The following is a 144,179-nucleotide window of genomic DNA, read 5'->3' as shown; positions in this document are numbered from 1 at the left end:
GTCCCAAAATCGACTTCACTGAACTGAGCTATACCTCAATTCAATAAAAATGCCTGCTTTCTACCAATTCTCTGGATCCCACTGGTATAAGACCAACATTTACAGGGACAGAAGTCAATGAAATGCAGGTAAAATCAATTGATTAAGCTGGGGGAGAAAGAGAGACAGACAGACAGACAGACTGCAAAGTAAAGAAAATCCAAATTACCTTTGTTAAGTGAAGCAAAACATTTCTGAATTTAGTACCTAGCCTAGAACAAACCCAACCACTGAGATATGAACCTTTTTTTTTTTTTTCTTCTTCCTCTTTTTTTCCTTTTTATTTTTGAGAGCAAAGCACATGTTTCCCCCTGCGTCAGCAAGCCAGGCAAATGCTGAGTTTAAGGCAACCAAAGGACATGAACTTGAACTACAGTTTGAAAATATAGACTGTCCTAGATAGTATCTCAAGATTCAGAGACATTTTGACATAGAGCTGAACATAAGTCTTTTCTCCTCCAAAGAACCAGTTACCCTCTGCTCTGGAAGTCGAAGAAATGGTTTACATTTCCCATAGAAAAAAACAAAGAAGTCCTCAACTGAACAAAAATCACAGTTTTCCCACAGTGTGGTTCTTTATCTTGGGTCATGGAGGACATTAGACCTTGAGCTGGAAGGTGAGTTTGTAAGGGTGAAGGTGCCTCCAGGAATGGAACTTGTAGGCTTTACTTAGAGTTTTCTAGAAACATGCAATGACCTTTGGTGACTGTGGGTTAACTTGTGGTCTCATGGTTGCTAAATGGACACATTTAAAAGAGTGCAGGAGTTGATTTAGAAAAGAGCCAGATTGTCTGCCCAGATCTTATAAGACAACAGGGCTCTGTGTGTCTTCTCTGACGGAGTTCAGGGTCTGGAATCCTCAGGAAGAGGCCTGAGAGGGTCAGATAGTCCAGTGGGCCAGGCTTAGCCCCAACTTGAAAGCCTTTCCGGGCCAGCTTGTAGCTCAGTTAAAGTAGGAGCAGAATGGAACTGTACACTGGAGTTTAATGAGCCCCTTGCTGGGTCCCTTGATGACAGTTGCCCCTTTGGGAGAGAACAGGACCTTCAACCAGGCAGAGTCCAGAGTTTCAAGGACAGAAAGCAAAAAATCCCCCAGGAGATCTTCAGGAATGACAGTAAATGGACCCCTCCTCTTCCACCCTTTTGTCTCTGAACTCATGCGTCCTTCCTCCCGAAGACACAGCCCCACAGAATCCTCTCTGGGCTAATAAACGTATGGCATCCTGAAGGATGCTCCCCGCCCTTCCAGGGAGTGCCTTGCAGCTGGCACCTCGACTCTGGCATTGACAGGCTGTCCTGGCATTGCTGCTCCAGTGCAGGTCACCACGTCAACTGCTCAAGCAGATGTCCTCTTGGAGAATGAGACACCAGAGCCTGCCCTTTGCAGGGACTCCCGATTTTCAAGCGTGATGTGTTTGGCTTCAGGGACGGGCTTCTATCATCTGTAATTTTCTTTACAACCCGCTCCCATGCACAATAGGATATACACATGTATGTTGGTGTCACACTGCATCCTCAGGGAAATTAGTGAATATTTGGGCTACTCCAGGTAGAAACTCACACTCCAGGGATGGTGAGTTTGCATTTGAAAACTGTGCTGTCCATTCAGGCTTTCAAGAAATACGCCGAATGACCTCTAGATGGTCTGTGCTGCTCCACGTGCTGCATGTGCACCCTACGAACTGGCCTTTACACGCTGCGTCCATCCAGCCTTTCTACTCTGGCTTTCTGTAGGAAGGTACCCGCAGGTGACTAGGGTGGAGGGAGAGGGCGGTTGGGGATTTATCCCCAACCCCCAAAGCCACACAGTCCTTTTCAGGCTCCAGGTTGACAGTGACTCCATTCCTCTCCCTGAGGCTGCAACTCCTATCTGGCCACCCCTGTTTCGGGTACAACTCCCTGCAGGTTCTGAAGACCACTTCTTCCTGTATCCCTTCAGATTTGCAAGAGTAGCAAAGACCCTCACAGTTCCTGGCCCCAGGGTGCTTCACTGTCCTTTGCTAGTGCCCACTGACCCTGACCACACCTCTGCAATGGTCTCTTCATTGCAGTTTCTTCCATGACCTTGTTTGGGTGTGTTGTCTGTCTTCTGCAAGGATTTTGACAAATACAAATACTCTTATCTTGAGTCAACTCTAGAGGTTTTACTAACCAGCATTTTTAAAACAATTTTGTATTGATGAGCGATGTTCAAGATAGTAGAATTAATTGGCTAGAAGTAGTTGACAGCACCTCTGCTCTTGCCAAAATAGAGTAGAAGAATCTATCCCACCAGATGATTCATGCTGAATTGACATTTTGGGTCAAATAGCCACCTGTTTAGGAAGGATGGCCACGACTAGATGATTCACTGAAACTTCCCAGGTGAACACTCTTACAATCATGTCAAGAGAATCCTATGCCAGGTATTCATGGAATCCAAGGAAGGATTGTTAGAATTGTTTCAAGTTAGTAGGTGGGCTGGATGAACTGATTTGTTTGTTTATTGTGTTTTGTGTCTACTTACATGTTAAAGTTTACATGTGTGTCAGGATTTGACTGGGACTTCTGGATTGTGGGTGAGAGACCTTTAACCCTTCCCTACCTCAAACTATTAAAGGCTACCAACACTTGAAAGAATGACTAAGTAATTATGAACCATCCAACTGCCTTAGATCAGACTACCACAGAGAAAAATACTCTCTCTCCTCTCTGACAAGGAGGGAAGAAAATTGCCTTTTCCAAACACTGCACCTTCCCAAAGATCAAAGGCCACAGTGGCATTGTCTTTTATGTCCCCTTTGTGGATTAAGGGTGGGAGGAAGGAGGAAGAGTTTTACCATGCCTTAGTAAATGTTGGAGTGGGTGCTCACCCCATTTCTGATGACTCTCTCCAGAAGATGAGGTACACAGCAACTCAGTGTGCAGCTGCGAGCCCCTGTTACCAATTGGGGTCATAAATGCTGCCAGCTCCTTGTCACAATTTACATTTACAATTGCAGGAAAGGACAAAGAGGCCCAGGGACGCTGAGCCACTCACCAAAGCCAATCTGTATGTGGTGGACAGGGAGTAACTGCAACCCAAATTGCCCACCACATCTGGGCTGCTTTGTGCAGCGAGGCTGACTGTTCAAGGAAGACTTGTACAGCAAATTTAAGTGCAGAATCTGAAGGAGGTCTGTGAGTCAGTCACAAAACAGGTCCAGGACTGTGCCGCAGGGAGCCAGGTGAGAAGAGAGAGCGGTTTTCCTTTCCAGAGAACTGACTGACTGGGGATTTACAACTAACTTCCAACCAACATGGAAACAAGTACTGAACTAGCCCATTGCAGTGTGAGCAGCTCTTAAGAACTCAGGAGCACAGAGAAGGGTAATTCAGGCGCTGATTCAGACAAACCTGGCTCACATCCTCGCGCTCCTTAGACAAGTCTGGAAACCTTTCTAAGCCTCACTTTGCCTTTCATTTAAATGGAAATCCACAAGACCTCCATCATAGGTCGGTGAGAAAGAAGAGCTGCCTGCTGACAAGCAAGGAGGCAAGTGCTCCATTGGCTAACTCACGTTAATCAGCTAATACATTAGTAATCACAGAGGAGAGGGCTACCATCAGCATATTCACCTCGCTTCTTGTCAAATGTCACTGTGCATATGGTGTCCCAAAGGGCTCCATGGTGGGGGGTGGAATAACCTTGAAGAATGCTAATTAAATGATCGAAGTGACCTGCCAAGGAAATATGATGCAGAAATGGGATTAGCCAAGGGTCAGCCAATTATGGGGGGATTACTCTGCCACTGATTTGTCGGGGGTGACTGAGCGGCACTCAGTATCTGGGGAGCAGCAATCACCTGCTTTCCCACACACTTCCTCAGCCTCAGCCTTTCCCTCTGCCAGAATGCAAGTCGGCTGCTAAAAATGACTCAGAAATCCGTTTGCAGAGTTGTCTTCGCAGAGAGCCACTGCGTGCTGCTATGCAGAGAAGGATTAATTGTTCTCAAGGGTTCTGTTTGCTAATCTCCTCACTCGCTTCACAAACACCCAAGGTCATGGGTAGCGTGGGTCAGGCTATTGTAATGCAACTCCAGGGTGGTAGTGTTCCGAGGCCAGAGTGCATTCCTGTGCCCAAGTTCTTCATGGGTTAATTAAAAAGGTGATTACCAGGCTACCACATAGGAACGGAACCAGAGAGAGACTGCCTGTCTGTCCAGCAGAGGGACAAACATTTCCATATAAGGCAAATGGAGATGAGGTTCCAGAGGCCTGAAAGGTAACTGTGGCTCAAAAGCCAGTATGTGTTCAAGTAGGAAACAAAGCCTTAACCTAGTGGAGGCTCTGTAGGGGGCCCCACAGCTTAGAATCAACTGGAACAATCAGGAGTTAAACACAGTCCATTTTCTATTAACACACAGGAAGAATTTGCAGATATTTTGTTACCTGCAAAACCTGTGGTCTTATAAATTGACTATGACGGGACACTGATTTAAGAAGGGAAATTAGGAAGAAATTTATGCTGAGGAGAAATTCCCTCCTCTCTGGACTTGCCTGGAGTGGTCACTCCCTTCTAAGGGAAAGTTTCCCATGTAGAAAAGTTTAGCTTGCAATCTGCCCTCCGTCTTCTGGAATTTTCTCAGTATCTAGAACAAGGTAGATAAGAACTTTCAAAAAACCCATTTTATACCTACTTCACACCCACTAGGATGGATACTATTTCGAAACAACAAAACAGAACCACATAAGGATCAGCAAGAGTGTGGAGAGACTGGAACCCTCGGGCGCTGTTCACGGGGTTGTAAATGGAAAACAGTCAGTATGCAGGCTCCTCAAAACACTGAGCACTCCCACTTCTGGGTCTGCAGCCAAAGGAGTTGAAAGCAGGATCCCAAAGAGATGTCTGCACACCCATGTTCGCAGCAGCATTATTCTCCTCAGCCAAGATGTGCTAGCAGGCCCAACGTCTACTGCATGAGTGGATAAAGAAAATGCAGAAGTTCAAGGCCAGCAAGTGTCTTCAAATAAAAAGGACTGGGGATGTAGCTCTGTGGTAAAACATCCTTGGGTTCGATCCCAGTACCGAAAAAAAAGTAAAGTAAAAAAGAAAAACAATGTGGTACACACACGATGAAATATTATTCAACCTTGAAAATGGAGGAAATTCTGTCATTTCAACATGATGAACCTTTAGGAGATAAGCCTGTGACAAAAAGACAAATATTGTGTGATTCCCTTTACATGGGAAATCCGAAGTAGTTAAACAAATGGAAAGTAGGACGGTGGTTTCCAGGGCCTTGGGGGCAGGGGGAAAAAGGACTTGTTTAATGGATAGAGAATTTCAGATTTATCAAATGAAAATCTTCTGAAGATCTGTTTTACAACAATGTGAATATACTGAACACTACTGAGCTGTCATTTAAAAATGGTCAAGATGGTACATTTTGTCACATGCTTTTTGCCACAATAAAAAGAAAAAAAGAAAAAATATAATAACTGTTTCAAAAAGCTAAGCTGCTTCATAGATGGAGGAATGGGTAGACAGATTGGCAGTGAAACAATTAAAATGTTCTTTATAGGATCAAGGCAGTATATATGTGTGTGTCTTTACTAAAAGTCTTAATTTTTTTGTGTGTGCTTAAAAATTTCACAATAAAATATTGATGAAGAATGAAAAAATCATATAGTAATTAGGATTTACATTTATGCACCATATATATACCTATAATGCATCTGTAGCTAATAGAACTCATTTTTTTGTTTTGTTGGTTTTTTTTTTGAGATAGGATCTCATTGCATCGCAAAGGTTGGTCTCAAACATTTGTGCTTCGGCCATCCTCCTGCCTCAGCCTCCTGAGTCCTGGGACAGTAGGTGTGCACCACTGCGCCCAGCTTATAACTCATTTTTCTTAAAAAGAGTTAAACCCCTTTGAATGAGTAAAATTGTGGGAAAAAGGGGAGTTTTCCTGCCATGTCCTGCATGGATGAGGGAGAGTTTCTGTCAGATGAGGACAGTGCCAGCTATTGATTAATCACCAAGAAATGTATCTAACCAAATAAACACAAGAGTCAATAATCTTTCAAATGGTAGGGGGTGTGACAACCTGGGCCATGCCAGGTCTGGCCTCCAACAAGATGGAGAAGCCCACCTTCACCTTTATTTATAGTCTCACAGGTAAAGGGGCCTACACTGGGAGGGGCTTCTTCTGTGAGGAATAGGCTGGGGTGGAGTTAGGGAAGCCCTTTGCTAAGAGAATTAGCATTTCCTCAGGGGTGAGCCAACTCTGGACAGGGCCACCTACTTCCCGGCTGTCTGAAACAGTCTCTCATGGCTGCCAGTTCCTGGGAGTCAGACCTCTGTATGCCATGGCTCAGCCAAGCCTGATTCTGCTAAACATGGATGACTTCCTACATGAAATATTATAAAAATAAAAAGAAAGACTCTTCTTTGCATTGCTTTACTCAACATTTACTCATCAGCTAACACATGAACCAGTTTTTAGAAAATCTAGAAAAGCTCATAAGTAAATAGCAACTAACCTCTGCTCGACTTTCTGCAGCTCCAAACTGCTCCCCAGAGCTCACTGTACCTGATCACTTCCGTTTCTTTGTTTCTGGTGGTTAATCCTCTGCCTTCACTAAAATGATTATACCACTCATTTTTTCAGCTTTTGACATCGTCTGTTGACTTTCTGTCCCTGTGGATCTGACTCCCACACATTATCGCTACCCACCATCCTCTCCCCTCCTCCTGGCTGCCTTCCCTCTTCTCCGTCCTCCCTGCTAAATACACTATCCTGGGTTCGTCCACCAGTTAGCTCTGCAACTTTTCCAGTGTATACCTCTAACCCCAGTTTTTGAATCATCAACCATCTCTACCCTCTCCTGATTCTGTTAGTATGGTGGGGGTTTTGATCTATCTTCATCTCCCCTAACCTCTCCCCCAACTCACCTTTCACCCTTCCGACTATACATCATCTTTGACTTGCCTTTATATTGCTACATCTACTTGAATATGTCAAACAAAGAAACTCACAATTCCATGTTAAAAAGTTTCATCCCAGCATGGCAAACAAGCACAATGCTAAGCATATAGTAGGTCCCTTATAAATACCTGGATAACTGGGAAATAGTCATGTTGGCCAAGCTCGAAAAACAGGTGTCTCACCCTGGCCTCCTTACCCCTGAAAGGCAGATATCCATTTCATCATGTTCCTAAGTGGAAAAAAGAGAAGAGGCATTTCATAAACTTCTATGTTTTTAAAATTTTTTTAAAGCACCACATCTACTCTGCACCCTTTTAGAATCTGAAAGGCCTGTAGAACTGCACTAGATGTTTAAAATTGAGATTAAAGAAATTAATGTGAGATAGAACCATAGGGATGATTAGAGGAAAATCAGATACATTTAGGGGATGTCCTTGACCTTCTCAGTTGGCGGAGCTGTCCCAAACTATTCCTTTGTATCTTGGATGACTTGGATGGACCATAGACATGAAGCCCGAGGCACACTCTTCTGAGGTGGTGACATCCATTTCATCCTGCCATGCATCCAAGTCCTGCATGGGCTTGATGATGTCCCTAAACTTGGATCCAGGGACTCAAGGTTTTCAGTCATTGTTTTCTCCTCCCGCTCATCCCCATTCCCTAATGTGACCCTGCCAGAGCCCAAGGCTTCTGAAGGACAGGCAGTTCACTCCACAACCTTGCCTCAAGTTACCAAACCCTGAGTACTAATCTGGTAGTGGTTTTCTCAGAGACTGGTCGTTTCATTGTTGTGATGGTTATTGTTACTTTGTTTGTTTGTTTGAGATGGGTCCTTATATATTGCCTAGGCTGGGCTCAAACTCCTGATCCTTCCACCTCAGTCCTTCAAGCAGCTGGGATTAAAGGAGTATCTGGTTCAGAAACTGGATGTTTGTGGCGTGCTGTGCCCTGCACTGAGCTCTCTCTGCCCTGCTTCTCCCAGAATCCTGCAAGCAGCCTCGTCCCAGGATTTCATATAATGCTTTAGCAGTGTGACAGTCTCAAATTGCTGTCAAAGTAATTTGGCAAAGCAAGTAGAGAGCCTCTCCTATTTTTATTTGATCAGGGGAGAATGCACAAGTTCAGAGAAATTCTATGCCTTATTTTAGCTGTGCAATTATTGCTGCAATAGCTTAATTAAACTTGAATTGATTTGCAAATTCCAAGAATTAATTCTTGACCTCTTCCTGCTAGTGGTAGACAGAATAATATCCCCCATATTATGTCCACCTTCTAATCCCAAGAACCTATGGATATGCCACTTTCCATGGCAAAAGGGACTCTGCAGATGTGATTAAGTACTTAAAATGGAGATATTATACTGGATTAAATGACCCATGAGCATTAAAAAGAGAGAAACTTGTCCAACTCTGGACAGAGGGAGTCATGACTATGGAAGAAGGGAGTCAAAGTGATACTATGTGAGACTCAACTGCCATTGCTGACTTTGAAAATGGAGGCCAGGGACATTTGCCAAGAACATAGGTGGGCTTCTAGAAGATGGAAGAGGCAGGACTGTGATTCCTCCCGCAAAAGGAACACAGTCCTGCCTGCTATGATTTTAGCCCAGTGTGACCCATTTTAGACCTCTGATCTACAGAACTATGAGGTAATAAATGTGTGTTGTTTTCAGCCATTAAATTTCTTGTAATTTGACAACTAATACATTAGATATCTAATTCACGGCCCTCGTCCAGATTGGCAGGCCCTCAAAAGATCTAAAAGCAACCGATTTCTCATAATGACTAGGCACTAGGGAGCTGTTTATAAATTATGCATGGAGAAATTTGGAACTGTTGCAAAACGTGTTGTGGTGATATCTGAGTTTTTCCATAGAGCTGAGAGTTTACCTGTTAAAGACTCAAAGCATCTTTTTAATTTTAAACATTCTGTAAGATGAACATTTTTAACCTTCAGGAAGATTAAATCCTTTCTAAATCATATAGATGGATAGAAATGTAATATGAATATTATTCTTCCAGATATAATACATATCTTCCCATACAATATATATGTCCATTAGTTCTACACATATATTTATTCAGATATACATATGCATACATATATATAATGCACATAGATTCATATTTCTTTCTGCTTAAGTGGAATATATTAAACTTTACTTCACATTTTCATAATACATGGGAGAACTTATTTTGAGTATTAATTTTTATCTAATATTAAAGCATTGCCATTGGGGATTACGGTCAGAAAACTACTGTATGTGGCCAATTTTTTTTTTTTTTAAAGATCCCAATATGAAATAGTCTGTCCTTCTTTCCTGATTTTTATCAGACTACCTTTCCCGAAATTTGGCTCAGGCTCTGTGGACATTAGTTGCAAGGCTACCGCTTTCACAATAAATGTCCCCAAACTACGATTAAACAGGGAACCTAAACCATGTGTTTTCCTCGAATATATTAAAAACATGTTTTTCAGCTCCCTGCTTGCTGTCTTCAGTCCTGATAGTGTTTTGTACACACATTTTCTAGTTAACGAACTCTTGAACTACCAGCAGGGTGAGATTAGGCAATGAAGCCACAAGAAGTTAACTGGAGTCTAGCAGCTGATCTGTAGCAGGACCATGGTGGATACTCAGAATCCCTTAGTTCCTGTTCTTGGACCTGGTGTACCTAGCATCCTGCTTCAGATTGAGCAGCAAACCCTGAGTCTCTTTCCAAGGACCCTTTAAACCAACCAAACAAACATGCACACACAATCACCATCTCCCTACTCCAAATAATATTCCTTTCCACCCAGTCTCAGAAGATCCAACCAACACAGTCCTCCCAACTCCAACCACAGCCTCCTTCGGAAGGCATTTAAGAATTCTATTTCCTAGCAGTCTGGTGGCAGCTGCTAAGGTCACCACCTGCTTGAATGGCAGAGACAGGAGGCTCCTTTTCAGAAGCTGTAATGCCTGGATCCAGTTTTATACCCAAGAGTTTCCAGTTCACTGGTCCTGAGCGTTAGACTTACTTGGTCACCTGAGATAACGCTGTGGTTGCTAATCGCTTGTAAGACAAAGAGATGTCAACAGATCTGTGAGTACAGAGCTAGTCTCTTCTGAGTTCACTTAGCTTGGTCTAGGAAGGAAAGCTGTGTGTGTGTGTGTGTGTGTGTGTGTGTGTGTGTGGTGTGTTTCTGTGTCTGTGGAGTGTGTGACCGTGTGAGCTGTGTGGGACTGTTTATGTGCATGGTTGATAATCCTGCGTCTGTACAGGTTTCTGTGTGTGGCTCTGAGAGGGGACCTGTACGGATTGTGTACGCTGTATCTGTACGTGCACGCCAGTGTTTGCTCGTGAATGGAGCCAAAGGAGAAACAGAGAAAGGGGAAATGCCACCCCTTGCCACTTTCCGTCTCATTGCCATAGAGGGGTTGTGGCGGCCGGCTGTCTCCATGCCCTTGTGCTTCCAATCTCCACGCCTCAGCCTCCGAAGGCCTGGCCCTGGGAGTGGTGCTGTGCCATCGACCTCCAGCCTCCTTGTCAGACCTATGGCTTTATTGTTGTCTAACTTAGCAACATCAGACAGAAGAAGTCGCTCTTGTCCACTGCCTCGACAAGGTCAACAGTCACTGCCCAGCCTGGTGCCTCCATCCCAGGACATGCATGGGATAGAGGTCAGGGTCTCTCAGGGGCTTGGGGTGCAGGGCTGAAGGGGCAGGGCCTGAGTCCAAGGACAGCTAAAAACTACATCTGGAATTTGGTGCTGAGCAGTGACCAGGAAGAGGTGCCCTGGGAGAGGATGCTGCTCTAGCGGGAGGACAGGGACCACCTGCCTGGGCTACAGGAAGGACTCAGGCCAGCTCCCCCATGGACCTGCTGTGCCACTTACCAACAGGACTTTCCTATTTCTGGGTCTGGGCCTCTTCATAAGCAGAAAAGTGTTGCACTGGATCAGTGGATTCTGAAGTGCTTTGGGGACTCCAGAGGGATCCATCAGATTCCATCAGGGACTGTGGATGGGGCCAGGGGAGGGATCCAGGAATCAGGTCTCCCTGTGCATCAACCTGAGCTGGCTTTGTGTGAAGATCTTGAGCTGAAGCAAGGGTGAAGCCCTCGGAGCTGCATGATCCCCATGTTCCTGCCAGTCCCAGCACTTCAAGGTCTTACAAAGTAGGGGAGGGGGCAGTGTCTCTGGGACCCAGAGACAGTGAACTTTGCAGGGGAGGCTCCTTCTTTCTTTCTTTCTTTCTTTCTTTCTTTCTTTCTTTCTTTCTTTCTTTCTTTCTTTCTTTCTTTCTTTTTTTCTTCCTTCCTTCCTTCCTTCCTTCCTTTCTTTCTTTCTTTCTTTCTTTCTTTCTTTCTTTCTTTCTTTCTTTCTTTCTTTCTTTTTTTATGTGACTAGGGCATCTAGATCCTTTGACTGGTGGCAGGACTGAAAATTCACCCAAAAATACTGACCCCTGGGACTGAGGCCCAAACAGCACAAGCTGAAGAGGGTTAAAGCTATACCCAACGCCAAAGGGCACTATCTTATCTGGACTGGGCAAACCATTAGTTGACATATTTGGCCATAAATAAACTATGGATTTCAAGACATCTCCTTGAAATTCATGCTACCTTGATGGTTATAATTCTGCAAGAAACCAAAGAGAAACCTAGATGAGATGGCTTAGAAGATCAGAGATAAGCTCTGTGGTCAAGTGGTCATGCCTGCCTCCCTTCTGGCTCAGTTTTGTGTGCCAAGGCCTCCCAGCTGGTCCAAAGCCAGTCCTTTCCTTCCACACATCACTGTGAGCCACCCACTTTGTCAACAAGCAGCTGTTGTTCCTCAGCTTCTTAGACATAAGTCATTTCTGGATTTTTGAGCTGCCCCTAAAGTCACAATAAACTGGCCATTGCATGTTCTGGAAGGATCAGAAATTGGACAACTAACAGAAACCAACTATCTTTGGTTGGGTTCTCTTTGAGCTTTTCTCTTGTTGTGGGAGCTATGGGGTTGGAGTAACTGCTGGTGTGCTGAAGGGTTAGGGGAAGGCCTTCGCCACCAGACTGAGAAATGACCAACTGCCTAAAAGCCAGGTGGATAAATCCGCCAAGTCAGTAAAATTGCATCCTCTTCTAGTCCAAGGGTATAGCAAACACAGATGTACAAAGCAGAGTAGTAATTACATTGGAGAAGAAGATGCTAAATATTTAAATGCCTGCCTGGTGCTGATTTTTATCAGAGGGAATTTTATGGTGTAGGGTTTTACAGGCTGTCACTAGCTGGGACACGGAGTTATTTTTCTCTAATTCCTTGAAAGTGCTATGTCCATATTTTATCATGTGGCAGGTAATACCTAAGTTTCTTTCTTGTAAATCATTACCTTAAACCTCAGTCTCACTTCTCAAACTGGAAAGTTCTTCCTGAAGTCAGGGGAAGCCCTTCACCACGGGACTGTAGTTTATTTCTGTTTCTAGGAGCAACCACTTCGGATGGTTAGCATGTGGGTGGTTCTCATGCATGACTCATGCAGATGTTGCATTCTCCAGAAGATCCAGCCAGATCCTTACCAGACGGAGCCGTCGTCCCAAGATGCTGCGGACCGGGAAGTTGGCCCCTCCACTCCAAGCAGCAGGCTATTGATGAGAAGGCTCAAAGGCAAGGCCCCTTGCCTCAAAGGCCAACATGACAGCCATGTGGAAATGCTCCAGTGGCCCTGTGCCTCAGTTCACAGCTCGGCTTTACCTGAGAGATCGATGCTGTCTCAGCCTCTCCTCTGACTCCCATGGACGGTTCTCCTGAAGGGCACTACCTCACAGTGCACATCTCAGACTCTGCTTCTGAACCTGCACAGATGGTACATAGATCCCTATATCAAGGTCCCTGGAGAGCTTGGCACCGCAATGTCTTTTACCTGGTATGGTTGATGGCTTTCCCATGCCAGCCCTGTGCCTCTAGTTTCCTTCATAACTTTGATTGGGTGGCAGGTGCAAGTTATGAAGGTTCCCCTCCAGCATAGAACAGGGAGACAGCAGGTCACATCCCTAGAAGGAGTTCTGCCAATGGACCTCAACTTCAGGAGACAAATTCCTCCTAGGATGTACCTCAAGGCAACATGTTCCAGACCTGAAGACCATGGGCTTAGGGCAGAGAACCCATTTACTTTGTGCAGATGTGTAAAAGCCTATGTGAGTGGACTCCCCCTTACACAGCTGTCAACTGAAACTTATGTTAGAGATTCAGCCCTATGTCAAACACAATGTCACTTATTATGTTGTCAGCTGTAAGCAGTTTCGTGTGAATTAGTTTGTCCCAGAGTCCAATGTGATGATTAGTCCAGGCAGCATTGGCTGGAGCAGGGAGGAAGGTTAGGACCAGAATAGAAATCTGGGTGAAGGCACCTCTGCCATGGGTTGGGGTGATGCAAGGGGACATTGCCAAGGTCTGGCTTCTTCCCAGTTTGACAATGATGTTGTTAGTGATATGTTAGCTTTTGTCACTGTGAGCAAAATACCTGACAAGAACAACTAGAGGAGGAAAACTTTATTTGGGCTTGTAGTTTCGGAGGTCTCATTCCATGGTTGGCCAACTACATTGCTCTGGGCCCAAGGTAAGGCAGAACATCATGGCAGAAGGGTGTGGCAGAGGAGAGCTGCTCAGTACATGGTCACCGAGAAGCAGAGAGAGAGAAGGGGCAGGGACAGATATAGTCCCAGTGACCTACTTTTTCTAGGCATGCCCACCTGCCTACAGTTACCTCTTAGTAGTCCATTCAGTTATCGATGGGTTAATCCATTTGCTGGATTAATCCACTGATGAGGTCTGAGCCCTAATCATTGCCTAAAACCCCTATCTCTGAACCTTGCTGCATTGGGGATCATGCTTTCAAAACAAGAGCTTTTGGAGGGACACTCCAGACTCAAACCATAGCATAGCATGGTGACAGCAGTCATTTTTAACCTTCTCTTTCCTCTTTCAGAGTCACAGGCAATGATGGGCACATAGGATTTGAACTTCCTTGCTCTTCAACACAAAGACAAATATTGTATGCATCGACCGATATGAGGTACCTAGTGTTGTCCAATTCATGCAACAGAAAGTAGAATGGTGGTTGCCAGGGGTCGGGAAGGTTCTGGAGATCTGTTGTTCAACAATGTGGATATACTTAACACTACTGAACTGAACACTGAAAAATGATTGATGGTAAGTTTTATGTTCTGTGTATTTTACCGTGATTAAAAATACTTTTAAATGCATGATCTTCAAAGATAATTTGAGTTTTTCATAGAGTCGATTCTCAGGAACTATTTGTCTGACTCATTTGCAGAGCTCATTCCTTTGGCAATCTCCCAAACTTAAGAGGAAAGTTAAAAAGAAAAAAGGAAAAAAAAATATATAGAGCAAACTATTTCTAAATTCATCCATATTCCATAATTTTCCCGTATTGAGAATTTTCCCAACATGGAGCCGTTCCTAAACCTGCCTCGGCCTTGATTCCAAACTCCCCCATCATGCTCTGCGCTCCCTCAGTCTCTCTGGCCGCCTCCTCCTGTCAGATTCCTCTTCTCTTCTAGGGTGTCTGCCTTGCTCTGGCCACAGCACACCTTCTTGGTTGCCGTTTTCTTCATTGTTCTCATTGGTTGTGACTTGCATTCATCATGAGGCTCAAGAGACTGATTTGGGGGTATTTACTGAATGCTTCTTGACCAGCCAAGGGGGCGGAGGCCGGGAGGACAGAAACAGGGGCAATCAGGGAAGGAAGAGTGAACACCCTTTCCACAGGGCAGTGAAAATACTTCCTACTCAGTCATTTTTTCCCCTGTTAAATCAGGTCTTTCATCCTTTGTTTTTTCTGATTTTATTTGTTTGGGTCCTTGTCCACACTCTCATGAGGCGGTACAACACGATTCAGTTCACTAAATGCCACGGGACTTATTGAAACCCACTGTGTACAGGTGGCATTCGAAGGATCAGAAATGGCTTCTGCCCTCAAGGTGCTTGTGGTCCGAGGGAAAGAAACCACAGAGAGTGAGCAGAGGCACTCTTCCACCGCAGTACAGCTCCCCTTCAGGCTCAGTAGATCTCACAGAGCGCTTAGGCCCTCAGACAGATTAGTTGTTAGGACAGAGTTCCTTTCCCTGGCTTGGTTGACCAGTGTTTCCTTGGTATGGCGGGGGTAGGGTGTGGGGGAGAGTTGTCTCTACTGACATTTGGGGCAGAATCATTCCTCAGTGTGTAGGGGTGTCCCATGACTTCAGGATAGTTAACAATCCTGCCCTTACGCACTAAATGCTAGAAGAATCTCCAGTCTATTGTCTCAGCAATCCTCCAAAAAGTCCCTTCACATTTCCTTGTGCTTCCCAGAGGAAACCTCTGGACTGTGGTGTAGATATAGATCCCTCCCCATTTACAGTTTCCCAAAGGATGCGACCCTGGGAACTGCCCCATAACTCCAAAGCCAGAACAAGATGACAAAGTGGGATTCAGATATGGATCTAACCCAGCGAGATTTCCAGAGGAGCCCAGAGGTTTCCAGAGCTGTGACAATGTATTGATGCTATTGGGGACATGCAGGGCTGGCCTCTGACTCCATGAACTGTGGTTTTCTAAGCACTCCATGAAGGCCGGAGAGGACTGCTTAAGAGGTTCCAGAGAGCTGCTGGATTGGGGTTCCTTGATCCCCACATTTGTGGGACTGCTAGGGTTTGAAAGCTTGTGTTCACTCTAATAGTTATGTTGAAACTTAATCCCTAATGCAACTATGTTAAGAGGTGGGGCCTTTAGGAGGTAATTAGACCACCATGGTGCTAACCTTACGGGTGGGATTAGGTCTTATAAAAGGAATGGAGGAAACTGGCCAGGCCCTCTTTGCCCTCAGTTCCTTATGCCAAGTGAGGACACAGCAGTCCATCCTCTCTGGCAAGCAACACCGCCATCTTGGAAGCAGGGAGCAGCCCTCAGCAGCTACTGAACCTGCTGGTACCTTGGTCTTGGATTTCCCAGCCTGCAGAACCGTGAGAATAAATCCTATTGTTTATTAGTTATCCAGTCTGTCATATTTTACTACAGTAGCAGGAACAAACCAAGACAGGGGCCATTACGGGTCTTGTCCAAATGATAGCCTGCTGGGACCAGGAGGCTCCAGCAAGAGAGACTGGAGGTATACTCCTGAGGATGTCCTGAGCTGATGAGGGCCACTGGGAACAGAGAGTATCTGCCCCATCAAAGGAGCTACAGGAGAGAGGGTCAACTGGAAATCTCAGAAAGGGCCCTGGGAGAAGCCCATCCTTACCCATAAGCCAGGTTCAGGAGCAGGGCCCAGCTTAGGAGTCCCCGTGTGTAAGAGGGATTGTCTTCTGCCTCTGCTTTTCTTTCCTCAGTCTTACACAGGAGAAGTGATTGAGGAGAGATTGAAGATCAGAAAGAAGCCAGCAAGCAGGTTTTCCACTCAAAAATTGCTCCAAAGCTGGGAAAGGAGGGAGAACATTTCATTTAAATCAAAACTGTGCTTGGGTCTTTTTACCTCTAGCACTTAATGCCAAAAGGCCTGAGTGACCCAGATGCAGGTGAATATTACCCTTCCTGGATAAAATATGAAGACGCAAAGAGAGAGGAACAGTTAAAGTGTTTTGATCACAATCCAAATGTCACGCTAGTTGATGGAGGTTTTCATATAGATTAATTTCAGAGTAATTATCCTAACTTCACTCCACTGTGCTGTATAAACTGCTTCAGGGAAACGTGATCAGCTTGCTGAGTAGGCAGCAAAAATCTTGGCAAGGGTACAGGTTTTATAGTCATCCCCCTCCCCCTCCCCCATCAGGCAATTAGGCCTTATCGGTCTTCATTTAGATGAACAGGACAAGCTTCTGTAATTAACATATTGTCCTCAACTTGGAATGTCTGCCTGGCTCAAAAACACAACGTGTAATTTATTGTGACCGGCTTTTATTGAATGGAACAGAAAAAAATAATGATAAATTAGCCATAAATTTAGAGAGAAGGCACATGTGGCAACATTAGCAGCTAGAGAAAAAGCCAGCTCCCAAGAGGACAGTCAGGAGGGATGGTTTGCTTCCTGTGGAGCTCCGCCAAACGTCAGGAGCACACAAAGCTGGTGTGAGCTTCAGGTGGATCAGGATCGGAGCTCCCAGTTTTTCTAAGGGAGAGAGAAAGGGTTCAGTGGAGACTCTGGTTCCTTCAGGGGTGAGAGGGCTACCTCAGTCCCGGGTGCTCAGCAGAGAGCTGATGGAAACCAGCATGCGTGTGGTCCTCGAACAGGACTGGCCAGGCGGCTCAGAGGGTTGTGGTGGAGTTCACTGCCCTACCTTGAAGGCTGGGCCAGGACAGCCACAGTCCGCGCATCAGCTCAGGCTGCTGTGGTCATGCACCCTGGACTGGGCGGCTTAAACAACAGTCATTTCTCACAGTTCTGGAGGTTAAAGTCCCAAATCAAGGTGCGGGCAGATCTGGCTCCTGGCGAAGGCTCTTCCTGGCTTGTAGACAACCATCTTCTCATTGTGTCATCACAAGGCAAACATGAAGCTCTGACCTCTCTTCTTACAAGGGCACTAATCCCATCACGGGAACCCCACCCTCATGACCTCTTCTAAACCCAATTACCTCACCTCCTAACACTGTCACATCGGGGGTTAGTGCTTTAACGGATAAACTGGAACATTCCGTCTAACACACAGCAACTGTCCTCTGCTGTATGTTCTCTGAGTTTCACCTCCACCAGCACCCAGTTAAGAATCAGCCCAGGCTACCAGGCTGTTTCCTTTCCCACACTCCAGCCTTTCAGGACACCAGGCAGGGGGGATGTCAGGGGAGCTTTAGCCATGGTGTGATCAATGAGGCCCTTCAAACGGTATTTGTTGGGGCAAGTTTATCCTGTTCCAAAAGGATTTAGGTGCCTTGCAATGATAAAGAAGTTAACAGTTGGTAAGAGAAATGAGGTATCAGGGAAACAAAGGAAGGGACAAAATATGGGCCAAACCTTAAAATAGAAGCAAATTCAGTCTATTCCGCTTAAGTAGGGAACAGTGCCATGCTTTCTGGGAGGCCAATGGCATGCTGTCCCGTCTCTCTTTTAAATTTAGAGTTAAGTCGTGTTCCTCTCAATTTAGGGGCCTGCATTTTGATGAGTTTGTTTTGTTTCCTTTCATTTTTTATTTGGTTCCCTGACCTAAAATTTCCATTTCAATAAGGAAAGTGGGCTCCCTCACAGCCATTGACAGTTTTCTTGTAACTCCTTCCTCTTGGGTTCTTTTCCTGGGGAACTTGGCAACTTGTAGGGGTGGCAGAGGAAGTCAAAGGTTAAGAGCGAATGGGACAGCCTGTACAATACAGGAACTCCATATTTTGAAAAAGAAAACTCTGGATAAAATAATTCTTTTTGCCTCAGGATTTAATTATTTTCTAGATGGGAATAAAACTAGGTAGGCATCCTTCACTAAAGATAAAGCTCCCTAAACAAAGCAGAATTATCTGGATAATGGACTTGACTTTTTGCTTTGGCTGTGTAAGCACAGTGAAACAGAGCAGTGTTTATTCAGTTCTGTGATATTTTTATTTGGGGGAACAAAGGCTATCTTTTCTTTCAACTCCAAGAATTGTTTGCCAAGGTTATCTTTATTGCAATGCTCTGTATTTATAAGCAACACCTCTACCGTCTCACGTACAAGAGTCATTTTTAGCTGCCAGAGTTAAAAAAGAAAAAAATACAACAACAACAACAACAAAGAGGAAAGTTAAGAGGAAAACCACAAAAGTATCACATTAATACTTTCTAATGATTGGCCCTGTTATCTACAGGGTCAAGTCCAATTTCTTAGTCAAGAATAAAAGGATTTATTGCTTCCTAACTCTTGTAACTTGGCACCTCACTTCCCCCGTAAGAAAAGTTTCCTAAAGGAACCATCTTGAACTGGTGTCTCAGATCCAGGTACCCATACCTGACACCTCAGGTACACAATCTGGGACCTTTGGCTGAAAGTGAGAGAAATTAATGTCTCTCCAACCACATTCATCCCCATCCACCTTCAACTAACTGTTGATGGCAGGTGTTGTATAAATGCCTATCCAGCCTCCTCGCCTGCCAGTCTCTCAAGTGGAATAACTGGGATGGGTGGCATTATGAGCTGAATTGGGCCTGCCAATTCACACATTGAAGCTCAACCCCAGTACCTCAGCATGTGCTTGTATCTGAGATAGGACCTTTAGAGAAATAATTGTGTTAAAATGGGTCACTGGGGCAGGTTCTAATCCAGTGACTGGCATCCTTAAAAGAACAGATTTGAACACAGATAAAAACTGAGGGAGGGGGCTGGGGAGATAGCTCAGGTGGTAGAGTGCTTGCCTCACAAGCGCAAGGTCCTGAGTTCGATCCCCAGTACTGCAAAAAAAATAAAAACTGAGGGAAGACCATGTGAACATGCAGCTAGGCTAGAAGGTGGCTGTCAGAACGACGGCAAAGAACAAGACCTCAGAAGAAACCAAACCTGCCAACACCCTGAATTTGGACTTCCAGCCTTTAGAATTGTGAGAAATTAGATTTCTGTTACTTCCGCCATGCCATCTGTGGTCTTATGATCACAGCCCAAGTTGATTAGTCCCCAGGTGGAGCTAAGGAGTCTTCTTGTCTTTTCAGTTGAAGTTCATTGTGACCCCACCTCTTTCAACCTTCCCAGTTATTTTCTCTCCTATTCATGTGAAAAGGAAACCTGAAATTTTAAAGTTATTTTGCTTGGCTCTTCTTGCCTTATTGTTTTTCTCTTCAAGTTTTTGATCCATCACTAACCAAATCTTCACTGAACACAACTACATGTGAGATGCTGTTCTAGAGAAGTCAAGGTTACCAGGTTGCTGGCTGGCTTGCCTCGAATCCAACAGAGATGTTGACAAAGCCTCCAACGCTGTGTGCTGAGAAAAGCCTGAGTTTTATTCTTTAAAGTCATTATTTTTCTAATTATTGAAGTAATTGGGATTATTAAAGAATTTTGAAAAAAAAATGTATAAATGTGACTAAAAAATTTAAAATCACACATAAGTACTTCTTCCAGAAAAGACTAGCTATGAAGGTTTAAAGATTTTTCCTCCAACAGGAACTCTTCATGTTCATTTGCAAAAACTAGGGATAGTTGGAACATACCTCAACATTGTAAAAGCCATCTATGCTAAGCCCAAGGCCAACATCATTCTAAATGGAGAAAAATTGAAAGCATTCCTTCTAAAAACTGGAACAAGACAGGGATGCCCTCTTTCACCACTTCTATTCAACATTATCCTTGAAAATCTAGCCAGAGCAATCAGACAGATGAAAGAAATTCAAGGGATACAAACAGGAAAAGAATAACTCAAAATATCACTATTTGCTGATGACATGATTCTATATTTAGAAGATCCAAAAAATTCCAGCAGAAAACTTCTAGAACTCATAAATGAATTCAGCAGAGTAGTAGGATATAAAATCAATACTCAAAAATCAAATGCATTTCTATACAAAAGTGACAAATCCACTGAAAGAGAAATTAGGAAAACTACCCCATTCACAATAGGCTCAAAAAAAAAAAATACATGGGAATCAATCTAACAAAAAAGGTGAAATACCTCTACTATGGAAACTACAGAATACTAAAGAAAGAAATTGAAGAAGACCTTAGAAGATGGAAAGATCTCCTATGCTCTTGGATAGGTAGAATTAATATTGTCAAAATGGCCTTATTACCAAAAGTGTTATACAGATTCAATGCAATTCCTATTAAAATCCCAAAGATATTCTTCATAGAACTAGAAAAAGCAATCATGAAATTCATTTGGAAAAATAAGAGACCCAGAATAGCGAAGGCAATCCTTAGCAAGAAAAGTGAAGCAAGAGGCATCACAATACCAGACTTTAAACTATACTACAGAGCAATAGTAACAAAAACAGCATGGTATTGGCACCAAAATAGACATGTAGACCAATGGTACAAAATAGAAGACAAAGAGACAAACCCACATATATACGGTTATCTCATACTAGACAAATGCACCAAAAATATACATTGGAGAAAAGATAGCCTGTTCAATAAATGGTGCTGGGAAAACTGGAAACCCATATATAACAAAATGAAATTAAACCTCTATCTTTCATCCTGCACAAAAATCAACTCAAAGTGGATCAAAGACTTAGGCACTAGAATAGAAACCATGAACCTAATAGAAGAAAAAGTAGGACCAAATCTTCATCATGTTGGCTTAGGACCTGACTTCCTTAACAAGACTCCTAAGGTGCAAGAAGTAAAATTAAGAATCAATAAATGGGATGGATTTAAACTAAAATGCTTTTCTCTGCAAAGGAAACAATCAATGTGATGAGAGAGCCTAAGAAAGGGGAAAAAAATCTGCCACACATACCTCAGGATATTTCCAGGATATATAAAGAACTCAAAAAACCAAATAACCCAATCAATAAATGGGCTAAGGAACTGAATAGGCACTTCACAGAAGAAGAAATGCAATTGATCAACAAACACATGAAAAAAATGTTCATCATCTCTTGCAATTAGAGAAATATAAATTAAAACTAAAATTCATCTCACTTCAGTCATAACAGCAATTATCAAGAACACAAGCAATAATAAGTGTTGGTGAGGATGTGTGGAGAAAGGTACACTCATACATTGCTGGTGGGAGTGCAAATTGGTGCAGCCACTCTAAAAGCAGAAGATTTCTAAGAAAACTTGGAATGAAATCAGCATTTGACCCAGCTGTCCCACTCTGATTTATACCCAAAGGACTTAAAATCAGCATACTACAGTGATGCAGCCACATCAATGTTTATAGCAGCTCAATTCACAATAGCTAAACTATGGAACCAACCTAGATGCCCTTCAAGAGATGAATAGATAAAGAAAATGTGGTACATATACACAATGGAATATTAGCCTTAAAGAAGAAAGATATTATGGCATTTGCAGGTAAATGGATGGAACTAGAGAATATCATGCTAAGTGAAATAAGCCAATCCCCCCAAACCAAAAGCTGAATGTTTTCTCTGATAAGCAGATGCTGATCCATAGTAAAGGGTGGTAGGGAAAATGAAGGAATTTTGGTTTATTCAGAGGGGAGTGAGGAGAGACATGGGATGGTGGGGATGGGAAGGACAATAGAATGAGACAGACAATATTATCCTATATACATGTATGAAAAATATAATTTTTTTTTTTTTTTTTTTTTTTTTTTTTTTTTTTGGTGCTGGGAATTGAACCCAGGGCCTTGTGCTTGCAAGGCAAGTACTCTACCAACTGGGCTATCTCCCCAGCCCAAATAATTAAAAATTAAAAAAAAAAAAAGAATTTTCCTTCAATTTGATTGGATAAATAGATATTGGGAGAATTTTCTCATGTTGTGAAGCAGCTTTTTAAAACAGTTACTAAAGCTGTAGCAACATTCTCTCATGTGGATTTACTTTATCTATCATCCATCTATCAAACCATTCACCTGTTACTGGATAACGGGACTCTCAAATTAGTATTGTTTTGCTGTGTTAAGTAGCCTGGCTCACTAATTCTTCATATAAATCTTTGTTCAATTTTCTGAAAACTGTCCTTGTGGTAAGTTCCAAGAAAGAAACTACAGGATCATGGAGGAGGATCTTTGTAGTTCTTGAGAGATCACAAAACTGCCACCATGGAGTAACTGTACAAACTAGATATAGTTTTTACCATGTAATAATCAGGTGTATGCTAAAGGAGATTCTACTGCTTAGAATTGATAACTCCAAACTGAAAAGAATGAAAAGTCTCATGAGATGGTCAGAAAACGCCTTTGGAAAGCTGCCTACAAAACATTCAACTATTTGCTACGGCATCTGAATTATGATACAAATCATCAAACTTGTCCTAATCAAGACCCAATACTAAAAAGTTGATTAAGACTGGAGAATTGTAAATCTAGTATAAAAGATATAAGGAATCTTAGGCACCACTTGCCAACTTTATGAAGGATAAAAACTGAGGCCTGGGGAGGCGGATTCCCTAGGTCACATGGCTAATCAGAGCTGACATGGGTATCCACGGCTCCTGTTCAAGTTGGGACAGTGCATAGCGATAGTGATATGACTGCTTCGTAAACACTCCCTACAAGGACATCCCTGACTAACAAGTGGCTATCCCAGCACCGTCCATTAATTGATTTCCTTCAGAGGAAAACGAAAATGAATACCTTTTGGAGCTTTTGATGGACTGATGGAAGTTCCGCTTTCACTTTCCCACTCGGGATTTTGAAAGAAACCATCAGCGAGAAGGACAGAATTGCGGGTTTCATCAGCAAGGAAGGTGGGCAAGGTAAAATGTTGGTCTCCTGGTTTGGATTTAAAAACTTAGAATTCTAAAAAAACCAAAATGTTATACCAGCACTGTCTAACAGAATATAATGTGAGAATTATGGAATTTCCAATTTTCTAATAGTCACTTTAGTAAAAGTAAAAACTAGAACCAGACCTGGTGACGCAAGCCCATAATTCCAGCAACTTTGGAGGCTGAGGCAGGAGGATCACAGTTTTGAGATCAACCTTGGCAGCTTAGTGACACCCTGTTTCAAAATGAAAAATAAAAGGGTTTGGGGATGTAACTCAGTGGTAAATCACCCCTGGGTTCAATCCCCAGTTTAAAAAAAAAATTAAGAATTGGGTACAAGAGTCAGAGAGAAGGAGAGAAAGAGCAAGGAATGATGGGAAGAAGAGGGAGGAGGAAGGGGGAGAGAGATGTAAATCATTCACAGCTGGGCAATTTTGTGCACTTGGCAAACAGCTTGAATTCATGTCCCCAGTGCCAAGTGCTCACCTACTGCTGACCTGTGGCAGCCACCTGAAGGCTGCCCTGCCCCCCACAGCCGTCAATCAAGCCCATAGAGGACCTGCCACGGAGAGGGCCCTGGAACAGGCTGCCACAATTGGCAGAGAGTCTTATCAGGGACTCACAGTCCAGAGAAAGAAAGTCTCCTTGTTCAGGGAGGTGGCTTTTGTTTGCTTTTTCTTTTCTCTTTTAGCTGAGGGAGTTCCTTGAAAAGATGAATACCATTGGAAGCGGAAATTCTTGCTAATAAGAAAAAAAACTTTCCCCATCCATATATGCCCTGCCCAAGGGACTATCCCAGCTTCAAAGGCTTCAGCAATTATCCCAGAGCCCCTCCTGCTTGGAGCTGCCTGAGGAACAGTTCCAGTCCGGGGACAGCCACAGAGTTTCCAGAAAGGCCTGCTCTCTCTGTTTCCCTTCCCTTTGGCCAGTGCTGTCCTGAGAGCTGTAGAGACCACAGTGACCCTTGCAGGTTTAGATCAGAGCAACGGGGAAGGCCAGGAACGTGGCACTTCCGGGCTCTGTGAGTGAGGAGACCTGGAGGCAAAGACGGAGGAAGATGGAGAGGCCTAGCGACCTCTATGTCCAGGAGGAGGATACAAAAAGGCAGAGGGCCTTGCCTGAAGCCACAGAGCAAGAGAAGGTCAAGCTGGAACTGGATGTGTCCCTGACTGGCCGATAGCCTGTCTTCCTTGTAACTCATGCCCCCCAGCAGTGGGATTCGCTGCTGAAATGTCCCTTTGCATTTTGGGTGTTGGGAGAGGGGCCGAGGGGGGTGGGCTGTGTATTGGGAGCCACACCCACACCCACAGCTGCCACCAAGCCAGTGAGTGGTGGTACTCAGTCTCCGAGGCAACACTGGGTGCCAGATTTGCCACTTCATCACTTTAGATCTTTATTGTGTCCCTACTGCATAGCAAGCACTGCTCCAGCTACTTACTAGGGGATATAGCAGGAAGCAAAATACTAACCCCTGCCCTTGCCGGCCCTCCTCGTGGGAGAAACAGATGACAAATAAATGCAGAGTAGGTTAGAAAGCGCAAGCAGAGAAGGTGGGTGAGGTGTGTGGAGATGGGGAAGGGCTGTCATTTAGAACAGGGTGGCCTGTGAAGACCTCACTGACAAGATGTCATCTGAGCGCAATCTTCCTAGATGGGGAATGTCCAGGCGAAGTCCTTAAACTTCTGACTCTCGTAAAATAAAATAGCAATAGTAACGATAACAGGTAAGTCTATTTAGAATGCTTCTCCTACACCCTTCTTTACATGCATCAAATGTACCTAGTCCCAGAAGCCCCATGACACAGGTGCTCTTGGGCCAGGTGGGAAACTGTGGTGGACAGAAGAAAAAGTCACCTATGTGACGGAGAGGGAAGAACTGGCAGGCCTGAGACGCAGTGACTGTCACCTGTTACTTATACTGAGTGGGGACTGGGGACACCTTCTCTTCCTCCTGGCTTTCCCATTCTGCAAATGAAGGGTGTAGCTATCCCCTGCCCTGCATTTTGGGATGAAGATGGAACGGGTGGACCCAATGGGTGCTCTGCTAAGCTCATGGAGCCCACTGCCAGTTCTGCCTGCCTGCCCCCCAGATCTGGGCACTTTGCTTCCCACGGTACCCACCTGGGCTGCTGGTCCATAAAAGCCTGGAAGCTCACAATTCCCTGCCCCCAGTCCCTGCCCCAAGGCCCGCCATTTGTACTCTCTTGGGAGAACTCACCTTTGCTTCCCCTCTTCCCACCTCCCGGTCCTGGTCCTGTTTCTCACTGGCTCCTCATGGGGCACTTCCACTGTAAATCACTTGCTTGTGAATGTTTACCACGCCCAGCTTTCTGCCTGCTGGCTCAGTGGGGAACTTTCATCTCCCAGGCCTCTGGGGGCCTGAGCCGCCCGCACTGTTTTCCACCCCACCCAGGGGTCGTCAGCTAATTCCCACTACGCTCCCTGCTTGACCTTTCTCAGGGTTCTGGGAGAGAGACCAAGTCCCGGGTGTGGGACAAGGCCCCGGCGAGATTCATCTGAGAGCCATATGAGGGAGGCACATGCCTTCCTTCTTAGGGGTAATTGTCAAGGGGACAAATCATAAACACAGATTTTTGATCAACAAGACTTAAATAGAAACGGAGGCCATTCATTATGCTACCGGATTTAGTGCTTTTAACAAGAAACACACATGCTTGAAAAACAGGTCCTCAAAATTCAGTCTTTTGATCTCTACTCTGACTGATGAATCTCCACATTTTAGTGACATACACATGAACCTGGGGATAGGATAGTCACCATGTTCAGATCCTCAGAGTGTTTATCTTTCTCATTTAGTGAGTACATTTCAACTCCCTTTCAAAGTCAGATGACTTTAAAGATATTAGAGCTTCAGCAGCCTTGCTTTTCTCATGGTGACATTCGTCACCCTGTCCTGTATGCCAACAACCTGAAAATAATGCTTGTGTATGCACATGCGTGTATGCACAGCATTTCTAGAAATTATGTATGTCCAACATGGCCCCCTTGATTTCATTAAGACAGGGTAGTTTTACTCTGGAACTGGGCCAATCAAGGACTCCAGGAGGGGTGGCATGTGTGTGGAGGGAGGCAGACCCTTCTAAGACTGGGAAGAAAGCCAGAGAGCCACTTAGTCTAGTGGTCCCCGGTCCTGGAGGGACATCAGGATGGGGATCTGCATGGACAGACATCCAGAATCAAAAACACTAAGTACTTTGCCCCAACCTCAGTGAGCCTTCGGCACTGGAGAGCCTGGCCCAAGACTGTCATAGGCCCCAAGGGGTGGGCAGGGCAGGTATGGGGCATCCAGATCTAAGCACTAGGAAGTCTTTCACAGGGTTGCAGGGCAGAGTGAGGGAGTTTGGAGAAAGCAAAGCACAGAACCCAGCAGACAATGCCAAGGTAGGTGATCACTCCCACCCAGGACAAAGCACAGATACAAACCTAGGAAAGGAGCCCTGAGCCCCACCTGAAATGGAGAGCCCAGCTCTAGAGCCCAGTAAATCCCTCCAGCTTCTGCAAGAAGGAGTCTTTCCAAAGGAGTCAGACCCAAACTCACACCCAGGTGCCCTGACTTATGGTTCAATGTCTGCACTAAGTGGTTCCCCCTGCGACCAAATGGCAGAAAATTCTCATTTGTCCTCATTCTTTACCCGCTGGTCAGCCTGCCTCAAGGGACCAGAAAATGTTTGGTGTTTGGGTCCTCTTTGGGGAATGGATGTTTCTGGAACATTGGTGGGGTATGAATCTGGTAAAGGAAAATAAACGCTCAACATGGGCAAACTAAATCGACAGATATCCTTAATCACTTACAGGGAAGTCAAAAACCATCTTTATCCAGTTGGACACATCTACTCACATGAACACAGATTTCAAAATCTCTAGGTTCTGCTGGAATTTTGTTGTAGCAAATATTGACCGAAGTTGGTGGGCTGCTGGCTGCGTCTTGTCAATGTTTTGGTTATCTGGAAACTCTGACGGGCTGTAGTGGAGAGAATGGATCCTGGGGAGTCAGGAGATGGGGCTGGGTTCTGGCCCGGTCTCTGTTACCAACCAGCAGTGTGTCCTTCGATGACCTTCTTTGACTCACTGCCTCCCATTTCCACATTCGTAGGATGAGGAGGTTGGGTTAGATCTTTTCTAGCTCTAAAAACGCGTGATCTTATGACATAAATGGGGGCACCGTGGCTAAAATCATCTGATATTAATTTGGACTTAAAACCATTCTGATAAATGTTTTCAGTCTTAGGAGGTGGCCTGAGTGCGCCTGTGGGATCTAAATTGGCCTCTTCTAAACCCCAAGCCTACGCAAGCTCGTGACTTGGAGAGCTGCTTGGAGTCTCCAGGATGGACAGATGGTACAGAATTTGGTGCCATTGACAATAAAGGTTGGTCCATATCTGGCTGGATCCTGCAGTAAAAAGCACATCAAGTATTTTCTTTCTCTTTTTTAGCTGGATGCGGCTCAGTTCAAACAGAGCCGGAAACTCTAAATGAGGACCCAAGTACCTCAACTGACAGTATCTCGAGAACATTAAAACTCCATTAAGGGATGCTCCAGACTAGGAACCATAATGGTGTAGGCCTGAGTTCAGCTGTCAGAAGAGACTCGGAGACCCTGATTTGTAGACACTGGGGAGAAGAAACAGGAGAGAGTTCTTGCAGGAAATCTGGTCACAGCAGCATTTGACCCCTTCTCAAACATTTGCAGCTCTCCTTTTTCAAAATGAGGGGTAAAGTGAAAACAGATTTTCTTGCAGGTAGGAGGTGTCAAAGCAGCAGTAACAACGAATAGCTTTCCTTGTGTATGAGTTTCAGACTATGTCACGTGATTGTAGAGGAAACACTGCCTTATGAAAACATGGTTCACAAAATATTTAATTCACAAATTAAGGGTGAGGGGGAAAAGGAATTCTTCACTCCTCTAAAGAATTCTTAAGTTCATGTATGTGAGGTGGGACCCACAGTCAGAAAAGAAGCCCAATCGTTTGGAATGAATCTGGGAGGGGCAGATGTCTGGATTTGAGACATGCAGAGGGTGATTAGGTAGCAGTGGATGCTGGCCAGCCATGGGTGGGGATAAGAGGTGACCAGATCTTTCCAACATGCTCCATGTGAGGCCATCCCTTTGCCTTGTCAACCATGTACATGCACATTTATGACACAAGAACATAATTTTTCCATCTGTAAAAAAAGATATACAGTGTACAAAATGCCCCAGGGCTAAAAGGGGCCTTGGGAGACACTTGGCACCACATTAAATGTACCTCTTACTTCCCCATAGTGATGGTGGTGTGGAGGGACTTAGATATCTTCAAACCACTACTTGTTCAAGAATACTTTATATCAGGCATACAGATTATTGTCTGGTATTATTTCTAGAGTCCCTTTGTAGAATCACATTTTTTGATTGAGAAGATTAGTCTGTTCTGCTCTCTTTTTCAAAAAACTATGATAAAACCATATGACACAAATTTACCCTCTTATCAATTTTAAGTGCACACTGCAGTATTATTATGGTACATTACGGTACAAGAAATCTCTAGAACATTTTCAACTTGCAAATCTGAACCTCTCTACCCATGGAACAAGAGCAGCTCCCCATCGGCTCCTCCCCAGACTCTGGCCACCGCATAATACTTTCAGTTTCTCTGCATCTGGCCACCTTAGATGCCCCCACAGCTGTCAGTCTTTCTCACAACAAGCTCAAGATGCAGATATTACTGTCACTTTCATTTTATAGCGGAGCAGACTGAACCATGGAGAGTTTGATTTCTCTAACTCCATATCACTTGATATGAACCAGATCTCCTGACTTCTGGGCTGTGTTTGTGGCCCTTGGCTGTATTATAGTGAGTGGAACAGTACCACCCTCCACCCCTGCACACATGAAATTATTTAGATCTAGTGTGTTTGCAGATGTCATTAGTTAAGTAAAGATGAGGTCATGTTAGACTTAAATCTGATGACCGATGTCCTTAAAAGAAGGCAGAAGAACACGCAGAGACATGGGAATGTACACAGGGTGAGTCCACGTGGAGAGGGAGACAGCAATTGGAGTAGTGCCAAAGCAAACCAAGAAAGGCCAAGGATGGCCAGCACCCGCCAGAAGCGAGGTGGTGTCATGGAAGGACGCTTTCTTGCTGCCTTCAAAGGGAGCTCAGCCCCGCCAGCAACCTGAGTCGGAATTGAAGCCGCCACAACAGGAGAAGAAATTGGCGTTGTTTCAAGCTGCCCAGTTCCCTTCAGCAGCCCTGGAAACCAAAACAGGTACTATCTCTCTTGCAAAGGAGTCCAGCACTGACTTTCCCGATGTCCATGGGATGATGAAGGGGCATCTGCTGGTGAGTCGAGATGCCTAGCCACCCCAGGTTAGGCCCCTGCTCCGCGCTCCCAGAGGCTCCACCTAGAATTCAGTCTTCCCCGTTCCCCCCCCCCCCCCCCCCCCGTCTTCTTTAATTCAGGGCAACAGCCCTAACCCAGGAGCAGGGGAGGAAAAGGGAGGCGGTGACTCCATTGCCTGCGAGAACACGAGCACTGGGACATGAGACCGTCTTCTTCCTTGTGATAGGCTGAAGAGTTACAGCTCCCTGCCCTTCTACTCAAGCTCTTGAACTTGAATGCACTTGGGCAAGTTGTTCAGAGCAACTCCACGTACATGGCATGTGTAGGGCTTTGGTAGTCTCTGCTACCTGTAACTGTGCGGCTTGTAATAAGAAACGGAGGTCACAATCCAGCTGGACACAGGAATGGGAGCTGTGCGATGGCGGTGGGACTTGTTCTGTGCATCCAAGTCGGGATGTTCTCCCTGTCCCATCTCAACCGGGTGGACAAAGGACTTTGACTTCTGTTTCTCTCTTTTATTTGCCTTTGCCATCTTCTTCAATTCATCTCTGTCTGCACTGTCTCGGACCCTGCCTCGTTCGTGGGCTCCAGTGGGATATAACCACCCACCCACCCATCCATCCATCCATCCCATACTTAATGAGTAAATTCCTATGGGTCCACCACTATGTACCATGGATGTAGAGACTATTAGGGCAAGATTCTTGCTTAAAATCTAATCAGAGATATAAAACTAGTATGCAAGTAACAAACTAGCCACAAACTAACCTCCTTCAATGGAGTAGTTCCCCATCTAGCAAAGCATTTGAAGAATTGAAGAAAAGGACATTAGGAGAGGACATGCCCAGTCTTACAAGTAGGAATCATTTATTGGTCTGTACAATTTGAAAACTTAGTGAACCTTGGCAACCACGTATCCTGAATTTTTCAAAATAGCTCTGCGGCAAAAGATTCTATTTTCTTTTTAGTTCATGTGTTCTGACTGTCAGTCAGGAAATGCTGGGTGCCATGCTGCCAGGATTTTCTGAATCCAGACATTCTTCCGAGCACCTTCCTTCTCTGCCTCAGATGGATTGGATGGTAGGACTTCAGTTCCAGGATCTCCCATTACCTTGTATCTATACCAGTGACAACCTGAGTCATGCAGTAGCACATCAATTACTGGAAGCGAGCTTCAGATGGGAGACGGCACAGGTGGCACAGGCTGCATCAGAGAGTCAAAGGGCACTGGGCTGTGGGCTGAATGGGAGAATGTGCTGGAGATCTTGGAACAGGCACCAACACATGCTTCCGGGAAATTCTTGCGGCAACCTGGAGGGAGTGTTGGGGAAGAGTGGGGGAAAGTTTGGGGAAGATCCTCAGGAGGTGGGAGAGAATCAGAGTGATTCTTTCATCCATTACTTGACCCAGCATGAACTCTGCTGGACTGGGGTCTGAAAACTCAGAGCTCTATAAGCAAGAAGAGCCTTATAGTCTTCACATTTCGGTTTCATAGGTAGAGGGACCTCTACTCTATCTAACAGCTTGGAGGAAAAAATAAGTCAACATCTTTTTTTAGTGAAAACACATCTTCTCTATACATGGAAACTCAAGGCTCCCTGAGAGACAAGTGTCCAATTGATCATTAACAAATTTAACCAGAAATTAGGAAGCGTGTCAGGAATGGCCCCAAATTACCTGGGCCTTGGTCCAACCTGCCAGCCCTATGTATGTGGAGCTGTGTGACAGCCCTGTGCTGTCACAGATGTCCCGATTTCCCCAAAGATTTTGCCTCACTGGTGTCTCAAATTGAATTGTCAAGGAAATTTCAAAAATATTTTATGTTATATGCATATTTGAAGGGGATGTACAAGTTCAGAATAGATTTGTTATAGACAGACGTTTTCAAACACATTTGGGTGGCAACTGTATAGCAAGCATTCACTGGGGCTGAGAGGCGGAAGTCCCTGGAAGTCCCTGGCATGACTGCCTTCTGGGAACGGAGCTGGTACCTGCCTCCTCCGGTTGGGGGCACATCCTCTTTTGAAACAAGCCCTTTGGACCCGAAACCTACTTAGCAAGTGAAGTCATCAACATAACCCTCAAAGTGAGCTCCCTTCAATTCCACCGCAAGGACTCCAAGGCCCTGCCCCGTTCTCTCCTTAGGGGACAGAAGCTGAAATAAATGCTCAGGAAATCTTCTGTCTTAAAAATGTCTTGGCCTCAGGCATTTCACCTACGCTTGCCTTGTGCGGTGGTGGGTTAAGCGCTTTGGGCTGTGTTTCCCCTGGCTCCCATGTTGCCTGTGGATGACAGGAAAGGCTTGGAGCAGGAATGAGGAGCTCCAACACCCTTTCTGGATCAGATGGTGAGCATCACCTCCAGCAGAGCAAGTCACAGTTCACACCGTCTCAAGCTGGGAAGGACCCAAGAGAGCCTATTTTGTGCCAAGGACCTTTTTAAATGCCTTTTTAAATGGTCCTTGGCCATCTCAGAGAAACTAAGGCCCAGAGTGGGTTGTTGATCCATAAAGCTTGGGATCATGGATTTTTAGAGCTGGAAGCTCTCCAGGCCCTTCGTTATTTAGTTTTACCACCAACCCAAAGGAGAAACACTTCCCACGCACTGGCTGCCAGATGATCGCCAGGCCTGGGCTTGCACACTTCCGGTGATGGAGAATACAATGGGTTTTTTTCTGTCCATCCATTTACAGACATATCTAATTGTTGTGAAGCACTTCTCTATAATCAGACAAAATCTGCCTTCCTGTCGCATCCACTGACAGCTGCATTCCAGAGCTTCCAGAACAAAACTTGGTGTCCTCTGGGTCCCAGAAGCAGGGTTCCCACCTCACCATGGCTTCTACCCATCTGGACCATTTATTCCCCCTGCTTTAGTTCCCTGGAGAGTGAGGTCCGCGCTGACCGTTGGTGACGTGGCTAGCTTGGTATGTTTATTTATTTTGCTTTTATTTATTAATGATAACCACCACCTGTTCTAAGTCCCACCCATTCCCGTCCCCCTTTGCTGAGGTGCAGAAAGCTCTCATTAGAACATCGGTGAGTTCACTGCCCTCTTTAAAAGCAAGGCAATGGAAAAAGCTTGAGTGTGTGTCTCTTGACAAGGCTGCTTAAATATAATCATAGATCTGTCACAAAATATGCAGGCTTATGAGGGGTTGTCACATTTTTTCCTGAAGTGGGAGACGTTTGGGGAAAAAAAAATTTTTTTTAAGTTAATCCAAAAGGAACAAAGAGAAAAAAACAAGGACTAAGTGATTTTATGAAAGTTTTGCATAACTACCATATCGCAAACGTTGCCTTGATTAATGATGCTGCAGAGGATTCCTGAAAAAAAGGGAAATGAAATTTGGAGCTGTATGCATAGTAAGGAGTTGGACGTTTCCATTCGATGAACTTTTAATTCTCTTGACCTAGTAAGATGCAGGAGGTGCAAATACTCATTTTCAGTTCCAGATTCCAGTCCATCGTTCTGAAGAAGTTTCTTCAGGGACAACCTGCTTAAATGATGGCGGTTATTCAGTCACCTTCCACACCACCACTCCAGAGGGGTTATGCATTCTCAGGCATTTAAAAAAATGTTCTTTTTAAAGATATTTGGATTAGTATAAAGGAGAAAAAAATCAGAACTCTCTGAGCTCTGTTGATGGGCCATGGGGGTGTTCTGGTTTGCTTTGTCTTTCAGGCTGGCCTCTTCAGTGTCAGTCTTTCAGGCTGGCCTCTTCAGTGTCCTGCTGACACTGGCCTGGACCTCTGGGTCCTAAAAGGATTCCTCCCTGGCCTAAGCATCTGGATGCTTCAAGGGCCCCCTGCCCCACGGCCTCCGACCCCGCATCCCCAGCATTCAGAGGCACGGGGTCGAGGACATCTGAGCCTGGTGCCCATGGTTCCTCACTTGCTGCGGGGCAGTCCTAGGGCCCCAGGCAGTATTGCAAGTCCTGGAGTCCCTAGGACATCGCTCACTCTCCCAAGTGCTGTAGCGATTTTTAAGCTTCTGCAACCGCTGAGCATAAATAAGATTTCGGAACTCTTCCTGGCTTACAATGTGCTTTTCGTGTTCTCACCAGCCCACGTCTCCCACCCCTTCCTGCCCTGAATTAGAAGCACATCAGCAGACAGAGCTCAGGACCCTGAACTGCCCGAATGGCATACTTCTATCCTCTAGTTCTCCAGTGAACGTCGCCTTCCCTTCCCCTTATCCTGTGCGTTCAGAGACGGCTAGCACGCACGGCCTGGAAACACGGCCCCAAAGCAGCCTGCCCTCTCCTCCACACGCAAAGCAGTCCCACCTTTGTCCTCCCCAGTGGTCATAATGGGGATCATTAGAGAGCACCAGAGCTCAATTTTCAAATGAAATGCAAGAACCCTTTCAAGCACCTCCTCCTAACCGCAGAATACGACCACAGTATTACTGGAGCTGTTATTAAAAGCCAGGCCGATGACGCCCCAAATTAAGTTACATTGTACCTGCACGTGCAGCTGAAAGGGACATCAAAGAAAGGACCCATTTGGATGATGGACAGAAATAAATGCCTGGCCTGGGCATTGAAGACATCTGGCTTTTTGTTTTTCTTTTTTTTTTGGAGGCTGATGTTTGTTTGTTAGGAGGCGACAATTAGAGACTTTAATGAGACCTGGACGTGGTTTCCTTATGCCGTCTTCTAACCCTATCGTGAGTCTATATCCGAAGGCTTCTTGATGTGCTAATTCCTGGCTCTTTACAATTTCTTTTTGCATTTTTTTTTTTTTTTTTTTTTTTTTGCGGTGCTGGGGATTGAATTCTTTTTGCATTTTAATAAACAAAAAGTAGTCTTTTAGGTAAGAAGTCAGAGTTGACCTGAATGCACGCAAGGTCAGAATTGGACTATTTTAAAGGAATTGTGGTTTCATCTTTCTTTCAACCCAGAGGAATAGTAAATTGCTTGGAGAGGACAGTCTCTTTGGGATTTGCCCAAATGGAAAAATAACATTTGTAATTAATATGTCATTTGTCTTTTCAAGGACTTTGAAGTGTTTTTGAGTTTATTCTTATATGTAATTTTAACACTAGCTTCTATGATCTTTTTATAGTTTATCTCTATCCAAGATAGGTCAGATTCTACCCTGATGGCACTTTAATGAAGAGGGCTTGGTCATCCTCGACGAAGCAGTACTAGCAGCTCTAGACTCGGCCAGACCCGGGTTTGAGCCCTGCTGACTTGACAGCACTGGTGAGGTGACTTGGGGCACGTCATTGACCTCTCCTGGGTTCTGTTTCCTCACTGAATGGGAATAATGACAGTCTTCACTCCTGGGAGATGTTGTGATGATAAGAGGACAGAATGCAGGTGGCCACTGATAACAGGGCTGGGCACTTGCCGAAAGAGCATCCGCTGCCATCCAGGGATTTCTGAGAAGAGGGGCAGAGAGCAGTTCTGATCCCCCAGGCCCAACACCAGAACCTGAGAAATTCTGTGCTCTATTCCACCCTTCCTAAGAGGAAACCCAGATGACAGGGACACCTCCTGCTGTGCCCCAGGTTTAAACCCTAAGTAAACGAGAGATTGAACCTCATGGGAAGCAAGTGCATTTTGTTATGGGTACAGAAACATTTTATCAGTCTTCAGGCAAAGTCAACAGTAGATGAAAGGATGTCATTTTTTCCAATTTTTCTGATGTGTAGGGTGAGAAAATGGCAGTGTGAGTTTCTGAGCAGCCTTCGAGGCACCTGTGGTACAATAAATAAGACCATGCTGGTGTCCACGTGGGGAAGAGCCCTGGACTGGGTTTTCTGGACACCTGGATTCTATGTCCTTCTCAGTCTGTTCAGACCACTGTAACAAATGCCTTAGGCTGGGCCATTTATTAACAAAATTCGAGAGGCCAAGATCAAAGTGCCAGCAGATTTTGTGTCAGGAGAGGCTTGTTGTTTATAGGTGGTGACTTCTTATGGCATCCTCATGGGGGCACAGGAGCTCCTTCAGCTGCTTTTATAAGGACCCCAATCCCATGACTCACCTCCTGAAGCGCCACCTCTTGACACCACTGCATGGGGGATTTAGTCACCCACATGTGAACTCTGGCCACATCCAGACCACAGCAGCCTTTGGCAACAGCCCTGCACCAATGATAAGTGAGACTCCAGGGACCTATCTTCCCCCAAGGGTGATGGCTCAACTAGTTGGTCCCCACAGTCGCTTGGGCTCCTGAGTCCACAACCAGTTCCCTCAGGTTGGGATTTCTCTTTGGGGGTTAACAAAGCTGTAGGTGACAGTCCTAGGCCATCTAATGAGACCTACCTTGCAAAGAAGCCCCACACAAGATGTGCCATTCCTCCCAGATATTTATGCCCGTGGGAAAGACCCTCCCAGCTGTGCGCTGGGGTGGCACAGATGCCCGCTTCCACTCCACAGGTATTCACTGGGCACGTGTCTTTCAGTGCTACTGCCCAACACCAGGCTGACGGGCAGGTGGTTAAATGGGGAGGGGTGGGGAGGGTTTCATTTGTTTGGAAAAACAAATTCAAGTTTTTATACAGATTTTCATACATCTGGTTTTTATACAGATGGCCAACAAAACTTACCTAATGTTTGATCAGAGTGATGGAAGGTCTTTGACATGGAGTTCTGGAACTTTCCATATTTAGTTCCAACTGGAGCATCCCCATCTGCCTGCGGCAGGCTGGTCCTCTCGGGTGTCTCAGTGAGAGCAGAGGCGGCTCTTTCTTCTTGAGGACCCTCTCACACCAAGTCCACCTGCCCAACAAGAAGCTCTTAAAAATCAAATGCCCTTCCCTGTCCTTTTTAGATGAGGGAGCTGCTTTGTGCAGCTAGAAAATGGGCCACCATTAAGCAGCGAGTTTGGTAGAATTGCTTATTTGTCAAGGTATAGATAGTATCTTCAAGTGCCATGTAAGGAGATTAAGAGCTGGGGAGCAAACCACAAGAATCAACTTGGAAAATGCCCCCACCCCCATGATTCACTCCCTAGACAAGCTCTCTTGCTTCCTGCTACTCACCAGCTCTCAGGACACCTGGAGGAGGGGACCAGGAAGCCCCCAGGCTTTGTTGCTGTGATATGCTCGCCCCCCACCCCCACCCCACAGGAGGGCTCCTCCTTCTGTTCTAATCGTTCTTATATTTACTCTCTTCATAAAAGACTCAAGTTTAAAAGAAAGGAGGCTTTATTTAGTGCATCATTTTTAAAAAGTAAAGGGTGGGCTTAGAGCTGGAGTTGAATGGAAGGCTGGTGGGATAAAAGAAAACAGACTTTAGGACACTGACAAGTCATCCATGAGCCAAGGGGTGCCATCTGCCCGGGGCTGGGGCTGGCTTTGGGGTTCACCTTGCCAGCCTTGTTCAGGACAGCAGTCCTATTAATTAGGTCGACGCCAGATACCACACGCATTTGCTGGGCTGAGGCAAGAGAGGCTCCAAGCCTGTTTTCCTTCCTCTTCTCCCCTCTCTCCCTCCCTCCCTTCCTCTTTTAAACCAGAACTTTCCATCCATATCAGTTTTCTTTGTGGCTACAGCAAATCTGCACAGACATGGTGCCTGAAAGCAACAGAGATTTATTGTGTTAATTCTGGAGGTCAGAAGCCAAGCAATCTCCGGGGGCAGCTGCCTGGCTTCTAGCTTCGAGAGGCCACCCTCGTTCCATGGCCTGGGGTCCTTTCCAGCAATAGCCATCCTCCAGCCTCTGCTTCTCTGGTCCCATCTCTCTCATTCTTCTGAGGACCCTTGTGGTCACAGTGGGACCCCCGGTTATCTGGGATGATCTCCCACCTCTTTAATAACATCTGCAGTCTCTTTCAACACATATGGTAGCATCTTCAGAGGCTAATTGGGCTGCAGACATCTTGGGGGTGGGGGGCATTATTCTGCCCACCATGCGACCAGAATTGCTGCTGGGGGCACGGCAAGTGGGTACGGGGAAGTGACTGTAAAAGCGAGGCTCAGCTCTGACTCTGACTTTCATTAGTGAGCCGGGAGTCCAGAGCTCTGGACTGGGTTTGGACAAACGCCATCATTATGGGTTCTTTTCACAAAACCACACAGTTCATTGTGTATTTTACCAAAACATTAATTCAACTGCCATTACAGTGACAAGTGTATATAAATATGTATATGTGTATATAAATCATCTGTCATATTTTACTTTATTTATTTATTTTTGGTACTGGGGATTGAACCCAGGGGTGCCTTGTCACTGAGTTACATCCCAGTCTTTGCATTTAATTTTTAAATTTTGAGACAGGGTCTCGATAAATTATTGAACTTGTGCCCTCGAACTTGTGATCCTCGTGCCTCAGCCTCTTGAGTGGTTCATCTATCACATTTTTTTAAAGCTTAAGGCACTCAGGAAACAAAAGGAAAAGGTATTTCTGTTGAATACCTTTCAATTAATTTCAGTTAGCCCTTATTCTTCACAGTTTTAGGCAAGATTCTGAATCGTTCAGGTAAGAGTTTAGGGCAGGAGCTGGTGCCTGTTGGAGAGACATGAAAAATCCAAGAGAACTCTGTGTGTGTGTGTGTGTGTGTGTGTGTGTGTGTGTGTGCGCGCGCGCGCGTGCTGGGGATCAGACCTAGTACTCGGTATGCTGGGCACACACCACACTCTCCCACTGAGCTCTACTCCCAGGCCAAGCTTAACCCGAGTAAAGGGAGTTTTCCCCAAGCTATTGAATTGACTCTGGCCCTGCCCTTATTTACCATTGTTTTCACCTATTCTTTGCCCTATAGTAAATAAAATCAAGAGTTTCCCGAAACACAGACCATTGTTGGATTTCCCTTCATAAAATGCAGCCTGTCCCCTCCCCCACACCACCACAAGAGCAGCAGGGACACTCCTATGCCTTCGGGACAATCCATATTTTTAGAGGAAATAGTTTCTTTCAGTGGCCTAAGTGTGCCTTTAAAAACTTTCTTCCTTCTACCCGGCCCCCCACAGAATTATGATGTCTACAGAAATATTTAGATTGGGTCAAGGCTCATGAATTCCTGTAGGCCTTTTTTTTTTTTTTTTTTAACTTTTGGAGGGCCAGCAACCTGTTCATTCGGATAAAGTTTCATTTGGAATAAAGTTTGAGGTTAGGGAACAGCAAGCTAGTCGTCCTTTGACAAAAAGCAATTTTCTGTCACTGTCTTAATCTTTAATCTGGTACCATCTGTTGTTTCTGAAGGATTAGTTGATTAGAAGACCTTATTTGCAGAACTGGCTTGACCAGCACAGATGGTGCCAGAAAATGAGAAAAAACAAGTAAATGTGTCAACGACATAAACATCTGAAAACAACACCTTTTGTCGAATAAATTTTTACATTGTTTTGAACTTCAATATCTTTTTTATTGCACATATTTAAGGTACCCAAATGGATTTGATGGATTAGATAAGCACCCACACATCAACTAATTAATCTATCCTTGACCTTACACAGTTACTCCCCCTTTTTTTGGTGGTGAAAACACTTAGAATCTACTCTCAGCAAATTTCAGGGGACAGTACAGCCGTGTTGCCTGCCAACACCATGCTGTTTGCTACGTTTCCAGAATTTGCTCATCTTGCATAACTAAAGTTATGTCCCTGACCACTGTCTCCCCATTCTCCCCTCCAACTAACCTTTGGTTACTCTGCTTCTGTGAGTTTGGCTATTTTAGATTTCACATTTAAGTGAGATCATAAAGTATTGATTTTTTGGTATCAGGCTTATTTCAATTAGCATGATGTCCTATGGGTCCATTGATTTTGTTGCAAATGCCAGGATTTCCTTCTCTTTTGAAGGCTGAATAATATTCCATTGTATGAACATACACATTTTAAAATCCATTTATCTATCATTGGCATTTAGATTATTTCTATATCTTGTCTATAACAAAATTCAACATCCTTTCATGATAAAAACTCTCAACAAACTAGCTATCAAAGGAATGAATCTCAACATAATAAAGTACCACAGATAATAAATTTAATGGTGAAAAGCTGAATGTTTTCTCTAAGATCAGAAAAAGGCAAAAACACACTTTTCACCATTTTTACTTAATGAAGTACTAAAAGTCCTAGCCAGAGCAATTAGGAAAGAAAAAGAAATAAAAGGCATCCTAATTCTAAGGAAAGAAGTACAATTGTCTCTGTAGATGGTATGATTTTATATAGAGAAACCCCTAAAGATCATATCAAAAAATTGCTAGAACTAATAAGTGAATTCAGCATGCTTAAAATTTAAAAAATGTAAGGCGACTGGAAACAGAATACAGATTTTATTCTAAATTCATAAACATTTTACAACAAGAACCAAATATAATTATTATTTAGAGAATATGGTATAAAAAGGAGTATGATATAATTCACTGATATTAACAATGGTTATGGGTTTGGAACACCTCTAACAATTTTGAAGCAAAATTTAAACTCTAGTACAAATAAATTAGAATTTAATATTTGAGTGTGTATTTTAAACTATAGTAAATATTTGCATAGACTTAAATAGTTATCGTTAGGTTGGGACTTAAGCGGCTGCTTGGGAGGGAACAGAATGACTGAGGCAGCGGGCAGCGCGCCAAAGAGCGACTAACCCAACGCCGACAGATAAACCCCACTGACCCTATCACTCAGCAGGGCCTCTGCCCGTTCCGGCCTCTAAAGACCATGGGCAGCGGGGCCACGTGCGATTTTCTCCTGCTCTCCACCCTGACCTGTACCCTGACTTGTACGGGGCTGGGAATTTTGCTCAAGAGTCAAATAATATAATATATTATTATATAAATAATATACTATATTATTATAATATATATAATATATAATATAAAGCTTTGCTTCGGCCACTTCTGTCCGCTTTTGATTGGCCACCAGCCCTGCCCCCTGAGTTTACAGTTATCATATTAGTTTTTTAGGGGTGCTGCAATGAAGGACCACAAACAGTGGTACTTTGACTTTGGTGATTTAAATTTTTTCAGTGCTGGGGATGAAACCCAGGGCATTGTCCTGTGCACGCTGGGTGACACTTCATCATGGAGCTGTACCCCATTGTTTTTTTTCTTTTTGTCTCTCACAGTTCTGGAGGCTGCAAGTCCAAACTCGAGGTGTGGGTAGGGCCATTCTACCTCTAAGGTTCCAGGGAGGAATTCATCTCCATTGACATAGTATATTATTAATTGATATTTGGATATTCAGTCAACTCTGTCTACCTAGAATTAATCTCAGTTGGACGTGATTCTCAGATCAACTGGTGTGCTGCAAATCAACTCTGGCACTAACCAACCAAAGTTAATTCATGTTCCACAACAAGACTGCCCTCACTTCTGAATAACTTGCTACAAATATGGGGTATCCCCCAGAGCCTCTTGGGTTAGATAATTCATTAGAACAATTCACGGGACTCAGGAAAATACTATACCAATGATTATAGCCAAAGAGTCAGGTAGTGCGAGATCTGGAAGGGTCTAAAACACAGTTTCTGTGCCTTCTCATGGAATTAGGGAGTGCCACCCTTGCACATCCATGTTGTCACCAAGCAGGCAGCTCTATTGATTGCATCCAGGGTTCATAGTGGGATTCCATAACATGCAATGATTTATTGACTACTGGCCATGTGATTGATCTCAACCTCTAGATCCTTCCTCTCCTCTCTGGAGTTTAGGAGGTCAGGGTGATAGCACATCTCAAAGTCCCAACCTTCTAATCAATAGTTGGTCTTCCCAGCTCCCAACCTGAAACTCTCTAGGGACATACAGTGAATCACTTCATTAGTATAAATTCAGGTGTGATCTAAGAAACCCATAAATAACAAATACATCTCTAACACTCAAGGAATTCCAAGGGTTTTTTTTTTTTTTTTTTTTAAGTTTTCATGCCAGGAACACTGGAAAAGACCAAAGTCTTTATTATACGATAATCATAATTCTTTTTAAAGGCTGCTAAATATAATTTTACTACTTTTATTGAGATATTTTGCATCTATATTCATGAGACACTTGTTTTTAACTTTCTTGTGATGTTTTGTCTTATTTTGGTATCAAGTTCATAGAATGAATCGGAAGTGTTCTATGCTATTTTTTGAAAGTATTTTGTGGAGAATTACTTATTTAAATGTTTAGCAGAATTTGCCAGTGAAGTCATTCATTTTGGGGAATTTTTATATGATGTTTTACAATTGCTAATTATTTTTATAGGTCTATGGAGATTTTCTATTTCTTCTTGAGTCATTTTCAGTCATTTATGTTTTTATGGGAAGGACTATTTCTCCAGGAGGGGCAGGTTCCTGGAGAACTAGTCCTTTCCTGGGAACTCAGGGGGAGGGAGTCCCACTTTCTGGGCCACTCTTGAATGGAGTTTCTATTACATTGGACGGGAGAGAGGCCGTGGGTCACGGCTCCCACGCCACAGACTCCCACAACTCTTACTGAGATTTAGATTTTCTTGAATAAATGTTCCATTTGCTGTAACCTTTTGGGACAATATCCAGAGACTTTAAATGGTTATTTTAAAATATATTTCACAAGTTATGATTACTTACCAGAAAGAGGGACCTCAGAGGCCCTCGTGTGCCATCCGTGTGACATCAAGCGTGTTCTCCATCACTCATCATTCTTTTTACAGAATATGTTGTTTAACTCTTGACTTTATAACTTCAGCTGGCTGTGAGCAGATTGGATAGGACTGACCAAATGGGCAACAGGGGAGGGGACACTGCAGGCATAAATGTGGGGAATTAATATTGAATTGAAGAAAATATTGAAAACTGAAGTGGTCAACTTTGAAATCACAAGTCTCAAGTTATAAAAAGAACAGATGCAGAGCAAGGTACAGACTAGACACAGGGACTAATCTCCTGGCAGGGTTGGCAGATAATTGAATGTACTTCCCATAGAGTTTGCACAACAGCATTTTAAAACAGGGTAGATCCTTATCCTCCCATGGCTAATCTCATGAGTGCTAAACCGCCGCCTGTCTCTCCCCTCTTTCACTGTGGTAGAATTTGACAGAGGCACTTTATTAACACGAATTACTAAAATGACTTCAGTGTTGAACCTTTCACCCACAACACCCACAGCAAAAACACCCGAGCATATCTTAAAGCTTGTAATAGCAAGGTGCAAGGAAATCAAATAAGGTTGTTGGTCATGTGGGTGATCATTCTGTTCTTCCTCCTGAAAGTTAAACAAATACAGGCAGCTGTTTTTTCCTCTGGGACTTTCTGCAAGGTTGACTTGGGCATAAAGCTGCCCAAAGACAGGGGGACAGGGTAAACAACCTGATCAGCCCCCTGGCAATGCTTGGCTTCTGAGGTCATGTCAGCTTCCTGAACACGGGCAAGCCATTGTTCTTCCCTTTCCAGGATGGGAAGATAAACCACACTTCAAATATTTGTCCTTCTTATCTTGTCTACTCTAATAAGGGACTTGATTGTGGTGACATTTCAAATGAAATGCTAAATATAGAATTAGAGAGATATTATTCAATGGGATGACTCAAATTAAAATCCTAAACCTATTAGAGGAAATGAAAGCTTCTTGTGCGTTGGCAGGAATAGAGAACTGAGCCTTTCGGAGGGATTTTCCCACTTTGCCAAGGGCAGGCAGCTCAGGGATGGCTTCAGTGAGGGCAAATAAGAGCAGACCCCTACCACAGCCGTATTATCCGCTGGCTCCCTTAGCAACCGAAATTAAAATGTGCTCAACCTGCTATGAAATCATTTACGAAGTTTGACTAGTTACTACTTATTAAAATTACATCCCAAGAATGACTAGAATTTGACTTCAGAGGCACAAAGAGGGGGGACTAGAAAATGTGGCTGGTCACCCCCCTCCCACAATACCTATGTAAAATTTGGGCATGTTCATGCAATTTGTGTATGTATGTGTATCTCACAAGAGATACAAGTATTGTTTGAGTTATGGGGTTGTCTTCAAACTAAAAGCTAAACCCTGTTGGAACTAAGTTAAAAGGGCCTTTGGTGAACAGCAAGATGAAATACGATATCGCTTCATGTGAAAGTTCCCATTTTTACAAAAACTTGACTCAAAAGCTCACTCAAAGCAATCCCAGTTTTTTTTTTTTGAGGGGTTTATCCCCTCTTGGGAAACAATCATGCACGGATGCTGCTGAAGGCTGCTCACCGGGTGAGAGGCAGAGGCTGGAGGACCTGGGACTCCAGTGGCCTCCCTGACTGCATCTGCCCCTGACAGGTGACCAGATGAGAACCAGCATGAACCACTGTAAATGTCTGGATGTAGCTCAAGGTAAACAGCAATGCATTTTTTGGAAAATTGTTAAGATTGAAGTTACAAAAAACAATCTTCAAAAAAAAAAAAAGATTGAAGTTACAAATCTATAAAATGATTATTGTTAGATATTCCATAATTTTTTACAAAGCTTATTTTCATGGAGTTTTTAAATTGTCTAAGTAAGATTTTATTTATTTATTTATTTATACATACATACATACATACCGGGGGGGACTGAACTCAGGGGTGCTTAACCGCTGAGTCACACCTCCAGTCCTTTTAAATATTTTATTTAGAGACAGGGTCTCACTGAGTTGCCTAAGGTCTTGCTAAGTTGCTGAGGCTGGCCTTGAACTCATGATCCTCCTACCTCAGCCTCCTGAGCTGCTGGGATTACAGGCATGCACCACTGTGCCTGGTCTAAGTAAGGTTTTATATCTATAAAGGTTATCTCAAAGATTTTCATGGACTATTCATAAAAAAGAGGGAGAGGGGGAATGAATATCATATTTATTTCTTTTAAAATTTCTTCTAAGTCTGAAGGTTCTGACCTACTTAGGAGTTCAAAATGTAAGTTGAATTAGCTAGACTGGAGTTACACAAAATTATTTCCACAATAAGGTTGTATCTGGTCAACTAACAGCATTTTAAATAATTCTCTGAGTCCTCTAAAAATTCTGTGTAAGTGTACTACTTGAGTTAGTTTGTAGCATATGAATTATTCAAAAAAATCTTTCTTATAAAGTCCTAAGGCATAAATAACAAATTTTATTTTGGAATGAAACTAAAAGATTCGTCCTTATATATTGCAAAACATACCCTTAGAACAACTCAGAGCCGTTCCACCCACTTATGATAAGTGCTTACAGACCACCTTACAGACTGTCTAAGACATTCACTGGCCAAAAACTCAGTTCTCTATGGCACGGATCATTCACCGTTTTGAACATTTACCAGTTTCTAGTCACTGTGATAAGCGCTTCTCTGACATGGTCACGATTCTGTGAGGTTCATAAAAAACAGTGATGGGAGACTGCATGTTGATGAAGATGAAATACTTTGCTCAAGGCCATTCTGTTGTCAAGTGACAGCGTCAGGTCATCTGGCACATTCTGAATGTGACGCTATGCCATGGGACAAGTTTACTCTCATTCTGCAATTTTTTTTTGCACATATTCACCATAACTATCATAGCCCCGGCTCCCAACAAACCCTTATTTATTCACCATTCTTTCTCACATCATTCATTACCTTTCTGTTTACCTTTTCCAGGGTGTACACAACCAGCCACGTGATTAAGGGAAACAAAAATAAGATTTCCCCCCTTAAGTTTGCTCTAAAAAACTCTGTTAACCTGTAAATTTTCATGCCGTACAAAAATGCATATGGTTGATAAATACTACTTCTCCCTTATCTCCTTCCCCAAATTCAACTCTATATAGCTACTAGGAGTTTGTGGTGTCCTATTGTCTAATTCTTTTTTTCTTATTCATATGTACCCATATACACGTGTCCATATATGCATGTAGTTTTTCTATTTACTTGTGTGTATTCACACACACACACCCCGATGTGCGTATGTACAGGATGTGTGTATGTACATAGTCCTTCCTTGCTTTGAACAAATCCAATATGAACAATTTCAGTCACTATGGTTTAAGTATCACCAGTCCCCCAAGAGCATGGTTCAAATTCCAGTTAGAAAATTGACTGTTGTTCTTCAGTCCACAAATCACGAATGTAGTACCGTATGTGCCCCGTGACTAGAAACTAAGGTCACTTCTTTTGAAGCCTGTTAGTGCCTGTGCATCTGTAATTCCTTCGGTTCCTGCGCAGCGACGCTGCTTCATTTCCTGGTGATACAGCCATGTGACATTTTACAAAGATGATGAGTCGGCAGAGGGCACTGGCCGACAAGGACAAAGGGCACGGCAAAGAAATTAAGTGGCAACCACGGAAGCGAAGCTGAGAGGATGGTGGGCATGCTGGTACTGCTGCAGCTTGACGGGCCACGGGGGCGAAGCTCAGCCAAGGGAACGCAATGAAAAACTGTCCCAGAGGAAGCGAGGCTGGCATGGACCTTCACCTTAGAAAGTTCTGGGAGCTATTTCACAACACCGAGAGCAAAATAAAGGAAAGTGACAATTCGCCAAGGTTTGGAAAAAGATACTTGCTTTGTATCACAACTTCTATCCTGATTAGAAAGCAGACACTGCTGAAAAACTTAGCAAGTTTTGGACAAATAAAACCCTGAATTCTCAATATATGAAATGTCTTAAATTATGATGTATTAAATAAATATTAAATTTACTATTTTTTCATTTCTCTACATTCATAATTGAAACTTCAAGAATTTAATGCTTTTAAAGTTCTTGGAAAAATAATTTTTCCCCATTGATTGTTTTGCAATTTCAGCTTGTCTGGTCATTTTTACGGTCTTGCCTAACTGCAAAACAAGGGCCAAATATGAATGTATATATGAATAGGTATGTGTATGCATAGAACTAGTCTTAAAAAATAAAAGCATACTCACGTTCACTATGAAATTTGTGTTCTTTGCATATGTAAGTACAATTAGATGTTTGTGATTCTTTTTAATGCCTGCATTGTATTCCACTGCAGACAGTTATATGCTGAATATCTCCTACCAATGGACATGTAGGCTGTTTTTAGTTTTTCACTATTACAATGATGACTCACTTTTGTGCACATATGCAAATATTTTAGGGAGGCAATTTCTACAAGTGAAACTACTGGGTCATTAAAATAAGAAAACTATTTACCTTCACTAATGATCATGGCAATATAAAGCAACACCACAACAACATTTTACATTTGAATGGACCAAATTCAAGTCTTACAGTACCAAGTCGGAGAGAACATGGGTCCACTGGCTCTCAGGTATTTTGCCAGGGTTGGTATAATTCTGAGAGCCTCTTTGGGAAACTGCCCAACGTGGGCCCTACACTTCACACAGGCACATGCAGGAACTGGGTTCTTATCATGCCGATGCGACTGAGGCCTGGTCTCTCCTGCAGACCTTGTTAGTCATTAGCCTTTTTGTTTACTTGTCTTTCCTCCAGACAACAACACAAGCTTTAGAGCAGAGGCTCTAACTTGCCCATCGCTGGACTAGACCAACATCAAACACCGCTCAGTGAGTAGCTGGATGAGTGAATCTGTACCTCCTGATTTAGGGGGACTGCACATCTTTTTGTTATGGTCTCTTCTGGGAACTGCACGCTCACATTCCTTGGCAATTTTCCAACTGGGAAATCGCTTATTGCTTATAGGAGCTCTTCACATATTCAACACAGTAATTCTATGTCTATTTTGTTTTGAAAATACTTTCTTTGAGTTTGTCATTTCCTTTTTCATTTCTGTTCTCTTGTTCTCCAGATGCTTACCAATTTTTATGTGGTCGTACATGTCAACGATCCCGATCATTCCTTTAGGTCTCTCAGGAAAGGCATTCCAACCTTCAACACAACACTCTCCTTTATCCTTTTCTGGCATTTTTGTCATTTTATTTTTATGTTAAATCATTAATTCCTTTCCAATCTATCTGCACAGTATCGGGTAGAGATTTAATTTTTGTTATTCTTTTTGAATATTCCTAATACCATTTACCAAACAGGTCACTCCTTCCCAATGTTTTTTAAAAAAATCTGTGTATAATTATGACAGCATGATTTGATTTTGAAGTGTCTGTTCAGTTTATTTTTAAACTTTATTTCCCCAGTTTAAATAAATCACGGCTTATAGGTTTCTAAGTAGTAAAATTATCTTATGACATATACTTAAAACAGAAGGTATATTAAAAAAAAAAACCCAGAAACAAGGTTTGAGAGAAAATATTTAATCTATTTCATGAAAAAAAGTACACAGCTTTAGAAAGAGAGGCATTAAGTTTCCATGTGCAGTATAAACACAATCTTGCTTTCTACGATCACATGTATCACACCTCTTCTGCACTGGTAAAGGCCACTGTGCTCACTGCAAACAATATGTGCACTTGAAAAAAGTCACTGAAGAATGCAGTCTTGCAATAAAAGTAGAAAGTGTTGTATAAAAATATATTAATCTGTCTACATTAAATACTTTAAAAATGCACACATAAATTCTTTTAGAACTAGATCATGCCTAGATATATCAATATCTGAACTTGTAAGTTAGATTTTTCATTGCAGTTTCAATCAATTAAGAAAAAATAAATACATTATACTTTGGAATTGTAAGGATGAAGTCAGCAGAGCAGACCAACTCTAATCTCAGAAATAAAAGCACATACTTAATCCACACAAAAGACAGGAAAGAATCTGTTTTTACAATTAAATGTATTTACAAAATGTTAAAATCTGAAGCAGTGATAAATATATGTAAGTCTCAATTACACAGCAAATTTAGATTTCTCTGCAAACCACATGTAAAGTAATGATAGTGACTATTAGATTTCTAAAATGCCTCTCAGTGTATCCTAAGAGGGAGATTTTGATTTTGTTTTAAAATTTAACCTATGTAAAGGACAATTGGGAACACAGAGATCAAACCAGAGAGAAATTAATTTGAAGTTGCAAAGGGTATTGTTCCCCTACTTTTAAAACTGAGATATTAGGAATTTAAGGGGAGGAAAAAAATCCCAGCACAATGAACTCCTTCTTGCACATCTATGGTCACTGACATCACCATAGTTCCTCAATGAAACTTCTACATGAACTTCTGCTGTTTCTAAAGAGTGGGAGGCCAAGGTGTACAGGGGAATTGGTGGTTTATTGTTTTCCAGATAATGCCAATGATGACTATTCACAGACCTACGCACAGCCCACTGCAACCCTAAACCAACAGAAACTGGCCAGTGTTTCTGGTGGGACTAAGAATAATGACTACAAATTTTAAAAGTAGAAGATAGCTATGTGACAGAGTTAGGAACTTGTCTATCTTTACCCTTAAGAAGCATAATTTATTGACTAATGTTTTGTCCTATTTATCTCAAAATATTTTTCATGAGCACCGCACAAACTAGGTAAAGAAAGAATAACAAAAATTTCACTTAAACAGGTCTGCTTAAATCTAAGGGCTGATTTTTTTTTCTCTACTTCTTAGCACTGAGTTCTCCTTTCACTTTATTTCAAATGGAAGCATGTACCCAAACATTGTGTGAATGTTCAAGTACTTAACATTAAAAATCTGACAATTTGCCTAACCCTGTTTCTTAACCAAACCTGCTTTGGAGGAAGGAATCCTTCCCACACCCGGACAGCTAGCAGGATGCTTTCTGGTACAAGGCTGTTGAGAGCTCATTTGTGCTCAGTCAGAGCTTTTTGATGTAAGATGATGGCCCAGGGGAGGAATATCTGGAGATGCCTGCAATACTCTGCCTCTGGTCCTGAGGCTTTCAATAGAACAAAACATCCTCGGTACGCTTGAGAGCGGCACTCCAGGGAAGAAGGACACCCAACAATAAATAACTATAATTAGGCAAACATTCCACAACAAGTGGCTAGGATTTTAAGTTTTCAACTCTAACCTTTGAAAGTGATTAAACCAAACCTGCACACTAAGAAAAGGAAGCGCTGTCCAAAAGCCGAGTAGGGCCACCTCCATTTTTCTTTATGCAGACTCTGCCAGAGGCGGCCAGGCTACTGCAGTCAGTATGTGCCAGGGCTAGGGTTTGTCGGCTACAGAACATACACAGAAGATTCAAACCTCTAACTTCAACTCTTATTCTTTATATTAACCTATTGCAAAGAAATGAAAGAAAAGCAAACTTTTAATTATTCAGAACAAAATAGTGACTTAGGATTAGTGCTAATTCTTTATTTAAATAAACTATGTGCCACAGGTGGAAAAAGCAATCTTGATGATTAATGGTAAATTCTACTTTTAAAGTATGTCACCATCATCACTTTCTTATGTGGACATACATCTCCCTATAGATTCCAGGAATGGGATTTTATAACAAAATTTTAAAATTCCTTATTGCATGCTACTACTATTTAACAAGCAAACCATTTAAAGTGAAAAGATGCCTGCCTTCTACACAAGAATGATCCATGAACCGTAACCACTACTAGCATGTTGCTTCATTCCTTTTAATAGTAATCTAATGCTGAAACCATAGGCTGGTCCTGGCAAAAACTTTACCATACTTAAACTGCGTGTACTTGTGTCATTGTGGAATGGTTTATATACCAGAATTTACAAAGCAAGAAAACAGATGACTTTCTATTTCTAGAGTTCATTTGCCTAACAAAATTTTCTTAAATACAAATGAGCTTATCAGGGTTTGAAACCGTCCTGTGAATTCAGTTAGTCTCTATGCCAAGGTCTTCGCTACTGTTGGAAGACCAACTCAAACAGCACAGGTGGGACTAACACTGGAACTTCTTTAATACTTGCATCTGCCAAGAAAATCTGTGGATAAATAGATCAAAGAAGGCTAGTGCATAAAATCTTTTGAGAAACAATTATACAGACCATTCCAAGGTCTGAATGATAATATATATATATATATGTATATATATATATATATATATGTATATATATATGTCATGCACTTAAATGAATTTACTTAAATTTCAAAAATAATCACTAAGGGCATTGGTTTCTTTGGATGGACAAATCACTAGATAGAGCCTGGAAAGATCTGTGTCTGAGAGGCAGTACAGCAGGGGGCTGAGCATACTCCCATCGAGGCTCTGCCACTTCCTAAAGGCGTGAACTTGACTCTGCTGGTGTAACTGCTCAAAGCTGCCTCAGCTTGCTGTCCCTCCTCTTGAGTTGGTTGTGAGGGTTCCCAAGTTATTGCCCGAAGCTTTGCAGAAGCACTGGAAAATGCTTCGTACTTAGCTGGAGGCGTAGGAAGGTGTCCACAGGAGTACGTGTTCTGCATTTCACCACCCCCTCCTTTTTACACTAACTACATCCTGTAGCACAGCCAGGAATCAGGAGACCTGTGGGACGGTCTCCAAAGTGTCTACCCTTCATTCTCCCCCGTGTCATCTGACAACACCTGGCACCTGCTGACTGACACCTGGCCCTGTTCTAGGTGTCCCATCATTCTGGGGGCTTTCTGATCTCAAAGCTGTTTCCTCATCTGCACAAGGGAAACGATATCTTCCTGTCTGGTTTAAAAGGTTATTCTGAAGCTCAATTAAGGCAGTATCTATGAAAGCACTTTGAAGATCCTGTGAAACTTCTGGCTAAGACACAGGCATCCTGGTGCAAGTTGCTGGGCACGTGTGTTGGAGTATGGTCCAGGGTGTCTGGACCCTCTTTGAAGTAAGTTGTGTGGGTCCAGATCTTTTAAAAATTTTAATAGGATCGTAGGCATGCATCTTTACAACTACAGTATTGTTTGTAAAACAGCGATATGCTTTATTATACGACTCATTCTCTTCTTGAACCCCACTCTATAGAGAATACTAACATATCAAATAGTTGGTGGATAAAGATTTTCCTTTATAATTTGCAGTTGCAAAGAAAATGTCAAGGCATGTGTGTCTGTGGTCGACTTATCATTATTATTAACTAAGCCTACAAGTAGAAGCTTCATTAGTTACTAAATGCTAAAGAAAAAAAATATTATAGATACATATTTTTATTATCTTCTCCAATTTTCCAACTTTGGAAAAGCAAGCAGAGAATAACTTATCTCAGTGTTTATTAGCTCAAAAGTAGACTGGTCATGAAAGAAAGGTGAGAACTTCTTGAATTGATCTTCATATCTGTATACACATATCCATACACTCACCCACACATATTATGCTGTTTTGGGCTACATTTATACTTATATTTTAAGTTTACTATAGCTTTTTGAAGACCTGATGATACTATAACTAAATACATTATTAGAACAGTTAGGGAGAAAATTTTTTTTCATAGTCATTGAACTTTGCCAAAGTTACTTATGGGTAATTAAACACAAGGTTTTCTCTTGTGAATAGGTTAAATATTTGCTTGAGATAGAATATTCAAGATAAGCAAAGTTCTTTCCAGGGATCATAGTAATCCTGAGTATAAATTTTCTTAAAATCTTGCTGTCTGTAAAATTATATCACAGCAAAGAGAAAAAAATATAATTTAGAATAAAGATTCCAGGCAGTATGTTAAAATTTGTATAATGCTATCTTACTAGCGTTATAATTAAGGTGACATAACTGAAATCTTAACTCTTTTGAAACTCACTAGACATAACTTATGTAACAAGAAAAGCAAAAGTAAAAAAATAAGAGTTCTTACAGAAAACAGGAGGCAGACACAGATCAAGAAGTATTAAAAAAACTTTCTAGGGCCTACTCTTATGTAAGAGGTTTCTATTAGTTATAAATTCTAGAACCGCTTTCACATTGCTTTAGTGTGATTTATTCAAAATCATACTAATCCATTATAAATAACATTTTTAATGTATAAAACAATGCAGCCTGGCAGTGGGTAAGAATAAGAATGTTTGATGAAAGAGTACTCTCAAAATCAAGAAAAATATTTGCCTAAGACTAACCTAAAACTCTACCTAGACAAATAAAGGGAAAGTTTAAAAAGTAGTTTTAGACTTTTCATGTACATGAAAATATATAAACATACTCTGTATGTGTTATGCTGAAAAATAAATCATCAGTTATTTCTACATTAGCAAGTTAAAACTTTATCTATTTCTTTTAGAGAGTGAGACTATTTATGTCCCTACACAGGAAATCAGCCAAAATATCCTCATCCTGTCCAAGTGGAAATGAAAAGTACAATAAGTCAAATGAGATTAAAAAGTAATAAGGTCTATTCTCCATAAAAGAGAACATCAATGTTATGCATCTTTTTATTACACAACATTATTTTTGGTTGTTTGTGGAGGGAAAATGTTTATGAGGTAATTACATACAATTTCAAACAGGATTCTTTTTTATTTTATACTGTATTTCTCTGTAAAAGTAGTTTTTGAAGGTTATTAACCAAATCAATCATGATCTATATATTCTCTTCAGAGATTTCACCAACCTTCTGAATGAAACAAATAAATACTATGTTTCAAGACTATATTTCTAAAAAATATAAATAAACGGGCAGACAATGGTGTTTAAAAGATTACACTTTTAAATTTAGCACTGTTTTTGAAGGAGGGGGAGCATATTATATCATATTGTCTATAAATATAAGGAGGGGAAGCATGTTATTCCATATTGTCCATAAATATTTATTGAATAAATAAACATGGTTCACCTGAGGTTTTTAAAATCTTGTAAGCTGATTAAATCACAAACATGTTGACTCCATATTCAGAAAAACAAGTTTTCAGATAGTTATAAGATAAATTATGATAATAATTTTTTTTTTTTTCTAAAAACCTCCAATATTCTCAGTGGCTATTTCTTTTGGGGTTTAAAAAAACAAAACCAACAAAACAGTGTTGCAAATCACTATATGTTTTGGCCCTAATACTTTAAAGAGTAGTATATTAAGATATACTATACCTGCTAATTATACAAAAGCACTTCACATTGAAAATTTCAATATGAAGGCTTAAATGTGATTTTAAAAAACATCACAATCAAAGATCAAAATTTTAAATATGGGAATCAAAACCCCAAACACAACAAATCTGCATTTAAAGCTTACAAGTAAAATATAAATTTCCAAAACATACATACCCATTTATATCAGATTCAGCTGTCACAATAAATTTTTTATCACAGACAATAATGTATCCTAAGTCCCTTCTCTTAGAAAGTCATAATATTTCTGGGGACCCATTCATTATCTGGTAAAAATGCATTCATTCACAAAACAAAACAAAACAAAACAAGACAGTTAAGGGAGCAGGTCTGTTCGTTCAACATTTTCTATATAAAGTTATAAGGCATTAATAATGCTGTGTTAAAACAACAAATAATTTATAATAAAAATAGATCAAAACTCTCTTTTAAAAATATTTCAACCAAGAAAAATCAAAGAAGAGAATAAAAATCATATGTAACCACCACATGCTCTAAGCTTCTACTATAAAGAAAATACCATTTTTTTCTTTTTTGGCTTAAAGCAGACCTTATGCCTTAAATGGCAGGTGTCCTTACACAAACATATATATTAGAGCTTAGATCTACCTAAAGTTACTGTGAAATTTGTATATGCAAGTGTGTTGATTGCTATTAATAAAGGTAGAAAATCTTAGTTAAAATACTTGGTATTATTATCAGCACTGCAAAGTATCTTATAACATCTTTATAGTGTGGACTTCAGTCTTATGCCAAATAGCTACAAAGATTTCATTATCTTGGTTTAAATGATGGTCAATGATTTAGCTAATACAAAGTTAGAATGAATTTGTGTACAATAATAAGTAAGCATAGCTTTATTTTAATTTAGTTGCTAGAACCGAGCAATGGGTGTCTTAGAATCCAGAGGCATAAATAAAGTTTTTTCTGTAAGTTACTGTGATGACAGAAATGGAGAAAGGCCTGTGGCTAAGGGCTGCTAGCTGGCTTGCTAGAATACATACTTGAGCTCTACTGGATCTATGCGCCCTGGTTGTACATCAGATATTCGTAAAGGCTGCCTGAACAAAATTCCCTTCATCATGCAAGCACTGCTGTCTGCACTACAGTAATAGAGAAACACACTGATAGATATGACTGCTGTAAGTGATAAGCAATCGCTAGGAATTTGCAGTGAAATCGCTGGTTGGTTGGAAATATTCTCTATGTCTCCAGACAGTATCTGTCCTTGAAGAAGCCACTCATTATCTAGAAAATAAAAGAAGTAAATTATTAAGATTGTATAAGAAGACAAGTAGGAAATTGGAAAAATCTCAGGGAGACAAGATACATTCAATCAACTAATATTGCTAAAGGCTTCTAATGCTGGGCATTGCAACCTGGATCAAGGGCATAAATATAAATAAGACAAAATGACCACCAATGAGCCCAGTCTGGTGATTTCCATATGTAATTATTACAATTGTTCCTTTGTTTGAACACCATAAAATAAATCATAAACTTATTTCCACTGAAATCAAGCTGAATATTGCAAATATGGCTCTAGATCCTTAAGGCACAAATTTCAAAATGAAATCTAGGTGGTATGAATAAACAAAAGGTAGGTGAGATAATAGATCATTTTTACTACAGATTAGCACTTTCAGAGATGTAGTATAAAAAGAATTTTATCTGGGGAATACAAATACATGTACAACTCTATGGTGGCTTTTTAGTTAAGATAATCGTGAATTCTGGAATATCTTAGAGTATTAATAATAAAAATAAAGATAATGTTGCATATACAATCTGAGTCCAAACAAAACAAAAACTAAGAGATTTTTTTCTACCCCATTTTAATTTATAAAATTTGTCCTAGACTTAGATACACAGATTATCTATATAAATGTCCAATAAACCACTAAAAGAATTTTAAACCTTCTAGTATTAAAATTCTTTAACAACTTATTCATCTTGAGCCTTCTCTCTGAGGAAGGCCTGTGTCCTACTGAAGAGTAGAACTGCATGGACATTCGGTTTAGGAGGGGGACAGTCATCAAGAATCAGATTCGGGAAACTTGAGCAACGTCTTCCTGCCATTCAAGAGCACGCTCAACATCTCTCAGGACTTATCAATGACATGGCTTTTGTACAAAAGCTGGGTCCTCCACTGAGTCGCAATGAGACACTACAATGAGATGCTTTTTGACTGTTTGTCTCTTTTGTCTCCTGAGAGCCACAGACTCAAGAGTGTCTGCCTCTATCAGTCCTCTCATCTCCCCTTTGGTTTTCTGCTTCAAATTTGAGAAAAGTATACTAAGTAAGAATAAGGAGAAGGTGAAAAGTAAGAACTGGAGTTGAGTGCAGGGAATTTACACAGGAGCTTTTCAACAGTTCTTCCACAATTCTCTTGAAAATTCTTTGGCTTTCTTTGCTTAGTTTTGGACAGGGAGTATATTCTACTTAATCCTTCACTTTACTAGATAGAAAATTCACACAGAACTTCTTAAATTTTAAATCCAGATGGGAAAATAATAAACTGCTCTATTTTAATATTCAAATCAAAGAAATAAAACAAAATATTTCTTTAGCTATTTTCATATATATGACATTAAGGATTTGTGAATTTGTAATATATGCCAGAGGTTTTTTTTTTTTTTTTTGGTTGCTTTTTCCTTTGGCTTAAAACTTTCACATATGCTAACCACTTTAACTATCTCCCAATAAGCAGCCAAAAGGAGGAAGTATCTTTTAATCATAAGTGTACAACTGTATTCCACAAAAAAATTTTCAAAATCCTTAAATTATTAAGAATCTTGCCTAAAAGTTTATTTGCCTGTATATAATTAAAAATGGAGCAAATACCTTGGACAAGCAATGGAATAGCTAAGTACTTCCCCCCAGACACTTCTCTTTAGTACCATTTGTATTTTATATCCTGATGATTTGACAGTAATTCTTCTGTTTAACAAAGCGGAGTTAAAAAATGCTAATTTGTCAACATCTTATTTTAAAAATCAATACATTGCTCTCCATTTTCACAGAGAGAAATGAGCCTAATGATCTCCAGCTGATGCACACTGTCAGACCCTGGGGCACGTACGCCAAGAGTCAAGCCAGCAGTGCAGGGTGTGCTGTGAACCCAGAAGGCTACGGGACGACTTGTGTCCACAGAGCGAGCTCAAAATCTCCAAGTAGTGCATGGCCAGCGCTATTCCTTATAGGGAGTGGGAGGGGGTGGTTTCCCTACAGGCTCAGTCAGTCACCCCCCAAGCCAGCCTCCCAGAATCTAACTGGCAATCTACACAGCTGGTCTACCAAGTTCTCTCTGTCCGCTTGATTTAGACACTGACTTGGTCAGTGGCTTCTGTCCTGAGAATGTATGAAGGTAAGGAGGGATGAAGCCAGGATTTGGGTAATGTACCAAAAGAAAAAAAAAAAAAGTGTGTGAGAGGGTATGAGGGAAAAGGAGCTGGGGAGGAAATGAAAGATTGAGTGAGAACATGTGAAAGAGCGTGGGAGACTAGGACAGAGGAAGATCGTCTGAGACAAGTTCTGGACCACTACTATTCCACCGTAGAACTGCTGTCCAATATGTTATGGATGCTGGAAAGCTCTAACAAAAGGCAGGCGGTATGCTTTTTCCTTATCATCCGTTAATGAAATAAGAAGCTAGTTCACACTGATACTCACATACACAAAAGAAAGGGATTGCATTAAGGTGACTAGATAGACAAGTTACAGAAAAAGATATTAAATAAGGAGGTGCCACTTCATGTATTTCAGACTTTAACTCTAAAATATTCTTTTTGGGAACAAAAATGAAGAAAAAATGAAGAACAAGCTTAGAATATGGGAAGTAGTATAGGCAAGTCCATTCTCCAAGAAACTGCTAACAACTGACAGGTAATTTACAGTGAGTTACACTATTCTTTAATAAATGGAGGAAAGGATCTCTGAGACTAAAGAAAGCTACCAGCATGGGTTAGATCTGAATTCATTTTTTTTTTTTTTCATATAACCTTCCTCAAATCTTGCTCAGAGTACAAAATATCACATAATAAATAGCAAAATTATTGCATTAGACATGAAGAATTTATTAAATATTTTCATACCTTCAGCTGTTAGAAACCAGCAACTGGTTACTCCTTCAGTAAGCTTTGTTCCTGATGGGAGGGTCAGTCTGAGCTTGAACTGCAGAGTCTGCCCAGGACATGCAGTTACTGAGGAGAGTTCAACACTCGGGGCAGATTTTGGCAGTTTGGGTACTGTCTTCTGTTTTTCCACTAGGAAGGGACCATCTACCACAGCATTTTCAGATCTGAAGACAGGGAGCTAAGAAATCAGAAAATCTGTTATTAAAACACCAGGACTATACAGTAATTAAAAAGTGAGTTTATTTTTCGATTTCAGAAGAAAAATGAATTTTTCTATCAATGAAACTAATTGTCATTCTAGTTCTGAATTAGGTCTTTGTCCAGATGCCCTCCAGAATATTTTGTGAGTAGAGAGAAACAGTTCATATTAGCAAAAGAGAACCAAAACTTATAAGAGTAATTGCCCAATATGTTTATAAGTGGCAGGAAATCAAAACAAAATTTTATGAATTTAAATGTAGTACATATAATATCCATCCTCATAATTTCTACTGCCAAGTATGTTATTCATCTTATATCTATAGAGATCTATGTGAAGAGAGATGAGAGATTTGATGGTAAACTGTTTTTTATTTTAAAACATATACTTTGCAGATTTCTAGAATTTTAGAAAAAAAAAAATCTTGTTTTTTTTTTTTTTTTTTTTTTTTAGGTAAATATGATCCATCAAGGAGTAGCTTATAATAGACATTTCCCTGAAAATTCTATTATAAACCATGTCCACGTCTAAAATGTGGCTCTAAAACTTCCTCTGGCAGATAATCTGGTACTGGAGTCACTATAGGGAACAAAGATTACGCGATAATCTCCAGATCACTGCGTAACACCACCCAACCCACGTGCCATGTGTATATAGTATGTGCTGGTGTAACTATATATTTAAAACCAGATCTGAGTCCTCCCTTTTTCTTGAAGGTTCATCAGATTCTCTCCAACTCCCAGTCTCTTTCTCAAACTCTCAGCACAGATGGAACTTATATTTTAGGAATGACAGGATATCCTCAAAGTAGTCCTGCTGGTCTGTTACCACAGAACCCAGTGGAGGATGCCTCACTATACCAGCTGTACATGTCACCTCAGCCACCGGGGACGGCCTGACCAAGCACCTGTCAGTGCCGTGGCACCTGAGGACTGTTCTCAAAACCACACACTCAACTTATGCTGTAGTTCACTTACCACAGAAGCTGTTCTTGTTTCTAAATCCATCACTTTTATTTGGTGATTGTTGGTATCTGCAACATACAACAATTGACCATTCTCTCCAACACACAGGCCTCCTGGCTCATTAAAAGTTGACTCGGTAAAACTGGAACTGAAAACATCATTCAGGTCTCCAGTTCCTGCTAATGTTGTACAGTTTTTTGTTTTGGGATCCACAACTTTAATCTAAAGAAGAAAACACAAAATTTATGTATTTGAAGATTCACCTCAAGCTTGTATTATGGAAAGGTGTAGTATCCAGAAAACAAGGAAGATCCTAATTGCCATTAAATTATCAATAAATCTTAAAAAGTAGTTATTTCCCTATTTTCCTGAAAAGCCAAACATTCGTATTACAATCTAAGGGGAGATATTCCGCCCCTAGAATTTAAAAACTATGTATTTTCTCAGTGCAATCTTGGTTAAAATTATTTCTATAATTTAAAATAATTAATTCTATTGTTTTTCCTCATTGTGGAACATACTTTCACAGCTGAATTGACTCTTTTCTCACAAGCATCTAGCATTGTCTGAGGATTTGAACTTTTGTTAAATTTAATGACTGTTAGTCATGTCTCAATCTTATAAATTTATGCTTTCTTATTACAAAGTATTAACATTTATTATCTATGGAAGTTTTGTAAAAATAAAAAATTTAAAAAAAAACGTGCAATGGGAACTGAAGCCACTGAACTGGCAGAAGTGGGAACGCTGCTGGAGATGGAATTACATGACAGCAGGCATTGCGACTCCGCGGCAGCTCAGAAGCTCTCGCCTGTTAGGCAACACATTATCTTCCTTGCCATTTGCTCTCTCCTTATTTTCAGAATGTGGTACTAAGCAGCTTTGATGGATCACAATTGAAAACTTTTTTTGGCAGGGGGGAGGAATGGGGATTGATCCCAGGGTGCTCTACCACTGAGCGACATCCCTAGCCCTTTTAATTTTTTATTTGGAGCCAGGATCTTGCTGTTTTGCCCAGGTTGGTCTCAAAGTTGAGATCCTCTTGTCTCAGCCTCCTGAGTAGTTGGGATTCCAGGTGTGTGCCACTGCGCCAGCACAAATTCAGAACTTTTGATTATAGCCACTGGGACTAGTTTAGTGCTTTTCCTAGTTCAGACATCTTCATAATGTCTTGCCAAAGAAAGGACCAGGAGAAGCACAGAACGAGCTGGAACATAGTTGCCAAGGGCTGTTGTTCCTCTGTATTTTGGAGTGGCACTTGTAGGAGGTGCATAGATCTTTCAGCATTTTAAACACCACAGACAAAAGCAAGGCATTATATAATTCTGTCAAGACTCACCTTGTGATTATAGGAGTCTGCCACATAAAGCAAATTTCTCTTCTTGTCCCACGCTACTCCAAGTGGGTGTTGAAGCTTTGCACTGATGCCTACTCCATCAACATCGCCAAAAGCAAATAAATTCTTTTTTTTTTAAAGAGAAAGAAATAGCAGTTATCAAAGTTTTCATAGTGTTTGTTAGAATATAAAGCGAAAATTAATATAGCTGCATGTGCTATTGCAGTTACAGGGGAAAAGGCCCATTTTCACCCAATCAGGGCTGGGCACTTGCTGCAGACTGGCAGAAACTCATGAGACTGTGGCCTGGGCTTTTTTTTTTTTTTTTTTTTTTTAATTTGTTTTAGTGTTAATAGACCTTTATTTCATTTATTTATATGTGGTGCCAAGAATTGAACCCAGTGCCTCACACATGTTAGGCAAATACTCTACTGCTGAGCCACACCCCAGCCCCCTGGGCTAGTTTTGATGCACTGCCACTATACTGCAAGAGTCCCATGTGGGGTCAGAACAGGTCAAGGCTGCAAGGCTGGGGTCCTTTCCCACCCATGGCCAATCACCTAATGTGTGCGCTTCTCTCCAGTAAGCACTGTCTATCCCTTCTTTCTCTCTGAAGCACTGAGTTACTTTTCTTAGATGGCTTTACTTGTATTTCTTTATATTCATATTGTCTTTGGCTTGACCTCCATTTGATCTCATGAATAGGCCAAGAATGATTCCTCCTTAAATTTCATTAACTCTCCACAATTCAGGAAAGTGCCAGCGAGGTCAGTGGCTGGGCACAATGCAAAAGTGGCTTTCCTTACCAGGGGATCTCTTTCTCCTCCTACGAGGTGCTTCACTGCTCCGTCTCTCAGCGAGACAGTTCTTACTGTACTGCTCTCACTATCTGCTACAAACAGGCAGCTCCAGGGGTCTTCAGAGGCCAGAGAAAGGCCTGAGGGTTGGGCAAAACCTGCCTTGTGAGGGTATGCATTGTTTCGATTCTCTTCATTTCCACTTCCAGCAAACCGAAGGCAGGTTCCTTTTTTTAACTCACTGAAAGAGAAGGACATGGGTGCATCAAGAGCCAATACAGCCATTAAACTAATTAATGAAAATGCTCTAATTAAAAAAATTAAAATTAGTGATCTCGGTCTAGAGAAACTGTGCCAGTCAGCCGTCTCTGTAAATTTCCAAATTATTACTTATTTAGCCACTGGGCAGGGGCCTTCCTACTTTTCTTGAACATACATACAACTGAAAGCCCTCTCAAAGGCCAAATAGGGAATCCCTGATAGAACTGGAATTATAAGAATGGTCAGATTGTTGGTAAAGTTTATTCTCATTTAATGTCCTGACTACTTAGCACCATGAAATATTAGGTCCTGAAAGGGAACTAAAAAGACTACCTAGTTCTTGATAGTTTAAAGTTTACAATTTCATTAAAAATGTTTTATGTTCTCGGATATAAGTAGAGAATAACAAAAGGAACTAGAGAATAGTTTTTGAAAGATGGCCAGGTCAGGCATTACTACTTTAGGAAAAGGATTCAGGATGACTTTGCTGCATCAACTAATTAGTCATATAAAATCAATTTCTTATATACACTTAGGACATGTCTACTTAAAGGACTACTGAAATGATTCCTTTTGTGATACAGAGAAAGTTTTTTATCTTCGTTTCTAAATTCATGCCACAGGGAAAAAGCTGACTTAAAATGCAAAACAAAAATACATGTCTACCATTTCCAAGTAAGAGTAACAGAGTCTAAGGCAACCATCACTTGCTGGTGGACAGGTTCCCAATGTGGAGTTAGGCAGGAAGCAGGGGGTGGATGCAAAGGGATATAACGTGTATAAAATATGGTCATTTAATCAAGGAACTTATAAAAATAAGATATCCAGGGAAATATGTGTAATATGTAATATTCAAAACAAACCAAAAGGCAATTACTATAAGGAGTCTGAACCCTTTGATCATGTCACTCGAAGCCTAACCCTTTCTATAAAGGCTTGCAGAAGGTTCAAATCTCTTAAGAGGACTCACAAGGCACTGTGTGATCCAGCTGCCACTGACATCACCAGGGTCAGCTACTGCCCAGAAACCCCCTCTCCCTCCATCGGGGCTCAGTCCAGTATGCCTCTTCCAGGAAGCTTTCTTTGACATTCAAATCTTATTGATAATAGATGTTCCTCTAATTTACATTCAGGACAATTTCAACAAGAAGGACTGCTCCAGAGATTCCTTTTTACATACACTATTTTTGAATTATTTGCGATCTGATTCTTCCTCTGTGGCCCACTAAGCACAGCAACCGCATGTTTTCATTTTATCTTTAACTTAGTGAGCATATCCTTTCATTCCTAGTACCTAGCACAGTGCCTAACATAGAGTACATTTAATAAATATTTTTAGTTGAATGTTGTAAAACATCACATAAATGTGTTCCAAAGCAATACACACATATACACAATATTTAGAATACCTGATATTTTAGAGTTTCTATACAACTGCTCCTTTCTACTGATAAGATTACTGAGAGGACCCTACTTTCTACGGTGATTTGCTGACCTTTATGGTCTACTGACTTTTTTTTTTTTGGTGCTGGGGATCGAACCCAGGGCCTTGTGCTTACAAGGCAAGCACTCTACCGACTGAGCTGTCTCCCCAGCCCCGCTACTGACTTTTATACTTTATTTATTCTGCAAAACTTTACTGAGCTCCAATTATGTACCAGATACTGTATTAGGTACAGGGAACACAAAAAGGAATGGGACAGAGCTTCTTTCTTTAAGAGATGAGGACGCAGTTAAAGAAGGGAGAGAGAGGAAGAAGGGGAAAGGCTGGGCAAATTTACCAGCACAGTGATGTGACTGTATGTGGATTATAGTGAGGCCACGGAGAAGGGTGTGGCCATCTCTACCTGGAATGTCAGGCAGAGGCAGAAAGGCTCCATGGAAAAGGCAGGAGACACCTCAGAGACACTACCTTTCCATTCTCAAATGCCCAACAGTGGCAGTAAACTGACCTATTTGCGGCACACACCAGGCATTACACTGAGCTCTTCACACAGATTAGTAATTATCAGAGAAAGCATATGAGATTAATGAGTAAGGAAACTGAGGCTTAGAAAGTCAAACAAACAGGCTCTCCTAAGCTCAGAGAGAATCAATGGCAAAGTGGGGGTTCAACTCACGACTGACTACAAAACCTGGGCTTGGTGACCACTCTGCCATGCGATGCTCCTCCATCTGAAGGAACTGACAGCAGCTACTCCAACTATGTGTCAATAGTAAAAGGATCACCAAACATGTCTAGTTCTTTTTCTGGATGCTCAGAAGGACAGCTCTTCCTGGGCTCCTAGAAGTCAGATGTGGCCATAGATTTACTTGGCTGGCGAAATGTGAGTAGAGGCAATGTGTGTCACTTTGTAGGAGAAGTTTAGGAGCCACTGAGTGACTCTCCACCTCCCCACTTTCTGATCTGCCATAATGATAGGCAAAACTCCAAAGGCAGCAGCTTCATCAGTCGGGGTGGCAGTACTCCCCAGAGAATCTACAAAAGTAGCAAGGAAGGAGCCTTGCTCTGAGCCAGCAAGAACTGGGTGATTTGCTCTGGTAGCATAACCCAGCATGTCCTGCCTAGTCCAGACGGCCTGGTGAGCATGGTGACCCTGGGACAGGAAACTCTGAACTCCAAGAGTGCAGTCCACTCAAAGAAAGGCACAGACACTTACTTTTTCTTGGGCAGTTTGCCAGAGTCCAGAAGGAGTGCCCATATCTGATGGGTCCCTGCCATGGCTATCCACAGGATGTCATCTCTCTGGACCTCTGAACCTTTATAAAAAATAGTGATTACTACATTCACATCTGTTTAACATGAACACTCCAATTGTTTCATAAATTTAAATTCACAGACAATAACAATATTGCTTATAAATCATGAAAGAAAAAAATATGTGCAATGAGTTTAAGTTGTTTTTGAAATATTTTTGTTTTGTGAGAGGTTTACTTCTTGACTTATAAATTCTTTTTCTTCTTTTTATTTCAGTACTGGGATTGGATCCAGGGGTATCCTACCACCAAGCTAATTCCTGCCCCCTGATTCCCACTTTAATTTTGAGACAGGGTCTCACTAAGTTTCACTACGATTCTCCCACCCCAGCCTCCTGGGTGGCTGGGATCACAAGAACATGCTACTACCCACCTCAGACTTATAATTTTATCTGAAATTTTAAGATTTCATGAGAATCCAAAGTGTTCTTTAAAAAATAAAACAGGGTACACTGTCATTATTCAACACATGTATACAATGTGTAATGATTAAATTAGGGTAATTAAAGTATTCTTAATAGCCTTATGCTTCTCTGCATCTCTGGCACAATGTTTTTAACCATCTGACTTCTTATCATATGTGACAGAAGAAATGGGCTGATAAATCATCAAAGAAATCTTCAAATATCTAGAAGGAACCCCCTAGGTTACATGCATTAATAACAGCTTCTCTGAACAATTTCCATGAAAACAGAACTTTTAAGAGTTCAAGAAATGTGTATTTCCATCACCATATTAGATCTGTGACTCAGACATAAATCAAAACAGCTACTTAAAAATCCATGGCTATTAGTTATAACATTTAAAAAATTCAGAGTTGACATACAAAAAAATAAAAAATAAAATGAAGACTATAATATATGACAACATATCTTTTTACTGAACTTAATTTTCTTTTTTAGAAAGTGAATGATACCATAACTTATTACAATGGGACAAAGGTTTACTTCTCAAATTAATTCTATCGTTAAGATACTTCACTATTTTAATCTAAAATGTATTCTAAAGTAATTGAGGCACTGTAACTAAAATACTTTGCTCAGACATTATCTAATACTAAAAGAAATGTCTTAGTAAGGTTATGTTATTTGTATTTCCTTTAATTTTATGTAGTTTGTATCCAGGAGAAATTTTTCTTCATTAACCGGTATCTCTTTTTTTTTTTTTTAATATTTTGTAGCGGTACACAATACCTTTATTTTATTTATGTATTTTTACAAGGTGCTGAGGACCGAGCCCAGGGCCTCACACGTGCTAGGCAAGTGCTCTACCACTGAGCCCCAGCCACAGCCCAGTATCTCTTCCAGTTTAACAAAAAACAAAATGAGGATTGTCCTCCAACAACTGGGGCTGCTATGTGCCAAGCACTTTCCAGAGCTTCATTACAGTTCCTCAAAGCCCCGCAAGAGAGTTACTGTGAGGAGGGCTGATTACAGCTGGGTGAACAGGCTCGGGAGGTTAGGTGACCTGTCAGCCTCACAGAGAGACATCTATGCCCTTAACCATTTCACACAGTGCTTCTTTCTCTGTGCTCTTAATTGCTATCCAATAACATCTAAAGAAAAGCAATTCATTTAAATTTACTTTTTCATACTCAAATATGTCTGTCCCCATAAGTAACAGTAAAATTGACACTGGTATCCATGTATTCTGGAGACCAAGCCTCTACTACCTTAATCTAGATGGAAAGCTTCCCACAATTAATTTTTAACATACCACATTGCTCCCTCAGGTGTTCTTGAGCTACCCTCGGGGGCTGCTGGAGGGACTGGGACACCTAGCTAATAAAACACTCCATTACCTTAGATATAGTGACATTCAAATGAAAGGTCCAAGGCATGGGGAGCACTAGGACAGTACCGAGAGGCAGTGGCACTGGAACGTTAGCCGCAGTCGGTTGTTATTTTATGAATCTGACCTCAATTTTACAGTACCTCGTATCAGGAAGTGCGAAGGTGTTTACTGACTGACCAGCCCTTGAGAAGGCGGCATCGAGGGTAAAAAGCAGGACAGGACGAGCCTTTGCTAATTTTACAGTGAGCATTAACAAACGTGTCTCAACCGATGATACCTCACAAAGCACTCAGCTTACAACTGCTTATTTGTGTTCAACCTACCATGAACCCAAGATTAGAAACTTCTCAGCATTAAACAATGAAAATGAGTTTATGCTCCTGCTTAGAAGACAGTGCTATGAACTAAGGAAATGGCTAAAACAAACAAAAACTTGATTAAGTGGCATAAACAAAAGGCACACAAAGTCCACAAAATGAGCAATTCTTATGAATTTTAACTTAATGTGGAATGTTTTCCAATCCTAATTTTCCAAAGCCCATATTTATTCAGTAACATTTTTAGAATACTATGTGAAGAATCATAAATGATTATGTCCTCTCGTTTTTCTGAATAGTACTAAATTACTCTACAGAGTGATGGGCCACTAAAAGAAGAGGGTTCCTGGAAGCTCCCTTCCTCCAGTTCCTTGCCTGTGGAACCAGGTGGCTCTGACTTTGAATTCCAGCTGTATCATTTGTCTAGCCTGTGTGCCTCAATTTCCTCATCTGTCAAATGAGGACATATTTATTTTGGCATTGGGGATTGAACCTGGGGTACTTTACCACTGAGTCACATCCCCAGTCCTTTTTATTTTTTACTTTGAGACAGGGTCTCACTAAGTCATTGAGGGCCTTGCTAAATTGCTATGGCTGGTTTCAAACTTGCCATCCTCCTGCCTCAGCCTCCTGAGCCTCTGGGATTATAGGTGACCATCACCCTTTAAAATTTTACAGAGGAACCATTAGAAGCCATGAATGAATTTAATCAGGGTATTAGATAGAAAGTCTAAATAAAAATAATTCTATTTGTATACCATCAAAGAAATAAAACAATTTTATAATGATACCAGAAAACACCAAACGCTTATGAGCAAATCTAATGAAGGATGTGCATGTCCTCCTCGAGAATCACTATCATGGTGGCAAAATTGTTGATACTCTATCCTTCCAGCTTCTCGGGTCAAAGCCTGGAGTCACCCCTACTCCTTTCTCTCACAGGGCACACAGGATCCATCATCGAACCCTGTTGGTTCCTCAGTAAGATATATCCAGAATCTGACCACCCCTCACCAGCTCCCTCCTGCTCTAAGCACCATCAGGGAGTACTGCAAGGAGTCCCTCTCAGTTGCTCTGTCCCCTTGTCCCCACATGAATGTCCTCCCCTAGGAAAACAGGGGCAAGGTAAGTTAGGCAGAGTTGGTTCTCAGCCTGAGAGGTTTTCAGAGCCCCCATCTTGGTAAAGAAGGACCACGCTGGTGCACACCTGGAAGACCAAGCCCGGGGTCCCTCATCTACTCTCTACGCAGGTCAGTCTAGCTCCGCTGAGCTTATTCACACACCAAGCAAGAGCTCTGCAGTAGTGAAATGTGGGCACTTGTTTAACCTTGGTCCTGTAGGAGCAGAGCAATGAGAAACGTAGCAGTGCAAGACTGTAGGGCTGTCAGGTCTTCAGAGTTCTACACACTGGTGAGGAGGAGGAGGGTGATGTGCAGCACTAAGGGCTGTACAGGGCTTACTGACTTCAATTTTACAACCTTAAAAGTCTTATTATCTTTATCTTCATTTTATAAAAACTGACACTCAACGAGATTAAATAAGTTACTAAAACTCACAAAACTAAATCTGGACTATGAGTTCACCAGTGAGTTTGATGGAACTATCGGTGTTCTGATAAGAACAAGAGAAGTACAGGGTGCCCTTGTACTCTTCTGCTCAGTTCTGTGCTTGGCCCTTTCCTCCTCCCTCCCTTCTGCTCTGGCCCACAGATGGCTCTGGACAAGGTACCCATGTCTGTTTTCATGTGTGACCAGACAGATATGATCAAATGTACCACAGTTTCCTATGGCAGGATGCGCAGCTAGGTTGACCCTGTCTGCCCCTCTCTCTGTGGCCCCCACAACTGGCGTATGGTTGGATAATCTCCTAACGGCACATTTTCCAGTTCCCTGCCTTCCCATTTTTGGTATGGTTTGTAGTATGGTTTGTAGTATCAGCATCTCTTTCTCACATTTATAATAAAAACTCTTGTAGCAAACAATGACAACCACAAACACATGTACTATCTGTAGACTAATATGCATTGATTATGACCATCCTCCTGGCCTTGCATTTAAAAAATGAAAAGAGAAAGGTGGCCTATGTCACCTTTGATGACTATCCAAGTAGTAAGAGTCATGTTAGTGATTGTTCTCCCTATAGTTTAGAATCTAAAGCACATGGCTGCATCACTAGGTATGGGTATTACTTATGTTCCTTCTAAGAACACAGTAATCATGAACATTTCAATTTTAAATTGAGTGCACTTGGTATTATTTACTTTCAAGGAGCCATGATGAAAAGTACAAAAGTAAAAATAGAGACGATGCCAAAAACTGGAAACCTTTTATAACCATAAATAAATATTAGAGAAATAGTTTCAGAAAACAGGAATGAAACCAACAAATGTGAAAATTATCCGAAATTCAGTGTTTATAAATTCAGCTATTTCAAGCTACTACGACTAGCACCCTGTTGGTAGCCTCTGAAATCCTCCTTGGTGTAGACAGGCTATGTGCAGCTCCTGTGAAGCACTCCCTTGAGCCCTGAGGGAAAAGCAGCAGGAGTATAGGAGAGACCCTTGACAGCCACAGGAGGGCAGAGGAAGAGAGCCACACCCCAGAGGCATCTGGTCTTCAGCCAAAGACCCCTACGCACACAGGTGGAGGTCTCGTGCTGGAGAGAAGTCAGACACTGAGACCAGTCACAGACATAAGACAGAATTGGCTGTTGGAGAGGAGGGACAGTGTCCAAGAGCTCAGGAACTTCCTATGAATGAGGCTGGACCAGCACAACAGAGGACACCGGATACCCAGCACAAGCCTGGTGCAGTGACGGAGAGCAGCAGTCTGTCTCTGGGGGAGCTGTGCAGACAGAAGTACCACGTGGCTTTGCTGCGCTGGGAGGCTGGAAGCTGAGGGTGGGGTGTGGCCACTAAGAAACCCTCCAGCACGTGCACCCCACTTCCCTGTGCTGGGGCCACACAAGGCAGCAGCTGCCCAGGAGCAGAAAACAGAAAGCTACGGTGCACCGATGGTAACCATAGCAACAATAAAACCCAGGCCCGCTGCCCTAAAATGACATCCTCCTGTAATACAACATAAATGTACAGTTGCACACAAGATGGTCAGCATATAAGAAATAATAAGGTGACACTCATGAAAGTAAGAAAAAATGACACATTTTGGAGTGATAAAGAAACCAACAGAACAGACTCAGAATATATGTGAAATGTGGAACTATGGGACCCAGATTTTAAAATAACAATGCTTACTAAGTTAGTTAAAGATTTTAGAGAAAAAGGTAGTCAAGGTACCCAAACAGTTGGGAACTTCATCAGAAAGATGGGATCTCTAAGAAAGAATAGAATGGGTAAGTTGTTTTTAAAAGAAGTAATAATATTGGAGACAAAGAATTACTCCAACAAGTTTATCAGTTGACTAGATGCAGCTGAGAAAAGAGTTAGTGAATCTGAAGACAAATCAATAGGAACTGCCAAAGGTGCACAAGATGAAAAAAGAGTGAAAGAAAGAGAACGCAATGCACAAGAGTTATTGGAAACAATATTGAAGAGTCTGACGTAAGAGTAACTTAGTCCCAGAAAGAAGAGATGGAGGAAGAAAAAAAATTTGAAGAGGTAATAATGGTTGAAAACTGTTTTATTTTTTAAAATAATATATTTTAGTTGTAGATGGACACAATGCCTTTATTTCATTTATTTGTTTATTTTTTTATGTGGTGCTGAGGACTGAACCCAGTGCCTAGATGAGTATATTACCGCTGAGCCACAACCCCAGCCCCAAGAGAATTGGTTTAAAATAAAGAATATCAAACCACAGACCCAAGAATTCCAGGTAGGACAGCTCCTAGACATCAAACCTCTGGGAACCAAAGGTAAAAGCCTGAAGGAATCAGAGAAAAAATATGCTTTACATGTAAAGGAACAAGAGGAATAACTGGAGCAGACCTCGAGACCATGCCAGCCAGAAGACCAACGAGGGACACCCTAAACATACAGCAAAAGAAAAAAAAGTCAATCCAGATTTTTATATAGAATAAAAATACCTACAAATACAGGCTAACTACTTTTTCAGGCCAGACAAAAGGCAAAAGAAATCATGGCGGCAGACTGGGATGAGAGGCAATTTTAGAGGCAGTTCTTCAGGTAGAAGCAATGATGACAGACACTTGGACTTCAAAGAAAACAGTCACTTTGGAAAGACAATTGGCAGTTTAATTCCTACACATTTGCCCAAGAGAAGTAAATATGTATAACCACAAAAAATCCTGTACACAGATGTTTATGGAGGCTTTGCTGAATTGCAATGTCTATCAGTTGATGAACAAGCGAACTGTGGTACAGCCATGCAATGTACTATCCTCAACAGTAAAGAACAAACTTCTGTCCCCAGCACCGCAAAAAAAAAAAAAAAAAAAAAAAAAAAAAAAACAGAAAAAGAAAAAGAAAAAGGAAGGACAAACTTCTGATACAGGAAACAACGGAGGTACCTTGACAGCATTAAGCTAAATGGAAAAAAACAGACAGAAGAGACTGCTGAGCAACAGCAAAGAGATGGCGGCTGCCAGTGGCAGGAGGGGCTTGGTGATGGTGGAGAGACTGAGCGAAGGGGCAAGAGAGGACTTCGTTTGGTGATGGAGGCAACTCTATCTTGACTGTGGTTAACAACACTGTACACATTTTGCCAAAATTCACAGAACTATATACCTAGCAAATTTTCTTTATGCAAATTATACCTTTGCTAACCTAAGAAAAAAATCTTACCAACAGCAAGTCAATGTGACAAGGTATAAAGATAAAACAACTGTTTTTCAAAATAAAAATTCACTGGTCACACTGCATAAAACAATTCTGCAAAAATTTCTGATCACTTGATTATTTATAAAACAAAAACAGTATTATGGTATTTTGTAGAATATTCATGGAAGTCACAGAAACATTATCTAAGCACTAAGAACCAACACTACAGATAATCAGACCAGCATACTAAATAGATTTCAATCATTTAAAGGTTATATAAGAAAAGCAAAATTTCTGTCGAGAGAAAATGCCGATTATAGGGCCAAGGAAGTTCAATGGGATTCAGGCACATTATACTTTCATAAATGATTCTAAATCAGGTAAAGTCTAAAGTACTTAGAGATTGGCAGGGGTTCCCACCTTTGTGATAAAACATTTTTTGGGTTATTGTCTGGCGTCAGTGGAGTCAACGCAGACCTGAGCACATTTTAGAAATATGACGAAGTACCTGGATACTAAAAAATGCATTTATTGTAGCCAGTAATAATTTTTAGTGCATGAGAGTTATGGCCATATTTAGAGTGACAATCAAATAAAGAAAAAAGATGAAACTCACTTTTGTAAAAATCACTTTATGTTAATCATTTTTATGCTTTATCACTGTGATGACATACTAAGGTTAAATATGCAGGCACTATGCAAAATAGATACACCCATACCCTCACAACTTACATATATATTTGAAATACTCAGAAGTATTTCAAGTTCATTTCTCTACTCTCACCTTGAAGTACACTGTTTATTAAGCTGGGACCCTTGGTTGAGTACATATGTTGAACTGTGGATTTGTCCTTGTTATTTTTCATTCTCTTTACCTAATCTATTCTTTCTTTTACTGTTTGTTTATTTGCAGCACTGAAGACTGAACCCAGGCATACACTACCTCTAAGCTACATCTCTAGCTCCTTCCTCTTTTTTAAGAAATTTTGAGACAGGGTCTTGCTAGGGGTCCCCTGCTAAGTTATAATTCCAGATACTCCTGCCTAAGCCTCCTGGGATTACAGGTGGATGCACTGCATCTGGCTACTGTTTACTTTTTAACTAAACATGCAAAGACAGAAATACATGTTATAAACCAGGCTGAATGGTGCACGCCTATAATCCCACCAACTCGGAGGCCAAGGCAGGAGTATCACAACTTTGAGGCTAGCTTTGGCAACTTAGCAAGACTGTGTCTGAAAAACGAATGAACAAAAAAGTCTGGGGATGTGGCTCAGTGGTAGGGTGTGCCTTCTAGGTTTCAATCCCTAACGCCCTCCTTACACACACAAAGGAAAAATAAAGGAAAAAAGGAATGCGTATTATATATGAAATTTAAATAACTACAGACCTAGGTGCACACCTCTGTTTAAGTTCAGGAAAGAACATTATTTGAAAACCGCATGCATTCCCCTGTGGTCATATGCCTTTCTCCTCTCTCCAAAAGGAACTACTCTCAAACTTTGTGTTTTTAATTCTCTTCTTTCACTATTCAATGTTACCATGCCTGGGTGGATCTCTAAATGTTTATTTAATTTTTTTAGTTACTACTGTACCTTCTCTAAAAGAAATCATATTGTAGGTTTCCTTTGTAACTTGCTTTTTTAACTCTGAAATTCCTTCTGATATTTGTCCTTGATGCTAGGTGCAGCTATGTTCTGTTTACTTGCACTAGAGAGTGGACCATTATATATAAAGATATCACAAAATCTAAGCTATTTTTCATGTTTTCCTCCTAACAATTCTGTCCCTTCTCACATACAAAACCATGGTATAATTTCACAAATATCCCATAAAAATATTTTAAATATTAAAAAATCTAGGTGTCATTTAAAATAACACTTTTGCTCAGTACTGTCCCTTCAAGTTGTTTAGTTCTCACATCTGTTTAATCTAGATGTAAAAATAAATAATTTAAATATATATGAACCATTGCAATATGAATACAAAAAACTGTTTCTACTTTGAATAGAAGTAGAATACTTTAAAAAGATTAAATAAAGGTCAGTAGTTATGTCAAACTCTTGAATTAGGTATCTAAAAAACCTGGAAAGAATAAGTTAAAGTTTTTTTCCATGAAAACTGAGATTTCAGCTCTCAGATCTCTGCATGTGTTTTTAAATTCTCATCACAATTTAAGGACATCAAAACAATACATTTTGGGTAGTAAAAGAAAGACTGTCAGGTGCTGCTTAAAGACTTTACTCTTACATCAAAATAATGACTAATAATGTAAATTTATTTCTTAAATTAAAATACAGTATTTAAAATTTTTTTTATGATTCCTGTTTTTTTCCTATATGGGCCAATTATCATACTGAATCACATCTACTGTATTTATGTACTTCTAATTTAATTTCACAAAGCTTTGGTAGCTTACACAGAAACTCTAATGAGATTAATAAAATTTAAAATAAAAAAATTTGAAGCAAAGGTAAATAGGAGTACAAAAGAAACATGCAGACACGTTAATATTAAAAATGCCAAGTTATTCATCATACTTTTTTTTTTTTTTTTTTTTTTTTTTTTTTTTTTGCGGTGCTGGGGATTGAACCCAGGGCCTTGTGCTTGCAAGGCAGGCACTCTACCAACTGAGCCATATCCCCAGCCCCTTCATCATACTTTACTGAGGATAAATTTGTCTCTAAGCTTCCTAGCAATCAATATAACAATGCAAACAGTTATGATTTAACATAAAAACAAATCTGAGAAAAAAATAAACAATCTGATACTCAGGAAAAAGAAGTATAGTTATTCATAATACAAAGACCAGAAAAATTTTCTCCACTAGACAAAGGTCATTTATAAGGCAAAAACTCAAAATGTCAGCAAATATTTATAGTAGAAACAGTACAGTCCTACAGGACTGTGTCTGGGTGAAAAAATACTATGAAATATATACACATTATAAATTTATGAACATAAACATATAAAATAAAAACATAATAAATATTATGTTTATGAGTTGAAATATTTTTAAATAAATGGCATCATATAAAATGCAATTAAGTAAAATAAGTACAGCAAATATCCTATAATCCAATTTTCCATATTCCGACAATATATATTAATCCAGAACTAGATTAAATTAATTAAATACAATTAAATTAAGGGTAATTTAAAGCAGTGGTTCTTAAAATGTGACGTACCACTTCAAAAAAATGTGATGAGAATCTAAACAATTCTTCCAAATCTTAAATAGAATTTCTGGGAATACAAGGCAATGTGTAAATATCTTATAAAGGCTAAATGTCTTGGTATAGAGCCCAAGACTACAGTCTCTTGGACCACAGTCATTGCTGTGGCTGCAGGTCTGCCACACAGAGCTTGAAGCGGCTGCCTCCGAGCCAGCATTCTGAAAGGTGTTGAGCTTAGCACATTCACCTCACCTATGTTCTGCTTCTCCTGCCAAGTGCCTGAGTGAAGATGTCTTCAGCTCTAAGTTAAACACAGAGCCATGCTGTTTTCGAGCTAAGGTGGAACTGATCTCCTTTCTTGAAAACTGAGCTAAACAAAGGTGTAAGTTTCAAACAGGCGGAACCTGATGGAGTACTTTACAGTGCAGTCGGCATTTCCTTGGAGAGCAATTTGGGTGTTTTCTCACTATAGAGACTGACAACCAGAAATCATATGCCATAAAGTATGATTGGAAAAATTTTGGCCTAGAGAAGATTTTAAGTACTCTGGCTATTAAATAAATCCAACTTAGTAAAGCATGCAGTAAAACACCTTCTGTTTTTAAACAATGTAAAATACATGACAGGTAGTGATAGCTGAATTACAATTCTCAATTCTTCACTTGCCATGGGACTCATAAGCAAAGTATATATTCTTGTTCTATGACTTTGAACTTGGTTATGTGACTCGTTTTAACAATAGTAGGCTGCTATAGTAGGTAAGTAGGTGTGACATGAACAGAGGCTCAATATGTACATAATGGGCATAACTGCACTTCTGCTTTTGTTAATAGAAGAATACACCTCAGACAGCTACCGGTCCATGGAAGGTAAGTACCACAGGGACCAGATTTGTACCCAAGCATGATGATCAGTGGAACCTCACCCCGATATGAGGGTAAGAAATAGAGGTTTAAAGTTGGGTGTGGTGGCACATGCCTGCAATCTTAGCAATTTGGGAGGCTGAGGCAGGAGAACCCCCACCCAAGTTTGTAGCCAGCCTGGGTTAGAACCTATCTCAAAATAAAATAAAAAGGGCTGGGGATGTTACTCAGTGGTAGAACACTTGCCTAGCACAAGAGAGGCCTTGGGCTCAATTTCTAACACTGCACACAGGAAAAGGAAGAAGGTTGGTTGTTTAGGTTTGTAGGAGTCTCCTGATGATTTCTTGGGTGGCATTATTGTGGCAATTACTAATATACACAGATGACACAAAGCAGCAAAATGCAAACATCAGTAGCTAAATTGCTATATGAACTTCTGGCTGTAAATCACTGGTGTGGGGGGTTGTTATATATTAAGTGCTGAACTTTTTTCTCCCTGAGAGATGGTAATCACGTGCCAAAGCAGGAATTCTCATTCACTTTATGTTACTGACAGTTACATTTCAGACTGTTTTTCCATCTATAAGATTTATGTTCTGTTTTGCCATCTGTAAGATTTATGCTCAGTGTTGTACCAAAGGCAAGGAGGCAGGCGTGATAAATCCTGGCAAAGATTTAACTATGAAATTATTTAGAATTGCGAATGCATTGTAATAAAATGGAGGCTGAGTTTTAATTAGTTTATTATAATTTAAAATTCTTTACACATGACGTGTCCCCTGTGGCCCAGGTCTAGGATGCTCCCACTACACTGCCTCCTTTGGAGGACGATGAAACAACTCGTTACTGTTTAGAATGAGAATCCTCAAAATATCTTATGTATCACACTAAGTTAAAAATATTACATGTAAGTGGAACCAGAAATCCATTTATTTATTTTAATATTAAAAGCTTTAAAAAGCTAACCACAATGGGAAAAGGCCTTTGAACTACAACTAAATTGGCAACATAATAGAAAATTATCTCAAATGTAAAGCAATTCATCAGCACAGCTAGCATGTATTGACTCTTTAAATACGTAGAGATCACATGAACAATTTAGTCTCTCAAATCCCATTTTTAATGTATTCTGCTAACTTCTTTATTCATTTATCTGATTTTAGGCTTGTAAATAACCATCTCAACACTGCTGAGGGTCAATGAAAAATAACTTAATAAGAGGACTCCAGGATTTTTTTTAGTGAATAAATATAGGTAGAAAAGATCATATTAATAATGTTTAAGTCTCATTCATTATCAATATTTGCATAATCAGTATGGTAAATGTTTTTAATTGCTCAAAAGAAGTTATCACATTTCAATACTGTACAACCCTTAAAATACAAAGAAAAAGTAACTCCCACTTTGTTTTCTTACTTCTTTTTTAAACTGGAGTAATAAGGACAGTATGTAGTTCATAAATAGTCTCAAAATTCTGAAACTATAATCCTTTTAATTTTCTGAGTATTCAGTATAAGAAGACTCAGAATTATGTTAATTGGAAAATACTAAGATAAAATTTTTGAACTTTAAATTAGAGGAATATATACCCTGGTATATAAAATGTAATTGTTATATGTAACATATATGCTAACCTGTATATATTACTGCTGCCTTTGTTGTATACAATTAACTTCAAGTCATAAGTATAAAAGTATAAAATAACTAGCAATACAATTAATTCAAATGAGTATTTCAAGAATATTTAAACCTTAACTTATATTAAGCAAAGTTTACTCATATTGAATAGTGAAACTACACATACCTGATGTTCCCAAAACGACATCCCATGGGGAGCTAATGGGTTGCTGCTCTCCTGCTGCTCCTCCTTCTCTATCTGTTCCCTGAATTCCAACGCCAGCCACGGTGCTCACTTGCTCAGTCTCTAGGTCAATCTGTAAATATTTAATGGGTATGTTATGCATTACATGCTGCTTTTTTCTTTTGTTATGTAAAGATTTCCAACGGAACACTCAAAGAGTGTTTGCAACATAGTGTTTTTAAAAAGGCTAATTTATAACAAGGAACTTGCTATTTAGTATAATCGGTCCCTTTCAATTCCCCACCTGTCTTTTCCCCCAGTTTCCTCTTCTTCCCATTCTCATCATGCCTCCACCAGAACGCATGTTGACTTCATCTTACCTCTAAAATATTTTAAAAGAAAGTGAAATTTTAAAACACAACCTAGCAAAATGCATGTTTCTTAAAATTAAATGTCCACATTTCAATTAATCTCAGCTAGTAATTAACGCAATACATGTTCAGCACTGATCCAAGAGTGAGCCAGTCAATCAGCCACCTTCATAATAACCCAAGGGGCTGTGACTTAGATTATTTTAGTGGAAACTGGAAAACAGATGTTAAGTAACTTTTCCAAGATAGTAAGTCAACTAGTAAGTCAAAGATCTGGGATGTGAACCTAGGCAGTCAATGACTCTACTTCCTAAACCAAAGTCGAAACAAAAACAAAAGTATTAGGCACTGGGGATTGAACACAGGGCCTTGTGTGTGAGGCAATCATTCTACCACTGAGCTACACCCCACCCCAAAATGAATGTACTCCACTGATACAGATCCCTGCTTTCAACTCCTGATACCTTCTCCCAACACTTTACCATGAATATTTTCAAACACATAGAAAAACTGAATTTTTCAGCAAACATCCATTTGCCCACCACTTAATTAGATTCTAGTATCAACACTCCACTTATTTGCTTTATCATATATTTTATCCAGTCATCAATCCATTTCTACTGTTTGATGCATTTCAAAGTCAACTGCAAACACCAGCACACTGTCCTTATTAAAAGGCCAGCACTCCATGTACTTTCGTTTTTCTTTTTCTGAGATAGGGGTCTCGCTATTGTCTAGGCTGATCTGGAACTCCTGGGTTCAAGTGCTCCTCCTGCCTCAGCCCTCCTAGTATAGTCAAGTACCACTGTGCCTGGCTGACCAAACTTACTTTTCCTTCTAAACTCACAATGTTGAATACTTTTATTGCGTGCCTATGGTCATTCCTTTATCTTCTTAGATTCTGTTCAAATCTTTGGCCCATTTTTTATTGAGCTGTCTTCTCATATTTCAGTTGTAGGAACCTCTATCATGGATACTAGGCCCTTGATAGGAGGTTTTGTGCATTTTTGTTAATATTTCCAAAACTGTTCTAATTTTTTTAATGGTAAATTTTAATGAGCAGGATTTTAAATTTTGATAAAGTCTAACATCATTTTTTATGCTTATTGTTTCTGTGTCCTGTCCTAAGAAAACTTTGGCTTCCTGTAAATCACAAAGATATTCTCAACAATCTCAAAGGAGTATTAAGTGGTTTCTCACTGTGGGTTTTGTTTGTTCATTTGTTTTTGGTACTGGGATTGAACCAGGAGTGCTTAACCACTGAGCCACATCTTCTTATGAGGCTGGTGATCCTCCTGCTTCAGGCTTCCAAAACACTGCAAATTTGATATGCAATTTCTTGCTCACTAAGAATGACAAGTATCTTTTCTGATGTTTATGGACCATTTGAGAAGTGTTTTTGAAAAATTTTATTTTGTGTCAGACACAGTAGAACATGCCTATAATCCCAGGAATTTGGGAAGATGAAGCAGGAGGATCACAAGTTTAAGGACAGCCTGGGCAACTAAGAGAGACCCTGTCTCAAAATAAAATGTAAAAATGGGCTGGGGATGTAGCTTAGTGGTGGAGCATCCCTGGGTCCTATTCTCAATATCACAAAAAGAAAAAGAAGAAGAAAAAAAACTATGGTTTTACTTTTGCATTTAGGTCTATGAGGCATCTTGAATCGATGTTTGTCTACGGTGTCTTAGATAAGTATATTTCGTTTTAAAATTCCATATGGTTATCTAGTTGTTCTAGTATCATTTGCTGGAATAATCTTTCTTTCTTTCTGTGTTTAAGCACTTTGATGTTTTCTGAAAATCAAATAACTGGCCAGGCACAGTGGTGCATGCCTATAATCCCAGCAACTTGGGAGGCTAATGCAGGAGGATCATAAGTTCAAAGTCAGTCTCAGTAACTAAGCAAGGTCCTCAGCAACTTAGCGAGACCCTATCTCAAAATAAAAAGGACTCGAGATGTAGCTCAGTAGTTAAGTGCCCCTGGGGCTCAATCTTAGGGGCAGAAAAAAAAAAAAAAAAAAGAAAGAAAATCAAATAACTGTATACATATGGGGCTACTTGAGGCTCTGCCTTCTTTTTTCTTGATCTATGTCTACCCTCATGAAAGTACCTGCCTTTTCTGATGGAATGCAGCAATACAGGGAGTCTTCAAATCCAGGCAGCATAAGTCTTTAAATTTTATTCTTTTTCAAGATTGGTTTAACCATTATACACCCTTTCTTCTGCGTTTTCATGTAAATTTTGGAATCCACTTGTCAACCCCTACAAAATAGCCTGATGGAGTTTTGATTTAGATTGTACTGAATTTATAGATCAATTTGGAGAGAACGGACATCCTAATATTGAGCCTTCAATACTAATTCTATTAGATACAGTCATACCAATATCTAACATTGAATTAATTTTTCTCAGCAATGTATTATAGTTTGAAATACCTCAGTATCCATGGGGGATTGCTTCTAGAGCCCACACAGTATAATAAAATGCCAGGATGCTCAAGTTCCTTATATAAAATAACATACTATTTGTATATAACCTACATATATTCTTCTATATACTTTAAATCATCTCCAGATTATTTATAATACCTAGCATAATAAAAATACTATGTAATAGTTATACAGTATTGTTTAGAGAATGACAAGAAAAAAGGTTGTACATATGCAGTAGACATGTTTTTTTCTTCCTGAGTATTTTTAATCCCTGGTTAGCAGAAACCACAGATGCAGAACCTGTGAACAGAGAGGACAGGCTATATACAAATCTCGCACAAATTTTGTTAAATTTATTCTAAGTATTTTATATTTTTGCTGTTACTGTAGATAGAATTTTTAAATTCCAATTTCCAATTGATTGTTACTAGTATATAAAAATAGAGGCCAGGCACAGTGGTGTATGCCTGTAATTCCAGCATTTCAGGAGGTTGAGGGAGGAGGATTGGGAGTTCAAAGTCAGCCGCAGCAATTTACTGAGGCCCAAAGTAACTCAACAAGACCTTGTCTCTAAATAAAATACAAAAAAAAAAAAGGCTAGGGATGTAGTTCAGTGGTTAAGTGCCCCTGGGTTCAATCCCCCCAGTTTAAAAAAGAGAGAGAGAAAGAGAGAGAGATGATTCTTTTTACACGGGTTTTGTATTCTTCACCTTTGCTAAATTCACATCTTAGTTATAATAGTTACATAACAGATCTCTTAGACTTTTCTATGTATACAACATATCACTGGCAAATAAAGACAATCATTCCTCACCTTTTAATACTTCTTATTTCTGTTTTGCCTTATTACAATGGCTGGACCTTCTAGTACAAGTGTGTTCCCAATGCTGGGGGAAAAGCATTCAATATTTTGCATTAAGTGAAGCTAGAGGTTTTGTAGATGCCCTTTATCATATTAAAGGCATTTATTTATTTCCAGTGTGTTAATTTCATCATGAATATAGATTAAATGGTTTCAAATGGTTTTTCTTAATCTAATGAAACACTCCTATGGTCATTATCCTTTCTTCTGTTACTACAGTATTTTGGCAGTATCTCTTTGCGTTATTTCTCTAGTGTCTGCTCTATAGCTGCCTGAGATTATAGAAAATTCATCCATTTAACCTTACCTATATTTTTACCGAACCTGATCTGTGAAAATGCAATAGGCAGTTTGGAAACGGTCCTTGACATAGATCTTGATTTAAGAAATATATCATAAAAATAGATAGGAAAGTCAAATAACTCATCTTATAAAAATTCACCAGGCCTGGGTAATGTTACAGAGAGTCCTAACAAATGTTCAAAAACCAGTAATTCCTATGTTAGCCAAATTATTCTAAAATACAGAAAAGAAATGAAACTAGTTGATTTGATGAGATTAGTGTGACCTTGATTCTAAAACCAGATAAGCAGAGTACATGAAGTTTTGGAGACATTTATTTTATGAACGCGAATTTTATAAAATACTACATATAATTTTGAATAATCAAATTAACTTGATTTCTAAAAAAATAATGACTAGGTAAGATTTATCCCAGGAATAAAAAGATGGCTCAACATGAAAAGAATTTACTAATTCATCACATCTACAGACCATGGACAAAAAAAATAATACAATCACTTCAATAAATGCAGTAATAAAACAATTCTCAGCAATTAGGAGCAGAAAATTTCCTAACTTAATAGATATTTTATTTTTAAAGTTACTGAAAATATTAAACTTTTGGAGAAAATACACATGCATTTTAAGATTATGAGCATGACAGGATACCAATATCATTGCTAAAGCTTGGATACAATGGAGGTCCTAGTCAGCAATACGATAAAAGGGAAGAGGAAGTTTAAAAATCAGAAATAATTTGTTTATATGGAGACATTTATATACAAAATATCCAAAAATAATTTTTTTTTTTTCACAAATGGACAAGGTGATCCAAGACTTCATATGAAATTGCAAATGACCTAGGACAGCCAAAAACAAACCTGGAAAAGGAAAGTGGGAGGACTCATATTTGCTGATATAAAAACATACTTAAAACTATAGCAATAAAAATGATGTGGTCCTGGCCAAAGGACAGAGACATAAGTTAATAGAATAGATGCGGAAGCTCAGAAATAAACCCAGGCATCTATAATCAATTGATTTTCAACAAGGTTACCAAGATCAATCAATGGAGGCAGAATATTCTTTCCAAAAATGATTCTGAAGTAACTGGATAGCCACATACAAAACAATGAAGTGGTGGTTGGAAACATAAATCAGGAGTAGAGCATTTGCCTGGCATGTGTGAGGCCCTGGGTTAGATTCCCAGTATTATACCTCCAAAAAAGAATGAGAGAACTTCTACCTCATGCCATATTCAAAACTCAACCCAAAATGAATGAAAGACTTATTTATAGATGAAACAATTATTTTAAATAACAACCATAACCATACAACTTTTGGAAGAAAATAGGAATAAATCTTCGTAACCTTGGATTTGTTAATGGATTCATGACAGCAAAAACATAAGTTATAAAATGAAAAATAGATAAATATCATCAAAATTTAAATGTTTTTGCACCAAGGGACATGATTAAATAAGTGAAAAGGCACCTCAAAGAATATGAAAAGTTATCTGCATCTGATAAAGAACATGCATCTAGAATATTATAAAGAATTCCTTCAACTCAATTATTAAAATAAGGGCAAATAAACCCTATTAAAAACTGGTGAAGAATCTGATAAACACTTCTCAAGGAAGAGATACGAATGGCCCATTAGCACAGGAAAAGATACTTGACATCTATCATCAGGAAATGTATATCAAAACCAGAGAGAGGGCTGGGGAGATAGCTCAGTCAGTAGAGTGCTTGCCTTGCATGCACAAGGCCCTGGGTTCGATCCCCAGCACCGCAAAAAAAAAAAAAAAAAAAAAAAAAAAAAAAAAAAAAAAAAAAGAGAGAGCTGCCCCTTCATATCCTGTTCCATTGCTAGACTTAAAAAAAAAAAAAAAAAAAAAAAAAAAAAAACAAGTGATAGTGAAGATACAGAAAAGTTGAAGTCCACATATATTTCAGGTGGGAGTATAAATTGGTGCAAGTGCTATGGAAAATATTTTAGTAGATTTTTAAAATATGAAATGCAAAACACAGGACAGTAATTCTAGTATGAGGTGTCTACTCAAGAAATGAAAATGTATTTCTATGTAAAACTTGTATATGAATATTCAGAGCAGTATTACTTCTAATAGCCAAAAGCTGGAAACAACCTAAGTGCCCATCAACTGGTGAATGGACAGATGAAATGTGGTATGTGGTAAATTCACACAGTGGAATGCTCTCTAGCAACATAATACTTGACAGATGAACCTCAAAAATATGCAAAATGGAAAAAGTCAAACATGAGAACCCTTGTAACTATATGATTCTATTTGTATGAAATGTTCAGAAATGGCAAATTATTAGAGATAGAAAGTAGATCAGTGCTTGCCTGGGGCTGGGGTTGGAATGTAGATTATAGTTGGTTAGAGAATTCTTACTTGGGGGATGACCTAAAACTTTATGAATTATGACTGCAAAATCTGTTAAATCTACTAAAAATTAGTGAATTATATGCTTAACTGGGTAAATTTCATGATACATAATATATACCGAAATAATGTCATTTAAGATAGCTATGTACATAAAAACACTGTTTTACTATGTCACATGGAAGTACAAAAGACATGGACTAAATGTATCAGAACTGCTGCCTATAGGCTAGTTCATGTAAGGGAATGGCAGTTGGAGCGGGGAGGGGAACACAGAAAATGTTCAAGTTATTATACTGTTCTAGGAAATTTTCAAATTAATATATTGTTCTGGACAAGAGGGTTCTGCTTGGAACAATGATGCTCATGCATGTGAAAATAGGACCATGATCAACTCAATTTTCTGCAAATGAGGTCTTAAAAAAATACAGTAAATATTATTCTAAAAAGGAAAGGAAGAAGTAATTCTGCTTCCTATTTTTACAGACACTAACTACACTAAGTCATATAATAGAAAAAAGTTTAGACAACCTAACTTTATTGTGATTATGCTACTTAAATGCATACGCATTTGAAATGTAGCGCCACGGTCAATACACCAAAACCCACTAAGTTCTAAAGCAGAAGGAAGGAGCACACTTCAGAAAGAACATGTCCTCTGAATGCTGTGGGCTAGCTATCTTGCTACTGCAGTGGATGGCTGAAGTCTATGACATTCAGGAGAATTACAGAAACGTACAACCCCCAACACAAACAGGAGGAAGAAATATTGTTCTTTAAGGGCTCGATAACAGAAAAATCACTTTTCCACAAAGCAGTTATCATGGAAACATTAATCCCATGAGAAGTTCTGCCTAAAAGAGTTCTTTGTGCATTAAGTGTAGAAACATTACACAATTATGCCCCCACTAACACACTCGACAATATATTCACATATTTAAGACAATCTCCAGGAATTTCAAAAATTACATCTATTTTATTAATCCCTAAAATCCTTTTTTCACTTATCCTTTTTCTTAATATGAATATATATTTTAGAGAAAGTTTCATTAGGCAGATGTTATTTGTTCATAGATTAATTTAACAAATGTCTATTGAACACCTTCTATAGCCAGGCTCTATTCTATGTGCTAGAATTTCAACAGAAAGAAAACTTATTTTGGGTTCCATCCCTAGACTACCCGCAAATAAATAAATAAATATAATTTTTTTAAAAACCTATTTCTTGCCTCCATGGAGATTTACACTGTAGGAGATAATATATATTCTATATATGTATCTGCTATTACATGCATATTACTTTATAATATTATCAAATAAATGAGGATAAACGTCAATCCTGAAAGAAACAGTGAGAAAAGCAAGGAAGTTCCTCAAGCAATGTGTTCATCCAACAGGATGAGTCAGAGGAACTTAGTTACTTATCTTCCAAATAGATGGCAACTTAAAGACCAAGGATGATAGCCAAAATAGCTATAGGTAGGGAACATTTAAAGGAAGTAGGTATGTCTAAAATGGAATACAACAGTTGCATCATTCAGGTGAATTATCTGAAAAAATAAAGAACACCTGCAAAACATTATGTATATATGGTATGATTCTCATTGTTTTAAAAGGTTCTCTAGAAATCTCTAAAGTATCAATTTATTTGTATATGAGTAGTAAAAGATACAAGCTTTAACTGTGGTTGGCTACCTCTGGGGAACTGGAATTGATGGTCAGGAAACTTTTTAAGTTTTCTGTATTAAATATTTTTTTAAGAAAACAAGAACACACATTACTTATTAAAAGATTCAATACGTTAAATACATTTTAAGACTAATTAACCAGTATTTCTAGCCAACAAATTCAGAGCTGAAGAGAGGTAGGAGTGGTATAATTTTTTTTCTAGGTTTGAGAAAATTTAACTGGAAAGGACAAAGGATCACTTTGTAAACTACAAGAGTACCACAAAGTGAGGAGTTTTTGGTTAATCAGTCACATGACTTTCAAATGAAGGCTAAGCAAAGAATTTATTGGGTTTTCTTCCATGGCAACTATAAACTGACACAAATAAAAACAAGATAATAAGAATAAAACTAAAGCAAGTACCCCTGAAAAAACTGAATAAAGGATGATCTGATATACTTAAGCATCACCCTTTAACTTTGAGTATTTAATGTAGCAAATAAATACCAGCTTTTCTGATCAGAAGTATTAAAACTTAAAATGAGAAATTACCTTCCTTATGAGGTGGTTTTCGGTGTCTGCCACGTATATGATATTATTCTTCATGGCTACACCCTGTGGGGAGTTAAAAGTTGCCTCTGAAAATGTTCCATCTTTTCTTCCAGGGTTAGGTCCTAAAAGACAAGATATAACTCTTAAGACTAAATTTTCCCACTAGGAAGTAATTTCAAAGTAAAACCAAGAAACAAAAGTGAAAATAAAAATTTGCATTTAATGCTGGAATTTAAAAATAAACATGATACTTCTCCGTTCAAAACAAAAATGTTTCACAAAGTACCTATTTTTCTCAAGAGTGAGTTTTGGTAATGACAGGGCTTTCCATAGAGTAGTTACTAGAGAACTTGAGCAACATACATCAGAAGTAACAATTTTAAAAGTGTTTTAATTACCTGTTAACTTTCTAGACTAAGAAGTTAAACTCCTTTGATAATTAAGTGAAAATTATGTACCCCTTTCCTAGAAAAAACACACATACCCCAAACTACCTCAAACAATGCAACAGCCTGAGCCCTTGCTGAGCCCTTGCTCAATACTATGGCGCTTCATCATGATTCAGGCCTATATCATCTCATCCATATGTGAAGATTCTGGTCCAAAGGGCTACTCAACCTTTACAAGGCATGGAAGAGTTCCAAGGGTGGGGAGAAGAAGACAAAAAACACAGTTGCTTTTTCTGGGGTCGGGGAGGAGCTATTCAAAGCCTCTAAGTCAGCAGCCAGAAACTGCTCTGCAGAACTCCACTGTGCTAGATGTCAGTAAGACAGGTAGGGAGACACAGTCTCTAGGAAATGACCTCAGGAGCCCACAGACATGGCTTAAATCCCAGTTCTGCACCTTCCTAACTGATGGTTTGGGCAAATTCTGTGTCTCAGCTTTTCTTCTACAAAATGGAACTAATACTACCTAATCCACAGCATTGCAAGAATAAAAATAAATTAATACAGGTAATAAGCTTAGAATAATGTCAGGCATACTCTGTTTGCCATTTATTACTCCTACTAATAACACTATTGTTGTTGACGATGTTGATAAGAGTTCACAGGGAAAAAAGTGTGTGGGGGGGAGTTCTCTGGTCACTTTGGATTGGAAAAGAGTGTGTACTGCAGGCCCCTTTTGTATATTAAGAGACACATTAACAGAGTAAGATACAAGGTGTCGGCTGACTCCATCACAAAAATCTGTTAAATCATATATTAGTGCTTCCTGAGTGTATTTGACCAAAGAATTCTTTTTAAAATATTGAAGAGTAAGTATTAATATATCATGAGATAGCATTATTCTTAGAAATGTTTGGGAAATATAGTTATCTGGTGGTTTTCTTGTTAGCAAAGGAAATGGTAGAATCTATTAAAAATTCCTTCGTATCATTTAAATTCAAGTGACAACAAAAAACAACTTTTTTGAGTAACAATTCTCATAAATGCTTGTTTTACATAAAAATACTAAGTAGCCAAAACAAACACAACAAATACTCTAATAAAAACACTAAACAAAAGACAGCAATACTTGGAGAGGTAAGGCAGTATCTTGGCATCCTAGGAACAGCAAGATGGCCGAGGGGTAGGGCCTGCACCAGGAGCCTGGTGCTCCTACCCGAAGTCTTAATGCCACACGTGTTACTCAAACCAGACTGACCCAAAGACATGAATCACTCCCCTCTTTGATAATATGTTGTTACACGTCAGTTAAGCCCTGGATAAGCAGAATTAGTAAGACTGTACTTAGATTTTATTAATTATGTAATTGTAAACGAGAGGCTTTTTTTTTTTTTTTAAACCTAAAGCCAGGAAGATATGGAACAAAATGATTTATGCTTACATGGATCTTTATTTTGCTACACTCAAAGGGATCCAGAAGTATGCTCAAGTTCTTATGAAAGAAAGGAGAGAAAAGTAAAATTATGTACAAATCCTAGTTTATTTATTTTATAATCCAAATGTCAAGTCCTTGGAGCACTGTCTTGATCTTAAAAAAGATTTTGTTGGAAAATAAAATATAATACTTCTGTTTAAAATATTAGAAGTCCAAAATATATGTAATATATAGTGTGCAGTTAATTAAAACCAAGATAGGATATATAATTACACTGAAAATGTATATAACTTAATGATTTCCTCCTCTGACAAGATGCTTTTTGGGTATTTTTATTTGTTTGTTTTTTGAAGGAGTAAGATTGATTCATACACGTTAAATAACAATAATTTTGTAATGAAGTTAAAAGTCAATGCATGTTGGGTTGGGGTTGTGGCTCAATGGTAGAGTGCTTGCTTGGCATGCATGAGGCACTGGGTTTGATTCTCAGCACCACATAAAAATTAATAAATAAAATACAGGTATTATGTCCATCTACAATTAAAAAATATTTTAAAAAGTCAATGCATGCTGTCTTTCTACAATTTGTTCTTAATTATAATTTTCAATTTTAATACATTTACCTGAGTTTTTAACTATAAAACATATTATAAAGCATAATTAAAAGGAAACTTTACCTCCAATACTATACTGAATTTGTCCATTCTTCCAAATGACCAAAATTCTATGATGTCCAGTATCTGCTACTACCAGTCTATTAGTAGCATGGTCCACTGTTATTTTGCCAGGAAACAGCAATGGTGAAGGTGGCAAAGAATCTTTATAGAGCTTTATTCCAATTTTATTATCTCTGATCTGTCCCCTGTCTTTGTAATATTTTAAAGCTATTGAAGTATATAAAAATAATTTATCTTTGTGTCCCTCTCCAATCAAAGAAAACAACATATTTCCACGGGGCCCAAGGATGACAAGAGTGGGCCAGCAGGAAACTTCTAGCTCTTGCCACAGGAAGGCATCTGCATCATTGACCACAGGGTGGGTGATGTTGTATCGGAGAACAGCACTCTTAATGTTGTCCAAGACTTTTTCATTTGGAAACTTAGCTGAGTGGACACCAACAATCAGAAGACCATCTGAAAGAGGAAAAGCATACAAGAAACATTATGAAGTATTAAACAGCATCATCTGTACATTAGACTTCAGGTCATGAATAGGTATAAACAGTCCATAGATTTTTTTTTTTTAAAGACCTATATTAGAATCTTTGATGGCATTTAAACACACCTATAAAAAATTAACATATTTTACCGGGTATGGTGATGCATGCCTGTAATACCAGTGAATTAGGAGGCTGAAGCAGGAGGATTGCAAGTTCAAGACCAGCCTCAGTGACTTAGCAAGAGCCTGTTTCAAAATAAAGAAGGACTAAGGATGTAGTTCAGTAGTAAAATACCCCTGAGTCAATCCCCAATGCGCCCCATTAATTTTTTAAAAATCTCATGTTTCTATATAAAAACGTGTGATTAAATTCACGGGCTATTGCAGGATTAAAATTCTTCATGCCTATTAGTTAGATAAAAGCTTTTTAATATTTATTTATTTATTTATTGTAGTACTGAAAATACTATTTGAAATAAATTCATCAAATGGGTTGAATGGCAAAAAGATGACAAAAGAAAAAGTCAGTGAATCTAAGATAGTTCAATAGAAGTGATCCAATCTAAAGAACACAAAGAAAGAAGACTAAATAAAAATGAACAGTACCTCAGAGATTCATGGAACAGTTTAAAAGATCTAAAGTGTAACTGGAACCCCAAAAGAAGAGGGTAAAGAGGTTGGGGAAGAATATATAACTAAATAATGCCTACCCTTCTAAAATTTGGCCAAAGATACTGAATTTAAGATCAGCACACAACAAATAAGACAAATTACAAGAAAACCATGTCTAGATACATCACAAACAAATGGCTGAAAACCAATGATTAAATACATCTTAAAAGCATCTACGGAACAATGATACAGTGAGGAGTGGTTGGCAGAGAACTGGAGGTAGGGAAGGGAGTGGGAAGGACTGTATACTTGTCGCCTTGGGTAAGTTACTTCACCTCTCTGTTGATCAGTTTTTCTAAATGAGGAAACTATCACTAACTGTCTCCTAGGTCAGGTAGATTAAAAGAGATAATCTGTGTAAGGCATTTAGCATAGTACCTAATACACAATAAAAATCTCAAAAACTTTGCTATTATTATTTTTTAAAGTTGTAAGTACAAAGATAATCAATTAGAAAAATACAAACTTCTCTAACCATCAAAAGGAATAAATAATACATGATGTTGAGAAATACAGTAATACTTATGTGTCAGTACTGTGCTTTTATGTTTACTAGGTCATGCCTATAATATGTGTATTGGGTTATACACATAATTGCACCATACTTTTATGAATTTACATATGCATCAATATGAATGGGTTTAACTCATCTATAAAAAGAAAGAATTGCATACATACCATATACATGAGATACATCAAAATAAAGTGAGTCAGAAAGGCTAGAAATAAAAGGATAGGCAAAGGCAGAGCGGGCAAAATGAATACAGGGGAATACAGCATCACGTCTTCTCTGACTCCATGACAAAGGGACCTTACTCTGCTAGTCACCTCATTAAATCAATCGAAAGCCTAAGTGAGTCTTTATTTCTGTATAAAAACACATGATCAAATTCATGGGCAGGATAACCCTATTCCAATTTATCCTTGTTCTTCCCTACCTCAAATCCAGCCTTCCTTTTCAGTTGCCTGGCATCTTCGAGCTGAGGTGCTGCACACAGAAGCAATGGTCCACAATTACATAGGCTCCAGTGTCTATAACAAATCCCTCTTTCACTACTCCTAGTGGCTCTGCTTCTAGTATCAAACCACAACTAATACCAAAACTCTACTTCCTTGTTTGGGTCCTGTCTCTACCAATACATATGTGAAATCTTCGGCCGCCCCTGGGCAGCTTTCCTATCGCCCTCTGGTACATTTAGCAGGAAGGGCACATGTGCACAGTATTCTGAGTTCTTGGACACTCAAACTGTTTTCCACAGCTTTGACTGATGCTTGGGCACATGGCGGCATACAGTATCGTTGGCTGACTCCTGAAATGCTGCTCCATTGTTGCCTTGCTTTTTATCGAGTTTGTGAAAAATCTGACAAGTCTAATTACATGTCTTCTCTGCAAGCTATCTTTTTGCCCCAGGTCTCGAGGATTTTTCTTTCAATCTTTAAAGTGTAATGGTTTTATTGGGATACTGCTTGAACGGTTCTGGGTCAATTTTACCTTGTACCCAGTAGGACCTTTCAATATGTAAATTCGAGTTTTCTTTCATTTACACTAAGTTTTCTTAAATTCTAATTTTAGATATTACATTGGTTCTGGCCAGCTGTTTTGATTTTCTCGAGGCTCTCCAAGTAGTCTTATGTTGGACCTCCTTTGTCCACTGTCCAACTCAATCATGTTTTCTATATCTTTTTACTTGTTTAGTTCATTTTCATTCTCCAGGCTTTCTTTTCCCCCTGCTTTACTTAAATATCCCTTAGTACATTTTTATATGAGTTATTGTCCCGAGTGTCTTATAATTTAGTTTTCAATTGTAATATAATTTTGAACTTTTCCGTACTTTTCTTTCCTGAGTTCAATCAACATAGATTTCTTCTTTTTTTGTCTATTTCTTAGTTTTTCGACTTTTGAATCCAGATTTTTTTTCATTATTCCTAAATCCTGTTTGAAGACATTTAATTCAGTATGGAGCAAATGTTAGTTTTTGTCTATTTTGTGCTTGTAAAAGTGAGACTTTTCAGCAGCATTTCAACTCTGAATTGCATTCTCAGCTTTTCACAGTTCTATATGGATGTGAGCTGTTTTTCCTTTTCCTCTTCGTTTTTCTGTACAGGGTTCCCAGTTTGAGAGTGCCCTCTTCTGACAGTTCCTTTTTTTCTGAGTGGTTTTATTGATGGATAGCATCTCTGAATCGTTCTCTTTTGTTTCTGCTAGATCCTAAACTTTTCCCTCTTATTTTCTTCTTCCCCTTCAGCTGCCCATCTCCAAGGGGAAACCACACCTTGCTTATACATGGGATTCTCTATCCACAGCAATACTTCTTCCATGGAAGAAATGCTTCCATCCTAGCCCTGTATGCTTTAAGAGTGGTACTATACCCAATCTGCGTAGAATGTTTTGCATTTTGTACTGGAGTTTCTCTTTCTGGGGGTGAGGAGGTTATTCTGTTTGTGTATTTCTTGGCCTGAGTCCTCTAAACTACTTTACTTTTTCTTGGGTAGTCTTTTAAGCTTCCTCTGTCTCTGTTCTCAGCACCTACAGGCTTGTAGGAGCAGGATCTTTACTGGAGTTTAGTTTATTTCCCAACATACTTGTGATGTGAAGGCCATGATATTCTGACCCTGTGAAATGCAGGGTCAGATATTGTTTTATTTGCTCTCCTTGTTTTTATGTTTGGGGAGGGCAGGCAGGGAGAGAAGAGATGTTTAAAATTAGGTGGGCACCATTCTCCAAAACTGGAAGTAGCACTGACAGATTCTTCTTTAACACTGTGTTTATAATTTATGTAAAGTACGTTTTAGTTTTTATATGTTGCTCATTGATTAAATAAATGTAATTGAGTTCTAAAATCAGTCCTTTACTTAATGGAGAAATGAAAGCAGTATTTTTTTTTTTTTTCTTTTTCTTCTTTCTTTTGGTACTGGGGATTGAACTTAGGCACACTTAACCACTGAGTCATGTCCCCAGCTCTCCTTTAATATTTTATTTAGAGGCAGGTTCTCACTGAGTCTCTTAGGACCTCCTTAAGTTGCTGAGGCTGGCTTTGAACACTGGATCCTCCTGCCTCAGCTTCCCAAGTCACTGGAATTACAGGCATGTGTCACTGAGCCTGGCTAGGAATATTTTTGAAAATATGAGGAACAAGGGAAAGATGCCTACTATCTCTACGACCACTTAACAACGAGTTGGGGTAGAGGTGAGGAGTTGGCCAGTGTAATAGGAAAAGATAAATCAATTATAGGCCTAAGAATTTGAAAATTCCTATATACAGATGATATAATAATATATCAGGGAAATTCTGATATTAAAACACTACATCAAATAATACAAGATTCATGAAGGTAGCAGAATATAAAATCAACACATGGAAATCAATAGCCTTTACATATCCAAACAACAGTCAGTTAGTGATATAATGGTAGACAAACCCCATGTATAACAAACAGCCATATTAAACATACGAAAAGATGTTCAACCCTACTCGAAAATGCAATTTAAAATTACAAGATACCACTTCCTACCTACTCGATGGGTAAAAATTAAGAAGTATGTCAGAACATTTCACTGGAGTAGCAGCGGAAAAAAGAGGCATACTCACACACTACTCTAAGGAATGCAAACTAGTACAACGCTCCTGGGGAAACTGGCAATACGTAACAAAAGTATGTGTGCATGCAGCTTTGATTCGGTCACCCTGCCTCGAGGAACTGACCCTTAAGATATGCCACCAACAATACAAGACCAGCCATTGTTTATAACTGTGAAATATTGAAAAAATTCTAAGGGCCAATATGTAGGAGAGTAGCTGAATAAATTTATGTACACGGAGTATTACGCAGTTGTGTTAGGAAGGCAGAAAGTTCTCTCAGAATGGAATGACTACCAGGATAGTTAGATGAAAAAAGCAAAATGCACAAAATTATCTAAGGGATGTTGTCAAAGGAAATAAAAATTATAGGACAGAAATGGGAAGGCAGGAATAGGTGGAAGGAATGAGTAGATGGAATGAGTACACCTTTCTGTTTAGTTCCCACTTGTTTTACACACAAACAAACAAAATCAACAAAAGGGGGAGGGAGGCCTAAAATGGAATACAAACAGAAACAAATGAATCTAACTATACATCAAACGAATAACACAGATTCAGGGACAGGGTAGCCTAGGTTTTTGTTGTTGTTGGGAGGTATTTTGGTGTGATAAGGAAGTGCTCAAAAATGAATGTTATGACCTTATGACAAAAGAAGGCAGATCTGGAGCCTGGCACAGTGGTGCTCACTTGTAATTCCAGTGGCTCAGGAGGCTGAGGCAGGAGGATCTCGAGTTTGAAGCCAGTCTCAGCAACTAGTGAGGCCCTAAGCAACTAAGTGAGACAGTCTCTAACAAAATATAAAAAGGGCTGGGGATGTGGCTCCGTGGTTAAGTACCCCTAGGTTCAATCCCTGGTACGGAAAAAAACAAAACAAAACAAAACAAAAAAAGGCCCCACAGATCTGGGGCAATCTGAATATTAAAATAAATGACAGTAATGAAATATACATTCATTGGATTAAATAAGAATCCATGAGTTTATATCTGTAAATATTTTATACATATCTGCAACATTTACCATACATCACGATACACTGTACATATTTTCCTATTATTCAATATACCTCAATATTTCCTTGAAGATGATTATCAAGATGGCATCTGAATGACAAGAGGGTGTTCACTAGGTGAAGAGAGTGAAGGAGAGTCCAGGGAGGAAAACCAGCACATGCAAAGAGGTCACATGAAAGACAGAAGAGACAGCAGTGACCAAGCAGCAAACAAAAGGTGAGCAAGGGATGAATGAGAATAAACGCGAGCAGGTCAGCCTTAGAGTCGAGGTAAGGCTTAGAGCTTTACCCTCATGGTGATGGAAGTCATTTGGGGAATGAAATCCAAGTTGCAAAGGTTCTCCCAACAAAACTCAGGACCTTCCCCTCCAACCTGTCCTTTCTACAGTGCTTCCTATAACTGAAGCACCATCATTCATCCACTTATCTACATGGAAAAACTTACCTAGAATGTCTCTGAAATAACCAGTCAGTCCTCCCACATCACTCATACTCAAACTAGTACCAAGCCCTATAGATCACATCACCTATAGTAGTCTCCAGCTATTGTCATGCCTCACAGGGACACCACAGCCTACCACAGATCTCCTAATCCATTCTTGTCCGCCACTGACTTATCTATCCAGGAGCCAAACTGATCCAAAAGAATGCAAATCCGATCCTGCCCCCTCTGGCAGAAAAATCCCTCCCTGGTTTTCCATTGTGCTTAGTGTAACAACCAAATCTCATCTCTCCAGCAACTCCTCCACACTTTCTCTTCCCCGGGGTATTCTAGCAGCCTAGCCTTCCTTTAGTTCCTCAAGAATTACCACTACCAGTAGTCCTCCCTTACCCTCTTCCTGGTTTCAGTCACCTGCAGTATGATCACCGTCTGTAATTTAAATAGAAAATTACAGAAACAATTCAAATGTTTTAAATTGTATGCTCTTCTGAGTATGTAATGAATCCATTCCACCTGCGATGTAAATCATGCCTCTTTCCAGGGTATCCACAGTGTATATGCTACCCACCGGTCTTAGTTATCAGACCAACTGTCACAGTATCACACAGTGCTCCTGTCACCCTTATATCACTTAATCATGGCCCCAAAGTGCAGGAGTTGTGATACTGGTAATCATATCTGCCAAAGAGAAATGTTTCTTTTGAGTGAACACATGAAAGTTCTTGACTTAATAAGGAAAAAAAAAATTGAGGTTGCTAAGACCTATGGGAAGAATGCGTTTTTTACTAGTCAAATTGTGAAGAAGGAAAAAGAAATTGGTGGCAGTTTTGCTGTCTAATCTTAAACTGCTAAAGTTACTATGGCCAGAAGGTGTGATAAGTGGTTAATAAAGGAAGAGTGTGGCAGTTCTAGGGTTCAGTGCTGGCAGCAGTTCTGGGCACCCCTGGGGTACATGTCAAGGAAGACTATGTTCCTCATGCTCTCAGGCCTCGACGCCTGGTGTTCCCTCCGCCTGAAGTGTTCTTACCCTCTCTCACCTACTTCAACCATGCCTGTCTGGTATACCTCAGGCTCGATTTTTACTTTCATAAGCGAGCTTTCTTTAATTCCCCCAGATTAAACTCCATCCATTGCCTTCATGGAATCCTATAATTTTCCCTTTTGGCACAAATGAGAAACTGTACAAACATGAATGTGATTATTCAATTATATGCCCTCCTCATTAGACTGTAATTTTTGTTAATTACATAGGGCTCATGCATGTTTTATTATTCACCCTACAGTGTACAGTACATAAATAGGAAATAAAAAAACAGGCAGGATTAAATATGGAAGAGACATATATATTTATAAATTTGTGTATGTTGCACTACATAAGCCAAATAGGACATCTATAATGATCTATATATATAGTGCACTGCCAGGTGTCTATACTTCCCATTTTTTTCAGTGTTAAGAACTTTAAAGTAGAGAGATTTTAAAAAAATTATTTAGCTTTTTCTGTTTATCATATTTTATATAAAAATTAGGTTGTAAAAGTTTCTTACCTTTAGGAATCTTTTACAACACAAGGATCAAAACTACTCCATTTAAATATAGAAGAAAAGTAAAAGAGAGGAAGAAGGAGAGGAAAGAGAATAAGGAGGTAGGAGGGGAAGGAGGCAAGAAGAAATAGCAAAAATTATAATTGCTTCTAAAATATTAGTAATACAATAACTTTTTAAGATAAATCATTTTAAAAGCTTCAAGGGTATTATTTTTCACATATATATACATATATTGAATAAAAATCTATCGCAACTATGTATACTAAAGTAGAAAGTACAATTTAATCATTGGCAATATAATAACCTGGGTAAACACAAACACTGAGAATATGTAGGGCATTTTTGAAGATGGTAAACTGAGACACTCTGGTATCTAAAAGAGAAGCACGACTTTACTACATAACAGGCATGGAAGACCTACAGGTCATGGTGTTGAAGTAAGAGGACACAGAGGAACTGAAGGAAAGAGTGGGAGGCTAGAACAGCCTAAGGGAAAAGGAAAAGGCGTGGAGAAGACACTGCAGAGGTAGGATTTTAGCTTTTATACTAAGAGCTTTGGAAACAGGAAATGAAGGGATCAAAATCACTTCAATTTAGACTGAAACAGAACAGAAGCAAATTGAAAGACAAAAAAAAGCTGATATGAAACCACTGTTCTCACTAAAAATCCTGAAAATTTGCCATAAATTGACCAATATTTTCAGGGGCCTTATTTTGTTATTTCACAAAATAACAGACAGCTGAAAAATGCAAATATAAAGTATGTGCATAAAAGAGGAAACCCAGCGGCCTGACTGCCTGAAGGGCCTACTTGTGAGAGCAGTTCCGGCCTGGCTCTGGGAGGGTGGATTGTGGGACGGTCTCCTCATCGCAGAACTGGCAGGAATGGCCCTCGATGCCCACGCTGTTTGTACAAACAATACAGTTTAAGCTGAACACCTGCTTTCCTTCTGCAAGTCTGGAATTTTGGAACATGGAGGCAAGAAGATGCCCACACGATCAGCCCCCAGTGAAAAGCTTAGATGCTAAGCTGTTCATAAATGTCCTTGGCTGGCAAGCATCTCAAATGTTTCTCGATTTTCTTTGCTGGAAGAACTAAGGGTGTCCTGTGAGGACTTGGGAGCCTTGTGCCTGGTCTCTTCTGGACTCAGTCCCAGGCATCTTGTCCCTTTCCTGATTTTGCTTTGCATCCTTTCACTATAATCAATCACAGCCACAGACACAACCCTGCGTGGAATCCTGTGAGCCTGACTACTAAATAAACAAGGGTGATTTGGGGAACCCCGACTAAGTAAAACAACACTGATTCACTTAAAGGCGTAGTTTTACTATAAAATTAGAAGTATTTCCTTCTGGGTTTTAAAAAAATATTAAACACAAAAAAAGCATATACTATAAGATAGGATGCTAGTATTTACTCAGTAGTAACCTGACATTCAGGTTTTAACAGTCTGATTCAGTCATACCCTAACATAAACCTAGCAATCACATGTTAAAAAATGCAAAGTTTTCCTGAAAAATGTTTTCTTATAAAACAAGAGGCACTCTGCTAAATCTGGGTACCATAGAATAACATACCAACATGTACAGTGTAAAGTTAAAAAACTTAGAAACTCTCTAGTAGTAAAGAAAAAGGAATTGCTGAAGTACTTGCAAGTTTAATATATAATGTGCTGAATTATTATGAATTAGTGACAAGCGTAGGACAGTTACATTCTTAAACAATGTTGAAACATCAGAATGACTCATCACTATTAAGCATCATTTACATTTTTCTTTAAAACTCTTTGCATTTGTCATTTTTCATGTACTATGAGAAATTGCAAACCTGAGTTTGTTTATTTTGTGGTACTGGGGATTGAGCCCTGAGCCTTCCGCCTGGCTAGGCAAGCACTGTGCTATATTCGCCAACCTTTTTATTTTGAGACAAGGTGTCACTAGGTGTCACTACGCTGATCAGCCTGGTCTCGAACTTTCAATCCTCTGACTCAGCCTCGGGAGTTGCTGGGATTACAGGCCTGCACCACCATGACTGGTCAGCACAGATTAGAGGCATGCGCCACCATGTCCAGGCAAACCTGAGTTTAAAAGCTGTTCTACAGAGGAAAGAGACTGGGTTATAAACTGGGCCTCTTTCAAGGTGTTTTGAATTAATAAGTACTTGCTCATTAGGAAGAGAATTTTTGGCTTACTCAGAAAATGAACAGAACATTCCACAGAATTTAAAATACACTGTTGAATGTCACTTCAAGAACATAAATAGCACTGTACCAGATATGTTCAGAAACATATCAGGTAGTAATGGAAGAAGACATTTAGCTACAAGAAAGCAAAGCTAATTAAGTGACAGCTTACTGAACTTTCATGTGGTAATCTCTGTGTACACCTTCTTTGGCAAATATGAATTAATTTATCTTCTGACAATATAAAAATCTTTTAAGTTACCAGGATTTCCATATAGTAGCATATTGTTGAAGTATGTTACTTTGAAATTACAAAGTTGAGACCACTTACAAAGCATTTTTTTAAATGCTTAAAAATTTATTTCACAAACAATATTCTAACAGCCAAATGCAGAAAAACAAATTAGTCAGTCAGTCTACTGTCCCACTCTATCAAATGAGCTATCTGGGTAACAAATCACTCGATGGTATGCTAGTAACTAGCTCATTGAAGGGGTGGGGTGTGGAATGAAAGCAAAAAGAACAGTTCAAAAAAACCAAAACCTGATTTGAAGCATTTATTGCTTCCGTGATGTAAATACTCCCACTATGGAAGATTTCAAGCTCACAACGGGCTCATCCACTTACATAATCAACAAATGTCCTTCGTGAGCCTATGGGGATCAGTGCCAGTGCACTGCCTGCATCCCTCCTGGAGGGCATGAACTTGCCCTTAAAATACTCACCTTTAAAATAGGGTTAAAATGCCATATTTGTGTTATTATGGGTTTTTTTTCCATTAAAATGTATTATTTTAACTAATTTTAAGTATATAATTCAGAGTACTACTGTACAACCATCACCAGCATCTGTCTCCCGAACTCTTAGTCTTGCAAAACAGCAGTGCCCATTAAACAAAACGCCTCATTCCCCCTCCCCCAAAAACAGCACCCCACTTTCTATGATTTTGACTGTTGTTAGGACTTTATGTAAGTAGAATCATGCAGAATTTGTTTTTTTTTTCTTGTCACTGCCGTATTTCATTTTGCATAATGTTTTCAAGGATCATCTATGTTGTCAGAATTTGCTTACTTTTTAAGACTGAATTATGTATGTGTGTGTGCATGTGTATCTATCCCTTTCCCCCTGGTACTGGTGATTGAACCCAGGAGCACTTTACCACATCTCCATCCCGTTTTAATTTTTATATTGAGACAGGGTCTCACTGAGTTGCCGACGCTGGCCCTGACTCGCCATCCTCCTGCCTCAGCCTCCCTGGTAGCTGTGATGTGGCATTCGCCACACACTCAACTAAGGCTGAATGATACTCACTGCCTCTCCCACATTCCCAGTCTTAGCTGTGATGAATGATGCTACTTGGTAGGTCTATTCAGATCTTGTTTTCTTTGTAGTTTGATCTTTTCATCTGGATTACCTAACTTGTTTGGCATAATTTCTTTTATTTCAATAAAACCAGGAGTACTGTCCCCACTTTTATTTCTGATTTTAGCAATTTGAGTCTCCTCTCTTCTTATCTTAGTTCATCTAGTTAAGTTTGTCAAATGTGTTGATATTTTCAAAGAACCAACTTCTGGCCTTTATTATTTTTCTAATTATCTATATTTATTCTGTTTCTCTCTTCCCAAATCTTTATTATTTCCTTCTGCTAGCTTTAAGTTTAGCTAATTCTAATTCCTTAACACTGTAAGTTAGGTCACTGATTTAAGATATTTCTTGATTCTTAAAGTAAGTGTTCGTAACTACAATCTCCCCTCTAGGTCCTGCTTTTACTATGTGCCATAAGTTTTCTCTTAAGTATTTTCTAATTGCCATTGTGATTTCCTGTTTGGTCCACTGGTTGTTATGAGTATCTTATTTAATTTATATAAATTTTTTAACTTTTCAATTTCACTTTTTATTGATTTCTAACTTCATTCTGTTGTGATCAGAGAAGAAACTTTGTAAAATATCTTTTTAAATCTTCTGAGACTTACTCTGTGGTCTCACATATGATTCATCCTGGAAAATATCCCATGTGTACTTGAAAAGAATTGTGTAATCTTGATATTGGGATGGAGTATTCTGTGTCAGTTAAATCTGGTTGGTTTAATGTGTTATTGAAGTCTGTTATTTCCTTATCTTCTATCTGGTCATTCTACTGAGAATGGGGTACTGATTTCTCTAACTACCACTAGAGAACTATGTACTTCTCTCCTTGATTTTTGCTTCACGTATTTTGATAGTATTAGTGCATAGGTTTTTATCTAGCTCTATTGATCTTTTATAAATATATAACATCCTCTGGTTCATTTTGTCCAATATTAACAGTCCCTTCTGTTCTCTTTGGGAGATTATTTGTATGGATTGCTCTTCTACATCATTTTGCTTTCACTTGCTTGTATTTGGGGATCTCAAGTGAACCTCTTATACACCACATATAGGTGGATTATGTTTTTACATTTTGCCAGCCTCTGCCTTTTGATTAGAGAGTTTAACCCACTTACATTTACATTAATTACAGGCTTTGTCCCAGCTGAAAAGCAAAGAGCCACTGGCAGTGTGGATCTCACTGCTGCTCAGGGTTTTTTAGAACTTCAGCTATCAAGATGGGCAGAATTTTCCTCGATCATATTGGTGATATCCATCTGCTTTCGTGGGCAAACTGTGACACAATTCTGACTAACCACTCAGAACTCGTATCCACTTGGTTCACAGATGCACTTGGTTAGAGCATTTCTTTCTAACAAGGTGGTTAACCTATAATACAGTGAAGTTCAAGATCGGGTCATGCTCAGTGGCCGCCACGTGATTTGGGATGTGAGTTGCAAAAACTGCAACAGCAAACTGGATGGATCTGAGTTTGCTCCTGAAGACAGTCAATGTTATAAAGAAGGCAGTGTGATCCTGGAACATGTTCTAGTTTGAGAGAGTGAGGGGTTTGAGGAGCACGTACCATCCAATAACTCTTGAAGAAAAAGAGATAAATCCATCTTTTCCCAGGACTCCTTCACTGAAAACAAAATCTACTTACATACACTGTCACCACAGTATCAGAGTCAGATACACTAACAGTGGAACGAGAGGTTGTGAGAGTCCAAGATGGAATCTTTTTTTTTTTAAATTTTGTATTTCCATCCAACAGCAGTGTGTAGAGAATATCATGCCGTTGCTGTTATTTTTTTTTTTCCCCTATGTTTACATCTTGAGGCAGAAGAGTCTCTGAAGCTATATGGTGGGCTATGTGAGGAAAAACTCTGGGCTATTAGAGTGGAATAAAATTTTTATGCAAATTTTGAATGGACAATATGTCAAGAGCATGGTTTTTAAACTTATTTGGGCTTAATTTTAAAACTTTTTTTTTTTTAACCCAGTTATTTCACTTGATTTGCCAGCTTCAGAGAAGAGCTCTGAGTCCGTCCGTGCCCAGCACTAACGGCTCAGCGTCGGCATGGCTCATGCTGGCCCGCGCACCATGTCCCTGTTGGAGATGCACTGTAGCACCAGAACCCATTCTTCCTTGTCAGTCTGGACCCAGAGATGTCACCATTTTTCTGAAATGGGGCAGAACTGCTTGGTTGTCTTTTTCCATGTAACTTAAGCATAGTAATAGAAATAAAGTAATAATTAGGGAGAAAAAAAGTAATCTCTGACAGGGAACACTGACCTCTGTCATGTGGCTATGTGTCCTACACGAGTTGAGCTTTTTGCCCCTCATTTCCTATATTACCTTTTTAGTGTTCAGTTTTTTTTTTTTTTTTTGTACTAAATGTTTATACTCTCGTTTCCTTTAGTGTATATTCTTTAGCTTTGTGTATGTGTGTGCACTTACCATGGGAATTATATTTAACATACAAAAGTTATCATATTCCAATCTGAATTTATACCAGGTTAACATCAATAACAAAAACAGGCATCATTTAACATTAACAATTCTATGCCTGATCCTTTCAGTTGTTGAGGTCACAAAATTTCATCTTTAAACACTGTGTATCCAAAACCATTTCACTGGTAAGACTGGGAGGGCTTGCTTTTTTTTTGGCACTGGGGCTTGAACCCAGAGGCACTCAAACACTGAGCCACATCCCCAGCCCTTTTTATTTTTTGAGACAGGTTCTTGTTAAGTTGCTTAGCACCTCACTAAATTGCTGAGGCAGGCTTTGAACTTGCGATTCTCCTGCCTCAGCCTCCTGAGTTGCTGGAATTACAGGTGTACAATACCGCACCCAGCTTCACACTTCCCTGTTTCTCTGTATGACTTGTTAATTTTTTTTATTGAAAACTGAATAGCTGCATCAAATAACATGATAACTCTCCCTCACAAGATTTGCTGGTTTTTTGTGGATTTTTTTTTTTTTTTTTGTCTGTTGTTATTTTGATTTGGTTTAGGGTGTTTCTGCCAAAGATCATCCTGATTATAAACTTAAGGTCTTTCTGGATCTTTTCTGAGTCTGTATTTTCCCTTGGTCAAGAACAATGACTTTCTAAGTTTCTTTATTATACACTTGTGACAGGATGCTTAGCCCTCAATGTCAGCCTCCCATGACAAGAAATAAAGGGGGAAAAAATAGACACCAGCCCTTAGGATACCTTGGAAGTCACCTCAGTCAGATGGGGAGGGGCTTGCAACAATGTGGGAAGGTTCAACAACAGTGGGCACTGCCTCTCTGTCTGCACCTCTATGACCAGAAGGAGCATCAGCAGAGCACAGATCCAGATATTTGCCATGGTGCTGACCTGAAGGCTGGGTAGCTGCTACTGTGTTCAGAGCTGAAACTGATGAAAATGAAAGTACCTTACAGTCCCAGGCCTCCCCTAGAAGCCGGAAGCCTTTAATAGATTCCAGAATTCCAAATCGGACAGGCTCTGCCAGTGCAAGTGTTGTCAAGGTGGGCACAGATTCCTGTTACTTTTTACTCCTCCATCTCCCCAGAGATTTTTATACTTAAAATGTATTTTACTTTTTAGAAGTGTACTTGCATGTAAAAATATTATGGGCATTCACAAAAATAACATTTCCAATAAAGTGGTAGGTAATTAAGGGGTTTCTATTTGAGGAAGTCACTGAACTTGCTCCAAGTGTGAGGTTCACCAATTAAGTTAACCAAATGCCATTCAGGAGTGATCTTAGGTAAGGAAATGGTTAACCCTGGGATTCTTAGCCCAGTGTGTGGTACCCTTCTAAAACACAAACTTATCACCTCACCCTCCTATTAAAAGCCAAACAAATCAAAAACAACCTTCAACATCTCCAGATCCTCAACAGAAGAAGTCTAACCTGTTAAGAGCGTTCCATACAGCACTTCACCACGTGGTCCTAAACTGCCTCAGTCTCCTATTACTTTCACAAGCTCTTACGATCCTGTCACACTAAATGATTCAGCTGTTCATGGAGCAAGAATCTGATTCTTGTGGGGCCAGCATAACTCTCTGCCTGTTTTCCTTCTCAGTCGCCCCCTGCTTGCTTCTCAAGTTCTAGCTCAGTTCTCTCCTTTCTGACAAGACCTTTCTAATGTCTGTGAGCAAAGCCAGATACCCTTTTCCTCATGAGTTCAATAATGCTTTTTATTCAACTTAGTTACATTATTTCCTCATTAGAAGGGTACAATGCACATAATTCATGCTTTGTAAGTGTGCCAGTTTCAATAAGAAACCCAAACATCTAAAACCTAAGGAATAATGATATATTTTTTCAGAGAGATGAATTTTTTTTTTTTTTTTTTTTTTTTTTTTTGTGGTGCTGGGGATCGAACCCAGGGCTTTGTGTTTGCAAGGCAAGCACTCTACCAACTGAGCTATCTTCCCAGCCCCAGAGAGATGAATTTTTGAAAACAGAATTTAGCCACTGGGAATATTTAAGTTCTCAATAAATCTTTTGCTTGGTAATTTTAAGACATAATCTATTATGACTTAAAAGCATTTGAAGTTTCATTTGTACTTTAGATTATATCTAATCACATTTTTAAAAAACTAAATTTCAAGATATTCTTCATTTTTGTACATGTCTATTCCATCTTTATTCTCACAAGATCAGTGACCCTATCTCTATTTTTTATCTCCACCAAAAATAGTGACTCAAATTATTTAAAACTAATTAAATGAAACCTTTAATCAATTTCATTTACTCTCATGTGGTTTTTGAAAAAAAAATCTGATAATTTTTCAAACTTCTACAGTAAATACTAAATATAATCTCATGCATTTTCAGAATCTGTAAATGTGCTCTGGAAAACATAAATTGTAATAAATCACTTTTTAATGAAATAGAGTCAAAGGAAAAGCATCTGTTATAATATTTTGCATTCCTCTATAGTTCTTGTCATTTGCTTTTAACATATTTCTAGAGAATTGACCTAGAACTTGCACTTCTTAATAAGAATAGTATAAAATCAGGGCCAGATGTTTAATTTTTTTCAAAGAACAAACTTAGAGAATGCTTAGACATACAACAAGATCTTTTTAGATACCCAATCATGAAAAAAGAAAGTTATGTGCTTACCCTCTGAGAAAAGGCTTATCTAAATTCTGGTTCTTGAGTTAGGCAAACCATTATCACTAAGTTTAACCCTTCATGAAAAGGTACAAGGAGTTAGTTCTTAATCCCTAGATTAGAGACTGCATTTAGAGTCACTGAAGTCTTTCAAATGCTCCTTCTCCTATGAGCAAACGAGCCAGCGACTCCTCCAGTGCCTACGCCAGGGCTGTCTGTTAGAAACTCATGGGTAAACAGGTACCTTTATCAGAGTGCGTGTGTTCCAGTGCATGGAGATCAGGCAATAGGTGAATACAGTTTATGCAGCAGTAGGTGAAGAAATCGAGGATGACCACTTTCCCACACAGATCCTTGTAGACAGAAATAGGCTCTTCTGTGTTCAGCCATTCTAACCCTGAAATTTACACAAAACAATTACAATGGTAAAGACAGATAATTTATCTGAACTTTCCATTCAAATGTGAACCCTTGTTTTTTCTAAGACCAGTTAGAAGACGATGACACTATTCAAAGTCTGTGGTAGTTGAAATAAACATTATTTTGTTTATAAGAACCACTGTTTTCTACCAATAAATAAAAGAAATACAAGACATGATGAATCTTTGAGACTGTAACTAAATTAAATGTCTGTGATGTTAAGGATACATCAAAAAGGCAAGTTTGTAGAGGTTAAGACCCAAAGAGGGAAGAAAGAAGGAAAGGAAGGAATGGGGACAGGGTAGGGGAGTAAGAGGCACAGCGGGTGGGAAAGCTGCTTTTACAAGGCAGTGCACAAATATAGCAAGAAGCAGCTACTACATTATTTCAGATGCAGTATAACAGTCTGTGCGTGAAAGGGGCAAAAATATCTTTAGGGAAAAATGAGGAAATATCAATCATTAATACACAATTAGGTATAAATGAGGTAGTGAGAATGAAGCTCAAGCTTAAAAACAGTAAGACAGGACTAAACATCGAAAAGGAGCAAAATGCTTAACATACAAAATAAACATAAAATGTCTAAGCCAATTTCATAAGAGAAGCTGAAATGTACTATAGTCAGATGAGACCCTAAATACAAAATAAAATATTTTAAGTACAAAGTTGGAAGTAACATTAATATTGATGAAGAACGAGTTCCCTTCCCTCCAAAGAAAAATAGGATCTCATTAATCTGTACTTTTGTAAATCAGAATTTGTAATTACCTGACTATAATTCAAATTTTAACTCTGTACATGAAGATTTTAATACTAAAAGTACAGCATCTCCAGTTAACCAAATTTAAAAAATAAACTCATTGCATATAAGTAAATAAAGGTAGCTATTAAAAATATTAATTACATATTGAACTCAAAAATATTTTATAGAAACTTAAAACCCAAACTAGGTGGAATAAATATATGTATTTTCCCCTCATCCACAGGAGCTGCATGCCAAGACCCCCAGTGGATGCCTGAAGCCACCAACAGCATTGAACCTTAATATTTCAAGCCATTTCCATTGCAACCACACATGGTCTTCTGTGCCCGAGTAATTTCCAGTTTGAGGTGTGGCAGCAGAACCAGCACCACTTTTCCTTCTTCACAATTTGACAGATAAGAGACTAATTCTCACCATAGGTCTCAGCAACCTCGGGGTGGGATATTTTTCTTACTGAGAACTTCCACCCTCACTTAAGAAAGCCCTTTATAGCTTCTCTGCTGCATATCCAAATTGCCAGTGTCACTACTCCTGTACTTGGGGACCATTATTCAGTAAAGTAGGGGTTACTTGAGCACAGCACTGTGGTTCTGCTACATTCAATCTGATAATCAGGACAACTACTAAGTGTCCAAGAGTGGGCAGAATACAGAGCAGGGATACGGACAAGGGGGTGTTTCACATCAAGAGACAAAGGGATGATTCACATCCTGGGCAGGACACAGCAGGAAGGCACGAGATTTCATCCAGCTACTCAGAACAGCACACAATTTAGAACTTATGAATTATTTAATTTGGAATTTTCCATTTAATATTTTTGGACTAAAGTTACCACATGTAACCAAAACCTCATAAAAAGGGGGCCTAATGTAGTAACAACTAATAACTGGAATTACTTAATTAAAATAAAATTCTAGAAGAAAATTTTCAAGTCAAACTAGTGTTTCTACCAATAGGCTTAACTAGTGAGGTGTCAGGGAAGTTCTATTATTCATTTTGATAAAAGTGTTAATTATATGCCAGATCAAGCAATTATATGGAACTATTAATTATACCTACTAATTATATTATTTATTTTGGGGGAGGGAATGCTGGGAATTGAACACAGGGATGCTTTTTGTGCGTGCGTGTGTGTGGTACCAGGTTGAACCCAGGGGCGCTTAACGACTGAGACATTCCCAACCCCCTCTTTTTTATTTTATATTTTAAGATGAGGTCTCACTAAGTTGCACAGGGCTCATTAAGTTGCTGAGGCTGGCTTTGAACTTGTGATTCTCCTGCCTCAGTCTCTCAAGTCACTGAACTTACAGGTATGCACCATCATACTCAGTTTATATCTACCAACTAATATAAATTTCCTACTCCAAGGTATTTATAAATCTGCTTCCATGATTTTTTTATATACATTGTCAAGAGTGATAAGTTAAGAGGGTAGAATTATATTTTAGTTGTGCTAGATCCTTTATAATAATCCTAATGTATTTGATATTAACGAATGCATTTTATAATAAAAAATGAATACAATAAGCTGCTAACATTTAGTAAGCTCTCCTGTTAATTAAGAACTTCACATATATGGCCTCCATGTAATAACCCGGAAGATAAATACTAGTTCCACTTCACAAATGAGAAAAGTCAGGCTTGGAGAAGTTGAGTAACTTGCTCAAATATTGTACAGCTAACAAATGGAGTAATAGGGATTTAATCCCAGACCTGCCTGAATCCATCCATTATGCTGCATGGCCTCCCATAAATATTATTTCTTCTAAAAAAAATGAACCAAGCACTCAGTTTTTGAGATAAAGTTATGTTTATGACTTGATTATAGTGTACTGATAAGCCAAGAAAATATTCATTTCTAGCATGCTCTCCTCAATAATCAGGTCTAGTAGTAAAATTAGACGAATACAAAGTCTGAATACTTTATTATGTGTATTACTTATGAGTCAGAGGCCAAACCTCATAATAAAACATACATATACATATATACTACTATAAACACAAACAAGACTAGAAAATAAAGACACTCCCAAATCCTAGCTGGTGGCTTGCTAGTTTATAACAGTATAATATATGGCTATGTCTTTACAAAGTTTTTACAAAATATGAATACATTTGCATATGTGTGCATAAAACACTTGGAAGTTTCTCTGATGGGATAAGCATTTAAGTATTGGACCCAGGAGCTGTCTGTTTCTGAGGTACATCCCTAGTTCTTTTTAGAATTTATTAATTTTTATAAATTTTCTATTATTTAAAATTTTGGCATTCCTGGGAACTGAACCCAGGTATGGCTTTAGCTTTACTGTTGAACTCCATCTCTAGCCCTTTTTATTTTATTTTGAGATGGGATCTCACTAAATTGCCAGTACTGACAAGTTTTGAAGTTGTCCTTCTCCTGCCTCAGCCTACAATGTCCCTGGGCTCCCAATTCTTTTGAAAGTATTCCTCAACATTTCAAATCCAGTATAAGATTAATAAAAGAAGCGGTGGTGGTGGCTCATGCCTATAATCTCAGTGGCTTGGGAGGCTGAGTCAGGAGAATCCCAAATTCAAGGCCAGCCTCAGCAATTTAGCAAGACCCTATACCAAAATAAAAAAGGCTGGGGATGTGGCTCAGTGGTAAAGCACCCCTGGGGGTTCAATATCCAGTACCAAAAAAAAAAAGATAAATAAAAAAAGATAGGCACTTTTCAAGGTGAGTGCAAAAGGCCTGCAGACACCCAAGCCTGTTGTCAGAGGAGGTTCGGATATACCTCCCATGAGATTAACCGAACCCTGCCACAACCAACCAATTAACTATACATGTGGTTTCAGTGTCATGACCGGACACATGCCAACACCACCAGACAAAACAATGCCATTCCCAACCAAAGAAGGCAAAGAACGGTTTCATTTCCAACTGCACTTCTGGGAGTATCTATTGCCCTTTTGTTCCAAACAACCGCACAACCAGGATTCAGGTTTAAAAAGTTTCAGATTCTAAAAATGAGAAGTTTCACGACTCTGGGCAGAGAAATATGGCCAGGCTGTCAACAAGTAAACACGGGGTCTGCAGACTGCAGCTCGACTCTGGCGGTTCGTGGCCTTCCTAAGCCTCAGTTCCTCCGCTGCAAAGCAGGACTTGCAAGGGCGCTTCACTGGGCTGCGGAGGGGCCGAGATCAGGTCCCCTTAAGAGTCGGGCACTGGCTGTGGCACGTAGCGGTCAGAAGACGTCAGCCAGCAGGACGCGGAGCTGGGGACCACAAGGCCCGGGCGGGACCCGGGGCGGAGGGGCCGCGGCAGGTCCCCGCCAACAGAAGCCCACCGCGCGCCGCGCGGGGACACCCGGGGTCGCAGAGCGCGCGAGCTCGGGGCTCGGGACTGCGGCGAGCGCGCCGCGCCGAGGAAGGGGAGGTCCCGGGCGCGGCCCCCTCCCTGGCCAGCCCCTCACCTTCCGGGAACTCGGGCACCAACAGGTCCTGCTCGCGGCCGTCCACCTTCTGCAGATACTGGTAGACCAGGCCGTCCTTCTCCTGCTGCGTGACGGCGTCCAGCAGCGCGTACTCGAGAGAGGTCTGCGCGGGCAGCAGGCCCGAGAGGCTGCCGCCCCGCGCCGCGGGCGCCGCCATGTTCCGCCGGCCCGGAGGCGGCCCGGCCCCGGGCTTCAGAGCGGCGCCTCGGCCTCCGCCCCGCCAGCCCCGCCAGCCCCGCTGCGCGCCAGGCACGGTTTCTCCTTTTCCAGCATGCGTTTCAATGCCAGAGTCCAAATAGCCGCAACTCCCGGGCACGTAACTAGGCTGCGGCCGCAGCCCACCCCGCCCCTTCCAGGTCCCCTCGCGGCGGCCGAGTCTGGACATTCAGAGCGCCAGATTCAACAGGGGAAAGACCTGCGGGGCCGCCTTCTGGATCGCCTAGGGACCCTTCCCCAACCCTCCGCTTTGGAAACTGAAAGGTTTAAAAGCAAAAATAAAATAAATAAGTCCATAGGAGTTAAAAGGGCACACTTTTAAAACATTCTCTTTAGAGTTCCACTTTTAGATCAGGGTCAGCCGATTCGACACAGCTCTGGCAACGAGAAGCAGTTCCCGCCAAGCACCCAAGGTAAAGGCGTAGGAATGTCCTCGAGGGAGAGAGCTTTTTAAGTCGGGAATGGCTGGCCAGTGGCTTTGACTTGTACCCAAAAGCTACTTTTTATGACCCTGGGAGTGCAGAAAGTGCGGGCGCGAATAGACTGTCACCGGAGCGGGCGGTGGGGGCGCGGAGGGCTGCCGGCGCAGCTGCAGCTGCTTGCGGGTGCGGTGGCAGGTGGGTGGCCACGAGGGACTTTGAGGACGGGCCTCTGAGTCTTCTGAAGGGAAGAGCTCTGACGGCTCTTTGGGAGCTGGCTGCGCTTAACCTGGGGAGAGTTAAGGCCGCCCTCGCTGCCCTCGTAACCTCCAGAGGCCAAAGAAGCGGGTGGGAGGCGTCTGGCAAGGCCCCCCGAGAGGAGGCTGGTGGAGAAAGGGCCGACCCCGTGCGGGACAGACAGCCTCTGTGGTCCGCAGTGCCCAGTGTGACCGCAGTACAAGCATCACATCCCATATTTACACTTTGTTCACTGTTCAGGGTTCATTCCTTGCTGAAGGAGGAAGATACTGGACCGACCCAGGAAACTGCAGATGTTGAATATCCTCGAGTCTCGGATGAGGACACTGATCATACACTTATTTGATTATGGTGTGACTAGTTTCACGAGTAAACCGAGGAGGCCAAGTAGTGTTTCGAACACTTACTGAGCTCATGGCCCAGGGATTGTACCTGAACTTGTGTTATTTGGACATTGGTCCACGTGAGAGAGAACTGACAGTAACTTCATAATAGTTTTACAAAGCTTGCTTTATGATACAGTTTTTGAACCTATACTTTCCATTAGTGCTTAATTTTTCAAAGTATAGTTCTTATGTTTATGAACCAAGTTCTGGTTCAAAATACGAGAATGAAATAGCAGCTGCAGTGGGAAACTTTACAGGTGCTACTCCTATGGTGGATTCTCTTAGTTTTGTCATGGTATTAATGGAGCAGCAGGTGTTCCTGGGCCTAGGGTTTGCAATTTGCCAATGTACAAGTTGCCAAAACTCAAGGTTCCCATTGAATTCGTAGATTTTTCATTACTTTTGGTTTATTTCTTCAGCAAAAATAATTGTTTAAAAAATTTATAACAAGAAATGGACTCAATTTACTAAAGATTAATGCTTCTGTAATGGTAAAGTCATTTTGCCATGTTAGAAGACACGTTTTTGGAAGAGGACATCTGGGAATACAAATCTAAAAGCAAACCAAAACTAGTACATTCAAATAATTGCTCTGAAAATATTCCAAAATCTGTTGAAAAAGCAACAGATGGCAAATACCAGTCAAAACGGAAAAGAAACAAAAAGAGAAACATAGAAGCTAAAGGAAGAGTGGACTGTGAAATGTGCCTTGGAGAAACGGATTGCCAGGCTTCTGTATCTTCCAGTCAGAATTCAAGTTGCGGAGATGGTATTGGCCAATCCCAAGACCAGGTGACTACTCCAAGAAGGCACCGTACTCACAAGCTCAAGCAAGTGTCCCCAAAGACGCGTCCAGTTCATGATGGGTACTGTCCATATTGCCAGATGCCTTTTTCCTCGCTGCTAGGCCAAACACCTCGATGGCATGTTTTTGAATGTTTAGATTCTCCACCACTGTCTGAAACAGGTAAGGTTACAAAAAGATTCTAGGCTAAAAGGCCTGCGTGGGTTCAGACGTTATCTGTCCAGTGAAATGCACAAGGCAAGCAATAAACCAAAAGAAAGATGAGGTACTATCCCAGTCGATCATATCATTGCAAAGAAAGTTACAAACCTGAAAACAACTTTTTTTTTTTTTTTTTTTCTTGTATATGTGTGTGTGTCTGTCTGTGTTTGGGTGGGGGGGTTGTCAGAGGGATGCAGGGAAGGTTTGATTGAACCCAGGGAGTTCTACCCTGAGCTATATCCCCAGCCCTTTTTTATTATTATTTTGAGACACTCTCATTAAATTGCCCAGACTGACCTCAAACTTGGAATTCTCCTGCCTCAGCCTCCCAAGTCACGGGGATTATAGGTGTGCTCACCACACCAAGCCTGAATGCCTTTTATTTTTGCATAATGGTTCCTGAACATCTCAATTATTTTTTATAAATGTTAACTGAATCCTTACTGTGCTAGGTACTTTCATTCTTATGTGACTCACAATGAACATACAAAGTAGTTGATATTGAAATTTTATAGATAAGGGCTCTTAAAAGTTAAATATCTTGGCAAATTTATTATCTTTTTTGGAACTGTTAAAGAAAAGATAAATACATCCTGGTTTCTAAACATGGTTATGTTGTATTCTTCAGGCTAGTGCAGAAGAGGAGCTAGGAAGGAGTCTTAGTTGATTAAGGTGTAATAACAAAAAAATGTGCCAAATAACAAAAGTGATGCTATGTTTTCGTTATCTTTAAACATAAAGGTCATATTTAACATGAAAAAAATTCTACTTGAGATATATGGAGGAGTTGGTTGATACATTTTAAAGTCTTCTCAAATTTTTTTGAGGAAAGATTATTTGAAGAGCAATTTAAAAGAGTATTTGATTTTAAAATAATAAATTAATAAATAGCTCACAAAAGCATGCTGAATTGTATCAATATTTTTATGCTGATCTCTTGATTGTGCAGTTAACAATAGCTGTTGTCATAAGTCATCAAAGGAGGATGATGGTTTTCCACTGGAGGGTTAATTTATAGTACTGAAACTGTCAAACTTATCCTGTAATGCTTTTTTCTTTATTGAAATTTTCAGAGTGTCCGGATGGCCTTCGGTGTACCTCAACAATTCCTTCTCATTATAAGAGGTACACTCACTTCCTGCTCGCTCAAAGTAGGGCTGGTACTGATCCATTTAGCTTCCCGACACGTGTGGCAGGTGGGAGTTTCAGCGAGACCCAGCCAGACTTTTCTTGTATCCTGGAGGAAAGATGGTCTGTGCATCAGAAACAAACTGAGAACTTAAAAATCGTTTCAAATGATCCCTTGTTGATGACACAGTGTCTAAAAAAGTCTCAGCCTCCAACTGAAACCAACAAAAAGATTTCTCCTGCAAACAGTCAGACGTCACAACAAGCTCTACATTTTACAGCATTTGTTCAGAATGACAAACTGGTAGGAGCTGGTTTGCCTTTTGCTGGGGAAGAATTAGACAGCCACAACAACTCACAAGGCACAAATTTGCCATTGCCAGAAAATGACTTTAGCAGCTGTGAAATCTCCTATTCTCCACTTCAGAGTGACGAAGAAACTTATGATATAGATGAAAAGCTGGATGATTCACAACAGGAACTATTTTTTACTGAGAGCTCTAAAGATGGCAGCCTAGAAGAAGATGACAACAGTTGTACCGATTTTAAAAAACTCGCTGGCCCCTTCCTGAAGGACCTGGAGGAGAGCTGCCCCAAAGTGAACAGCTTCTTAACCCAGGATAAGCACACCGAAGAATCATATGAGTGCAGTGCTCTAGATCCTGCTCAACTGAACTCCCAAAGCAAGAGTAGTATTTCATATGATGATCCAGAATATGCTGATGGGTGGGTTTTATCATTTTCACCTGCATTAAGAGGGGAGCCTGCTGCTTCTAATTGTCAAAACACTAAAGCAAAGTCTGATGAGCAAGACTTTCACTCCTCTCAACCCAATAAACAGAAACAGGTGATTGAAAATCCAACTGTGCCACTACTTCAGAGTAAGATGTCAAAACCTTTTGAAAGCCAGGGAGGAGCGTGTCTTTCTTTTCCTCTGACCCAAAGTAAAATCAGACAACTACCAAGTGAGAACTTCTGTACTAGAAATGATGTTAACTCAGCACATTCCTGCAGAAAGGTATTGGATGGTGAAGTTACAGTTTTAAATACAGAAAAAACTTCAAGTACACCTACTGCCACTAAGTCGTCTTTGAAAATATTGCCCGCTGGTCCTAAGTGCAGTGCAAGACATCCTTCTACCAAGGCAATGAAGCAAATGGACATAGGTGTGTATTTTGGACTACCACCGAAAAGAAAAGAAGAGAAATCACTGGGGGAAAGTGCAGTAGAAGGGATAAACTTAAATCCAGTTGTAAGTCCTAATGGAAAGAGGTCCCGGCAGTGCAAGAGGAAAGCAGAAAAATCTTTAAGTGATTTAGAATTTGATGCAAAGGACTTAAATGTGAGTCAGCTTTCTGTGGAACTGCCTGCTGAGAGGTCACAGCGTCAAAGGAAAAGACATAAAAAGTCAAATTCACCACTGGAAGGAGCACATCGCAAGAGGTCCAGTCACCTTATTAACAATACAGAATGGGGATCAACCAATTCAAGTAAAGAAAATACCTTCATAAGATCAGGTCATGGAAGGCTGCGAAGAGGTTACATGAGGTTTTCAGAGTCATCTAATGCAGGGGAATTAAGCAAAAAGACATGTCCGTTCTATAAGAAAATACCTGGTAAGTTGGAACATCAGTGCTCAATTTATCAAAGACCCAACATTTTTTAACTTAACATTCATTGCGCTTGTGTGTGTATATATATGAAATTATTTATTGTACTCTGTGTTTTCTTTGCTTTTCATGATACTTCATGAGCCTCTAACATAATCTTTTTTTTTTCTCTTTTCAGTATTTGGGATCAAACCCAGGGGTGCTTAACCATTGAGCCACATCCCCAGCCCTTTTTATTCTCTATTTTGTGATAGTTTCTCACTAAGTCACGTAAGGCCTCACTAAGTTGCTGAGGCCAGTCTTGAACTTGCAATTCTCCTGCCTCAGTCTCCCTGGTTTCTGGGATTACAGGGTTGTGCCACTGCACCTGGCTAGTTTTCTTTTTCTTGTTTGCTTTTTGTTGTTGTTCCATTTAATTCAGCAAACTTTTATTGAATATATTCTGCATAGAAGTTACTAGTTAGGTAGATATTACAGATTATAGAAATACTAGCAGAGATTGAGTTTACTGCAGGAGAAAAGGCTCTCTCTAAGTAACTCTTGTGGATAAGAGGCGGTGTCAAAGCACTTTGGAGAAATATGAAGTCCTAAATAGCTTCAAAGAAGAGAAACGTGACAGGTTGTACCTATCAAAATAAATGCCAAACATTCTAAAACCATATTAGAACTTTCCCTGCCTTTTCATATTTTTGTAATTTTTTGTGCCTTTACAGATGAGTTCATAGAAAAATGTGTAACAGTTTTTGTGTGTGTGGTCCTGGGGATTGAACCCAGGGGTGCTTTTACCACTGATCCACATCCCCAGCTCTTTTTATTTTTACTGTATTTTGAAACAGGGTCTCACTAAGGTACTAAGGTTCTTAGGGCCTCACTGAGTTACCAAGGCTGACCTCAAATTTGGCATCCTCCTCCTCAGCCTCCCAAGTCTCTGGAATTACAGACCTGCTCCATCACACCTGGCTATGAATTTTATTATTAAAGAAATCCATAAGTATTATTCTTAGAAGAATATACAATAAAGCAGCCCAAAAGCATTTCTCATTTCAAAAGATTTCTATCATGGTGCTTTATTGATGTTTTAGATCTATAATTTGTTCAAAATATTTGTGTAGAGAATAGCACCAGTTTTGTTTTTATTTTTTTTAAGATCTTTATTTTATTTTTATGTGGTGCTGAGAATTGAACCCAGTGCCCCCCACATGCCAGGCAAGCACTTTGCCACTGAGCCAAACCACAGCCCCTTGTTTGTAATCATTTTTGTAATAATTAATACACTTTTGGACTTAAAGTGAGCCAGGTCTGCTAAGCCATGTGTTGAAAGCCTCGATAGAATTGTGAACTTGTTGACTTGCTTGTCGCCTGTCCTGACACTTGGTTCTGCTTTTGTGAACATATTCGAGGACTTGTTTTCTTTGTTTCTCCTCCGAGGAACATTTTTAGGCATTTTGTCCCTTGTTTTCCATCCCCATCCTCATAATGAGATTCAGACTATAGATGTACTTTTTGTTTTCTGTAGTACTATGGGATTATTGGGGGCCTCAACCATTTTTGCCCCCTTAGAAGCATATCAACGTCACCTGCCAAAAATTAACCTTTCAGAAGTTCCAAAACATCCTTGTTTTGTTGCTTTGCAGAAGTAAAGGATTTCAGGTGCCCAGTAAATACCATAAAAGTATAGCAAAGAACTAATTGGATTGTGATTGATTTAAATTGTTTAAAAAATGTATTCAGTGGAGTTTTGCACACACACAAGTCACTATACTTACAAGACTTATTATTATTATTATTTTTTTTTGCAGTGCTGGGGATCGAACCCAGGGCCTTGTACTTGCAACGCAAGCACTCTACCAACTGAGCTATCTCCCCAACCCCAAGACTTATTCTTACCTTTTGCTAAATTTATGCAATATAAGTTTTTAAATAATTTATAGCTAATGGGAAATGAGATGTGAGGAGGATCGGTGTTCGGTGTCTGTGATTAGATCAGTTGTCTCTGAGGTCCCCATCGTTGGTTCACCCTGCCTGGCCTTGTTTTCACTGCAGGAACCCGCTTCACCGTGGACGCCTTTCAGTACGGGGTGGTTGAAGGCTGCACAGCCTATTTTCTCACCCATTTCCATTCTGACCATTATGCTGGATTGTCTAAAAACTTCACATTTCCGGTCTATTGTAGTGAGGTAAGTTTTCCATATTCTAAATTCCAACTTTGTAGAATGCTGTGGCTCTTTAAACAGTTTGGTTAAAAGAGGAATAGTTAAAATGGTTAAGACCTATCATTGTAGCAGAAAAGATGTGAAAAACAGATTCCAAGGTTTTAAAATGAAATGAGTTAAAATCAGCAGTTACAGTCCATTTTTAAAAAATGTGTTTTATTGCATAAGGAGACTAGACAGACCATGACATGATGTGCTAAAAAACCCGAATTTCATTCAGTGAATTTTCTTTGAGTGCCTAAGTAGGTATAAAAGGCAAAACACCTAACTTTAAGGAGCTTAAACCTGCAGGGGAAAAATTCACAGCTAATACCAAATGGAATTGATATAGTAATTTAAAAAAAAAAAAGTGCTTTGCCTAGGACTAAGGGGAAGAAAGTTTTTTATTCTGTCACTTACTGAGGTTAGAGAATGACATTTCATGTGAAAGAGATGCCTTGAACTAATTATTAAAAAGTGAAGATTTTGATCCCTATCACTAAGGGCTTTATCTGGAATTTTATTTAGTCTTCACAGCATTTATTAAGTATCCTGTTTTTCTCAGTGAAGCACCTGAGGTTTGCTGAGATTAAGTGACATGCCCAGATCACAGAGCAAGTAATGGCAGAGCCCAAATTTAAATGTAGGTCTGTCTGATCACAGAATGAGGCAGAGGAAAGAAAAGAGAATATTCTAGATGAAGAGTAGAATTTGTAAAAGGCAGACACCTCAGAAATATACCTATTCCAGACTCTTCAGAAAATTCAGAAAGGCTAGAATACACTATGGGGAACCACGGGAGACAACCCACAGCGATGACAGGGACCAGATAAGGGGTTCTGTGTGTGGTGCTGGGAATGATGGGCTTTTCACAGGTGAGGGGGTGCCAGTGTGGATGTTCAAGCAGAGAAGTGACTGGTCATTTTAGGAAGGCCTTCCTAGCATCATGGAAGGTTTACATGGATAAAAGTGGGGAAAACAGGGAGATTTTTAAGAGGCTGTAGTTCTGAATTAGATATGAAACAAAATATTTAGCGTTTTGCTGTGTCAGTAATAAGCACTTCCTGTTTTGTAGATAACTGGCAACCTGTTGAAGAGCAAGCTTCACATGCAAGAACAGTATGTCCATCCATTGCCCATGGACACTGAGTGTGTGGTGGATGGGGTCAGGGTTGTTCTACTTGATGCCAATCAGTGAGTATTAGGATCACCTTAATAATGGCCCATTTTAAAAAATATTCAAAAGGAAATCACATTGGCATGGTTATTTAAGAACCTTTTTTGTTATAACTAGTATGCCTGGTGCTTCTTAAAACTTGAGTGAAACATGGTTCCACATTTTTAAAAAATGTGCCCAATCACAGAGTCAGAGAGTAAATATAGAGAGATCCTCTAAATATTGTATATCCCTTATTTTAATTTAATGGTTTTTCTTTTCAGTATTAGGAATCAAACCCAGGGCCTTAACATGCCAGACAAGCACTCTACCACTGAACTATATTCCCAAATCACCACACTTGACATATTTAGACTCCATCATATTTTTTTAAAATACTTTCACATGTTGGTCTTCAAAAGATAACCTTTTGACCAGGAGCAGTGGCACATTCCTAAAATCCCAGCAACTGGGGAGACTGAAGCAGGAAACCAGCCTCAGCAATTTAGGGAGGCCCTAAGCAACTTAGCAAGATTGTCTCAAAATAAAAAAGTAAAAGAGCTGAGGATGTAACTTGGTGATAAAGCACCTCTGGGTTCAATTCCCAGGAACAAATAAAAAATAAATAATCTTTTACTATTTTTTTAAATGTCATTTATGTAAACTAAGAGCTTGCACTTCACTTAGATACTAGGGGATTAGTTGTTCCACCATGCCCAGTGTCCCCACTGCCACTTTTAAACTGAGGAATCCACCGGGCTTTAGATACTAAAGGCTCAATTGAATATGGTAGTGCACTCTCCTGTACACCAGCTACTCCAGAAGCTGAAGCGGGGGACTGCGCTGTGAGGTCACCTAGGCAACCACTTAGCCAGGCCCTATCTGAGAATAAAAAGCACAAAGGCCTGGGATATAGCTCAGAGGGCACTTGGCTCAAGCGTGCTGAGTCGAGTCCCTGGGCTCAATCCCCAGGACTGGGGGGAAAAATAAGGATTCAGATTTTTTTTCTTGGAAATGATTTCAAACCCCTCCCCATTAAATGTCAAGCACTAATGTTGGGGCTGGGGGCCTGCCGGCTAAGCCAGGACAGCCACCAGTCCTTGGGTGCCAGTTCCTATGACTCCCCTGAAAAGAATTTGAGTGACACGCAGGGGAGGAGCGAAGGTTTGGTAGTGTGAAGCCAGGGTGGTGTGCGGCGTGGGGACTGCACAGAGGGCCGTGGGGTGCTGCGGAGTTGGCGTTTTAAGGAAATTGAATCCCTTGTGTTTGCCTTGGTTTTCCTGTCCCCTTTAATTGGTTCATTACCCTTGGCAAACTTTCTCGGGGGGTCTTGATATTCTGGTTGACAGGGTAATTGGGCGACTGTGACATAGTTTTTTGTGATAAGGGAGGGTCCAGTAACTTGATTTCAATGGATGATGGTGACATTTTCCAGAAACCCTAGTTCCCCTGTAGGGGTTCATTCACAGTAGCTGAGGGGTGGTCTTGACGTACCAGACCCCACTCCTCTGACCCTCATCTGTTTCGGTAAAGATCCCAGGATTTTAAGTCAATTCCCGCAAGGGATTATGAGCTTTGGGGGTTGGGCAGTCCAGCTCTCATTCCCAAACGCTGCCAGTGGAGGTAAGTTTCCCTGCTGTTCCCGTTTTATGACTCCTGGGTTTACTTGGTGCATCTGTTCTTCCTTGTCCTTTCCCTCTACCTACCTGTTCATGGCTAACAAACCTACCTGATTGACTCTACTTTTTTTTTTTTTTTTTTTTTTTTTTACTTTAATAGGATGTTAGTTAGCTCCTGTTCTGTGGAGAGCATAGAAGTTTAGGGAAAGAAGTAGGACTAAATTGAGGTTTCCCAAAATCCAGGCCAATGCGTTTACTTGGGGTTGCTTTCCTTCGAGGTTTTTTCTGCTTGCTCTGCTGCTGTTTGGTTTTTCAGTCATCCTTTTGAGCCCTGACTCTCTGAGCCAACTTTATTGAGGTGTTCATCATGGATTACATAATTAGCATAAACCATCTAGTGAAGCTAGTATGGTGTAGCCTGTGCCTCGAGTGTACAGATATTTATCTTGTCAGACAAAATGTTCCAGGGGCTTAGAGCTCATTCCCCAGGCCAGTCGCCAGTCCTAAAGTTAGGCCTTTCTTGGGAATGTGTGGGGTTAGAGCATCCTCTGCCTGAGGAGTCGGTCCTTCCCGCACACCGTTCCTTTTCCAGTGTAAGTTTCCTTGAGTTCTGAGTGTTGCGTTTCCTCTGAGCCGGTGCCGTGTCACTGTGCTGACTCGTTGGTGTTGGAGAAGGTGCCCTCCCTTTAGATGCTGTGTCCATTGCGAGTCTTTCCTAAGCATGTTTGTGTCCAGCTGCCCAGGTGCCGCCATGATCCTTTTTTACCTTCCAAACGGTGCTGCTGTTTTACACACTGGGGACTTCAGAGCGGACCCCAGCATGGAGCGGTCTCTTCTTGCAGGCCAGAAAATCCACACGCTGTACCTGGACACCACGTAAGAGAGGCTTTCATCGAGTGCTTCCTTTTCCTGCTGATAGCATTCACTGTGTATTTTATGAGTTTGCTTGGTAATTAAAATGATGGCTAAATGCCAATTATTATGTTAAGGCTATTTATCAGAGGAATGCTGTTTGGAAAAAATACACTTGAAAAAGGGTATATTTGGGACTATTGTCTTGATTGACAGTAGCTCAATTTTTCATAATTCATTAAGAAAATTTCTTTTGGTACTGAGGATTTAATCCAGGGGTGCTTTATCACTGAGCTATATCTCAGCCCTTTCTATTTTTTATTTTGAGACGTGGTCTTGCTAAGTTGCTGAGGCTGGTCTCAAACTTGAGATCCTCCGGCCTCTGCCTCCCAAGTCACTGGGATTATAGGCTGTGCCACCAGGTCTGGCTATTTTTGAATGTTTATAGGAGCATCCTGTGACTGAAAGGAGGAAGAAAAACTGAAGAAAAATACTCTTGTAGGTTACCATTCCAAAGTCTGTATACATATCAAATATAATTGTGAAGAGAAAACAGATGCCAAAATGCCATTCTGAGTATTGAAAATTGCTTATAAAGGTCACTTATAAATGATAGTTTTGTATTTCAATATAGTAGTAAAAACCATTACATTTTAATTATATATACAACCTATTTATCAAGGTATAATTGACAGATAAAATCTGTATATATTTCTGGTATACAGTGTGATATTATATACTAAAATACCTCATCAATTTTCAATTTGTCATAAATTAATTATATGAACAAGTTCAACCTGTTTGAAGAAGTTTGAATGGGATATTTGAATAAAGATGGCTTTTCCACATCCAGTTTTCTTACAGTAACTGATGTTTTTCCATTCTTTTATATCTACTTTAAGTAATAGATAAACTAAGAAAATAAGTGAAAGCCAGGCACAGTGGTACAGACCTGTAATCCCAGCAATTTGGGAGTCTGAAGGGGAGGATCATAAGTTTGAGGCCAGCCTTGGCTTGTCTCAAAAAAAAAAAAATAAATAAAACAAAATAAAGGCTGTAGATACAACTGAGTGGCAAAGCACTCCTGTGTTCAATTCCCAGTACTGTGGGGAGGGGGTAACAAAAAGAAAGGAAAAATACTTAAAGAGAAACGAAAATTCACAATCCCATCATAAATTAGCCTTAACTGGTAGCAAATACCTTTAACTCCAGGAAGTGACCTAACTGTTGTGGTTTTAATGTTACATGTTGTCATATGTGACTTGCTGCAGCTTATCTCCTAAAATAGCACCATGTTAAGACCGTAGCTTTCATCTGCTCTTTTAATAAGTACCGTATTTTTGTATGAAGCTATTGCAGCCCGGAGTACACCTTTCCGTCTCAGCAGGAGGTCATCCAGTTTGCCATCAACACCGCCTTTGAGGCTGTGACTCTAAACCCCCATGCTCTGGTCGTCTGTGGCACTTACTGTATTGGAAAAGAGAAAGTTTTCCTAGGTGAGTGGTAGCAGTATCTAATTTACATCAACGTATTATAAACACTTTTTTTGCATAAAACTGTATCAGTCTCTACTCTTGTATTTGCCATGTATTTCCTGAAATTATCCTATGTTACCTTTGAAGTTGAAGGAAGTTTTGATGGTGTTTGATACATTTAAACTTTGAAAGGCTTAACTTTATTGTAACATTTGATGAATGTTTCTATCTTAGCACTTATATCTATAAGATGTTCATAAACAAATGCCCGTGTGACATTACTGTTTTCATTAACTTTGAAGGGTAAGTAATATACAGTCGTATTGTCCTTTGAGGATACCTGCCAGTTACTTTTGTTTCTTGATCTCTGTATATATTCCCCTAGTTTGTCTAGGTGATATTGTACTATTTTTGTAGGGTACTTCTAATTTCTTCTCAAGTATGATCACATTAAGGTATAAAGTGATAGCCTAACATGGTGGAATACACCTGTAGTCCTGGTGACTTGGGAGGCTGAGGCAGGAGGATTGCAAGTTCAAAGCCAGTCTCAGCAACTTAGTGAGGCCCTGTCTCAAAATAAAAAATAAAAAGGGCTAGGGATGTAGCTTAGTGGTAGAGCACCCCAACCCCTAGTACCAAAATTAAAAATAAAAAGTAAGTTCTTTGTCATTATCACAATTTATTCAATACAGTTAACCAATAGAATGATTCAGGTACTTAGAGATGTTATAGTAAACATAAATGTCTTGAATTTGGTTTTGTATGGTAAATTCTTGTTTTAAAATGTGATTAAGTTGCAATTTTATGATTTTTTTCATAAACCATAATTTTTCTGTCTGTAACCTTTTGTTTTGCCTGTAGCTATTGCCGATGTTTTAGGTTCAAAAGTGGGCATGTCCCAAGAAAAGTATAAAACATTACGGTGCCTCAATATACCAGAAATTAATTCCCTCATCACTACGGACATGTGCAGTTCATTGGTTCACCTTCTTCCAATGATGCAAATTAATTTTAAGGTAAGCACTCAAGAGATGTGTCCTTTAGGATGAAACAGAAAAAGATCCAATGATTGTAAACTGGAATCCCATTTAACTTGCATTTAAATTCAAGGCATTCAGTTATAATGAAATCACCTATAGTAAAATTTGCCTTACAAAGTCTTTCAAGGGCATTCTAAATGTCTTTAGTTTTTCTGAATATGTAACTCTAAAGCGTTGTTTGTGTGCCCAAGTGTTTAAAAACTAGAGAACTAGCATACAGGAAGAAACAGAAATAGAAAAGAATGCAGACGTGGTCGTTGAAACTTCCATGTGAAGATAATTTTCCAGTTCTTTCTGGGTGAGTGGTGGAAGTGAATGGAGAACTCTGAGTTCTTATTTCAGGTCTGTTCTGTTCTCTATTAATATTAAACTTCTATAACATTGACATATGTTGAAAATGTACTTGTTGAGGATTAGATCAGAGAGTGGAAGTTCCTGAGAGGACGTTCTGGCATTAGTGTCCAGATATAAACTGAGACACTTATAATACAACCGTACCATGATTTTGGGACTTATCTGTCAAGTTTATTTATATACTAAGGTTTATTCTGTATAGTCACATTTTGATACCTGGCAATGGAGTATTTCAAAAAATACTGAATATTGCATATTAAACACAATTCAGAACATAATGCACAAAGCAATATGTCCTTACTTTAATATTCAAGAAATAGTTTTTTTGTAACTTTTTGAAATAGTATTGTAATTACTATTGCTATGTCTGTCTTATAAATAATAACATTGTGTAAAGAAAATGAATGCTTCTTGATAGGGTCTAACTACTCCTTTGTTCTCTGAGATTAAGATGAACTATTTATGGCCTAGTTTCATGAGTATCTAATCCATAAAAACTTGAGGCATGCTTGGTGTCATGGCACATGTCTGTAATCCCAGGGATTTGGAAGACTGAGGCAAGAGGATTGCAAGTTCAAGGCCAACCTCAGCAGTTTAAATGAGGTTCTAAGCAACTTAGCGAGACCCTGTCTCAAAAATAGAAAATAAAAAAGGGCTAGGGATGTGGCTTATTGATAAAGCACCACTGGGTTAAATTCCTAGTACCAAAAAAAAAAAAAAAAAAAAAACAGACAATCAAGCCAGAGTTTTGTCCATTGGTCTCCCTTGGCCCCTGTACTGGGAATTGAACCCAGGGATGTTCTACGATTGAGCTGTATCCCCAGCCCTTTTTCTTTTTTAATTCGAGATACTGAATTGCTCAAGCTGGCTGGAGACTTGAGAGCCTCCTTGCTTAGTCTGCCTTGTTACTGGAATTACAGGCCTGTGCCACCACACCTGCCTGTCCATTGTCCATGGATGGTTTTGTTTTCGTCTTTTTTTTTGGTACCAGGGATTGAACCCAGGGGTACTTTACTACTGAGCCACATCACCAGTTCTTTTTATTTTCTGTTTTGAGACAGGATCTCACTAAATTGCTGAAAGTCTTGCTAAATTGCTGAGGCTTTTCTCAAACTTGGGATTTTCCTGTCTCAGCCTCCACAGTTGCTGGGATCCCAGGCACGTGCACTGGACCTGGCAACTGATGTTTAAGTCATAAGAATGACCACTAACATCCTGAGAAGTGTATGGCATATTTTAATTTTTATTTTACAGTTTTATTTCCTAGTTTGTTCCATTTGAACTTGTTATCAGGGTGAGAGTGTCAGGGTATGAAAAAGAAAGACCTTGAACTTTTTAAGAAAGATTTTTCAAAAATGCTGTATGTTGCAGAGAGGGCAAATAAGGGAAGAAAGGCAATTTGGCAATTTTTTGTCAGTTTTTGGTGACCTGCACAAGAGTAGTTTCAGTGAAGTGATGTTGGAAGGGGCCAGAAGGCAGAGAGCTAGGGAATAACAAATGACGAATGAGAAGGCAATTCTCTAAAGAAAATATACAGACGGCATATAAGCATGTGAGAAGGATACAGTGTGGTTAGCCATCAGGAACCTGCACGGCGCCCCACACCGAGACATCAGTCAGCATCCACTGGGATAGCTGTAGTAAAAGAGATGAAACAATTGATGAGACTGTGGGAATTGGAACCCTGATTCTTTGCTGGTAGGATTGTGAACTGGTGTAAGTACTTTGGAAAACAGTTCGGTAATTCCTTAAAAAGTATAATGTGGAGTGACCTTATGACCCAGCCACTCCTGCTACAAATATGCCCAAGAGCATTGAAAGCCCGTATCTTCACTAAACTTCTATGGAAACATTCATCGCAGCATCATCGATAGTAGCCAAAAAGTCGAAACAACCCCCATGCCCATCAAATAGTTAATGATTAAATAAAATGCAGTGTATCCATAAAGCAGAATATTATCAACTATACGGAGGAGTAGAGTCCTGATGTGTGCTGTGACATGAGTGAACCTTGAGAACATTATGCCAGACGAGGAACCAGACGCCGAGGCTCCTCGTTGTGTGATTCCATTTATATGAATTGTCCAGAACATTTAATTTGCAGAGCCAGAAAGTGGGTCGGTGGTTACCAGGGAGAGGAGAGGAAATGGAGAGTGACTGCAGTGCTCAGCTTTCTGTTCTGGAAGTGGTAGTGGTGAGGTTGCACAGCGTTGTGAGTACACCAGAACTGCTGAATTGAGCCCTGAAAGAGGGGGGCAGTTATCTGCCTGCAAGCCAAGGACGTTAAAGGACAAGGGTCAAGGAAATGAAGACAGGAAGTACGGAACATGGCTGTGAAGAAGGGGCAGATAACGTTGAGGGCCAGAAAAAGGTGCCCAGAAAGGGGTTTGTTTAATTATTAGAAACAAGGATTTTCATATTGTGAGTGATAGGGAGAAATTGACGATAACTGAGGAAGGCAGTGATTGATGAAGCAGGGTTTCCGAGTGGGATTTAGAGTGCAGGTAGATTCATAGGCCGTTCGGGAAGAAGCTGCCTCTTCCTCGCCAGTCCCCTGACAGCCCACAACTTTACAGGCTGTTTTCTGATACATGTGGCCTTCTTTTAGACAGCATGTATTTATAAATCCAAACTTGAACAAGAATTAAATCTTCAGACAGCTGCAAACTCAAGTAAGAATTTTTATGTAAGAATTCAAACTGGTTTTAAGGATTCAGAAATGTTCCTTTGCATCTAATTTTTTAGGCTAACATCCTTGAAAAGGGAATGATCTCGTGTCATTAAGTCTGTATTTTTAATTCTCATTAAGTCTATTTTGCCACTTCCTAGAATTTTTACTAGAAAAAGGAGTCCTTTGTGACAAGGTCCATCTGTGATACTCCCTAATGATGAGAGTTAGAGAAAGCTAAGAAAGGGCAGAGGATTTCCATTAAACAAGACCCAGAGGGCAGGGCTTAGTGACCATCTGCCCCTGAGCCATCAACCTCCAGAAGGTGACATCTATATCCTCTTTGCTCCTCCCTGACCTCCCTGGTATAATACAGGAGCAGATATTCCTCCATAAAGTGTCCTGGTATTTGATGATACTTCTTGAAAATTTCTTATCCTCAAAACACAGATGTAGCAGAAGCTGTTGATTATCATGGTGTTATATTTTAGTTAGTAATTAGTTAAATTTTTTAACAGCCAAAAATAGTTCCATTGCATCAGAGGTAATGACTTTTTATGAACAGATAAGCCTAATATGGCTTCCCGAAAGCCTCTGAAAAAGCAATAAAAAGTAACATTACCCCTGGGTCCTATATGTGCTACATGGTTGATTACCACTGCTAACGTAAACCTGATTGGCCAAACATTTTAACAGTGATGCTAAAGTTGATTGTTTGCATACTGAAAAATAGTTCTAGTGACATTGCCAAAAGCACTTTTCTCACAAACTGGCTCAATAAACAGAAACAGTCATAGGTCAGGGATTTGGTGTCAACTAAGATGTTTATAATAAATTTCCTAATAAGAGTTGTTCTGAAATTGTGCTAACTGGAGAATGGGTGACTGTTGGCAGTCTCTTCCGAAGGTTTGGCTTATATGATAACGTCCTAAGTTTTTGTTTGTGGCACTAGACTATACCACATGATGTTTTTGTGGTAACTGATTTGTTTCTTAAAAAGCAGATATTGTTTCTCCTTTTTAATTCTCCTGGGTGTTTTTTAAGCATCAAATAGGAGTGGTTGGGTTTGATGACGTATATTGAAAATCCGACTCTGAGCTAATGGCGTTTCATGTATAATTACCCTAAAACCCAGTTTCCTGTCATGTCCTTTATCTGTGAAGGCAAGGGAAGGAGAGTAGCAGGTAAGCAGAGGACATTGTGTTCACTTGGGCTTAGACAACCAAGGCAGCAGCTTGAAACTTGCAGAGCCATGAATGTTGTACTGGAAGCTTAGTTATGCATCCATCCATACAACCTTTTTTTTTTTTTTGATGTTTCTACTAGTTGGTTGGAAATAGGACTGTTTTGTGGTAGATGTTCTTTTGTTGACCTCAGATTAATAAAAAGGTAATTGATACAAAAGAAAAATCTGAGGGTTTTCATTTTTATCAGTCAAGTAAATTTTATTGTTGATCTGTTCTTAAGAATTATTGAATAACTGAAACTTTGGGTGTTATTCTTTATTCATTTTTTTTTTAAGTCATAGGTGGACACAACACCTTTATTTTATTTATTTTTGTGTGGTGCTCAAACCCAGTGCCTCACACATGTGAGGTGAGCACTCTACTGCTGAGCCACAACCCCAGCCCCATCTGGATGTTGTTATTTTTTTAAATATTTTTTTAGTTGTAGATGGACACAATATCTTTATTTATTTACTTATTTATTTTATGTGGTGCTGAGGTTCGAACCCTGTGCCTTGCATGTGTGAGGCAAGCGCTTCACCACTGAGCTACAGCCCAAGCCCCTGGATGTTAGTCTTAAAACCAAAAGTGTTATGAATTTTTAAAAAATCTCTCGTACTACTATTATCTTTATTTATTTATTTATTTTGCCACTATTATCTTTAGTTGGATTTCTCTTAGTGACCAAAGATTAAACTTTGGTCATCAATTTTCTAAGCGTTTTATCAATGTCATCGTTTATCTGACTTTAGTTTGGAGTTCTATTCAAGATGTACTTTTTACAATACTATACTAAGGGTTGAACTCAGAGACCCTCTGCCACTGAGCCACACTCCTAGCTTTCTATTTTGTTTTAAACTTTGAGATAGAGTCTCATTAAGTGGCCCAGGCTGGCCTCACACTTGTGATCTTCCTGCCTCAGCCTCACAAGTCATGGGTTTATGCATGTGTGGGCTCTATTCAGGATTTATAAAGGAGCACATTACTTCCATAGTGGCAATCCAGAGTTTGAGATCTAATCTAATTCATGTTTAAACACTGGAAAGGTGTAGATGCCTGAGAATAATGCTATTGTGCATCTTTAAAATGTGTGTCTATGTTGAGTATAAGGCCATCCTTGTGAAATTCTGTCAATCCTGTTGTGCAACCACGTGTGCCCTGATGTTTACCATTGGTAATACTAGAGTGAGTCTCTGTGCAGTAGGGTTTGAAGGAGAGGTGTTTCTTTGTTTCTGTCTTATTTGTTTTTTTAACTCTCTGAGTTGTAATTTGCTTACAGTTAATCACTTCATGTTTCAAGTTGCTTCCTTAGTACCTGAGCTTGTTTAGATGAGCAAAAGAGTTTAGATGAGAGAAGAGTTGATGTTTGGTCAGTGATTTCAGCTCTTTAGCACGTGACTGTTCAGTTGGTGCTAGCCAGCCTCAGCAAGTAAAAACTTTTCCCGACTGTGCCAATGTGCCATCTTCAATCATTCTGTGGAATTCCACGTGACCTGTCTCTATTGACTGCTGAATCCGTGTGCTGTTTTTATTTAACAGGGTTTACAAAATCATTTGAAGAAGTATGGTGGGAAATATGATCAAATTTTGGCCTTTCGACCCACAGGATGGACGCACTCGAGCAAGTTCTCTAGTATAGCAGATATTACTCCCCAGACCAAGGGAAACATTTCAATATATGGTATAATTATTAAATTTTTTCACATGTAATGTTTATAATCACTTTACATTTCTTAAAATGCAACATCCAAAAATCAAAACCAGGCACAAAATAATGTAACATTTCATGAGGGGTTTTTTGTGTACGTTTGCTTGTTTTTGGGAGGTGTACTAGGGTTGGAACCCAGAGGAGCTTTCCCATTGAACTACATCTGCAACCCTTTTTTGTTGTTTAATTTTTTATTTTGAGACGAGATCTTACTAAGGTTCTGAATCTGATCTTGAACTTGCAATCCTCCTGCTTCAGCTTCCCCTGGGATTACAGGTGTGTGTCACTGCATCTGGCAATAATACATGAGTTTTAAGTCTCTCTGCAACTCTAAATCTCTGTCTAGTCCATTGTATACTGATGCAGAGGAACTTGACCAGTAGGTAGGTATTGACTAGCGCAGATCATTTCATTTGTGTGGTCAATATCTGGAGGAAATTGCAGAGCTACTGAAAGGACGCACTCTGTGTCTCTCTACTAGAAGTCTAGAGGATACATGAGTTGTGAGCAGGAGGAGTGTGGCTTAGATGGTGACAGCAGGAGGGACAGACTTGACTTTGGTGTTCTCTCCTGGAGGGAGTTCACCATTGCCCTCAGAGCTGGCTTAGTTCCATGGATGGCTAGTGTCACTAGACCAGCAACTTAACCTTCAGCCTCTGAAGACTCCAGTGGACTCAAAACAGGTCCTTCCAACCCTTCTCTCTGGTACTTGATCTTCAATAAAGGGATTTTCAGGATTTTATCTTTTTCTATTGTTTATGTATGTAAAGCTGGAGACTAGAATCTGCTTGCTTATTCTAAAAATCAAGTCTCCTGCTTGCCATTCTTCACATTTGACTTATATATCTTCAAGATTTCCCAGATCCATAGAAATAAATGAAATGAAAAGAAGAAAATTCCAATTAAATAGAAATTTCTAAAAATGCATATGATTAAGTATATACATAGGAAAGTGATTTTTATTTATTTACTTATTTATTTACTTATTTATTTTTTGGTACCAGGGATTGAACTCAGGGGCACTTCATCACTGAGCCACATCCCCAGCCCTATTTTGTATTTTAGTTAGAGACAGGGTTTCACCTTACTTTTGCTGAGGCTGGTTTTGAACTCTCGATCCCCCTGCCTCAGCCCTCCAAACTGCTGGGATTATGGCTGTGCCACCGTACCTGGCTGAAAAATATTTTTTTAATGTTCTAAGTTTTATATTATTTTAATGTTTTAATCTTTATTATTTGTAAAAAAAAAAAAAAAAATTATTGGAACTAAAGCACCAAGAAATTTAGACAAGAATACTCAGGATTGCTTTATTTTTTACTTGAGAACTTTTTTGTTTGTTTGTTTTTTATTTATTTAACTCTCCTATGTATATACATGAATATACCACAGTGAATCTCAACATCACATATATCCAAAATAAATAAATTTAAAAAAAATGATGGGTATATGGCAGAAAGATCAATAGGGGGAAGGGATCAGGGGGTGGGAGAGGGAAGGGGAAGGAGAGCTTTTTTTTTTTTTATTAGTTTGATATTTATAGACAATGTCTTCACATTGATCTTGCAGGAATTCCTTACAGTGAGCACAGCAGCTACCTAGAGATGAAGCGTTTTGTCCAGTGGCTGAAGCCCCAGAAAATCATACCTACTGTAAATGTTGGCACCTTGAAATCTCGGAGCACAATGGAGAAATATTTTAAAGAGTGGAAATTGGAAGCTGGATATTGATGATACCACAGAGGATTCAGCAGTAGTTAGGTACCTTGGGTGTAGTTAGTAGTTGAATCTATAGTGGTATGAAATACATTTTATGTGAACTGCTTCATGAAGATTGCATATATAGTTTATTTTCTCATTTATGTTTGAATAAGATATTCATGGTGCTGAATGCCTCTTGGAATCATCAAAGATAGCTGGGTACAGTGGTGCATTCCTGTAATCCATTGACTCGGGAGGCTGAGGCAGGAGCATCATAAGTTTGAGGCCAGCCTAAGCCACTGAGAGACCCTGTCTCAAAAATGGCTGGGATGTGGCTTAGTGGTTAAGCATCCTGGGTTTCATCCCTCAAGCCAAAAAAAAATCATCAAAGATAACCGAATATCTTTAACTTCTCCTCTGTCCCTCCTTGGAGGCATTTATATTCTACATCATGGCTTAGGGGAGAAAATAAAAGGCAATTTTGGTGACCAAAAGGATTCATGGTGATAGAAAAACTAGACAGAAAGTATTATATGTAAGTAATTATTATTATCTTTGAAAGTATTATAAAGAAATAATTATGTGTCTTTAAAATTGAGGTAAAACTTTTATATAATATGTATTCTTAAATAAAAATTAATATAAAATTTGCTGTTGTGTCTTTTGGTGTGTTTTGTTGTTTTGTTTTCCTTTTCATAGACTTTTTTTTTTTTTTTTTTTTTTTTTTTTTTTTTTTTTTAAGAACAATTTTAGATGCAGAGCAAGATGGAGCAGAAAGTTCAGAGTTCCTTAACAGCCCCCCACCCCCACCCCACTGTCCTCTTGTCCTCTCCAATTAACAGCATCCCCCACCAGGGAGGTAGTTACATGTGTTACAGTCAGTGGACTTATATTGACATATTAGCAACACAACTCGGGCTCACTGTTGGTTGCATACATTCTGTGGGTTTTGACAACCTATGACGACACAACTACCATCACAGCATCATACAAAATTGTTACAGCCTTAGAAATTCTCTGCACTCTTCCTGCTCATCTCTTTCTCCCTCTTCTGCCCTGACAGTCACCAATGGTTCCACTGTCTCCACAGTTTCACCTTTTCCAACGTGTCATACAGCATTCCAACATGTCAGACTGGCTCCTTTCACTTAGTAGTACATTGACTGTCCCTCCCTATCTGGAGAGCTCTTTTTTTTTTCCTGCATGCTAAACACTACTGCAGTGTCTGGATACACCACAATTTGCCAATCCACTCACCTACTGAAGCACGTCTAGGCTGCCTCCCAAGTTTTCACAATTATGAATAAAGCTGCTATAAACATCCATATGCAGGTCTTTGTGGGTACACAAGTTTTGAACTCCTTTAGGTAAATATAAAGAATTGAAATTGCTGGGTCACATGGTAAGAGTATGTTTAGTTTTGTAGGAAACTGCCAAATTGTCTTCCAAAGTGGCTCTACCACTTTGTATTCCCACCAGCAATGAGTACGTGAGGTTCCTCTTGCTCAACCCCACCAGCATTTGGTGGTGTCAGCATTTGGTCTTTCTACATAGTGGTTTCTCATTGTTGTTTTAATTTACATTTTCCTAATGCCAAATGGTGTGGAACATTTTTTCATATGCTTGTTTGTTTTGTGTATTATTTTTTGTTAAGGTATCTGTTGAGGTCTTTTGCCCAATTTTTAAATTAGGTTGTTTTCTTATTGCTGAATTTTACAGTTTTTTGTTTATGTATATGTAGAAAAAATTGGCAGGGGGTTGTGGGGAAATGGCTACTGGGATTTGAACCCAGGGATGCTTTACCACTGAGCTATATCCCTAGCCCTGTTTATTTTTTATTTTTTGAGACATGGTCTTGCTAAGTTGCTTAGGTCTCACTAAATCGCTGAGGCTGACCTCAAACTTGCAATCTTTCTGCCTCAGCCTCCCAAGTCATGAAATTATAGGCCTGTGCCTTCATGCCTAGCCTTGTTAAGGATTTTTGGTTCTGTGTGTACCAGAAATATTGGTCTGTAGTTTTCTCATGATGTCTCTGTGTAGTTTTGGCAATAGGTTAATACTGACTTCATGGAATGAGGGAATATTTCTTCTGTTTCTGTATTCCGAAAGAGAAGATATACTCCTCCCACCTTTTTTCCCCCCAGTGCTGGGGATTGCCTAATGCATGCTAGGCAATAATTTCTTCCTTTAAATATTTGGTGGAACTCTGATCAGAGAACATGTTTGAACCTGGGACTTTTGTTTTTGAAAAGTTATAATTGATTCAATTTCTTTAGTAGATATGGGCCTATTAATATTGTCTCTTTCCTCTTGTGTGAGTTTTGACAGATTGTGTTTATCAAGGAATAGGCCTGTTTCATCTAGGTTATCATATTTCTTTTGGCTTGTAGGATTTACAGTTGCAATATTCATGCAGCGTTATAAAATCTCAATTGAAATATTTCAACATTTGACTTTAAGAAGATGATTCAAAGAGGCTACATGGTCACCCAATAAAGGATGCAGAAAAGTTTGCATGAATGGTGTTTATCTGAACTATTTACTCAAGAGATCAGTTAACTGTAAGTTTGGATTGCAGTGTTATTGTTTTCTAAAGTGGAATTATGTAATTTATTTATGGATCTCTCTTTCTATAATTTAGACTGAGTAGTTGATCCAAGTGAAAATTTGGGCCAGTGCATGTTAAAAAAATGATTTCATAAGGCCTAAATATGAAAATGGTGAGCAAAATGAATGTGTGTCTGTGTGTTGCATTAACTAGCAATGATATTAATTTGGGTATTTCTTGATAAGCTTTCATAGAAACATTCACAAAATTTTCAGTAATTAAACTTTATTTTTATAAGTTTGGCTTTTACTTCATTGTGGAGGTAAGATTTCTAAGGATCACATTTAGTGGGAAAAAAAGCTTTTAGGAGGCACAGTGGTAGTGTTTAACTATCCTCATTTACTTCAATTACAAACTTTAAATATTTTAACTTGTTTTGCATAGATGTTATAAATTTTTTGAAGTTACTAATGAAGAGTAATAAGAAAAATTTTATATAGTCCATAGTTGAAGATATTTTTAATATAGGGGAGCTAGTCAAGTCATTCAGGGTCATTTAAATGTATTAACTAGTAGTTTTCTTCCATAGAATTATCATTTTTTCCCTTTTTATTTATTTATTTTTATTTTGAGACAGGATTTTGTTATATTGCTTAAGACCTTGCTAAGACTGGCCTTGAACTTGTGATCCTCCTGCCTTGACCTCCAGAATTCCTGTGATGCATGTGGTAGCCATGTTGTCTAAAAAGCAGTACCAGCTTTTTCTTATCCTATACAAAGACATCTTTCCACATGAACATCACGATTTATGGCAGCTTGGAATGACTTTGTTTTGCTACTATTATTATAAAACATGCACAATCTCATTTAGGGGACATACCAAATAATTTTACAAATAAATCACAACCACAACCAAATTTTCCTTGGTGCTCTTGAGAGTTGTTCATGGAATTCTTGGTTTTAATACCCTACACTTTGGTAAGTAAAAAATAATAATAATACTGAAATGAAAGATGAAGAAATCTACCACCAACCCCAAATAGATGAATGACCACTTTGTTTTTTTATTTTTCTAAGGTACTAGGGATTGAACTCAGGGGGTGCTTCTAGCATTGAGCTACATCTCCAACCCTTCCTTGTTTTGAAACAGGGTCTCGCTAAGTTGCTGAGGCTGGCTTAGAACTTGTCATCCTCCTGCCTCAGCCTCCTCAGTCTACAGAATTACAGGCGTGCTCCACCACACCCAGCTTGGCAGATCTTAACATCCTAAATGACCTACAGAGAAGGGGAAGTAGAACAAAGCCAAAGCCACACAGGGGGAGATGCTTTACTGTTTTCTGCTTGGAACTTTCCTGAAAGCTTCTTTGCAGTCTTACCTGACATTGAATGTTGCATTACCAGGAGCCCAGACACCTGAAAAGATGGCTTCAAGTTCTTATGATCTTGAGCTAATAGGAAAACCTTTCTCCCTAATGTCAATGCCTCTTAAATCTAATTTATCACTTATACTATTGAATAATGGACCTCAATAGGAAACTCTTTTTTGGGGCATCTAATTTAAATGAATGCTGTTCAGTTATTGAGTTATATTACCGTGGATGAAAGGCATCCAGAATTTATTTGGTCCTGAATAATCGTTAATAACTAAACTAAGGGAATAAGAAGTGAATCATCTTCAGGTGCTAATCTCTATTATTGAAAGAATTGGTATCAGCTTCTAACTTGCCTGATTATTTTACTCCTGTTCATTTAGTTCATTTGGTATTGATCTTAGAAAGATGCCAATAAAGAATGTATGTGAAATCAGCAACAGCATAAATTAATGGTTATGGATAATAGAATACTTTAGATATGAGAACTTCTTTGAATACTTTAAAGCTTTTAATTTGGCCATCATTTTAATTTGCTAATTATGTTTCATCTCTCCCTTTCCTCCCCAAAGTGTCTACCCTTTCTCCCAAAAACATACTTTACATAGGAACACCTTCCCCTCTTGATTTCACAGTTCGATTTTTTTCTTTTCTTAATTTTTAAGTTATTTTTTACAGTACTGGGAATGGAACCCAGGACCTTGTACCTGCTTGGCAAGCTCTGCCACCGAGCCCTAGCCCCAGCCTGCACAGTCCAAGTTTTGATAAAACAAACAATTTACAAAGTATTTGTGATGTAGTGTCCCAAGTACACACAACCAGGTATGACACAAAATTATTATTTTCCTAATGATTTATAGCTGGGCCAGAACAAAGGTGAGGTAGAGGAGATGCCATAAATTTAAAGAGGTACTCCCTTTTAAGGCCGACCCTACACTTATAGGACACAGAGTGACCCTGTTTCATAGCATCTTATATTCTTCTGCTTTTTGGGTGAATAAAAATGGATTTGTAAAAAAAAAAAAAAATTGTTTTAGCTTTCTCTTTAGTGTACATGGAAACGCAAAGATTTTTTTAAAAAAAAATCTTATTATAGTTGTAGGTGGACACAATACCTTTATCTTATTTTTATGTGGTGCTGAGGACCGAACCAGGGCCACACGCATGCTAGGCAAGTGCTCTACCACTGAGCAACAACCCCAGCCCAACGCCAAGATTTTAATCTGAATTTAAGAGCGCATTTTGAAGCATTTCCAGAGTCATCAATATCAAGCTAATCAGTAGCAGTTTTTCTGAAGCTTAAAACCCAGATTCCTTTGAGGTCCTTCCCTTCTGTAAATACAAAATACATTAAGGGCAGCATCTGTATCTTATCCATTTTATGACCCAGTACCTTTTTAAGTCTCACCCAGGGACAGTTGTCATAAATGAAAAAGGTTTGAACACATCTTGAATAAACAGTGACATCTACATTCTAACACTTGACTTCCAAATTTCTTTTCTGTGTGTTCCTCCAGTGAAAATAGTTTACTCCAGAAAAACCACTGGAAATAAAAATATATTGAAACTAAACACATGGTGAATTGTTTTAGTACATTCCAGCACCTGTTAGATAAGTCCAATCAGTGTAAGAACAATTGAGAATTTCATATGTGTTTGAGAGACAAATTTCTGAGAAAGGGGACCCTGGGTGGACTGAGCTTGCAGATCTACTTGGTGAAACAGAACACATAAGGAAGTCCCTTAGAAACAATAATATGTCACCAGTTCATGGTGATCAGTTGGACTTGTCTTTAAACAACTGATTTGTTTTAAATCAAACATGGTTTTCTGTAGGTGCTACTCTTAATGTTTTGGACTGGATTTTGTGGTTTTAAATTCCAGTAGAAATACAGTAGTTTGCATAAGAATTTAAAGACACCCGAGAACATCATGTGATTTGTCCCAAGTACGTTTGACTTTTTTTCAGGAAAAAAAGATTAGTAAAGACAAGTTGCATTATCTGTGTAAGCCCTTCTGTTATTTCAAAATGGAAAGCAAGAACTTAAGATCATAAAATGGCATCAAAGCCAGGCTTTAATATGCTGTTAGATAATGTTATTAAACTGTTTTTAAGTCCATTTCAAAGAACTATTACGGACTTCCTGTTGAGGCTCTGATTACATATCACATGGGATAAGCAGATAAAATTGTAAATGAACTAAAAGCAACAGTGTCTGGAAGGGGAATAAAGGCCAAATGCCCTTGTTTTGCTCACTCAGCCATGGCTTTATTTACTTATTTTGTCTATTATCCATGGAAGGAGTGCCAGATTCTGGGGGGTGGGGGGTAAAATTTTTTTTTTAAACAGCTTTATCAAGTTATCATTCCCATATCATAAAATTCACCCAAAGTGTACATTTCAGTGGTTCTTAGTGTATTCAGAGTTGTGTCCCCATCACCATTCCAGAACATCTTTATCATCCACCAAGAAGCCCGAGGCCCGTTAGCAGTCACTCCTATTTTCTCTCACTTGCCCCCCCCACCCTAGGCGACAACTGATCTTCTTTCTGTCTCTACGGATTTACTATTCTGAACGTTTATTGTAAACAGAATCATATGCTGTGTGATCTTTTGTGACTGGCTTTTGAACTTCGCGTAGTGTTTTCAAGGTTCATCCATGTTTTGCCATGTATCAATACTTCATTCTTTTTACGGTCAAATAAAATCCCATTGTTTAAAGATACCAGATTCTGTCTATTCCTTCATTTATTGGGGATATGTGAGTTATTTCTACTTTTTAGTTCTTTTGAATAATGCTGCTATGAATATTTGTGTAGAAGTCTTTGCGTGGATATGTATTTCCATTTCTCTTTGAAATATACATAGAAGCAGGATCACTGGGTCACATGTTAACTATTTGAACCTTTTGAAGAACTGCCGAAGTGTTTTCTAAAATGCAGTGCCATTTTACATTCCCAACAGCAAAGTACAAGTTCCAGTTTCTCTCTGTCTTCCCCAACACCTGTCTATGTTTTTTATTGTAGCCATCCTGGTGGGCATGAAATGGGATCTCATTGTAGTTTTATTTGCATTCCCCTAATGACTAATGCTCTGCACTGACCATCTTTTTTACCAACTGTTTTGGAAAAGAATAATATTCAGGAAGCTCAAGTAAATGGATGTCCTAAAATATAGTATTTAAACCAAAGCAAAGTAGTTTTACAGACTTTAACATTGACTTGCTAGAAAATGATGATGGGAGACAACAATAAGCCTGCAGTTTTGGTCCAGGGAGAATTATCTGAATTAATAACAGGATCAACTTAAAATGCAAAGCAGCATTCCAGGTTGTCTGCAGTGCCATTAAGACATTTGCCACTTCAGATTGCAGAAGGGAAGAAAAGTGAATGTGAAGATTGTAAATTGGAGTAGAAGGCTGGAGGTGGAGGGTTTTAACTCTCAGGGTAACTTCATTATCTGACTTTGAATAAGCGGCCATTTATAAGACAGGTCCACCATGTTGATGTGAATATATAAAAGGCAAATCCTTAACCAGTTTTAGACTTTAAAATTGTAGCATGCCATCATATCTGAAAGTTGGATTTTAATAAAATAGATAACTTATCTGGGTCCCTTATAGCTCTAAATCCTATAATCATATAATTCCTGGGTAAGGCCAAGTTTTTTAAACATGTGTAGTAAAAGCTTGTTTTAAACGACCTCGCTATTCGCGTCATGAGAACAATCAGCTAAGAAACCTCTTTTGTTTCAGGAAAAAAGACTGAAACATTTATATGAGTCCTATACTTATTCCAGGTTGTGCCCTTGTAATTTATTCTATGTATTAAAATACTTAACGTGTTCTGACAAACGACAGGTGAGATAAGTCAGGAGTGATTAGAAGTTCAGCACTTTTCTTTGGTCATCATCTGCAATCCCTGGACAAGAGGAAACAGATGGATTTGGTTACATTATCCTTGCTGTGCCAAATAAACAGTTGGAGAAAACATTAAATGTCTTAGCTACATAAATGCTTCTAGACGAGGAATGCCTGCTATTAACAGTGCTAGCCTTTTCAGCAGTTCCATATTTAGTGATAGAAGCTGAAAAAATTTTTAATATATACTATAAAAAACAACTAACTCATTGGAATCCTCTTTGGGTGACTTTGTATGTTCATTCAAGAAGTATTTACTGACTGCTAATTATGTTAAGACACTGTGTTGGACAGAGGACTTGAATTCCTTAGGGAAATCTTCAGGGACAAGGTAGCATTTGAGATAGAGTTCACTAACATAGTTAAAGCAATAAGTTGAGCAGTTAAAAACCCAAAAAAGGTTGATTGCAGGAGAGCACACCTGTAATCCCAGCAATTTGGGAGGCTGAGGTGGGAGGATAGCAAGTTGGAGGCTAACCTGGGCAATTTAGCAAGACCCTGCCTCAAAATAAAAGATCAGAAAGGGCTGGGGATGTGGCTCAAGGATAGAGCACCCCTGGGTTCAATCCCTGGTACTGAGAGAAAAAAAAAAGTCAGCCAAAAAGACAGCGATGTCAGCCTTTAAGGGATTAGTGGGATATACAGAAGTAGACAGGAAGTCATAAATCATAATTCATCGTAGGGTCAGCAGAACTGTGTGGGCAGAGGTGATGTCACAGCCAGGAGTTGAATGAGGAGGAAGCATAGATAGCCTCATTAAAGCAAAGCCACCTTATCGTCCCCTTCTGGCATTCAGGCATATATAAAAATAAAAAGTTTGACAAAGACCTATTGAAAGTCATTTTAATCTTTTCTGTAGCCTTTCAAAAATGTCAAAAGGTGAGTCTCATTTTCAAAGTATATTACAAGGTTAAAAGTTATTATGAAAGAAGAGAATTCTTTAGCAAAAATGTTAATGGAACTGCAATTAAATTGGTGGATAGATCATGTTAACTTTCTCCCTCTCCTTTCCAAAATTCATTAGCATGGTGATAAAGATATCAAAAAGGAATAGATTTACAAGGATCAGAAAAAAATAGGGGATGGGAGAGCTAACCAATTTTGGAAGACAAAAAATTCAGAAAAGATGATTTGAGAGATGATACTCTGGAGAATCTGGAATGAACTGAAGCTGCGTGTGTATAATTATACATATGGAAAGCAAAGGATATTATTAATTGAAGTAAACTAAAAGCTGTACAAGAAAGGGCATGTAACATAGTACACCACTTCTGCAATAAATGGTATTTACAACCTCATGTCTAAAAGTGATAAAGTATTTAATCAGAATGAGTGAGCTACTGCTCCCAAGAAGTAGGGAAAAAAGTAGATGGGAGAATGTTCAGATCAGTTTCCCAAAGAAAATCTTCCAAGTTGCAGCTCCCAGTTGCAATTAGAATAAAAGCGAGATGCCTTACTTGGGTTTTAAAATTCTGTCTTTGCCTATTCTGAGTCTCCTTCCTGGTCTCATATCCTCCTACTCTGCCCTTCTTTAACCTCCCTTCAGTGACACTGAGCTTCTTTCTCTTCTTTGAACAAGTCAACTCCTTACCTCCTCAAGGTCCTTGTCATTGATCTTTCCTTTGCATACAATGCTCTTTTGGTAGAAAATATGTTGGTCCCTGATACCCATTCTTCTCTTCTTTCACAGTAAGAGAATTTCAGCTCAGTGCATGGCTACCCAGAATAGAAGCCACATTTCAAGTTTCCCTTGCAGCTTGGTGTGTCTCCATGACTAAGGTTTGGCCAGAGAGGTGAGCAAAAGAGATGGGAAGTAGCTGAGTCCTGCTCTTACAGAGGAGTTTGCCCTCCCTGCTCTTCCTCCCTCCATCTTGCTGTTTAGAACTTAGACGTGGTGGAACCATCTGGGCCCTTCCAGATGAGGGGCTGGAGGGGCACAAAGATAAAAGGAGCCAGGCAGGCAAAAAGAAAAAACAACAACAACAACAAAAACCCTCCATTTGTTTAAGCCATTGCTACAGACTTTCTGTTTTGTGCCTCCAAACTGTACAGTAGTGAATATAGCTCTTCTCCCAGATGTTCATGCTGAGGCCCTTCCCATGATTCAGGGTCAACTCAGATGTCGCTGCAGATGTCTTGATCCCTCTACTGAAAGACAGACTTTCAAATTTCTATCACTGCCTAACTGTCTGTATAGCTGGTAGCAGGGGGGTAAATTGTTTTGATAAGCCATTTGGTTTTTAATTGTCTTTTTCTGGAATCCAAGTTTCAAGAATGGAATGCCCTTGTCTCTTCTGCTCATTGCTTGATCCCTAATGCCTGGAATAGTGCCTGGCACACAGTAGGTGAGCAGAATGTATCTGTTGAATGATCGATTGCATCCTTCTGGGAAGTCAATATACAAAATAGATACATCAATTTTAGAAAGCAGCCTACACACAGTGTTTAGAAATGCAGAGTGAAATTAGGAGAAACGCAGCTAAAATATTCTTAAATGGCTACTCTAGGGACCAGGGTTAAAGTGGGGACAGGTGCCACAGGATACAATTGTTTTTATCGTGTATTTTAATGTAATTTACTTTGATACTATTGGATCTTTAATTTGTGTACATATAACTTTGGAAAACACCAAATTTTAAAGTAACAATGTGTGTTCATTAAAATGATATGGTAGAAGAATGTTTTTGGATATGAAAGGACATTCACAGTATAAAAATAAAATGAGAAGGATACATGACGTTTTATAGAATAGGATTTCATTTTTATACATATATAAAACCCATAAGCATAATAGATGCTATTTTTCAGTTAATACATATGACAAATTCCTGCCTTTGATATAAGTGGGTATTCCTTTTCCATTAGTGGAAGCCATGTTTTCTGATTAATAATATTTGAAGATGTTAGACTTGAAGGGACACAGGTAGGACTTCTTCCCGGGGTTTCTCTAGGCCTTGGGTGAGTTCTTCCTTTTACCTACTTATTAAGGGATTGTACCCTTATCCTAAGAACATGAGGAGTCATTGAAGTCTGTTAAATAGAGATGGTGTGACAAGATTGGCTTCAGGCAGGTTGGTGGAAATGGTTAGAATCAGAGAAATGAAGTAGGAAGCTAGGAAGGCATTCGAGATGAGAAATTAGGAACACCTAGTGTAGGAAAACAGCAGGTGGATAAGAGAGAGGGGGCAGTCTCAAGAACAGCAGTCAAAGTTAGGAAGTGTTGAAGGCCACAAGCTCCATGAGGGAAAGACAGCTCTGTCCTTCTTACTCCCCCATCCTGGGGCCCACCTGAAACTTCCAGGGCATGTTGACACTCAGTATTTCTGATTTAAACAATAGAGAAGGATGAGACCTGGAAGTCTGACTAGATTGTCTCCACAAACTGCAGGCTGTTCTCTGGGCAGTGACAGGAGGGTTACAATGGGCAGAGGACTGGTGAGCTCAGTGTGGCCATATTGTGTTATGGATGCCTGGTGCTCATTGAAGCAAGGGCCGTCAGTGAACAGGTGGATGTCCAGGTCCAGACTTCGAGAGAAAAGCCTGAGGGTCATCTGTGTACAGGATACTTGAAGCCAGACAGCGAACAACAGGAGGGTGAGGGGAGAAGACAGGACAGTACCTCCAAGTAACTTCCAAATAAGGGGCAGGGAGCCCAGGGAGGAGAACAAAAAAGAGCAACCAGAGAGGCAGGAGGGAAAATCTGCTGTCACAGTAGAAGGGACATCAGCAATAGAAACACTGCCAACACAGCATGGAGACCAGCTCTGAAAATGCCGGTTGCATTTAGAAGAAGGAAACTGTTGGGGTGATCACTGGGGAGGTTCTGGAATATCCAGGCAAATGGAGGAGACTGATGAGGGATCAATCTGTTCTTTCATTTCTTTTTTTCTAATTTTTACCACTAACTTGTCACCTTCTTATCAAAGTTCCAATGACTTTGGAACTGTTTGGCAGCAGGGAAGTTTTTCCATTTGGTCACATTGGTCATCAGTTCACTATCAGTAAGTTACAGAGACTGGTTGGTGCTGGTTCAAATCATGGGTCCCCTGACACTCATCCTCCAAATGCTTGGATTTCCTGCTTTATGATTCCATTCACAGTTCTTGTGTATCTTTCTAATCTTTCCTGGAATAAAGACACACACACACACACACACACACACACACACACACACACACACTCCAGGAAAGGGTAAGAAGTTTTGAAACATTAAAAACCATGCTGCCATCATATTCCTCATTGCTAATTAATTTTGTATTTTTCCAGATTTCCTGGGCCAAGGATATGCTCAGCACATAGTTATTTCCTGAGTGCAGATTTTATTCCCCTCTTCCTTCTTTCCCTCAGGACATTGTTTCTCTCTTTTATCACGACTCCAAAATATCACCACTTCTCCTTTCTAATGAACCAGGCCTGTTCCTTTCTTCTCCTGGAGTAACAAGAAGGCCCTCTCATCTTTCCCATCTTGTGTTTCTTGATTTGCTCTCTGGTGATGTGGCCAGTTACCTAGGAATACCAAGGGCACAATTGTTCTGTGGCAGCATGTACCAGGTTCAGACAAAAGGTTTTTCCTGCACTACTACAAACATTTATTCTGGAAACACTTTCCAAGTACCTTCTGGGTGGTGGTCACCATGTATGTGCTGTAGGTACCAATGGCAGATATGGGACCTGCTGGCACCCAGTAGCTACTCTACTAGTCTAGGGATGCATGAGAGACCTCAAGCAGTCTCTGAATTTGGGAGAGAGGATGAGAGCAGGGTAGACCCCACATGAAAAAACCCCAGAGCTAAACCCATGACAGCATTCCATAGGGAAGTGGTGGCCTCTGCACAGCTGCCAAGACAGCCAGATGAGTGATGGATGGAAAGTCCTGGGGCCTGCTAAAGAGACTTTTCCTTGAGTAGGAAAAGCACCCCCACTCCCCAGCAAGGCTCTTTGGATGATGAAACCCTCTTGGAGGGAGAAGTCACCAACCAATGAAGAGGAGAATTTTGCCAGCTTCAATTAAACAAGGTGACATTAACCATTAACCAAATGAACTGGGAGCATATCCATTTGTGCCACCATACTAGAATACCTGAGAAATTTATAAATAACAGAAAATTATTTCCCACTGTTCTGGAAGTGGGAAAGTTCAAGATCAAGACACCATTAGGTTCTTTGTCTGACAAGGGCCAGGAATGGGCTCAGGAAGGACTGAACCCTGTGTGAGGTCTCTGTTACAAGGGCCTTAATCCCATGCACTAGGGAGGAGATCTCATGGCCTCCAAAAGGCCCTACCTCTCAATATTCTCGCATTGAGGTTAAGTTTCAGCATGAATTTTGGAGGAATCATCAACATTCAAACCACAGCAGGATGCTAACACCATTTCATGATGATCAGAGGATTCAGAGGTTAGCTCTGGAAAAAAGATCCTAGATAATGCTGGACAACTTGTACATTTAGAACTTGTTGAAAAGAGATATTGAAAAGGCAACAAATGTAGTAATGAAAGCTCTTGACTTAGTGTCCAGAGACTATAATTTAGGTGGAGTTCTTCCACTAACTTTGTGACTTTTGGAAAATGAATTCACTTTCCTGGTCTCAGTTTTCTCCACTAGAAGGAGAAAACTAACTGATCTCTAGGTCCTAACTCTTTTATGAGCCTGTGAGCTCTGTTGCTATTTGGTTTTCAGAGTGTTTCATACTTTATAGGTCTTGGCTGTGATCATAACAAGTTAATTTTCACAATGATTATGTTCTCTAATATTAAAATATGTCAGGTGAGAAAATGTTTTGAGTCCATTTATTTTCTTTTCTTTATTACTTAATATTTATTTATCTATTTTTTTGTGTGTGTATGTGAGCAGCTGAATTTCCTCATACTTAGAACTCAGAGGTAGAATAACAGAAGAGTCTGTACCTTACAGAGGTATTAACTGCAGTACGGTTGTAGTAGCCATAAAATAATGCACTGGGCCAATATCAATGGAGCAGCTTATCAGTAAGTGAAACAAAGACTGAGCAAGCATAGCACATTAGTTCCTCAGTACTCTCAGTCTATAGAGGGCACCTAGGAGCAGAACAATTCCCCAAATGTAGATCACTCATTTTGATAAATAATGTGTTGATACAAACAATTGGTAAATTCTATATATTTCATTAATTGCCAGGTACTGATTTGTCATTCAGAACTGTAATTTCCAGATTCATTTTAATGGTACAATAGCTGAACAGATTTTGGCAGATCTATGGATCCTCATTGGTGATTCCTATTGGATGACAATCCACTGCAGTATCTGTCCCTCCCCTGCACATTGAACAAATCAGTTATCTATGAGGCATCAACAAAAAGGATATCTGAAAATTCCAGGTGGTTTGGGGGAAGAATTGGAGGCTGCAATTTGCAGGAGTCGAGAGCCCCTGAGTGAGACCTGCCCATTTCCTCCTCACAGGAGCTACTCTGCCTGCCATTCCCTCCCTGGGCTTGGCAGGGCCAGGTTCCCAGGTGGAAATGGGCTAGTCCCTGTTTGGAGGGGCACTGTAGAGGTCTGACTCGTGGTAGGGGGTGCAGAGGAAAGAGCTGTCTTACTTTTGGAAGAATGAATCGCTTTTTAGAGTGCATTCTCTTCTCTCCCAGGGTAAGAGTACTCCCTTTCCACTGCAGGGCCGAGAATACAAATGCTGCCAGGATTCAAACTCCACTCTGGATGCTTCACCCATTTTTGAAGCTCCTTTCATCCCATTGCAACAGCTAAGCATCCAAAGGACAATGAACATTTT

General features: G+C 39.8%; 2 protein-coding genes and 1 pseudogene across 5 annotated transcripts; 2 read left to right on the top strand and 1 right to left on the bottom strand.

The window, feature by feature from the left end:
• Nucleotides 1-48,901: 48,901 nt before the first annotated feature.
• Nucleotides 48,902-108,934, bottom strand: Nhlrc2 (NHL repeat containing 2). Its single transcript, XM_047551934.1, has 11 exons — nt 108,546-108,934; nt 104,173-104,325; nt 87,548-88,003; nt 85,050-85,171; nt 76,474-76,603; nt 63,685-63,784; nt 60,773-61,004; nt 59,970-60,092; nt 58,643-58,852; nt 57,425-57,644; nt 48,902-54,578 (listed from the first exon to the last, which is right to left on the bottom strand). Exons 1-11 carry the CDS (start codon nt 108,721-108,723, stop codon nt 54,322-54,324), a joined length of 2,181 nt encoding a protein of 726 aa, XP_047407890.1. The 5' UTR covers nt 108,724-108,934; the 3' UTR covers nt 48,902-54,321.
• LOC124984388 (protein yippee-like 5) lies at nt 100,033-100,411 on the top strand (annotated as a pseudogene).
• On the top strand, nt 108,314-136,197 carry Dclre1a (DNA cross-link repair 1A). 4 transcript variants are annotated; one of them, XR_007108657.1, is made up of 12 exons: nt 108,314-109,195; nt 109,700-110,812; nt 111,925-113,595; nt 115,633-115,766; nt 116,857-116,975; nt 119,292-119,432; nt 120,759-120,904; nt 121,745-121,899; nt 127,711-127,852; nt 129,446-129,636; nt 131,967-132,137; nt 133,275-136,197. XR_007108657.1 is itself a non-coding variant. In XM_047551933.1 (11 exons), exons 2-10 carry the CDS (start codon nt 110,353-110,355, stop codon nt 129,604-129,606), a joined length of 3,129 nt encoding a protein of 1,042 aa, XP_047407889.1. In that variant the 5' UTR covers nt 108,314-109,195; nt 109,700-110,352; the 3' UTR covers nt 129,607-129,636; nt 131,967-132,335. The 4 variants fall into 4 exon arrangements, 2 of the variants coding, with proteins under 2 accessions (XP_047407889.1, XP_047407888.1); XR_007108658.1 differs by lacking the exon at nt 133,275-136,197 and adding an exon at nt 132,762-132,996; XM_047551933.1 differs by lacking the exon at nt 133,275-136,197 and having other exon boundaries at nt 131,967-132,335.
• Nucleotides 136,198-144,179: the final 7,982 nt, after the last annotated feature.

Source organism: Sciurus carolinensis, chromosome 5 (genome assembly GCF_902686445.1).
Source record: "Sciurus carolinensis chromosome 5, mSciCar1.2, whole genome shotgun sequence".
NCBI classification, from domain to species: domain Eukaryota; kingdom Metazoa; phylum Chordata; class Mammalia; order Rodentia; family Sciuridae; genus Sciurus; species Sciurus carolinensis.
Note: the sequence above shows the minus strand (reverse complement) of the source record. Positions and strands in the feature narration are given on the sequence as shown.

Coding starts and splice junctions, on each gene's coding strand:
- Nhlrc2 (XM_047551934.1), bottom strand. CDS start 108,723: ATGGCGGCGCCCGCGGCGCGGGGCGGCAGCCTCTCGGGCCTGCTGCCC. Junction 58,853..59,969: donor CAGACTCCTATAATCACAAG/GTGAGTCTTGAC, acceptor TTTCTTCTTTAG/ATTAAAGTTGTGGATCCCAA. Junction 57,645..58,642: donor AAACAAGAACAGCTTCTGTG/GTAAGTGAACTA, acceptor CTGATTTCTTAG/CTCCCTGTCTTCAGATCTGA.
- Dclre1a (XM_047551933.1), top strand. CDS start 110,353: ATGTTAGAAGACACGTTTTTGGAAGAGGACATCTGGGAATACAAATCT. Junction 115,767..116,856: donor TTCCGGTCTATTGTAGTGAG/GTAAGTTTTCCA, acceptor CCTGTTTTGTAG/ATAACTGGCAACCTGTTGAA. Junction 119,433..120,758: donor ACGCTGTACCTGGACACCAC/GTAAGAGAGGCT, acceptor TTTTGTATGAAG/CTATTGCAGCCCGGAGTACA.